At 36.0% G+C, this 144,179-nt stretch overlaps 1 protein-coding gene and 1 pseudogene across 2 annotated transcripts; both read left to right on the forward strand.

Moving 5' to 3' along the window:
• Positions 1-12,903: 12,903 nt before the first annotated feature.
• On the forward strand, positions 12,904-16,658 carry LOC149539298 (pentatricopeptide repeat-containing protein At2g03880, mitochondrial pseudogene; annotated as a pseudogene). The gene has a single exon (XR_016356215.1). The product of XR_016356215.1 is annotated as a pentatricopeptide repeat-containing protein At2g03880, mitochondrial pseudogene (transcript).
• LOC149539299 (uncharacterized) lies at positions 16,130-89,199 on the forward strand. Its single transcript, XM_089800612.1, has 2 exons — positions 16,130-16,566; positions 89,046-89,199. The coding sequence occupies exons 1-2, from the start codon at positions 16,130-16,132 to the stop codon at positions 89,131-89,133; spliced, it is 525 nt and encodes a 174-aa protein (XP_089656738.1). The 3' UTR covers positions 89,134-89,199.
• The last annotated feature ends 54,980 nt before the right edge of the window (positions 89,200-144,179 follow it).

The raw sequence follows: 144,179 nt of genomic DNA on the forward strand, positions 1-144,179 counted from the left end.
AAAATCATTTAAGACTGTTAGGTTGTACCCTATTAAAGGATTTTACACTTACAATAAAGTAAGGACTCTGTTGGGAGATTTGAAATAAGTCTATTAGAATCACTTTGTTAAGAGATTTACTTTGACCCAATCTGTTAAAACTAATTCAGTACCTTACCCTTCAGTTTGCTCTAAAAATTTATTATGAATCTCCTCTCTTCAAAATCTTAATCTAATCTCCTTATCTAATATTTTTGTTCTATCCTTCACTACTCTGGTTGTACTATCTGAACTCTTTTGCTTTATGTATATTTCTAGGGTATGAACCCTTCTTAAATAAATAATCCTTGAAAGTTCTAGATTAGGACCAACGATCCATATTTCATCCTTTTTTCATTTTCCATTTTGATTGATTACTTTGCTTGGCTAGATATTAATACTTTCTGACAAATTGCATGATCTCCTCCTTACTTGTCTCTTTGATCCTTAAATATTGTATAGAGGTTAGATAGAATGATTTATATAAGTGTTTGTACAATTGCAAATTCATATGTCAAAATTTATTTACTTGGCACTTGAATGTTGTGATGCTCGGTCATAACTAACATTCATGTTGTCACTCAATGTCTACTTGCTCAACATGTTTTGTTCACTCATCAATAACTGACTTTCTACTTGCTCAGTCAAATCTATGTTACTTGGCTTATATGCTTGCTCAGTCTCAATTGGGGTACTCAACAACCTTTGACTTGCTTGGCATGTGATGACAAATAAACAAGTCCTTTATAGCTTAGCCTTGTCTGGATGGCTTGGTTGTAGTGATGACCATCCAACGCTTCCTTGGAAATGACTAAGTGTTAGACACTAATAGAAAACTTAGGCTTATAGATCAACACTTAGAACCCCTTAGGGCACACTTTATGGTTCTAATGTGTCCTAAGGGGTCATATGAGGCCATGAATTTGTAACCGACTACAAGTGTGATCATAAAAGATGATTTAATAAACCAACATCTACTTTCCAAAACTTGGGACATCTGGCTCATCTTCTTGATTATGGTATATTTAGGAACTGATAAGATCCATTTAAACTCAAGTCTTTGGAAGTAATTATGATTGTTAATGAAGGAGATACACCCATTGGATCTGCAATAACTTTATATCTAGAGAGAGAGAGGAATGATATGGATAAGTAAGGAATGAAAGAAAAGGGAGGGTATGAGAGAGGGGTGGGGGAATCCTAATTAAAAGTAATGGTATAATTTGGATAGCAAGGATCACCCTACTTCATAAATCAAGAAGGAAAAAATTTCACCTTAGAAGAACGCATATGCTGTCAATAAAATCATGGTAGACTCCACAAAGAAAAACATAATCTTATATATCTCACCTTAATTGATGGCATTGGTTATGAAGCTTTCTCCCAACTAGACCTCCTTGTCCTATTATAGTACCTACATGTGAAAACACAAATCCAAATTGCATTAATAAGCTCTATAAATACCTTTAAAAAATAAGGTGCACTAAAACACAACTTAACTTGATCTTATAAATAGATATAAATAGGATACCACAAATAAAATATTCTAGTTGTCATAAACCATATCAAACTTAGCTTGACTAAAAAATGTTAGTTGTATTAACTTGATACCTTTGTCCATCTCTACTAGTCTATTCTTATTCTTGCTCTTGACACTCTAAAGAATTTTGTGAATTAGGATTCAACGATTGTACAAAGAATTCCTAAGAAATCCAAATAAAATATTTATTTCACAAAAATAATAGTATTTAGAAAAACTGACACTAATGAAAAAAATACATTACCCATTAGCATACATAGTCATTAACTTATATGTAAACTCAATACTTATACAAATCTCATATAAAAAGTTACAAAAATGATTGCAATCTATGAAATAATTGTAATACATGTAGGATGTTGGTTTTATTTCTATGTCATCCAAACTGGTGGTGATGGCATATTGATACCTCTATCCATCTCTACCAGTCCATTCTTGTTCTTACTCTTGCCACTTTGAATATTTTTGTGAATTAGGATTCAACATTGTACATGATCTTCTTGAGAAATCCAAAAGAATTTTTTATTTCATGGAAACAACAATATGTATAGAAAATTGACATTAATGACAATACTATGTACCCCATTAACATGCAAAGTCATAATTGCTTACTTAAACCCAAATACTTATACAAATATTTTTTACAATGGTAAACAACTCATATACAAATGATAAAATGATTACAACATATGAAATTAAGTGTACCACATAGGATAATGATGCCTGCATTTCCATGCCATCGAAATCTAGTGGTACTGGCATATTGATAGGTTATGATGATTCCTAAGATTGTTGAATGGGAAGACCTAGTTAACACTCACCTTGGTTTCTTAAAGCATGATATTACTAAAACATGTGATGAAGTTGGCACCTGCAACTAAAAGAATTTCATGAAAGTTTTTACCGCTCTTGTTTCAAATTTATTTTTTGAGCACACATGCATACAAGTTGATTAATGGGCTCTTAATTTGAAAGACAATTGTTCTATATTTATTAAGTATATCTTTGTTGATTTCATTCATTCATACGCAATTTATTGTTACTTTTATCAAGGAACACAATTCTATTGGTGTGAACACACACACACACACACACAGAGAGGGGGGGGGGGGGGAGGGTGGGAGAGAGAGAGAGAGAGAGAGAAATATTTTTATAAGTATATTTATATATTTTTAAAGATACAAATTATCTATATATATATATATATATATATATATATATATATATATATATATATATATATATATATATATATATATATATATATATATATATATATATATATATATATATATATATATATATATATATATATATATATATATATATATATATAATGTTAATGGAAGTTACAATTGACTTTATTTTTAGACAACTATAATGTGATCGCATTGTGACTAGTATGACAATTTGCTTTCACTATGCATAACGTGATTGTGCTTTAACATAAAAGAGAGATTGTGTTTAGACTTTGTAATATGTGTGTTAAACTACCCAAACACTTGAATTGATGTTTTCCCTCCATTTTTGTTGATTTAGATGTTTATTAATTCTTGTCTTTGACTTCATCAAGTTTTCAAATGGGAAGTTGGTATCTCTAAAATTACCATCATAATCTCACACATTTTCCTACCTTTCTAACCATATTTTTTTTAATGTTTGGACAACATTAGCATTGTGAATTTATTTTTTCTATATTAGAGTCTTGATAGTCTTCTTAGTCATTCATCTATCATTTTTTAATAACTTTTGATTGACTTAATTGAATGAAAAATAAATTATATATTATTGTTTTACACATGATTCTATAAAAAAAAACATTAAAAAGTGTTGATTTTAGATTATTTTGATGCATGTTATGCCCAAAAAGAAAAGAGGTGCTAGAATTACAAGACGGGTTCACTTTAAAAATTCATAAAAAAAAAACTACTCAAAAAATTACAAAAAAATACAAAACTTCTAGATGTCACCCTTACCTATCATCCTAATGAAGGGTTTTGAAAAATACTAACTATAACTATATGTTTTCTGGAGCACAAAAAAATTGTCATGTTATGTTTTTTAGCAAAAAATAGAAATAGTTTCCCATGCGCACGAGGTTTGACCCTCTTTGTATTATCTATTTTTTAAAATCATAGTAGTTTATAAAATAGATTCATAATAATAGAATTTTTGTGTTTTACACATTTTCTCATTTTGAGTGCATGGCCCTCAAATGGATCTTCCAAGGTTAGGTTTACCTAATTTTAGAAAAAAAGGTGTCCACTTATACCTGCATTTAGGAAGGAAAGTTTAAAATTTGATGGAGGGAACTATGACAACTAGAAGGTGAAAATGAAGACTCATTTGGTATGCATGGGAAATTATTATTGGATGATCATAAAGGATAGGATAATTGTATTGGTAGAAAAGGATCTGGGAGCATGTAATGTAGAACAAAAGGAATAATTCATGTAGAATATTAATGCTAGAGAAGCATTGATATCTGAACTACTTGAATTAAATTTTGTTGAGGTAAAGAACTTATAACTTACTTATGATATTTGGGTTGGATTAGAAGCTCTTTATGAGGTGACGAATATGCAAAATAAAATCTAAGTTACAAAATTTGAGGCTGCTAGAATGCATGAAGACGAATCAATAAAGTTGTACTTTCAAATAATATCAAAGATTGTTGCAAGAATCAAGAGTTGTGATGGAAATTTTATAGAAGATGAAGTGGTATATAAAATTATGAAATCATTACCACCTGCTTATGAAAATAAGGTAATAGTTATAGAGGAGATTACCACTGTCACACCAAGATTTAATAAGAACTTTTTTTATTGGGAAGCTACAAGCATTTGAACATAGAATAAAGAAAAATCAAAGTTAGACCAGAACAAAAACTACGTTTTGAACCAATGTACAGAAGGACAAAAGAACATTAGCTAGGAGGCAAAAGCATAAGTGGAGATTATGCTAGAGAATGGGTTGCTATGCAAGATGAAGAAATGATGAAAGATGAAGGTTTTGAACTACTTGTGAAAGAGAACCTAGAGGTAAGAAAAATTTTTCTTGTTGGACTTGTAAATAACTTGGTCATTTTTCATGTCAATGTTCTAAGAGAGAAAATAAGATAAACCTAGGAAACCTAATAAGTCAAATAGTACAAAATGTTAATTCTTTGTTGATGAAGATAATGAATTTGATTTCAAAGAGACAGAGTTTCTATAAAGTGATGATATAGATTATGAAATAGGATTTGTTTTTATTAAGGAAGAAAGTTCTACAAGAGAGGAAAAAACACTGTGTTGGAAAGAAAAAGTGAGATTGGATCATAGATAGTGGATGCTCACATCATATGACTGATGATAAAAATAAATTTATTGAATTTAATAGTTATGATGGTGGAGTATTTAGAGTTGGTAAAAATGCACCATGTCCTATTAAGGGAAAATGATATATTACACCCAACGGAAAAAATAGCATTGAAGATGTTTACTTTGTTGATGGATTGAAACATAACTCGTTAAGTGTTGGAAAACTTGTTGATAAGGGATATCTTTATTTGTTGGGTCATTTTTGGATTTGATTGTGTGGTTTTTTTTATCATCAACATTTTGGATCACACTACATGATCCATCATTAGGATGCAAGAGATGCAAGTGATATCTTTTCCAATTCACTAAGAAGACATGCATAATCAAGGACAAGGATGGTAAATTGATTAGAAAAGGCATAAGGACTAAAGTACCTAATGTTATTCAATTAAATTCTATTGAGATGACTTGTTTGGTTGCTAAAGTGGATGATAGTTGATTATGGGATAAGAGAATTTTTCATTTAAAATTTGATAATATTGTGAAGATTGGTAATAAAAATGCAATAAAATATCTACCTAAGATTGTGAAACCCTCTAACATGGTTTGCAAGCAATGTGTGATGGCTAAATAGAAGAAAAACTCTTTTCTAAGAAAATTATTCACTACATCAACAAGATTGGAGATTGTTCACATGTATTTATGTGGTCCTATAAGAAAAATAGAATTTTATGGTGAAAAGTACTTTATTATTTTTAGTGATTATTTTACAAGGATGATGTGGGTAGCATTTCTTATAAAATATTAGAAGATTTTGATAAATTCAAGTTATTCAAAACTAGAGTAGAGAATGAATCAAGATTGAAGATAAGATATTTAAGATTGGACAAAGGAGGAGAATTTACATCAAATATGTTCAATAATTTTTGTGAAAACAATGAGATTAAAATGTATCTTTCAACTCCTAAGACACCACAATATAATGTGATAGCATAATGAAGGAATAAGTCAATGAGTGAAGTAACTAGAGCAACGATGCTGTCACATTATCTAGACCATAGTATACACCATGAATAGAGTATATATTAGACAAGTTAGTCCTAAGACACCTTATAAAATTTGATTTGGGCAAACACCTACTATGAGGTACTTAAAAATTTTCAGAAGCAAATGTCACATCAAGAGAGGATGATATAAGAAAGTTTGATCCTAGAAGTGGTGAAGGTATATTTTTTGGATATTCATTGGAAATCAAGGAATGTAGATGTTTTAATCAGAATTTGAGAACAATATATGAAAGTACAAATGTAAAATTTGATAGAATACAAGAGAACATACTTGATTATGATTTGGATAATGAAGCAAACACCACTCAAAGGTGTAACTATTAGAATAAAGAACAAGAATTATTCTATGAAATTGATAATGATTTTTAGATTAAGTAACAAAGAGAGGAACCAAGAACCGAAATTAGAGAAGAACAAGGAGCACCAAAATAAAGAACATCAAGATATGTGGCAAGGAATTACCCTAAAAAATAGATAATTGGAAGCACAAAAAAAAGGATTTTTGAAAAGAAATCAGGTAAGAGATGAAATTTGTTTGATATCACAAGTTGAACCCATAACTACAAATGAAGCATGTAAAGATGAGTATTGCATAAAAGCTATAAGAGAGTGACTTGATCAAATAGACAAGAACAAGACATGAGAACTGGTCCCCAGACCTAAAGATAAGAATGCACTTGGCACTAGATGGATGTTTAGGAACACTATTAATGAACAAAGTGAAGTAGTGAGGAACAAAGCAAGGTTCATGTGTAAAGGTTATCCACAACAAGAAGGAATTGATTTTGTTGAAACTTTTTCCCCGTTGCAAGACTTGAAGAAGTAAGAATTTTTTTGGCATATGCATCTAGCAAAAATCTCAAAGTATATAAAATGGATGTCAAGTCAAAATTTTTTACTAGAGAACTTGAGGAAGAAGTTTACATTGAAAAACTTGATGGCTTTCCACTAACTAGAGAAAAATATATGGTCCACAAACTAAGAAATGCATTATCTGGACTAAAGCAGGAACCTACAACTTAGCATGTGAGATTAGACAAACACTTGCAAAGTTTGGGGTTCAAAAAGGGTAATGTAGACAATAACATGTACTTAAGGGAAAATTTAAATGGATTACTAATTATTGAAGTATTTTTAGATGAATTTTTGGAGGTAATGATGAGGCTAGTGAGAAAATTTTGGAGGAAATGAAGAATTAATTTGAGACAATTATGATTGGTGAGATGTAATATTTCTTGGGATTGTAAATAAAGTAGAATAAGGATGACATTTCATATAACTAAAAAATATCTCAAAGATCTATTGACAAGGTTTAGATTGAAAAATTGTAAGCCAATTGATACACCCATGGTTACAAGTTGTAAATTGTCAAGCAATTATGACTCTCCTAGAATAATACAAACAAAGTATACATCAATGATAGGAGGAATACAAAACATAACTCATAAAAGACCATCTATAGCTAATGCAATTGGTATTGTGGATATATTCTAAGAAGACCCTAAAGAGACACATTTAGTAGCAATAAAGAGGATATTTAGATATTTGAAGGATACATCAGATTATGGATTAGGGTATGGTAGATCACATGATTTCACTTTATGTGAATAGACTGGCATAGATTGGGAAAGTAATATGAATGATATAAAGAGCACCCGTGGTGGAGCATTCTTCTTGTGAGGAAGATTGGTTTCATGGCTAAGCAAGAAACAAGATTATATTTTACAATCTACAACAGAATTATAGTATATAGCAACAAAAAACCATTGTAATCAGATTATTTGGATGAAGCATATGTTGAAGGATATAGGTATTGAGTTTCTAGGGCCTATTAATATTCATTGTGGTAACACAAGCACAATTAGTCTGTCAAAGATCTTAGTACTACATTCAAATACTAAACACATTTCTATAAAGTATTACTTTTTCAAAGAGAAGGTAATAGAAAAAGAAATTGGATTAGAGTGTGTCAGCAAAAAGGAACAAACAACATATGCCTTTATAAAACCATTGGATAAAGATACTTTTGAGTATCTTAGAGGTATGCTTGGGGTATAATTTGTGCAAGATTGTATTAATCCAGTATAATCGAAGACTTCTCATACACCTAGACTGGATTCTTAGTGATGCTCATTTGAGGGAGTACTCACTTTAGGAAAAGTTATTAAGAACTCTTGAGAAATGATGTGTATTAAAATGTATGATGTCACTTGACATTTTTACTAATTATTTTAGAGACAATTTTAATAATGAGAGCACTTTAGATCTTTTGGATTAGCATAGTGACACTTCATCATTGATGTTAATGGGGGAGAAGTATACATGATAAAATCATATAGGAACGGGGGAGAGGTATACATACTTAGACAAGAGAGTAACACTTATGGGGGAGAGTATTCATAATATTAGTTGATGTCTATAGGAGAGTATTTACATTGACGTTTTTAGCATTTTTCTTTTATCATATGTAGCCATCAATGCCAAAGGGGGAGATTGTTAGCATGAATGTTGCATGTATTCAAAAGGGGGATATTATTAGCATGTTTGGAGAGATGGTTGAGTAGTTGGAACTTGGATTGCTTGTTGTATTCATGACTTGGTTTTTCATTGATGTCAACATATATGTATTCTAGTTTATGATAGATAGAGTTGTGGTATATTGCAGAGCTATATTTGATCAACAAGGATGGATTATGAAGACTTTTATACAGTATTACATTTATATTCAGGGATGTGTCTAGATGCTACATCTATGTTCATGGAAAGTTATTTGAAGGATTGCATGAGTTACAATTGGATATGCGGAGACTAGTTAGTGAGAAGTATACAGGAAAAAAAAATACTGGTAAATCAATTACATATGTTAATAGAGAAGGAATCAAGTTGGAGAAAGCTTGGATAGTGATTGAAGATATGTTCAAGATAATACATTCGAGGTAGCAGATTCTAGAGGTTACTTTGTGAAGGAAGCTAAAGGATAATGTGTGATATATTCATTGTTAGCCAACTTTTTGGTTGTATTATTTTGGATGTGTAAATGTAATGTAATTTATCCTCAAGGCCGACTCGATTAGTTATTAGGACAGGGTATAAACAAAAGGTTGTTTCCTTGGTTGTAAGTGTCATAATTGTAATTGTGTAAGTGTGATGCAGAGGATGCAAATTTAATTAGAGCAGAGCAGTAGATGATGATAAGAGTGTGTTGAGATCTTCAACAGAACTATGTTGAAAAGAGGTTGTTGTATTGGTTAGTTTACAGTTATATATGCTATCCTAGATATCTATTTTGTGTTATAAATCTAAAGCAATTTGGACACTAGGTTTAGTTATCTTCTTCTCAGCTCCTAATAGGGTTGGAAAAACTCCTAAAAGGGTTTTAATATTCTAGCAAGGATTCAAATTTTTCTAACAAGGACTCAAATATATTGATTGTATGTAATTATCTCCTAACAGGGTCATATGCTCTTACACATAATTTTTACATTAGTTCATCGTAATTCCGACTGGGGCTTTCCCTCTAATCAAGGGTTTCCCTAGTTAACAAATCTTGTGTTATTATGAATGACTCTTATCTCATGGTTGTTGCATATATTCATTATTATAATTGGATCTAATAAGATTAATTGAAGTTATATTTGGCACACAACTAATTCACCCCTTGGTTGTGTTGGTTGACTTTACTTTCTAACAGTTTCATACGGGGATTATTTGTGACCCTAAATCCTTTCATCATATTAATTAAATTTTGGCAAAATGGGATTTTTGGAGGTGTGGAGTAAGAAGGAAAGTCATTACCACTAAGAAACTCATGAAGGTACTCAACATCATGACTACTAAATGTGTTATAAAAAAACTTCTAAATAAAGGAATAATACATGTTGGAAACAAGATATGTATCCAATTTATTTCTGCACTTTCTCATAATATGAATGTAATGCTACTAAAAATTTGAGAAAGAAAATAACATTTTTTTTGTTATATTAAATGCACATGAAGAGTAGATCCTAGACTAAAACAATGCATAAAAAGTAGATTTAAGCAATGAAGCACATTTTTTCACTCTTTTTAGAATTTGAAACAAACACATGCAAAACTTAATTATGATGCATACATTGTAACAACATGGTTTAGATGGATCTAGATATCTAAACGCATAGGAATGAAATCTAACACCAAGATCAAAATGGAAATGTCATAAGTTGGGTTCAACAAAATGTATAATAGAAAATGATGAACAATGCTAAAAGTAGATCACTCACCAACTCCTATGGACCCTTAAATGAATCTACATAGTACAACCAAAAGGATGAAGGGTGCTAATGTAAAATTGACGTAGGAGCATCTAAATGGATGTGTTGTCGATTGGATGTAATTTTAATACCATCAATAAATATCATTTAGGCCACAAACATGTCTATTAGTAACGTTGAGCTAACTAGATGTGCTTGAGTTGTAAGTTGACAACTGAAGCATTTAATGTGAATTTTGATTTGGGAATTATTTTTGTGTTTGTATTTCATGTTTCATGAAACCTCTAGTTTAAGGAAAGAGTAGAAAGATATGATTCTGGGAAAGATGAATCCTCACTACAAGGGAAGTTGTATATTGATACTTCTCTTTAGAGAATGTATGCAACATGTTATGATTTTTAATAGAATTTGAAGGTTTTTCTATGTCTTTGATTTTGTATTTGTGATTCACATTCATGTCCCATCATTTTGGGTTCACATTTTCTCATTTGTGCTTTGTTGATCCCTTCTTTAGTGTCATGTTAGCCTATGTCTTTCATGAAAAATCTATGTTGAAGAAAGAATTTTGTATTCCTTAGGATGAATGTGATTAATATGATGTGATGGTATGATATGCATGTGTGATAAATGATTAAAGAAAAGTATATATGATCTATAAAAGCAAGTGCAAGAGGAAAACAGAAGGAACAACCTCATCTTGAAACAAGAAGAGGAAACTTGAGCTTTAGACTCGATTTTGACTGTTGCTAGAATGTCAGATCCTATTGTAACTCCAGATCTAGGAATCCAATGCCTATATTTGTCTACTCTATAATTTTAGCCAAAAAGTAGAGGACTATGAAGAAAAATCAACTTAGTCCTAGGAGTATGGAGAAAAGTTGGTGTAGTCCTGTTAGCTCCAAAAATGATGAAAATACTTTTGGACTTGCTACAATGTTTATAACTTCCAAATCTAGATCTACAACCTATTCCTACACATAGAAAAGAAGGGAACAAAATCACGGGTAAGAGTTTGCCTTAGTCAAAACCTTATTTAGAAATCAACTTTAAAATGAAATAATTGAAATGGAATGAGTTTTTTCACATAAAAAAGAATAGATCTAAACAACAGAGAAAATCATATGCATGTAGATGTAATGATCTCTTTGGGTGTAATCACGTATGTAGGTCTAATAACTTTGACTCAAAAACAAAAACCAAGAGGAAATAATGTAAGAAACAAACTAATGTAGTAGACATTGTAATATTCCACAATGATAGATTGAGGAGGATAGAAAAGAAGAAGACTTTATTAATGATTGCATATCTTCTTCCTTGATTACAAACTCCTTTGCTTGTTCTCCAATGGGGGTAAATAAGCTATATCTATAGAAGAAAATGCCTTGATGGAATGAAGACTTGGAATTACTAATGGCTATAGATATCTTACTTACACTTGAATGCTTGATAATGGATGCCTTCACAGCTTTGGATGTTTGCTTGCACTTGGATCTCTTGAATGCACAATGGATAAACAATAACTTGCTTGTAGATGTAAATATAATTGTGGATGTGGATGTGAAAATGAGAGGAGTGGATTCCTTTTTATACAAATTTCAAGATTCAAATTTTGTCAAAGCCAATTGCAATTTCACACCTTGGAAGAAAATCTTGCCATCAAGCTTTAGGTTAAATTTGGGCTCAAAACACCCAAAAAAAGGTTGACATGTCAACCTAGTCTAGGTAAAATTACTTCAATTTTTTTGAGAAGTTGGGGAATGTGATAAGAAGTAGTGGTATAAATTACAGATTGTTAAGAGATTTGGGAAAATCTCGAAATCCAAAAATAAATGCATAGGTTCTAAGTGGAAAATGAATTATGTCATTGGATGCAAAAATGAGAAATCATGCATAGAAGTTAGATCCAACCTCAAGTTTAAATAAGATCGAAGGAGGAGGAACTATGTTTGAATTAGATGTGCATTTAAGTGCAATATAAGGTCCTAAATAAGAAACACTCTAAGGTAGGCTCAAAATGGTCTCAAAATGAACATGAATTAAGTGCTTACTTTTTAAGATGATACAATTGTTAACAAGGTTTAATTTATTTGTTGTGTAAGCAATGTAAATTGAAGTTAAGAATCAATCAAATAAATTAAGAAATATTTATAAAAATTACATACACATGTGTCATGTGTTGTGTGTGTATCCTACTCATTAAAAGAATATTACAATTAGCACATAAATTTTAAACCTCCAAATAATTCTTTTTGTTATCTCCATGTCTTATATGGTCTTACATCTGCCAAATTAGAAAGGTATATACAAGTTACTTATGGACATCTATATGTCCTTGAAGACACTCATAGGTAAAAAAGACATTTGAATGCATTTTTGTAAACCATTTTGCAAATCTAACTAATAGAATTTTAAACTAAGATAAATAAACCTTTTATATATGTTTGTGATCATTATTATTACTTTTATATCACAATTATAAATATCATAACTGATTGATTGATTTATTTTACATTAATGTATTGTCTTAACAATTTTATAAATGCAACTAATTGAATTTTACCCTTTCATATATACATGATCATATAATCACTTTTATTTCTTGATTAATATTGTTTTAATTGATATTTAATTTTTTTTTTTTTAATTTGTCTTTTTCACACACATTTTCCTACGCCTGGTTATAATTAGAATTTCACCCCTCAAATATACTCAAATGTACATTACCGTCGAACCTGGGTTGTGCTGGTTGCCTGGTTTAAATAGGCGACATTTTCACATAGCTCCTTCGATTTATAGTTTTTTTGGCGGTATAGAATCAGGCTCTAGGTGTTGCGATGGAGAAGTCTGGCGAAAATATTCTTTATTTTCAATCTAACTCTAATTAAAAATCTATATGTACAATACAATGACATCCCTTGCCAATCTCAATCTCAGGGCACTTTGTAAGGAGGGTCGTTTGAAGGAGGCTCTACACACTTTGCTTTCTTCACCCAACAGTCCGCTTGAGCCTTCTACATATTTTCAATTACTGCAGACCTGCATTGATAAGAATGCACTTTCAGAGGGGAAACAAATCCTCTCTCACATCAGTGGTGGTGGACATCCATTTGCCACAAATATTTCTTTACAGAATAAAGCCATCAACATGTATGACAAGTGCGGAAGTGTAGTAGATGCCCGTAAGACTTTTGATCAGATGATTGAACGAGATGTCTTTTCATGGAACATGATAATTGTAGCTCACAGAAGACATGGGTTTTGTCAAGAGGTATTCAGACTCTTGCGCCAAATGCAACAAACGGGTGTGGAACCCAATCAGTTTACCTTTGCCAGCGTCCTCCCTGCTTGTGCCAAAATTGGAGCTTTAGAAGAGGGCTTGGAAATCCACCAAAGAATAATTGAAAGCGGATTTTTGTTGGATGTTGTAGTTTCGAATGCCCTGGTTGACATGTATTCAAAATGCGGAAACATAAGCAAGGCACGCAAGTTGTTCGACAAAATACCTCAACGAAATGTAGTCTCATGGAATGCCATGGTTACCGGGTTTGCACAAAATGGGGTTCTTCATGAAGCTTCAAGGCTTTTCAGGGAAATGCCTCAGAAAAATGTAGCCTCTTGGAACACAATTCTTGTGGGATATGCTCAAAGTGGTGATCTTGTTGAGGCTTTAAGGTTTTTTCACGATATGCCTCAACCTAATGTGGTTTCATGGACTGCAATCATTTCGGGACATGCACAACACGGATTTGTTGAAAAAGCTTTAGCGTTTTTTAAGCAAATGCAGTTAGCGGGTGTAAAGCCAAACTCAGCAACCTTTGCCAGCATCATTCCGACGTGCTCAAAGATGGGATCTTTGGAACTTGGTATGGAAATCCATCAAATTATAATGGAAAGAGGGATTTTGTCTGAAACGATGGTTGCAAATGCTTTGACAGATATGTATGCAAAATGTAGAACAGTACTCAAGGCACGCAAAGTATTCGAAAAAATGAATAATCCAAATGTTATCTCGTGGACTACAATGCTTACGGGGTATGTACAAAATGACGTTCTTGACGAGGCTTTCAGGATTTTCGAGGAAATGCCTGAACGAAACGAGGTTTCATGGAATGCTATGATTGTAGGATATGCTCAAAATGGTCTAATTGAGGAGGCTTTAAGGCTCTTCAAAGAAATGCCACAACCAAATGTGGTATCGTGGACTGCTATCATTGCTGGGTATGCACATGATGGGTTTGTTGAGAAAGCCACATATACTTTTAAGCAAATGCAATTGGCAGATGTAAACCCAAACTCAGCTACCTTTACCAGCTTGCTACCAGCTTGTGCCAAGATGGGAGCTTTGGAGCAGGGTATGGAGCTTCATCAAAAAATAATTGAGGCCGGACTTTTGTCAGATGTTGTACTTTTGACTGCATTGCTAGACATGTACGCCAAATGTGGAAGCGTGCACAATGCAAGCAAATTGTTTGATACAACGTCTTGTCGAGATGCAGTCTTATGGAATGCAATCATTTCAGGCTGTGCACAAAATGGACGTTTTGAGGAGGCCTTGGAGATTTTTAAGCGAATGGCATTGACAGATGTAAAGCCAAACAAAACAACATTTGTGAGCATCCTGCCAGCTTGTGGTAAACTTGGAGCTTTGGAACAGGGTATGGAGATTCATCAAAAAATTATTGTAAACGGGTTTCTGTCAGATTTTGTTGTTGCAAATACCCTCATCGACATGTATGCGAAATGTGGAAATATACAGAAGGCCGATGAATTGTTTCATAATATGCAGCATCCGAATGTGGTGTCATGGACTACGATAATTGCAGGATATGCAATGCACGGCTATAGCAAGGATGCTCTAAGGCTTTTTGAACTAATGAAATTCTCTGGAACCAACCCCAATCATGTAACATTTCTTTGTGTTTTATTTGCCTGCAGCCATGCAGGTCTAGTTGATGATGGTTGTAACTACTTTAAATGCATGAGCGACTATTATTACATCATCCCTACAATGGATCATTTTGTAATAATGGTTGATCTTCTTGGCCGTGCTGGCTATCTTCAGGAAGCCCTTAGCTTTGTATTCAAAATGCCAACAAAACCTGATCTGGCTGTATGGATTAGTTTGCTTGGCGCTTGTAGATCACATAAGAATGCAAGGTTAGGAGAATATGTGGCAACACTCCTTTTTGAGCTAGAACCTAGCAATGCTGCACCTTATGTTCTTCTGTCAAGTATATATGCTGAAGTTGGCGAGTGGGGTGAAATTCAAAAGACAAGAAAATTGATGACAGATAGAGGAATAATAAAGGTACCTGGATGTAGTTGGATTGAAGTTCATAAAGTTGTACATGCTTTTTGTGTAGGAGACAAGTTACACCCACAGACACAGGAGATCTATGCAAAATTGAGCGAACTATATTCGGAAATGATGGCAGCTGGCTACATTCCAGATACAAAACCTGTAACAAATGATGTAGAGCATGAGGAGAAAGAATCTCTTCTCTGCCATCACAGTGAGAAGTTGGCGATTGTGTTTGGCCTATTAAACACACCCCCAGGAACAACTATTAGAGTTGTCAAGAACCTTCGAGTATGTGGTGACTGCCACACTGCAACCAAGTTCATTTCCAAGATTGTCTCAAGAGTAATTGTTGTGAGAGATGCAAAAAGGTTCCATCATTTCAGCCAGGGACAATGTTCTTGTGGAGATTATTGGTGATGCTAAGTGAAGCAAGCTAGAAATTAATCCCCTCTCCCAATTGCAACATCATGGATCAAACTACTTGCAGTCAATTTAATGTTGTTTGGAGGTTCCAATGAGGACAAATGGTAGCCACAAACTGCCAGAAAAGAAAATAATAAATCAAAACGGACAGCAGATTTATTTTGAAGAAAACATGCCCCAGAGTCACTCAAACTGTGATCTGGAAGGGAAACTAAGGAATTCATTGAATGATGCAGGGATTAGACTATTTTGTGAAGCGAAACACAGAAACTCAGCAGGCAGCAGAAAAGGGGTCTTCTGGAGAAGAACAAAGGATTGCATTGAATGAGGCAGGGATGCAACTATTTTGTGAAGGGAAACACATAAACCCAGCAGGCAGCAGAAAAGGGAATGAGTTCTCGAGAGCCTGTAAAACAGGCAAAGTTTCAAAATGCCAAGAGGGGAAATTTGAAAGATGTTTTTCATCTAAGCATGCTAATAAAGCCTCTGTGTTTTTATACAGCAGAAGTTGTTTGAGAGGTCTAAAACCGAAAGTATTGTTGTCCAGGTCAAAACTAATTTCTTGGCATTTCAAAGTAGACTATTTTTCGTATGGAAGTGAAGTATGCGACATTAAATCCAAGCAGACTGTTCACCAATCTATGAGATTGCAAATTATTTTGAGGTATACAAAGCATCTTTAGTAGCAAGGGAGTTGAATTTATGTATTCTAATACTTTTATAAACTTTAAGCATTTTAACTTCCACTGTGTTTTATCTTCATTTGTTTTGACCTGTAAATGTGGAAATCTGAGAGCTTTGGTTTTTGAGTCTAGTTTGTATTTATCTAGAAAAGATTTGTTGATGTGAGTTTTATTCCTCTACAATATGCAGAAAAAAATACTCGAAGTTTGAGATAAAACACCAAATATTTAATCCTCTTTTGACATGAGGTCATCTCTCACACAGCTTGCAAAGTAAGATCATGAAATGACTTCAAGGTTCCATTAAGTGCGGATACTCGCATTGTGAAATAAAATGATTTGTTGATAATCACTCAGGGGACTTATGCTATTCATTTTATGGGTATCAAATCTTGCATTGCTAAAGATTTGGCTTCGCAATGTGCAATGAAAATATAGCATTCTGGTTTCCAGTTTCCACTTTAACTTAAAGTTATACTTCTACTCTTCTAATTAGGAATGCAAGGAATCGTGGATGGCTTGGACTCTATTAGATGTAGCTTAATCAATGACTCCACCTACCTAGTGCAAGCTTTTAAGAAATACTCAAATGGTTTTCACATCGATATCTCTGCTTCAATTCCACCAAATGGATGCTAATTAAAGATTGAATATCAAGTGAAGTTAAGTTCTTTCATCAACTAACCACATAAGGCATTCCTACCATCCGTAACATGTTAGAAATTCATACTAGTTTAATGAATTGGAAATATCTAATAATAGCATTTCTTTTCAATGTAACATGAAAGACAATTATAACTACTTATGCATGGATATCGTTTTCCTTTCCATTTAAACATAAACAAGTAAATGATTAACTGAATTAACTGCCTCAATCTATATAAAGTGAAGTTAACCATTTCATCTAACTATAATTCTTAACTGAAAATGTAAGACATAAATGTAAAGTAAAATACTTGATTTTACAGATGATTGCATAATGACTTTGACCTTGAGTTGTACAAGCCTTGGCTACCGGAGGAGAAGCATTGCCATTGGCGTTAACCTCCCAACCATGGACCCTTATGTATTCTTACACAATCTCTACTGAGAAAGGCCCTCCCTACTCTGGGAATCAGGTTTGGGGCACTACTATCCAACTATTGAGCATCCTAGTGTTCGAGTGTCGGCTTAACAACCAATTAGGCTTAGGATACCTTCCATACACCCATCTGCCAACTGCTAGCACCCTAACCTCTAGTGATCATAGTAGAAAGCATGCCACTAACCTACCTTGGCCAAAGATTTGTGAGGGCACTATGTACCCGAACACCCACTGCTCAACTTGACAACAAGACTACACTAAGGATTATCATGAGCTGACATGGGTTTTAAACAAAGATAATGATTTGCTTGAGTTACTAATGGGTCTTCCTTTTATTATGCAGGATTAATCCATAGTTCATTGATTTTCATTCTATACCCCTCAACTTGACCATATTTGTCTTCCTGGATGATTTATTGGGTGGTTGTAAAACATAGCCAATATTCTTGCCAAACTCGCTGTTGGTTCCCAAAACCGCAGATTGGAAATCCAAGAGCCTGCCACTTCTCTGATAGGATTCCGCAATCAGTTTTGCCAATGAACGAGAATCACCTTGGCTCCCCTACACTTCAGACTCCGCTACACCTAGGCAGATAGACCTTCTCCTCGAACATGATCACTTGGTTCAAAGCTTTTCTAAAGTGAATTTAAGCTTGGGGAGTTCTTCTACTGTCAAGGTCCTTTAACTCGATCAAAATGGGATTGAATGTTGAATATTTGAAATATTTGAATGAACTGTATAAAGGTTTTCTATTTAACAATGGATTTGAGGTTGAAGGAAATTATAGATTTTCTAACTTCAATAATAAAAAGACTAGTGCCTTTGCTCATTCAAGCAATAGAGTCAACTTCAGTGAAGATTTTCACATACAACTTTATAATGTTCTATGAACTTATACTGCCAACAATTAAATAATCAAGATGCGACAAATCAAATATATGTGCAATCTTACATTAGTCCAGATTGAACTTTAACTCCTCTGATAGGGAGACAAATTGGAGACATATACATAAATAATTTGATATTTTACAATATCTGTGATGATTGAGTTTAAGATGCTAAATGACCGTGTCCACTTATTCGACATTTAAATTGTACACAATTTTAAAAAATTATTGCAAAAGACGAATCATCTGCAGTTTAAATCTCATGCCATTTAAAAACAAACAAAGGACCTTCTATTTTATTATTAAAATAAAACAATTGAATTTACATTATAAAGTCATATTGAGACTCATTATTCCTCCATACAAGTGAATGTATAAAATAATACTTTTTGTGAATGATTGTTCAATGTCGAATATCTGTCCTCTTGTTCCAAATAACTTCTATCTTTATATTGGTCTGAAAGGATAAGTCTGAGTAGATATATCTTTTCATAATATATCCAATAATCATTGCTTATATTAAAATAATTCTTGCTCTCCATAAATCACACCTCTTTAATATTTTAACAAATTACTTTTATTAATATTTTGCAACCTTTACTCTGACTTTAATCAGTGACATGAAATATAAACATCCACAAGTGATATAATTATATTATCACTAACCTTTAATTTTTTCATTTATACTTTCACAGTGCATACACGAAGGAAGGTTTTGTCTGATCACTTAGATGGCTCCTTTGACGACATTGATGGCTTCATTGACATAGAAAATTTGTTGGCATCTTATCAAACCTTTCTCTTACATTACCGTTTGAGCAAATACTTGCGTGGGTGGCTGTTGTGCGTATCATTTCATACTAAAAAATGTGTTGTTCTCCTCAATGTAGAAATACTAGACTCCATTGCGATATATTTATATCTTTGCATACATACTGATATCCTCTGTGGCACTAGATTTGTTTTTATTCGATTCATGAATTGTTCTTCATCGCTTGTATCTCTAGAGGCGGCAACATCTCCAAGTTCGTATGTCAAAGACATATCATTTCAAAAATACATTGTTCCCGATATCATATGTGCATCCCCTCAATATGTTCAATGACATATGTTTGATTTGAATATTTGATTTGTGCTGAGTAATCCAGTAGAGGATTATCATGGGACTCACGACATAGGGAAATGATTGGTCATGTGCTCAACCTGATTTATAACATGAAGTCAACGTATATAAATTCTTCAAACATCGGTTCTGAGTCTGGATATCTGCCTTTTGTATTATGGTGTAACATCATTGATTTTAATATCAATTTTCTTCAGAACTCTACTGCTGTTCTTGATTTCATCTTCATAATCAGCGTATCTTAGTTTCATTTACTTTGACTGAAACAATATGTTCGCTGCAAGGCTTCGTCAATGTATATGATCTGTAAATTATACTCTTATGATTACTAATTTGATCTGTAGTTTGGCTACACATCTCAGCATCCATTGTCTTGCAAACTCATCCGGCAATTCTTCTTATAGCAGTCTCTAATAAGTTAAGTCTTTCTCAACATTCCATTTCCACTGATGCTGCAGTAGGCAACTCCAATGGGTTAGTACGACAACAATGTATAGATATAATCTTTTGACTACAGTCAGACATGTCTTTCATTTCACCACCTCCATTGCGATTACTGAATTCTCCTACTTTTGATGATGAAGCCTGTAGAATGGAAATACTACTGAAGTTCATAGAATAATAAAGATATGTATACAGAGAAAAAACATAGAATGTACCTTATTACCACAATACCAAGTTGGTGAGGAAATGATTTACTTTATTCATACCAAAACATCATGAGTACATTATCAATATTCCAAGTACTTATAAAAGGGTCGCTTGGTTAGGAAGACCAACTGACGCGTTCCCTTATTCCTAACTACCCAACCTGCTCAAGCTTAACAAGTGCTAAATACAATATTACTTTATTCTCTGCTACATCTATCTCCCCCAAAAAAAGAATTTGTCTTCCAGACGACTACTGAACACACTAGAACAAAAAACTTGACTTCAAGAAGAGGGTTGGGAAGACATCCTTGTACTCGGAGCTCCACGGAACCGTTGCAGGTTGCATTTAACTGCCTTTTGTTTTGCTTGAACTCTTTGTAGCACCTGCAAGGCGTCCATCTTCTTTGCCTTTACTGCGGTGATCCTATTTTCCATGTCAATTTTTTCTATTCTCCAGGTCTCCTCCATGGCAACTTTCTCTGCCTTCCACTGATCTTGAAGAGTTCTCCTTTCCAGCGTCCATTCCTTAGCCAAGCTTTTACCTTATTGGAGTTCCAAGTATGTTCAACAAAAAGCAACTTCCATAGCTACAAGGGTCTCCATGAGAGGCAGGTGTTCCTAAGTGCAAGGAATGGTGTACCCCTGTGTCTACGTGGCGGCCAATTCCTCCTGCGTATATCCACTCTGTTGTAACAATTCCCAGTCTATATGGCAGCCAATATGCATAAATGCGGCCAGTGATTCCACTGTTGTCATTACAACTTCTATATTCTGAGACCTAGCCTGTTGCATGATCTCCATGGTGGAATGATCCATCGCTTGCAACTCGATGAGAAATAATCCTGCTTTGGCTATAAATGAGAATGTATCAGAGGGTTCCACTCTCTCGCTCTGTATCTCCATTGGATCCTCATTAACTACTACTAGAGGGGAAGATAACATCCCTTCTTCCTCAAGCAATATGTTGGCCTCCTCAAGGACTGTATCTGCCATAGTCTCCTTAGTGTGAATCTCTTCCTGTTGGGTATCCACTGTCCCTATCGACTGCACTACGAGACCAATCAGGTGAACTACTTCTAGGCCTAAAGGCGTTTGCAACCTCACCTTATGTGCACACTTTGTTTGGCATCTTAAATCTATCACCTTAGTACGAGTGTGCTGATCTGGGGGGATTAGTTATGCCACCCTTAGTAGGGACAATCTGGAAGCCCCCCATTGCGGAATTTGTTGTCGGTCCATACTGCAATCCCCTTCTACTGACCCCTGCTCTTGAGTTTGCTCGGGGACATCCAAAGGCATCACTGCCATTGTACCCCAGTCGTGGTTTACCTCCCCTACCCCCAGAGCAACTCCTTCGAGGCCAAGAGACGGACTCTGATCATGGCAAATCTGCACAAATTCTGATATTACCGTTGGGAGTGGTCCCTCCGCTAGTTGTAAGAAGGCAACTTCCCTCAAAGTTCCTTGCAGGTGACTTAGGCGGATTTCTGCCTCTTGGGAATCTGAGGAAGATGAATCTGTGTCGCTCACATCCTCTTAGGAACTCTCTCCCTCATCCTCGTCCTCTTGTTGGCTGCTAACCAATGCCTCTAGTTGCTACTCTTCAACCACAACCGCCTGTTTTGGTAACTTTTTCTGCGGTTCACTGTTGTGAGACCCTACACCCATATTGTCCATGTGGAGGCAATATGTTATAGCTGGCTTGTAGGGTTTCACCCTGTTGGATGGTATTAATGTCCCTCTATGTTCACTGCCCACCTGGGTCTGTACTGCTTCCAAAAATAAGGCCACGACATGGTGGGGGATGTAAAACGCTTTGCGCTTTAACTCTATGAATCACTGAAGTCTCTCTGAAAGGAATTGAGCCCAATTATAAGCCTGCCATCAACCACTGGCAACATCCAAAGGGCAATGTCGAAGGTGTAGCTTCCGGTTGCAAGTTTACTTTTCACCAAATCCACAATGCATCGCCATTCATCATTTACGATGAAGAATTTTTTTGAGACCCCTACTATTTTTCAGAATTCATTCCTATTCTTGATTCGTGAGGTCCTTTCTGCACATTAGCCTCAACTATTTCTTCTTTTCTTCTACTAACATTAGGGGTTTTTTTCAGTTCCTGTCCTCTATTGTGGATTCCAAAAACCTTATTTATTTCCTTGGTTGAGTAAGAAATTGTCATCGGATGCTGGAGATATTGGACTACAGATTGATGGCATGATTTATCCTAACCTGTCACCATATTCCTTAATATGGGTTCAAACTCCTTTAAATCAAATATTGGCATGAAAATAATTTTGTCTACCTCAGCTTTCCTCAATGCCTCTTTGAGAGGGTGATTGTCCTCTGTATGCTCCCACCAAGTGTGGCATTTTCTGCCCATGACGCTTTCAAAAGTAATATTGGCAGCCATGATCTGTTTTGTGATCTTCCCTTTGTCCCCCTTGCCTGTAGGTTTTTGCATGTTCTTCATCTTCACGGGCAAGACAAATTTCTTCTTTTTGGTTCAAAGATCTTTCCCTTACTCGGATTTCCAAAGCTTAGCTTGACCATTTTGTAGTATTTAGGAGGAATGCCAGTGACTTTAAGTTGGTTCTGACTGTGACAGCTAGTATATATGTGGCCTCCCTTGATTTTTGTTACCACTTCGTCTTTGCCACTACCCTACAACCAACCCTTATGTCTATGCTTCGTACTACTCTCCGTACGGCTATGGTTCCTATAATCCTCTGTACAACCCTCCTTATCCATACTTGTCTTCTCCGTACAAACCCGGTGCTCCTTACGACTCCTCCTGTACTTTGTACGTCTTCTCCTCATGTACTCCCCTTCTCCACCCATATGACCATACTACTTCCCACGACTGCTTCGTATGACTCTCCCTTCACACTGCTTTGTATGGCTACTTTGTACGTCCCTCTTCTCATACCTTCTCCACCCATACAACCGTACTTTGTATGACTATTTCATACGACCCTCACCGGGTAGTACTTTGTATGGCTACTTCGTACGGACCTCTTGTACCTCCACCACCTCATATGACCTCATGTTACAGAAACTATATGACTATTACGTATGGGTGTCTTTTGGCCGTACGGCCTTGCTCCCTCTGCTATTCTCGTACGGCTGTGCTTTCTCTGGCTTCTTTGTTCCCACCAGGCTTGCCTTTAGAAAATAATATGGTAGGTCAGTTGTGCTTCTTATATCCTCCGTTTCGGTCTTCTAACTTCTTCTCCCTTTGTACTATTATATCTTTTTTTTAATTTGGAAGTGTCCTTTATATTGATATAATACATATTTATGTGTTCTCTTTCTTTGTATGGTTTTAATTTTGACCCATTGACTAAGTCCTTCACTGGTTTATTGTCTAGAGTTGACAATTTTATTGCCCCATCTTCTTTAACTTCTACTATTCTGTGTGGTCCTAGCCGCCAAATTTTAAATTTTCCTGGCTTTATCTCATTCTTTCCATTATACTTGAGTACCAATTGGCCTGGTTTGAAATTTATCTTTTTTAAGTGTTTGTCATACCAAAATTTCCGTCTTTGCTAGGCTACTTTTGTAGCCCATTGAGCAAGTATCCTCCTTTCATCTAATTTTTTGGGGGTGTGGAGTCTCTCCTTTAGACTCAACTCATCTCCTAGTCTGTTTTGAACTGCTACTCTTAGACTTGGCACTGTATGTTCCATTGGCACTACTTCCTATTCGTACATTAGATTAAATGGTGTGTGCCCAGTGGTAGCCTTGTAAGTAGTCCTGTACACCCATGCCACGACTGGTAGCTATTCTTCCAAATCTCGTCCTTTGACTCCACAAGTCTTGTATAGGATTGATACTAATATTTTATTCATAGATTTTGGTTGGCCATTTGCTCTTGGATAATAGGGATTGGAAAAAGAATGAAAATTTTCGTACTCACTTGTCATTATTTTGATGGTATGATTCACAAAATGCACCCCTCTGACATTTGTTAACTGGAGTGGAATCCCAAATCTGATTACTATTTGTTTATACAAAAATTTGACCTACTGAGAGCTATGTTATCTGGTAGAGCTTGTGCTTCCCCCCATTTTGTAAGATATTCGGTTGCCACCATTATGTACTTACATTGATGAATATTGCTCACGGGTAGGGGTCCTACAAAGTCTAGCCCCCAGCATTCAAATAATTCTTGCAGTTGAGTCGAGAACAATGGCATGAAATCTCTTTTTAAAGGTTTTCTCGCTCTCTAATAGGTATCACAACTCAACACGCATTCCCTAGCATCTGCATACAATGTGGGCCACCAGAGTCTTGCCAATAACACCTTGTAGTTGTATCAGGTCTCATGTGACCTCTTGCCAATCCTTCATGGGTTTCTTTCAGTACTTCTGGAATTTCTTCCTCCATGACACATCTCCTTAATATCCCCTCCAGTCCCAACTTATACAACAATCCTTTGATCAATTGGAATTTGTTGCTTTTGAGAGCAATCTTCCTCTATGTTGTTGACATCTCTCGGCGAAAGGTAGCTGTTGACAAGTACTATCCGATCTTTTCGTACCACTGAGGTAGCACAACAATTTGGAAAAGGTGTACATCTAGAAAATCCTCATTTACTCCGCTGCCGGAGGCTTCTCTTGATTTGATTCTTGGTAATTGATTGATGATTACATGAGTTTTTCTAGGTCAAACTATGATTTTAAAGGTAAAATCTTGCAACAATATTAACCATCTACTTACTCTTCCTTGAATCATTGACTTGTTTACCAGATACATAAGTGCTTGGTGGTCAACAAAAAATGCAAAGGGCGTAGCTAATAAGGAATGTCTAAATTTCTATACTGCATAGACCATACCTAGATCTTGCCTTTCGGTGGTAGTGTAGTTGCGCTCTACTTTTGATAGTAACCTGCTTGCAAAATATATAGGGTGATCTAGCCCTTCCTTCCCAATTTGTGTGAGACTGGTGCCTATTGCATAATTGAATGCATCTACATGAACATGGAATTCTTTATTCCTATTAGGGTATATGAGGATTGGGGCTCCTACCAGTCTCCTTTTTAGTTCTTGGAAAGCCTCCTCTTGCTCCTCCCAACAAAATCATTCTCCTTTTCTTGTTAGCTTTTCTAGGGATAGAGAGACTTCCACAAATCCTTTTATAGACCTCCTATAGTACCCTACATGCTCCAAGAAAGATTTGACACTCCTTACGTCTGACCAAGCCTCCATATCCAAAATGACCTTGATTTTGTTAGGATTTTTCTTCAATCCTTCCTTGCATATGATATGACCAAGAAGTCTTCCTTGTGGAACCATAAATCTGCATTTTTTTCGGATTCAGGGCCAACCTTGCTCTTCGATATTTGTCTATGCATTTGCCAATAATTTTGAGGTGGTGTTCCTTCCCACTATAAATAGACCAATCGTTCAGAAAGGCTTTAAAGTTTTTTACCAACATGCCATCAAAGATGTGTAGAATGATTCTTTGGAATGTGGCTGGTGCATTGCACAACCCAAACAACATCTAGTTATAGGCATATACACCATCTTCAACAACAAATGTGGTCTCTAGTTTATCTTCCTCCACAATGCTAATCTGATTATATCCTGAAAATCCGTCCATGAAAGAATATATTTCATGGCCGCCACTTCCTTTAAGATGCTATAAGTGAAAGGGATGGGAAAATGATCTTTTATGGTTACCGCATTCAAACATCTGAAGTTGATACATATCCAAATTCGGTTGCCAACCTTCTTCGATGATATGACTATAGGAGATACCCATTCACTTGTTTGTACTTCTAATATTATCCCTACTTCCAACATTTTTGTGATTTTTTCCTGGACCTTGGTTGCATAGTTTTTATTCATTATGTAAGGTTGTTTCCGTACTAGTTTTGCTCTAGGTATCAATGGAATCTGATGGACACAACCTTGGAGGCACCCCTTTCAAGTCCGTGTACGTCCAGGCAAAGACGTCCTTGTACTCTAGAACGATTCTAAAAGCTACGGCCTTTAACACTGGATCCCAGTCATCCCCTATCAAAATTTCGTTGGGTTGATCTTCTTCCCTAAGGTTTATAGTCTGGAGTTTGGCCTCCTTGTATTCTACCTCTTCCTCAAATATGTGCGCTGGTGTCTCACTAAGGGTTGTCGTACCCTCTTTGTATTCCTTATACTCTTCTAGGTACCTTTCTTCAGACTCCAATTCTTGGATTTGTAACATATTACATTCGGGCTGGAAAACTTCGTAGTCTCCCATTTGCTAGTGGAATAATCCATTGAGGAAGCTCGTTTCATCTTTTGAGCATCCTCAAGTTTGAGCACCCCTTCCTTGTTTGGTTCCTCTCCTGCATGGTCTTCCCCCTCTTCTTCTAAATCCAATGCCATGTCTTGGCTTACTGATCGGTTCCTTAGGTCTATGGTGTACTTTTTGCCCTCTTAACTCAATAGAGAGAGTGTTCTATTTCCAATTATGGGCAGGTTTTTCTCTAACTAGCCATCCTCTTCCCAGTAAAGCATCATACCCCTTTTTCTCTAAAGTAATAACTACAAAATCAAGAAAAAAATGTTGTGTACCAATTACTACCTTTTGTCCCATCAGGGTTTCTATTGACTTAATTCCATGTTGATCTGCCCCCACTAGTTGAAATGTAGGTGGCCAGAGTGTGGGTTTCCCTATTGCCTTCCACGTTTCTTTAGATAAGACATTTACATCAGAACGTCTATCAACAATAGTATTTGAGAGCTTATACCCCAATATTTCCATTTCTGCTACTATTGGTGTCCTCCCTGTTCCTATAGTGAATAGGGTATTGTTTTATGTCCTGACCTGTGTTTCTCCTTTCTTCTCTTCCTTAGAGAGTATCCCTCCTAGACTTGCCCCTTGTGTTAATGCTACCTGGAGCTGAGGTAATGTTTCTAGTAAGTTAGCAATTTTACCCTCTTCTCCTTTCTTCTCTTCCTTAGAGAGTATCCCTCTTAGACTTGCCCCTTGTGTTAATGCTACCTGGATCTGAGGTAATGTTTCTAGTAAGTTAGCAATTTTACCCTCTTCTCCTTTCTTCTCTTCCTTAGAGAGTATCCCTCTTAGACTTGCCCCTTGTGTTAATGCTACTTGGATCTGAGGTAATGTTTCTAGTAAGTCAGCAATTTCTGCTACTGTTGGTTTCCTCCCTGTTCCTATAGTGAATAGGGTATTGTTTTATGTCCTGACCTGTGTTTCTCCTTTCTTCTCTTCCTTAGAGAGTATCCCTCTTAGACTTGCCCCTTGTGTTAATGCTACTTGGATCTGTGGTCTCTAGTACTTGCGTTACGATATTCAGTACACCCCCGTCCGTAGTAAGTTTATCTGGCCTTGCCTTCCCTTCCTCTTGTATGTTATCTTGAATGTCTTTTCGTGCTTCATTAAATCCTTCCTTCTCCGTAGTAGCATCCGGGTAGGCGAGTTTCCTGGCTTGCATCCTTGTGATGGCAAGGATTTCACTTTCTGGTTTGTCAATGTCTAACATATTCACCCCCTTTTGTCTTGGACAATTCACATCCTCATGATTGGTTGGTCCACACCATTTACACAACATTCCTCCATTCTATCCTCCTCCATTTTGACAATTAGTGCAAAATGTCCCCATTCATTGCACCACCTACATTGGATCATAGGTCTTCCCTTAGAATCATACTAGATTGCTCGCTAGAGTGTGTTGTTATTGTTGCTATTATTATTATTACTCCCTCTTCTATTATTTCTATATCCTCTTGGTGAGGCTTCTATATTTGTGTTCTTTGCCAAAGTGGAGGGTGGTGTGGATTGCTCTCCCTGTGTGAAGAACACTTGAGCGTTCTGTGTTTTTAGATTGTAGAGATAGTCTTTGATTATATGTCCCAACACTTGACAAATCTTACAAAATGTTTTCCTCGGGCATGTCCCTTTTGTATGGCCTTCCTTTTTATAGTTTGTGCACCATAGCTCCCTCCCTTCTTTTTTCTCTTCCCTACTCCCTGTTACCTCCTTCATTAATCGCCTCATGTCCTTTCTCACGGCTTGGATGGTTTTGGATTCATCCTCACTTTCTTCAGAACTTTCACTCGCGCTTCCATGCCTTCTTCCCTTGGAAGTTTTGTTCTTACTTTCTATGTCCATTGCGCGAGTACACGCATCCATAAAGGTTGATGGTGGAACTATCTTTATCTTTTTCCTAAGGGACGGTGTCAGTCCTTCAATGAACCACCTTTTCTTTAGTCCATTCACAAGCTTGTCAAATTTTCCTATCAGCTCTTTTAGCATTCTATTGTAGGCTTTAACGGATTCGCTCTTTCCTTGCCTTGTGTTATAAATCTCCATCACTATTTCATTATCATCCCTCAGGATTCTGAATTCTTCCTCAAAGGCTGTGCAGATATTATTCCATGTGTTCCTCTTGCCTACCTCCAAATTTGTATATTAGTTGATGGCTATACTTCTTAGTGTGGTAGGGAATGCTTTTAGCCACTCTTTTGCATTATTCTCTTTGTTAGCTCGCCATATGGTTATGCATGTTTTATAGTGGCGCAAGGGGTCCTCTGAACTGTCCCTGGTAAACCTAGGCAATTTTTGTTTGACTATTGCCATTAGGTTGCCTTTTTTTCCTCTTGGTGGAATACTCCCTCCTGGTGATTTGCTTCCAGGCGAGATGCTTCCTTTGACGGGGACACTCCCTTTTGGTGGAACACTTCCTCTCGAAGGAACACTTCGTCTTGTCAGAACACTTCCTCCTGATAGAATACTCCTTCTTGATGGTACCCTTCCTCCGGATAGAACACTCCCTCCTGATGGAACACTCTTTCCTAACTCGAAGTTCCCTCTTGACGGACTTGATTCTTGATTGCTTGACCCGCAAGTATCTTCTTCTCATGTGTTGGATTTTTCCCTTGTCAAAGTTATCTGCGTGCAGGGGTCTCTGGGTTTCTGCACCCTAACTTCCTTCCTGGTGTCTTGGAGATAGCCAAATTGTCTACTCCTTCGATTGTATGCTTAATTAACCCTTCTTGGATTCTAGTGGGGTCCCCCTGTCCCCTTAAGTTACGATGAAGTTCCCTCTTGACAGACTTGATTCTTGATTGCTCGAACCGCAAGTATCTTCTTCTCATGTGTTTGGATTTTGCCCTTGTCGAAGTTCTCTCCGTGTAGGCTTCTTCGGGTTTCTGCACCCTAACTTCCTTCCTGGTGTCTTGGAGATAGCCAAATTGGCTCTTCCTTCGATTGTATGCTTAATCAACCCTTCTTAGATTTTGATGGGGTCCCCCTATCCCCTTAAGTTATGACGTCTCTCCTCTTGCTGCTAGAGATGTAGTGTCCTCAAGGCAACTTCCTCCTTAGTTTCTTCCTTTGATACCCACCTCAAATATTCGTTTGGAATAAGGGGCATGAATTGGTTTAGCGTTTGTTTCCCTTCTTAGGATTATTACACTGCTCCAAGTTGCATTCCCATGTCCTCTCAGCAAACTGCTAAAGTACTTTTTGCCTCCTTCATTCCCTTTCTGTCTCAGCTCTTTCTTCCTCAACACGTAACAAGTTGCGTGCCAATAGGTGAGGAATCTGTCCCAGTAGATTGTATGTCGCTGGTGGCACCGAAAGTTTGTCGCGTACCATACCTTCAGGAACCATTCTCTCACGGGCTTCCCTTTGCACGTACTGATTGACTGCAACTTCCCAAGCTGTCACCAGATCGCATGTGAATTGATCTTCTCTGGTTATTTCCTCCTCTTCTTCGTCACTATTTGTTATTTGTATACGTGGTAGGAAGGGTTTTCCCTTTACCGCATCCTGTCTTGCCAATGACCTCTAGGTTCAGACTTAGGCAACGACGCCAAAAATGTAGAATGGAAATACTACTCAAGTTCATAGAATAATAAAGATATGTATATAGAGCAAAAGCATAGAATGTACCTTATTACCACAATACCAAGTTGGTGAGGAAATGATTTACTTTATTCATACCAAAACATCATGAGTACATTATCAATATTCCAAGTGCTTGGTTGGGAAGACCAGCCAATGCATTCCCTCACTGCCTAACTACTCGACCCGCTCAAGCTTAATAAGTGCTAAATACAATATTACTTTATTCTCTACTACAAAGGCACTATCACACTATTGGCAATGGCCAAATATGGAAATTGGATGAGATACCAAATGTGAATCAAGCTTCTTTTTCTACAATCTCCTAATTATGACTTCTTTTGGTTTGAAGCACATTGTTTGAATATAAGTAGTGGGTAAGATCTAAAGATTCTCCCTTTAGCTTGATTTTTGGGACTCGAAAATTTGTCAAAAATAGAGTTCCATCATTGGCCTTGGCTTTCACAAAAGAAAACTGGATGTTTAACATATATATATGCAAGACAATAAATATCCGCCCTTGTGGCATTGGCATATAAGATGACGGAATGCTAAAGCATTTATTTGTGCAGGCATCATGTCTGCCTTATTGGTACTGACATAGTAAAATATAGATGAATGTGTTGCCAATGCATCAGCCACTCAGGTGTTGGCATCATGTAAAGCTAATTGAAGTTAAGATAAAAGAATACTAATTCACAAGCTACTATTGCTTATCTCAAGATATATATATATATATATATATATATAAGTTATGCTTGAGCATTTAAGATCTTGGAGATGGAGTTTCTTTACTGAGAGAATGCCATAATTCTAAATCACTCTTACTAAGTATGCAAAAAGAGAGAACTACTGTTCATATAATAATTGATCTAATTTAATATTTCATGATCAGCTTCAACACGCCTCAATTTAACTTCGAAATTTGAACGTAGCTAATAATAATGACGATTTCATTACTTGAATCAATGGTCGATACTTTCACGGTCTAAATAGTTTTGATGGCAATTATGTTGTCCAAACACTAGTAGCTATGAAAACAGTGATGAATGATCGGCTACTGCCGCTTGAACAAGTGCTTTGCAATATTTGATTTGAACTGAAACTTCATCACTTGTATATGACGTAACTAACTTGTAGGAATTGATTGCTAGGCAAGAACGAAATGATAGAGCTAATTCTGTGTGCGGTGATGGTTTCCACTAGTAGCAAGAATGTTATATTGAAATGAGCTTTGCATCACAGTTAGCCTTCTTCGCTGAATGCTCAGTTATGAGCAAGATTTGTAAAGGTGGCAAGGAGTTATCATGCATACATCCATTGGTTCAATGTGGCATATAAAATAATATTAATGTGGCCACTTCATAAGATAAATAGTATAAGGCCGATGAAACATATTAAAAATATAGCCGCACAAGAAGAAAGATAAACTATTGCCAAGGAATAATATTAACCCATACGATTTACCTTAGTATAAGTATAATAACATCATACACCACCAACTTATACTTGTGTATATATATATATATATGCAAGCAAATGTAGATAATATGGTATTATTCTACTAAGGTATGGCAATACCACATGAAGCTTTGAGATCATCAATTACATAAGGTAACATATTTTAATAGATGTTCATTTTTATTTTATTCTTATAATGCATATTTATTGACCTGGTAGCTCATGGTAGTTGTCAGCATACTCTTGCTTGCCTAGTTGTTTTTTCCCTTAGCCTTGGTGGTTAGAATTAATGCTTGTCAACTTATAGGTGAAGTGGTGTCCCTAGCCCAATTCCTTTCTTGGCAATGCTTCCCCCCTTCGACATGCTCCTGCAAGAAGAAAGTCTCCATGATCGTATTCCTCAAATAACAATTTATTGTTTATAAAAAAAAACGTAACGGCTAATTGCCATTTCACTTGTCATGAATGAGTAATCATCTTTCCAATATTTCTAAACAACAATATAATAGCATCATAAGGAATAGCCAACATGTCATCTTCACATGAAATCCTAACGATTAACCATCTTACCATTTCACATGATTATAACTAATTTTAATTGTCAACTGACTTCACATGAGAGCACAACAACTACATAAGCAATTTAAAAATCAGGCAAAAATTAGGATGTAACACCATCAACAATAGGCTAGTGGCCTAGATTTGTTGAGTTAATCAACTAAACATCCACAATTACTTTCTTTCAACTAAAATACTTCAACATGAAAATAACTTTCAGCTAAACTACTTCGACATGAAAGTAACTTTCAACTAAACTACTTCTACATGAAAATAAATCTACTGCAAGTGAAAGATTGGGGAAACCATGCAACACTTCAAAGTAGTATAAAGTAATTCACCATGAAGAACCAACAATGAACTATTTATTACTTTGAAAGCATTATAGCAACAATTTGATCAAGTCCCTCCCTTTCTCTCCCTTACCTAGGCTAGTCTAATTTCTGAAGCTAATCTAAATGCTAATGCTAATGAATTACAAATGAGAAGGCCTTGGTCTTTTCTAGATGTCCAATTACAATGAAGGTCGAAGATTGATTCAATATCAAGGACCATGATTAATCCCTTAAAACCCTAATTAGGGTTGCCAAATTTGCAACCAATTACACAAGGGCGCCAAATCATGGGCCAATGAGAAAATTGCAAAGATTTTTCTAACCAAAGAGAAAATGGGACGCTTGTCACATTATGATCGAATCTGAAATTTTCTGATTGAAGAAGACAACCAATTGCCACCTCATTGTCCCTGTCTAGTAGATCCATTTAAGAACATGTGTTTTGAATTCTGGTTTGTGAAACTTGTCTGTTAAAACTGCAAATATTTCTTGGTTGGTTTTTAGAAAGTAACTTTGTTCAACTCTTCTGAAGAAGTCAACTCCTAAGGATGATTATGATGGCTCGTGTTCTCAAATTTCTTCATCTTAAAGTTTCCTCCATCCTCTAAACGTTTCTCACAAAATTGTAGACTTATCTAGTTTGGTTGCACTCATGAACTTGATAATGATGTCTTCATGTGGTTGGACTTGCCTTTTGCATGTTGGTTTTGTGACCTCAGCCTGAGCTTGGTTTCGAATCCACCATGATCTCAATCTAAATTCTCTCTTTGATGCCTTGACTCGGATCTATCTTCTTATTTGTCAATAATTGAGCTTGAAGTCCTAGTTCTCATAGCATGCTTGGAGCCCTCAAGTATAATTTACCTCCTTGCATCTTAGCCTCTCCTTCTCCAATTCATTCTGCAAGATCAAGGAGGCCCTATTTAGTTCATTAAGTGATAATATGACTGAAGTGAGGAAAATCTGAAATTGCATCACCATAAAAAAATCTGGAAGATACATAAGTTTCTGCCATAACATGCCCAGATTTCGCTCTCTTTGCAAACTCTAAGTTCAAATTCTGGTAAAATGGTTTCACTCTTTGACTTGAAATGATGTCTCTTGAAACTTTCGGGATCTAGATGAGTTCAGACACCATTATATGCTCAGATCCGATTTTCTTTCAGAATTTTATCAGTTATATGTTCTCTCCAAATCAAGAAGAAAGATATCCTTTCTAGATAAAAGTCGTTGCCAATTGTAAGTAGATTTTGCTGTCAAACTGAAGACAAAATTCACTGCTAATCTGGAGCAATTAGTTGCCTATTGATTGCAGAGACAAATTGTCTTCTATTTGGTGTTAAAATGGGTTTCCTTCACCTCCTTATAGAGGCAGCAAGGACTTGAAGAGGCATGACCTCAATAGGCCAAACTTTACTGAATTAGCCAATAGAAAATTCCATTAAATAAAAATGTTCTTTGCCTCGCCAAGGCCAACTTTGTCATTGGAAATGGCATTTTGTTTTCTTGAATTTTGAATCCTCATTTAGCATGTTTGCTGCTGCTCTATGTGCTGGGGTGAAAATACCATGCTGATGGAGACAAAATCACCAGAGGAGGGCTGAATTTGCCCTCTCCTGGGAAATACTTTCATGTACTAAATTTGAACTTGTCAGCTTCCTTGATCAAACCTCAAATGAATTCTACCTCCTTTCAAATCTTGCATCTGAAAACACTTAACTGAGGGAATTTTGGCTTTGGAATGGAGTGGAAATGAGTTAAAGTCGGGAATTTTGGTGTCAAGGGGGAAGCGGAAATTGGATGTAGTTGGGAATTGTTTCCCAAGACCAGCGATTTCCCCATCATTTTGAGATTTTTCTCGAAACACATAATCCTCTTTCTTTCACAAAAACCTTATCACTCACCCAGTTTTTATTTAGTTTCCAACAATTTTTTCAAGGATTGGGTTGATATTAAAGAATTCTCATAATATTGCAGGGCGGAATTTGGTGAACTTTTGGAATTTATTTTCCAAGGATGGTCGGATTCCTTGAACTTTTGGGATTTATTTCCGAAGAACGGTTGGATTCTCCACAACCTTGGGAGTTTTCTAAACACTCGATCATTTTCCACAAAAACTCCAGCTTGCTAAGTCATTTCTTTTCCTAATTTTGCTAAGTTTTCAAGGCATTTGGATGCCAGCAAAAGATTTCATCAACTAGTAGGGGCAGAAATTTGCTTGGGTTGGGAATTATTTCCCAAGAATGGGCGGAATCCGCCCTTTCTTGGGAAATTACTGCCAATTCACAAAATTTTCTAAGTCTGAAACTCATGAATTCACCCGTCTTCCATATTATTTCATTTGAATTCCCAAGTTTTTCATCATGTTATGCCTTGAAGGTTTGATTGGAGGGGTGGAAGTGAGCGGGAATTTGGGACTGAATTGCCCAAAGAAGGCAGACCACATGCTTTCTTTGGAATTTTATAAAAAAATTGTTGTTCTCAACTTACTCTTTCAAACCTCTCAAGATTGTCCCCTAAAACTATGTCTTCTTCCTACTTCCTTCATTTGCAAATCTCACTTGACTTTAAGCTTCAACTCCTACTAAGGCCCAAAGCGTAATATTCCTCCTTGAATCTGAAGAAAAGAGTTGAATTTCTAACCAAGGAATTTTACCAAATCGTTGGCATGCATGAGACTGCTGTTAGTTTAAATGGCTCAATGTAACTGAGTCTAACAATCATAAACCATCACTGTCCAGCATATTTGATTTAATGGTTACAAGGATCGTAATATTGATATGTTAGGTACATCAAATCACAGGATAAGTCGCATTAAGGTAATGAAGCAACAAACTTATGACTAAAAGACAGTCGGCTCTCTACACGCATGGAGTATCATAGGAACCATCCGAACATTTAGAAGTTTATGGAAAATATAACATTCACTCTGGCTTTACAATGAGATGCTGTTCCTTTTTTCGAAAACAAATGTGCAGTATTCAAGAGTAGAAGGAATAAGGAATGAACAGACCCGTGAATATTAATGAGAGCCGATAAGGAAATATGGTAATGCAGTGTGAACATGTCCTCCAACTCAACGCTTAGTTAGCTTGTCGTCTACCCCTGTGAGGAATACAATATTTCAACCATTGTCCACTTCTCCTTTAAAAACCACCTGACTTCATACGGTTGCAAACCCGACTAGTCACCCACGGTTTGGGAATGATGAAATCGACTTCTTCAATTCTAGTGCATCCCATGAGCCACCGCCTATATCAAACCCGCTTGAATATCATGTTACCACTGTGGTTTGTATTCCCGCGAGTATCTTTGTCCTGTTTGCCTGATGATGAAGTCCCTCTGCTACTGCCTCTGTACTCCGATATGCAGATATTAACCAATCTGTGGTTGTCACTCATGCCCAATATCTAAAATACGTACTCAGACTATGTTCAATCCCTTTGCGGAGTTCACTACCAAAATCTGTTACTTGCTGTACGTTCCAAAATGTATGCACTTACTGTTATCTCAAAACTTGTACGTGAATACTTGGTTTGCGTCTAGTATCACAACTTTCTTAAGGGATTTCGTCCTTGATAATCCAGTCACACTTTAAGCGACCATTAGGATTTGAAGAATTATCATATATTCATTCGTTGTGTCCTTACCCAAGACAGAGTCTATTATTTATAACCTCGAAGTGAGGGAAAAGTGTTGGAATAAGAGATGTGGGATAAAACACCAATTTTGTCTTCTAGTCACTTGAGGCCCATTTTGCTGCGGGAATAGGAATAGGGGAATGGGAATAGCTATTCTAGAATACTCATTCTGGAATAGAAAATGGGGGTACATATTCATAAACTCTGTTTGGTTCGGCTAGAATTTGATGGGGAATTCATGGACCCAAAAATTTATGTTTTCTAAAATAAATAAAACTAGAATAAGAATATGTATTCCAATTCCACCTATTTAGGTGGAATTGCAAAACCTCATTTTTGGGCCAAAATTGGAATAATTATTCCTATTTTATTTCATATTCCAATTCCCAATTGGTGCATCCAAACGACGAATTCAAAATTTTAAGAATTTACATCTGCCTATTTCGTTTGTATTCCGGCTGCCAAACGGGCCCTTAAGTAACTTTATAAAGTGAATGCCTTATTAAAACATAAACTAACTTTATTAAGGTACTTTAATACATTAAATAATGAACTTAACATAAATCTTCCCTTGTGACTGGCAGGCATACTAACTAGTAATGCCGTTAATCTATCCGAATGTGGAGATAGGTTAACCAGGTGCCAAAAGAACTAGCGTGAAAGAGGGGACATGAAAGACTTGAAACTTATGCTATCTAAGATTCCTAGACCACCTAAGCCTACAATTGAAACGAAAAGAGGTCCCCATTTGCAATATGGTGATGCTATGGAAACCTCACAACATTTAGCACCCACCCTAAGAAATGTTCTTGAATTTCAAGGGTAAAGCTCATTTGGAACCAAGAACTTTCGATCAACTCACTTTCACCTATCAAACAACTACAAAATGCACTCAAATGGAAGGAAGCACAAGGAGCTCAAAGTCTTCATTCTTGATTACTCATGTGTATGCAGGTGATTCATTCCCTGCTCAATAAGAACCTAGAAAGCTTCTTAGATCCATTAGACTTGACTATTTTAGTATCCTTACTCCAAAAGCATTTTAGATAGAGCCTCACCTATCAAGTGTCCGTAGCCCTGACTATATTATCATTGTGGCTCGCCATGAACATTTCTCTACCTCTAGTGATGTCTATTTAGTAGCTCCAATAGAGATATTTGCACACCCAAAGCCAAATTGCTTTTTTTCTCTTTACTTTTCTTATTTTTCCATTTTCTTTTCTTTTCTTTTTGATACCTTTACAATCTTTTGTTTTGGTTCACAAGTAGTAAAGCTTGTAGGGGTTTTGAAAAACCACAATGGTGCTGAAATAGGTGTACGATTTTCACTAATTCTAACTTCACTTTGAAAACTCCCCAAGAATTCAGAGCAATTAAGTGTTAGTAAAGTGTTGTACTCGAAAGACTAATGCACTCAATAATACAATTGTGATCCAATCCAAATTTAAGACGTATCCTTTTCAAAAGATAACGCTATTAGGAATCTAATCTCCAATTTATCAGAACCTTACAAAGAGATATTCAAGATATATATTAAAAAATCTTCTGGAGAACACTAGTGTGTTGTCTAACATCTCACCTTTCTCACAAATTTGAATCCCTTTAATGAAACTAACCAAGCGGACTTCTAAACTAAAGAAGACTAAACAACTAAAGAAAACAACTACTTGGGTCAAATGACCCAAGACAAACTTACAAATTGACTGTCTAAATAAAACTAAGCTAAACAATCAACAGAGCCACTAAACAAATCTCAAGTCAATTGATTCAAGGAAAACTACCCTCTTGGTTCAATAAAGAAACTAAGCTAAAACAAATGGAAGGTAAACCTACTTTAACCCTCTTGAACCAACTGGTTCAAGAGAAACCTACTCTAACTATGTACAAATATTCCTAAAGGGATGACACCTACAAGACTAATATATTATTATATACACTTGATCTAACATGGTTTCTCAAGATGCTCAAGAGTAATAGAGCTTCTGTGATGGTTTTGTTAGAAAGTGAAAGTCCACCAAGATAACTGAGAGGTGGAGGAATGGGGATGGGGGTGGGGTGAATTAGTTATGCATTTAAAACAACTCTTAATATCCTTATTAATTCTGAAACATGTAAACAATTGATGCAACAACCATAGAAAGATAAGCATGTACAATAATACTAGATAATGTTAACTAGGGAAACCCTTGACCAGAGGGAAAACCTTGGTGGGAACGATGCCCACAGATGATGTACTAATGTAAAAGTTCCTTGTGAAAGGATAGGCCCTGTTAGGAGTTAATGAAATACAATCAGTACATAGTCCCTGTTAGGAGACTTTCAATCCTTGTTAGGAACTTCCAACCCTGTTAGGAGTTGTGCCAACCTTGTTAGGTGTTGAGAGGAGGACAACTGAACCCACTGTCCAAATAGCCTCAGAAACAATCTTCACTCAACAATTTTCTGGATTAGTATATCCAAGATTTCTAAACTGACTAAACAACTCGTTTTCTAAGACACTTCCTTTGAAGTTCGCAGTTAATCCATCCACATCAATCTTTGTTTCGATCAAAAGATATTCACATTCAAGTTCGCACAGTGATCTCATTGATTACAACCACACTCTACCATAATACATATGACCGCATATGATGATTTACCATAAGGAAATGATCTTTCCTTTATACCAAGTCCTAAAGCAAGTATTGAGTTGGCCCAAAGGCTTTCCTAATTTACAATAATAATATAAAACATCATTAAGATATTGCAATACACATTACATTACACTTATTCTCCTTTTACAATAATTTTTATAGTGGTCGGCTCTCAGGAAATAATTCTTTGAATTGTCTTTAATATGTCGGCTCAAATTGCATATCTGATTTTGCCATCTCAATCATAGAATCTTCAACAGGTCTTTGACCATCCTTCAGATGCGTTAAACCAAACTCCATCTCAGTCGAAAGATACAACTATTTTACCAGTACCCGCTTTCCAAAAACTCTCTTTGAAAGCTACCTTCAGAAAACATCTCATAACTCAGCTATAACTGCATATCTCTTTTCACTAACATAGACATAGCATGAGGATAGGCTCTTGAAGCTATCTTCAAGTACACATAACATAACTCGTTGAACGTTGACCGCACCAAACAATTCTTCCTTTGTAACTCTAGAATCCTTTACAAAAGAAGATGTATGTTGACATCAATGACAAACTCTGTCATGAATGCAACACATAAGCTCTGAATCATGTCTCCAGAATTGCTATGATACTCCTTTACATAAATACCATTAGCATTCATGCTAACAATCTCCGCCATTGACATTGATGACAACATAGGTGAAAAACATCTAAGTACCATGAATATCAAATATATTTCTTCCTCATCTACCTTTACTCCCCCATTCATGCTACCCTTGAATGCAAACAAACATCTTAGACTTAGACAGGTTGTAAAGAGTTTTTCATGTTATCACAACCATACATTAACCATCATGCACAAGGAAGGTGTTAATCTCCCCCATACATAGGCATCTATATTCTATCCAAAATCTTCTTCTTCCATTGACATCAATCAATGTTTTTCATGTACTACACTCTCCCCCAAAGCATGTTTTCCCCCAAAGTATGTTTTTCATGTGTTAATTCTCTCTCCCATTGACATCAATGACAAAGGTATCATTATGTCAATTCTCTCAATCATTTCCAAAACAATCTATTCAATCGCAAGTGTCCAAAGACACTGTAAAATTCCAATACTAAGAGTCCTCAATGACTCAACTCAAACATAGATACTCCCCCATAGGAGAAGCACCAAGCATCCAGTCCAAATAAAGAAATAGTGCTCTGCTATCACTTGGATTGATACAATCTTTACATTCACTACTCTAAAGTAGGCTGGGGCATAACCCCAAGCATACCTCTCAAATACTCAAATTTATCCTTAGCCAAAAGTTTTGTGAATATATCTGCAATTTGCTCCTTTGTGCTAACATACTCCAATTTGATCTCTTATTTGCCTTACAGTTTTCTTTAGGCTCATTCAGAGTTGGTTCTCACCGCCTCAGGGCTCAGACCGATCACCATATGGATCGGGTGATCAGATATGTTAGTTGTGTACTTTGTCAGAGGTTGAGATTGAGATCCACTTCATTTTTTGATGTCCTCTTTACTATGAGATGAGAGGGAGATTTTACTGCCTTTTTAGAGACTGTTCTTCTCTTTTGATGTTCTTCAGCTATATTGATCAACGATGTCTTGCACTTTATCTTCAGGAGGCCACCCACCTTTGTGAGATTACCTTAACGTCTTTTATACCTCAGGGGCGTACTTTAGACTAGCTCAATAGTGCATTTTTCTCTCCCTTGTCTCCTCTACGGGGTTTGAAAAGACCTTCCAACACTTCTCATTCTAGATCAGTTAGACACTACACCAGTCTGTCCAGGTAGAGACAATCCTATAGTGTTTCTACACAACATTTTAAGACTATGGATTGTTCACTGGTTTACCCCTCTATTATTGATTTCTTTGTGACAAGGAAGGACCCTTAGTCCTTACATTGTCTTCTTCCTTGTTTTGTTTCTTGCTTTTGTTTATCCTCAATCACTGTTTGGTGTTTCTGCTTTGGTCGGCTCTTCTGTTTGTATGCTCAATCTCATAAACCTTGTTGGTTTCTCATGGACATTAATAATATTATCTTATCTCTCAAAAAGTGATACTTTATGGAATGTGCTTTGTCTTTGAAGGTAGAATTGGATTCTTTGACACACACTATAATTATATTATCACAATGTACGATAATAGGCTTAGTAACCTCAATCCCAATGTCTTTTAGCATCCGCTTCATCTAAATAATCTGATTACAATTGTTTGTTGCTGCAACATACTTTGCTTCTACTGTACTCTATGAAATGCAATCCTATTTCTTGCTCAACCAAGAAACCAATTTTTCTTCCAAGAAGAATGCTCCACCATTGGTGGTCTTCTTGTCATCTACACTTCCTGCCCAATCAACATCAGTGTATGCACATAATTTGAAATCATGTGATCTGTCATATCATAAGCCATAATCAAGTGTTCCTTTCAAATATCTAAAAATTCTTTTTATTGTTGCGTAGTGTGTCTCTTTAGGATTTGTTTGAATTCCTGTCACACTTCCAACTTCATTAGCTCTATTAGGTCTAGTATGTGTCAAATACTACAAGCCACCAATTATTGATCTGTACTTCTTTTGTTCTTCACTAGGGGATTCATCTTTGCTAGATAACTTACATCTAGTTGTAATAGGTGTTTGAACAGGTTTACTACTTTCCAATCCAAATATTTTCGGCAAATCTTTGAGATGCTTTATCTTGTGATATGAAAATGCCATCTTTTCTCTATACAATTTGCAATGCCAAGAAGCATTTCATCTCTACAATCATACTTATCTCAAATTCTTTCTTCATTTGTACTAAAAATGTCTTGTTAGCTTCATCATTACCTCCAAAAATAATGTCATCCACAAATACAACAACAATCAATAATCCACCTTCATTTTTCCTTAGATACAAATTACTATCAGCATTACCTTTTACAAATCCCAAATTTGTCAATTGTGTGTCCAATCTTGCATTCTAGGCTCTAGGTGCTTGTTTCAATCCATACAATGCCTTTGTCAATCTGCAAAACATATTTTTCTCATTTTTCTCAGAGGAAAGCCATCAGGTTGTTCAATGTATACCTCCCATAGCAACAAAACTCGCCATGAGTCGTTTGAGTCAGCGAGTCAAGTTACCTCAGCCGAGTCAAGATAAATTTCTTGCTTGTAAATGAATTACTTTCTCTTTTGTCAACACACATTCTTTGCACATCATGCTAGTAGTAGGTTTCACAATTTTAGGCCAATCTCTAACAACAAATGTAGTACTAACCTTCACAGTGTTATCAAAATTGATATGACAAAATCTCTTATGCCATAGCCAACTATTATCCACTTTTGCAACTAGAAATTTTGTTGCAGTAGGATTCAACTGAAATACTTTACTTCTTGTCCTTGTACTAGTACCAATCAATGTGCAATTCTTATCCTTATAATGCAAGTCTTCTTTGTAAATTGCAACTGATAGCCCTTGTCAACTAGCTGTCCAACACTCAAAGGATTATGTTTCAAACTATCCACAAAGTAAACATCATCAGTGTTGGTCTTTTCATCAAGAGTAATAGATCCTTTTCCTTTTATGTGACATACTGCATTATTTCCAACTCTAACTACTCCACCATCATAACTATTGAATTCTACAAATTTGTTCATATCACCAGTCATATGATGGGAACAACCAGTATCTATAATCCAATCAGGTATTCTTTTCTCAATCTATGAAATTAATGCCTTTTGTTCTTTTACTTCTTCCTATATCTCTTTTTCCAAGCTTTCTTCTTTAATAGCAACAAACCCTATCTCTTCATCCTCATCATCACTATCTTCTAGAAAGTTTACTATCTTAAAATCAGGTTCACCATCCTCATTAACATAGAAGCAATCCTTAGGTATTCTTGACTTATATTGCTTTTTAGGCTTAAACTTCTTTTCTTTTTTAGGACATTTAGAAGAATAATGACCAAGTTCTTTACATGCCAACAAACAAGAATTTTGTTACCTTTAGGTTCTCTCTTCGTAAGTAGGGCAAGTCCTTCAATATTCTCATCTTCAACTTCTTTTGCTCGGTGGCTACTAGCATAATATCCACTTGTATTCGCACTTCTTGTGAATATAGATCTATCCTGTTGTACGCTAAAAGTTGTTTCTACTCTAGGCCAGTTCTTCATTCTGTTTCATCCATAATTTAGATGCCTGCAATCTTGCAAGAAGAGTCCCCTTTGTAAAGTTCGGTGTATAGGGAATAACTTGTTCAATCATTTTGTGACCTTTGATTATAAGTTGGTGTCAATGTCTTCAAAATTTTCCACACAATTTCATCTTCTGTCTTAGATCCACCACAACTTCTGATTCCAGCAATAATCTCTGATATCTAGAAAAAATAACCTCTTATAGTTTCATCTATCTAAATTTTAGCATCTTGAAACATACATATCCAACTTTGCAATCTAACCTTCTTAGCATGTTCGTCACCTTCAAATAATTTTTGTAAAGCAATCCAAATTTCATTTGCAAGTCTTAAAGATTTTACCTCTCCATACTCTCTCTCAGGAAGAGCTGACAATAGTGCCTCTAGCAGGCATATTCTACATGAATAGATCTTTTTCACTTTCTTCACAAGAGTCAAGCTTGTCTTATTTTATCACCTCCTTCATATTTGTTGTCACCAGCCAATATTCCGGACCCATACATAACAGGCGAGTCTTCATCTTCTCCTTCTAGCTGTGATAATCAATTCCATCAAACTTCAGACTTTGTTTTTTGAAATAAAAAGCCATGGATCTCCTCAAGCTGTTAAGCTTTTCCTATAAGGAACTGATGCTCTGATACCAATTGTTAGAAAGTAAAAGTCCACCAAGATAACTGATAGGGGTGGTGGTGAATTGGTTATGCATTTAAAACCACTCAATATCTTTATTAATTCTAAAACATGTAAACATTAGATGCAACAACTATAGAAAGATAACCATGCAAAATAACATCAGATATGTTAACTAGGGAAACCCTTGATCAGAGAGAAAACCTCGATAGGAATGATGCCCACAAGATGATGTACTAATATAAAAGTTCCTTGTAAAAGGATAGACCCTGTTAGGAGTCAATGAAATACAATCGGTACATAGAGTCCTTGTTAGGAGATTCCAACCATGTTAGGAGTTGTGCAACCCTTGTTAGAAGTTGAAAGGAGGACAATTGAACCCACTTTCCAAATAGCCTAAGAAACAATCTTCAGTAGACAATCTTTTGGATAAGTATATCCAAGATTTCATAACTACTAAACAACAAATCCTTTGCCAATACAGTTCCTTTGAAGCTCACAGTACATCAATCCACATCAATCTCTATTTTGATCAAAAGATATTCGCATTCAAGTTCGCACAATGATCTCACTGATGACAACTACACTCTACCATTATACATATGACCACACATGATGATTTACCACAAGGAAATGATCTTTCCTTTATACCAAGTCCTAAAGCAAGTATTGAGTCGGGCCAGATGCTTTCCTAATTTACAATAATAATATAGGTCATACATTAAGATATTATAATACATGTTGCATTACAATTATATTCCTTTTACAATAATTTTTACAGTTGTCGGTTCACAGGAAATAATTCTCTAAACAGTCTTCGATATGTTAGCTTAAACTGCATATCTGATTTTGCTATCTCAACCATAGCATCTTCAACATGTCTTTGACCATCCTTCAGATGGGCTAAACCAAATTCCATCTCAGTCAAAAGATATAGCTGTTTTACCAGTACCTGCTTTCCAGAAAGTCTCTAAAATCTACTTTAGAAAACATCTCATAACTCAGTCATAACTGCATGTCTTTTCGTGAACATTGACATAGCACAGGATAGGCTCTTAAAGGTATCTTCAAGTGCGCATAACTTGTTGACCGTTGACTGCGCCAAATAATTCTGCCTCTATAACTCTGGAATACTTCACATAATAAGGTGTATGTTGACATCAATGACAAATTGTGTGATGAATGCAACACATAAGATCTGAATCATGTCTCTAGCATTGCTATGGTACTCTCCCACAAAAATACCATCAAAATTCATGCTAACAGGTATTGATTTTGACAAGCTTTTTATTTGAAGAAATTTTTATCAGCTCACTCTCAAATTTAGGATATTTATCATATAAAATCAACAATTGAGGCAATTAATGAGATCGATGGTCAATCCAAATGCAGTTTTCTTTCCTAGACCTCCACGATCAAAATAATAGCTTTCAAAATTTTCAACATTAGAAGCAAGGAAAGAGACAACTTGATGTGCTTCAAATGGCAAGTCATGTTCAGATCCTTGTTGATCATCCACAGCTTCAAGAGGTCAAAATTGATATACTCTTGGGTGGTCAAGGCAGTATCAATTGTGAAGTCAAGCCCATGGAATATTCCATCAGGAGGCTTGTCCTTGTACAAGACGACCCATGCATCCTTATGAAAATCCCTAAGTGCATCTTCTAAAATCAAGGATTCCTTGATGAGTTGACCTTCAAATATCTCCACAAGTTGTTCAAGTGCAAGGTCCAACTGTAGCACCAACCTGTTGTGTGGTTTACACATTGTTGCCCCATTGCAAATGGGGACCACTCTTCTCCTTTTTGCAGTAGGCTTAGTGGTCTTAGGAGGTCTTATAACAACATTTCTTCAAGTCCTGAACCCTTTAGTCAAGGTTATTGCAAGATAGAAAGGGGCGGATCTGAAAGTTGTTTTGGTTTATAGCTGGGATTGCCCAAAACAGGTTGGAATCTCACCTTTTTTGGGCATTAATGCCCAAAATCATGAGTTTTCCAACCTTCAGCTTTAAATCAATTTCTTTAATGTCAGCTTGCACTCATGAACACTTTGCAAATTTGATGAAGAATGATATGAAAGGATGAAATTTTGGTGTTTTTTTGTACTTGGAAATTTAATGTTGCTGGTTGGGAATGCCCAAAATTCCCAGAGTTCTGACATTTGATTTTGGCTTAAATCAGTAGTGCCTTTCAGATCTACCTTTAAATTTGGTGAGAAAACAGCTTGGAGAATGAAGATTTTGGTGGCTTTGGTGGCTTGAGGACTTGGAAAAACTTTGAGTTGGGATGGGATTGCTCATAATAGGTCGGTATTGGACATTTTCTGGGCATTTTGCCCAAAAGTTCGATTTTTCTGACCATTTTAAGCAATTCTTTGACTTGGGCCATGATAGATTAAGTATATAACAGATTTGTTTGAAAATTCACTCAGAAGGCAGGAAAGTTTTAGGGTAGACTGATTGTATGTCACTGAGATTTCCCAAGTAGGGTCAGATTATGACCTTGCTTGGGCATTAATGCCCAAAATTTTGAAAATTCCACCCCATAGTTTAGCATGAAGTTTGTAGCCTGATTAGAGTTGGAAAAGAAATGAAGAAGTTTGAACTAAAATCAAATTGAGGGAGTATGAGCATGCACAGATTTGAATTCATTTTTAATGAGAGTGCCCAAGAAGGGTCAGAATCTGACCCTCCTTGGGCAATTTTTGCCCAAAACTTGGTGATTTACGACCTACCAATTATGCTGATTTCCACTTCTATATTCATATTGCTTCTAGAAAACAAGGGTTTGGTATGAGTTTGTTTGCAAAATTGATTGTTTAAGGAGCAAGTTTGATGTGTTCATGTTTAGAGGTATTGCCCAAGAAGGATTGGAATCCAACCCTCCTTGGACATTTTTTGCCCACAATTCTACAATCCCTGATGTTAATGCTTTTTGTAGCTGCCAGAGATATTTTATCTACTTGAGATAAGTGCTTTAGCATTCTGTTCGAAGTCACTTACTGTAACAACAGTCAAATTGCTAAATACCCTTATTTTATGTTGATATTCAAAATGGAATGGTTTTGTGTTTGAATGACATTTGGAATTTTATGAGTTCCTTGTTCATATCTATTGGACATCATAGGGACACTGTCCTGTATCTGGAGAGTTGTATTTGTGACAATTCGAGTCAGTTTAGAGTATGAACTAGCACTGCCTAGCAACTGGTGAGTTTTCTGACTGCATCGTGTATTTTGTTCTTCACGGCATGTAATTTTGGTGTTACGGTCCCTGAAGGAGTTTTGATATGGCACTGTGTTTTATTCTTGTTCATAGCTCTCATCAATGCTTGTGGAGTCTTCATCCTTATCTTTTATCATATCAGCCACCGTGTTTACTTGTGCCATGGTAATTAAAAGATGTGTAACCTTCATCCGTTCATATTCATGCTGATTGGAGCACAAAAGAGTTGGGAGTTAAGTGGTCCTTTAGTTATTCTATGTTTTGTGCATATTCCTTAGGGGCCTATGATTTGGTTTTTTGTTATGAAGCCATTTTGGATAGTTGTTGACTGTGTATTGTTAAAGAGTTTGAGGTGATGCGATACTGAAGCAGTGTCACCTTTCATTTTTTATTATTGATCATCATTGTCTAGCGAGCATCTCTGGGGCTGTTGGAGTGTGTGTTCTGCAGATGACGGCTTTAATAGATTGCAGCTGTTTGAGTATATTGAATCCTTCAACATTGTTGTTGTGAACAATCATGGAATCATATTGTTCGTCTCTGATATTGTGGCTGTAGGAGTATATTGTATTTAGCATATATTTGTAGGAGAGCTAGTTTGTTTATTATCCCTGTATGCAACATTCATTTAGTGTGTAATGAATGTAGCTGCAAATTAAATCATTTTGTAAGGGAAGCTTCTGTTGATTCATTATTTGTACAAAAGCTCAAGATGTTTGTGAGTTGTCATCTGAGACTCTGTTGTACTATTCAATAAAGGAGCATTTGGCTGGCTTTTTCCCTTGAGTAGGACGATTTTCACTGGGTATTTCCAGTGTTCTCGTGTTTTGTTTTTATCTATGCTTTGTTTCATGTTAATCTGGTTATAAATTTAACATGGTATTAGAGCGGGTCTAAGGGAATGATCTAGAACCAGAATTTTTAAGCTTTGAATTATTCTTTGCTCTCCTTCTAGCTTTCTTGTTTCAGCTTCCAACAATGGTGAATGGACTCAAAGTTAAAGATAGGATGGATGATGCATCCAACTTTGCTTCTTGGAAATTTAGGGTCCTCATTGCTGTTGAAGAAACTGATCTTAAAATTTATGTGATTACTAATGTAGTTGAGCTAGCAGATGACACTAGGAAAGCTCAATGGAGGAAGAAAAATATCACGACAAGAAAGATTTTGATTGCTTCTGTTAAGGATCATCTAGTACCTATCATATCAAAGTTGAATTCAGCTAAAGAAATGTTTGACTCTGAAGAACTTGTATGAATTAAACAACACTTGTAGAGCTTTAGCCTTTAGACATCAACTCTTTCATATTAAAATGGCCAAAGGAGTTGTCTCCTTCTTCATGAAGATTACAGAATTGAAGGATCAACTAAATGCAATTGAAGAATCAATTGAGGACAAAGGCCTGGTTATGTTGGCCTTGAATGACCTTCCTCGCTCTTGGGAATCTTTCATTTAAGGGATACATGGAAGAGATGAACTACCCTAGTTCAATCATTTGAGAGCTGATTGTATTCAAGAGGAATGCAGATTCGAGGTGAGAGGAAGTGGGTGAAAATCTCACCATGAAGAAGATCATATCCTTCCTGCGTATACTTCTAAACAGAAAGGAAGTGAATGGAGAAGAGGAAATTTCAAGAGAAATAGAGACAAGGATTCAGATTCAGCTCCTGAAGTGGAGAAGAAGAAGGATCTTTCTTGAATTCAATGTTTTAAATGTGACAATATGGTCAGTTTACCAGAGATTGTTTATCAAGACCAAAACATCAAATTGCTGCTTCAAATTTTGATGTTGCTTCATCTCATTAAGAATCTGGTGACAATTTAGAAGAATCCTTATTCTAAATGTTTTATTTTTCTGAAATTAAAGGTGTCATTTCTCTGCATTATTTTTCATTTTTAAAAAGGGTCTTCTATATTGATTTTCCAGGATCAAATTCCTTATTCGGATTTTATGTTGATGGTTTAATTTCTATTATAAAGATATGTTTTGATAACTATGGTTGAGTTGCTTGACTGGAGACTTCATCAGCAAGATGCAAGGATTCTTATTAAATTAAAGCGATTGTGGATGATCTTAGTGTGTTCAATTATTGTAAAGTAGTCATCAAGTACTTGTCTATTTTTTATTTGATACTCAAGTCTTCAGCGTAAAGGAAAGCTATATCATTTCTGTGGAAATTTATATATCAATGTTCTTGGAGAGCATTGAAAGATTTTTTTTTGGGCAATAACTAGTTTGATTAGTGATCGGGTCAATACAAGATTTGTTTGGAAACTTGGTCTCATTTTGCTGGGAATTTCAGGTTGCTGTTCAAGCTTCAGTCGGCTTTGTGTAAAGACTGAGTTGCTTTGTTGCCCAGTTTGCTACAACAAGTTCTAGTTTTAGTTGCAGACATATTTGCATTGAAGGTGTTGAAAAAGTCTTGAAATCTTGTAGGTGCTTGAGATCTTTATTTCTTGATCTATGGTGAAGCTAATGTCTATAAAGAGATGAGCATTTCATATCCTTGAATAACCTTTATGATCTTTATGTAGTTCTACTTTTGGAATATATTTCATGTATTCCTTTAGCATTGATCTGTATATTTTTCTTCAGGGTTGTTTGATTCTATGAATTACTATTAATCTCTCTTTGTTGCAGGATGAATCAAGGAGCAAAATGATAATGGATTAATTATCTGTAATTGGTTAAGGAGAAAGAGATTAAGCATCTAGTGTGGATGTCATGACAGCTGGAGATATGATCATTAAAGAGGACTTAAATTGCAGTCATGAGTCTGAATTGATGTCTCATAACATGGCTGGGTCAACCTTGGATGAAGGATTTTCTTTAACAAGGAAATTGAGAAAGATGAAGACACAAAATAATAGTCCTGATCATTGGAATCATCTACTTCTAAGAGGAAGACATGACATTTAGAGGCGGTTCTATGAAGAAGTAAAATTCTCAGCAAAATGGGTTGTAGTGTTGCAAAGAATAGAATTGCACAGTTCATCTAGATCTGACATTGATAGATCCACAAACCTTTACTAAAGGATGATTTAGGATAAAATTGCAGACAGTCCTGAACATTAGCATGTCAGAAGATTCTGAGGTATGTGTTGAAAATCATTCCTCTAAGGAAAGCATTACAGACAATCTTTGTACAGGGAGGTCAGAAGGTTGATGCAAGTGCTTGAAGATTCAAAGGGAGCTTGAGTGGCAAATGGAGAGTGTCAAGTCCTTTGTAGAGAATCAACAAGCTCGTGTAGTAGTGTGACTACAAAAGATCCTTGTTTGGTCAAACATTGAAGTCCTCTGAAAATCGTTGTGATAACCAAGCTATGAGAATTTTGCCACTATTGAGAGGGAGTCTCAACATTTGGTTCTTATTACTAGTGTAATGCATTTTTCTCCGAGAGGGAGAAATTTGAGGTGAAAGCCCTTCTAACTCATCTTTTTCTGTAAGAGATGTTTGAGGTGCAAGCCCTCATTAATGCATTCTTCTCTATGTGAGAAGTTTGAGGTGTAAGCCCTTGTTAACGCATTCTTCTTAGTGAGAGATATGTTTAAGGTGCAATATCTTGTTAATAGATTCTTCTTAGTAAGAGATAGTTTAAGGTGCAATCTCTTGTTAATACACGACAGGTTTTTGCTGTTCCCGCTTGACGGGCTTCTGGTGCATCTGTGTGACGGGTTACTAGTCTGCATTTCGACTAGTTTTTGGTGTGATGGGTTACTGCATTTTTGTGTGACTGCTGATTACTGCGTTTTTGTGTAGTGTGGCTTGCATTCCGTCTAGTTCTCTTACTTCCTTCAACATTCAATGCTCTTCACCTTGCTTTGCTGAGTTGGGTCTCTGCATTTCATATTGCTTGCGGGCTCGTCTACATTGTTACTGCCCTACTTTGGTTGTGGATTTGTTGGTTTGTGCGGATATTTACGGTAGGCGATTGCTCTTTGATCGCTACAATGACCCCAGGTGACTGTTGCCCGCCTCAACAACATCAACTTCTGACCTACTAAAGGTTATGTGATCGGGTAACGAAGCTTGAAGTTGACAATACAACGCTTAGAGAATAGGTTGCTGCTCTCACAATCAAAATTTCAGAGATCAAAATGTCTACAGCACTGAACAACTCGAGCATCAAACGATTTTTAGAGACCTTTATCTCTAAAACAACAAGCTTAAAATCCAACGTTGAATCTGTTATTGAACAACTTGAAGGGCTGGATAAAATCAAGGAACAGCAAACTGAAATGGCTACAATACACTCTTCTCTGATTGCTGAAACCAAACAAAAGGTGAAAACATGGGCCTCTCTTTGCACCAACATAGATACTACTGCACCCCGATTGAGCTTGGATAAGGTTGTACAGGGAAAGATTGATGATGAGTGCATACGTCGTGCACATGAGCTCAACTTGTGTGTTCGAGGTCTCTCACCCACTGCTAACCCTACTATTGCTAGACATTCTTTCCTCTCCGACCAACTTAGTTTATCCGATATCACTTTAGACAAGTGTTGGTTTGGTATTGGAAATACTCTCTTTATCAGATTTTTCTCTTTTTCTAATAGACTTCGGGCCCTTAGAGCAAAAAGAAAATTGTTCTCTCTCCCCTCTGAAATTTATTTTGATGAAGATCTCACGAAGACACAGATTATAGAGCTGAAACATGCACAAGGAATTGTGGTAGAGGCTAGGCAGGTTGGAAAGTGGGCTGTTATTAGGAATCTTAGAGCAGTTGTTTGTGATTCTCTTCCTACTAGGTGGGTAGCAAGGACGACCTCCAAAACTGCATGATAGTTTCGACAATAGTCTGACAAGAGGAAATTCCCTTCTCTTCTTGTCAACTGCTGGAATGGTAATGGTTTTTTATGGTCACTGCTTGGTCTTTTTCACGATGCAGTGGGGTCCATTGATATTTTGGCCGTAACTGAGATTCACGAGAGTCCCATGCGCCCTCTTCCTGGATACCTTGGTTATCAGTGGCTGTCGGTTTGCAGAGAAGAGGTCCATACTTCTGGTGGGGTACATGGGTCACGTGGAGTTGCTTGTTTGATTAGAGATGATATTTTTTGGTTTACTTAAGTGGTTCACTCTGATGCCTTTTCCAGATTCATGTGGGCCCGTATTGGGTGTTGTAATCACCGACAGAGGGACATCTTTCTTGCAATTTTCTATTTTCCACCGACCTCGTCTCCATATGCCATTAAATAATGTTGAGGATGGAGATCCTTTTGGTGACCTTTAGGAGAGTATCTCACAGTTTATTGCCTTGGGTGATATCATTATTCTCGAGGACTTCAATGCATGCACCAGGAACCTCTAGCCTCCTATACATGACTGTGGCTTTGATTTAATCAGCACTTCTAAGATAGATCCGACCAACGCACCTCAGATGATTTGCTTTTGGTTCTCTTTCTTGCTATGATCGTCACCTCCTTCAACTCTGTAAGTCTTTTGGTTTGTTGATTCTGAATGGGTTCCTTCTTCTCGAGCTTTGATCTCTTTACTTGCTGGCCTCACTGTGGTGGTGCGAGTGTTGTGGACTATGTCATCACCTCTTCTTCCTTCATTCCCTCCATTTACCATTTCATTATTTCTCGCCTCCCCTTTGCTGACCATGCTCTCCTTAGTATTGCTATTCGCTTTCCTTCCCATTTGTCGGCTTCTTTGCAGCCCTCCACCATCCCGTTGGCCACAGTCTGCACTCCTACCCGATTTTGCTATTCCGAGGGTGATGGTGAGCTTTTTTCCTACCATCTTAAGAGACTTTTGATTCCAGCTAGTTTTAGTGATTCTCAGGCAGCCTCGGCCAATATTGACTTACTTGCTTTTGCCATATGAGAGTCCGCTCTCCTTTCTATTCCTCACCACTCTCCTCCTCTCAGATCTAAGCGTCAGAATACTTGTCCTATGAATAAATGGTTTGATGACGATTATAAAGCTTTTCATCGATCTGTTCGCTCTACCTTTGAGACTCACTCCCCTGTCTTCGCCCACCTGTGTTTATCCTATATCCGTTTTCTTTGCCACAAGAAGCGTTCTTTTGCTTCTTCTCAGTGTAGATCCCTTTGCTCCACGCTTATCTAGAATCCCCAGAGTTTCTGGTGCACCCTTTTCCCTTGTTGCCCCCCCCGCACTCCATCCTTGACTTCCACTCTTTGACTTCCCACACCATTTTGCTGTATGACATTTTGGGTCAGCCTTCCCTTCATTCCATTCCACCTCCTTATTTCTATTTGTTCACTTCCTCCAGTATCTTTGAGGCCATTAGATCCATGAGATGTAGTTGAACTGTGGATGAGGATGGTTTCCAGGCAGAACTTTTCAAACTTGGTGCTTCAGTCCTTGGCTCATATCTTCCTACACTCTTCAATAGAGACTTGGTCGCGGCATGTGATTTATCCTATTCATAAATTTGGGCCTGCTTTGAAACTAGGTAACTATAGGACTATAATGATCGGACATACCTTTACCAAACTCTATGTAGCAACTTGTTTTCTCTTGTCTAAATTAGCAACTATCATACTCAAAGGAATACAGTTACTTCTTTAATTTCATAGGAAGATAGTTACATTAGTCATGTTCATGAGAAAGGAATTGATGGCTAAAATCAGTTAAACAAAATTTCTTAAGAACTTAAAACACCATCAATGAATTTAATATAGAAAATAAAATCCACATATTATGAAATTTGAACTGATAAATCATTGTAAGAAGGCTTCTGCAATCACCCAGATTAGTCCACAAATACCACTATAACAAAATCATATAACGACTACTATTCAATACCACAATATCAAAATCAGATGACGACTACTATTAAATACCACCATGTAAAATCAGGGCATCACATACCATTGTATCAATTAGGGCATCGGTTACCATTGGATCAGTTAGGGCTTTAGATATCGCTGTATCAATTAGGGCTTCGGATACCACATAATTCAATTAGGGCTTCAGATACCACTGTATCATTTGGGGCTCCAGATACCACTGATTCAATTGGGGCTTTAGATGCCACTGTATCATTCCTTTCCTTTTGATTTCTTAACTATGGCAATAACTCAAGATTAGAAGATATGCTCATATTTATCATTCATATAAATGAAAGATTGATATAACAATCAATTAGATAAAAATAACTGTAACGATGATATAACTCAATTAATCTTACCTTCATCTTGCATATACATCATAAAAGTAAAAATACCTCTTTCCAGTAACCAATTGAATATATAGCTTATCTGCATCTGTTGTACACCCGACAACTTGGGGAGAGGTGAAACATTGTCAGGGGCTTAACCGCCCAAGCTTGGACCATAACTTTATCCCCACACAATCTCTAATGAGAAAGGCCCTCCCTACTCGGAATAGGCAAGGAACATCTTGTCATCCACTGAGCATCTTGGTACATCACTCGACTTGACAGTAGGGGATTACAATAACGGGATCATGCATGAGCTATTAAATGTTTAAAAATGATAACATTATTATGTCATAACTGATACTATTTCATGTTATTGCAGATTCCTCTCTCACCTCCACCCTTTTCTTTGGCTACATAGTCGAGTGAGTCTTAGGTGTTCGGAATCTCAGAGCAGACAACTCTGTCAATTACTCTGGAAGATTACATACATCCAACATTTCACAATTTGTGATTACATGATTATGTTCTTTTAAGATTTCAGAATTTATTGTTTAAATCTAATATCCATTGGCATAATGATTTTGGATCCATACTAAGTTTTTCTTGGCTTTCACTTGCCATGACAAATAAAATTGAAAGAGGATCAAATTTGTAATATCAAACAAGATATCAAACGTAAGAGTTAAACATACGAACCTATTTTGAACATTTGAAGGGGCTGGGTCAACATATACCATGTCAAGTAAGAGCTCATTAATATTCAAACATTACCCAACAAGTGTCTTTGGCTTCCACTACGTTTGGAAACTCTTCTTAAGGAGATACTATTCAACTTCTTTTATGATGAATTTGAATACTATGAAAATAAGAAGGAAATTCATTATAGTTCATTGGAATTATTCAGTAAGTTAAATAATGTGAACCCATTCATATAGTAAAGGGATTTTTGTGCCTAGCCGGCTACTATAGAAATTGAATTTAAAACCATTAGACAGGAAACTCATGACCTGATAGGAAGTCAATATTGATGAAGAATTTGCAGAGGAATCAATCTTTCCTTCAATTAATCGAGATGCCTCTTTTATTGCATAAGTCTTTGTTCTCGGCCTGTATTCTTTCACGACAAGGAATGGAACTCGAGCCACTTGAGATATCAGTTGATATGCAAGTAACCAACAGACGTAGCAAGGTCGAATGGTTATAGAGACAAGGAAAAAAATATGGAAATGCAACAAAGCAGGAAGAAGTTCGGTATTAAGGAAAAGATGATCCATCTCTCCCTTACGGCTTCAGCAAGAATAACTATGTACAAAAGACTTGTAGTAGAGTATTGATTAGGAATGAAGCCGTCAATAACAAGGAAGGATTTTTTAAAAGAATCAGGTACGAGAGTTCTTGCCTTTATCGCCTAACCCGACTCCAAAGATAATTAAAATGAAGGTCGAATGATATGGGAGTCGATAATAAATTTGGGAAGGAAAATGTAACAAAGAAGAATAGTCGGGTGAATGATAGAATAGGTATATCTGTCCGCCTCCCTCACGACTTCCATTTAAAGAGAAAAACGTGACTTCTTGGCTCCCATCGGTTTTCAAGATTATAAACCATTCGATTTCCAAATGTTTCAATTTGAATACCAAGTATTAAATTGATTTATCATGCCAAGTGTTAATCGGTTAAAAGCAAGAATATTAAACTAGAAAGAATACAATTGGAAGATTATAATTCGATTATTATAATTCAAATGTTATTATATTTTGAATATAATCTTATATTTATATATGTATATGTACTTATTAAATTATTATAATAAAATGGTGCCATATCATTTTTATATTTATATGCACATATATAAATATATCTATTATAATAATAAGGTCAAAGATCAAATTAAATCCTTTAAGGTATGTTTTATATTTTAACTCAATTATTTATGTTTCTCAAAGTTATTTAAATAGCTCATGCAGGTCCCATAGATGTATCCTATTTCAAGTCGCTAGGTTCTCAACCCATCTGCCCAGTGATGGTGATGCTCCTGTGTCTAATTCTTTTCTGACAATGCTTCCACCCCTTCGACGTGTTTCTTGCAAGGAAGTTCTCCATAGTTAAATTATATTATCATAATAACTTATTTAATCATAATGGTTAACTATCTTCTCAATTCCATGAATTCGTGACATATGATCAACTAGCTTGTTATCTTCATTTTGAAATTATAATGACTAACCATCTTACCATTTCACAGGATTATAACCAAATTAATTGTCAACTGACTTCATGTGAACCTCAACGGCTATATTTTAAATTAGGTCAAAAATTGGGATGTAACACTCTACGCCAGTACTATAAAAACCATGTTATCTAGAGAGCTTCACAGGAGAGGTTGTAGGGCTAAAGGGTGGGTTGGTTTTTGAGTGGACTATCAGACTATGGATCACATCTTCATGTTGAGGGCTATTATTGAGTAGGCTAGGCAATGCTCTGAGAAAGTCTACTGTTGTTTTGTGGATTTCCGTAAGGCTTTTGATTTTGTTCCTAGGATGACCTTATTTCAGAGACTTAGATTGGGATCTCAGATATGCTTTTGACTGCTATTATGAGACTGTACGAGAAGGTGACTGGTAGGATCAAGACTCCGGAGGGCTTTTCTGATCCAATTCAGAGCACCATTGATGTGAAACAGGGCTGCCCTCTTTCTCTTACTTTGTTCGGATTGTATATTGATGAGCTCGAAGATTTTCTTGTGAACTCCTTACATCCTGGTGATGGGTGTTATTTGCATCAGTTTTTGATCTCCATTCTTCTTTTTGCAGATGATGTTCTCCTAGCCTCTTCTCCTAATAGTTTACAGAGACTTCTTAATGGTCTGGCCTCTTTTTGTGATTAGTGTCAGCTTGTGGTCAATCTAGCAAAGACTTCTGTTATGATCTTTAACTACTTAAAGACCTTTCATCTTCATTTCTTTTTCCAGGGACAGAAAGTTGAGATCACTTCTTCATACATGTATCTTGGAGTTAAGTTTTCGGGACCCCACTTTAGTTTGAGACCAACTATTCAATCCAAAATTACTAAGGGCATGGGGTCTTTGGCCATGATTGAGAGGCAGTGTCTCAAACATCATTTTTAGGACATTTCTTCCAAGTTGTCCCTCTTGGACTCCTTGGTTAGACCAACCGTTCTTTATGGCTTGGTGGTTTGGGGACCTTCTCTTCTTGCTTCTGAGTGGGCTTTCATTGAGCATGTTTAGAGGTTTTTACGACGCATCATTAGATGTCATAGACTCACCCCCCACAACATTGTCTTAGTCGAGTTTGGAGCTCATTCTTTTAGGCTTGCAACCATTTTTGACTTGATCTGGTTTTATCCATTGTCTTCGTGGTTCAATGGATTCTAATGTTGATCGTCACAAATACTTTCATTTGGCATACTATTCTTCTGTTTAGATTATGAGATCTGACACTAGCACTAGATCTCGCTGTCGGTACACTCTAGCCACCTCTCTGTTGGGTTCGATCGAGATTGACATTGATCATCTCCCTCCATACTAGTTCTCACCAAATGCTTTTGCTCATCTCCTCCCCTCTTGTCAGGAGTTGAATGAGTATGGTAGACGATATCTACAGATAGTACATTATCACTACTTGGAGTAATCCTCCTGGAGGATTATGTCCTAAGGTGGCATTTTATGCAGAGCACTTTATTAAGATTCAGAATGGTATTATTGTGCATCCTGCTTATCTCTATCGACATTGGTGTCATGCCCTTCGATTCTCTTTGGGCTCCTTCAGAGTTAGTTCTCATAGTTCTCATCGTCTTTGGGTCTGGACTGATCACCATATGGACAAAGAGGATCGAGTTTGTAGTTTGTGTACTTTGGCGGAGGTTAAGACTGAGACCCATTTCTCATTTCATTGCCCTATCTGCTATGAGATCAAAGTGAGATTTTATTGTCTTTTTAGGGATTGTTTCTCTCTTTCAAAGTTCTTTAGTTATGTTGATCAATGGTGGTCTTTTCAGGGATTGTTTCTCTCTTTCAGATGTCTTTAGTTATGTTGATCAACGGTGTTTTGCACTTTATCTTCGGGAGGCCACCCAACTTTGTGAGCATACCCCTTGGTTAGTCACATCTCAGGACCACACCTCTGACCAGCTCATCACTGCCTTTTTGTCCCCCTTGTCTTCGTCACGGGGTGTGAAAAGGCCTTCCAACGTCGCTCCTTCCAGATCAGTCAGACATTGTACCAGTCTTTCTAGGTAGTGAGACTCCTCCAACGGGTCTTGCTGATGATCTATGACTTTGAATCGTCCATGGTTATATCCTTTTGCCACTGACTACTTTGTACCAAGAAAGGATTCTTAGTCCTTGCCTTGTCTTGGTCTTCTGTTTTGTTTTGTATCTTTTCAGTCACCATTTGGTGATCCAACTACTGCCGACTCTTCTGTTTGTATGCTCAGTTCCATGAACCTTTATGGTTTTTTGTTGGACATTAATAGTATTATCTTATCTTACCTCATCTTATCTTCTCTGTGAGAGAGAAGTTTGAGGTGGAAGGCCTTTTAAAATGCATTCTCTTCATGAGAGTAAAGTTTGAGGTGCAAGCCCTTGTTAATGCATTCTTTTCTATTAGAGAAAAGTGTGAGGTGAAAGCCCTTGTTCCACTCTCTGGGAATAGCCTTGGTGATTGTTATGTGAGAGACTCCATGAATTAGCACTTGTGTTTATTCGCCCTTTGGGAGTAGCCATGGTGAACATCATGTTGACAAAAACATTTGTGATAACGTTTTGTTATTGACACATGGGTATAGCCATTGTGTTTGTCATGTTGAGAGATCATGACATGAAATCTAAAATATCCTATTTTAAGAGGGAGTGTTAATGTCTTTTTGTAGCTACATGAGATATTTTACGTCCCTGAGATGAATGCTTTAGCATTTTGTTCGAAGTTAGTTATTGTAATAATAGTCAAATTGCTATATGCCCTTATTTTGTGTCGATATTCAGAATGTAAAGGTACAATGTTTGCATAGCATTTGGAATGTGATGAATTCCTTGTTTGTATCTCTTGAACATTGTCATGTACATGGAGATTTATTTTTGTGACTGTTCTAGTCAGTTTAGATTATGAACTATCACTGCTTAGCAATTGGTGAGTTTCCTAATTGTATTGTGTATTTTGTTCTTCACAGCATGTAATTTTGGTTTTATGGTCCTTGAAGGAGTTCTGATATAGCACCGTGTTTTATTCTTGTGCCATTGTGTTTAGATTTAACATGTAGGTATATCTACGACCGATTCTTCCTCATATCCTTCATTAATTCTCATGTAGTCTTCATTCTTATCTATTATCGTATCAACCACTATGTTTACCTGTGCCATGGTAATTAATAGATGTGTAACCTTTGTCTGTTTATATTCATGCTGATTGTAGTGCAAAAGAGTTGGGAGTTACATGGCCCTTTGGTTATTCTATGATTTGTGCTTATTCCTTAGGGGAGTATGAATTGGATCTTTCTTGTGAAGACATTTTGGATAGTTATCGATTGTGTATTGTTAAAGAGTTTGAGGTGATGCGATATTGAAGGAGCAATGTCACATTTCATTTTTGATTATTGATCATCATTGTCTTGTAATGATAGCATCTTCAGGGCTGTTGGAGTGTTGTGTTCTGCAGATGATGGTTTTAATAGATTCTAGTTTTTTTAGTATATTGAATCCTTCACCGCTGTTGTTGTGAACAATCATTGAATCATATTGTGGGTCTCTATTATTGTGTCTATTGTAGTATATTATATTTAGCATATATTTGTAGGAGAGATTGTTTGTTTATTTTCCATTTATGCAATATTCATTTAGTGTATAGCTGCAAATTTAATCATTTTGTACAGGGAGCCTTTGTTGATTCATTATTTTTACAAAAGCTCAAGAAGTTTGTAAGTTGTGGTTCGAGGCTCTGTTCTATTATTCAATAAAGGAGTATTTTTTGTGTGGTTGGGTTTTTCCCCTAAAGTAGGATGGTTTTTCCTGAGTATTTATGGTGTTCTCATGATTCATTTTTATCTATGCTTTGTTTCATGTTATTGTGGTTCTAAATTCAACACCCAACCTCTAAACTTAGGCCTAATTCCATCTCTAATAACATTTTTGTAATGTCCCGATTTTAGCAGGTTCTTGTAGCTTGGTGATGTCAATTAATCATTGTGACCCTCATGAGACGACAATATGTTTTGAGGGTCTCAGTTCGGTGACTTGCTATTTATAGAAGTCAGTTTTGGCCCAGTTACTACTTTTAGCAGTGTAGTTAGGGCACTTGGTGATCGACAACTTTAGTAATTGATTGGGTCATTTAATAGAGTTTCATATTATAAGTTATTTATTAAGACTATCTTAATGAGTAACTTTATCATTATAATTGTATAATTTGGAAGTGTGTGGATGAAGCCACTTCAATAAAAAGTGTGAAGAAGAGTTTCAAGTCATTTTGTAAATATAAGAGGCCTTCTCTTGGAGATCGATTCATACCTTGGCATTTTCTTTTTATTCACTTTGTGATCTGCAAGGGTTTCAATGTTGGCTTCTTGTAAAGACTGATTCCCCATCTGCTGTTGCACTTTGAGCCATTGAAACATTTGTTGAATTGTGTCTTTAATACTGAAGAACATCTCTACATTACTGGTTTGGCGAATTGGTGCTGAAGTATACTGATTTGGTTCATTATTTGCTGCAAGTTGACCTTGGTTTGGGTGCCATTGTTTGACCTTCACTTCTATTCCAATTCACTATTGCTTTGAAGGTGGTTGGTAGCTGTGATTAGGCATTTATGGTCTGCAATTATATATTTATCTTGGGTGGATTGATTTAGTGAAGATAGCATGGATTTCTACGAGCTGCGTCTACATATACAAATCTGCGATTTGCCTCTACTAAGCAGTGTTTCGCATAGTGCTGCTGCAAACAAGGTTGGTGTGGAGTTTGGTGAGACTTTGCTGCAGTACATATTGTGCACCAACGTTAATTCAGGTTCCTTGTTTAAATTTCGCTTTCATGAGTACCGTTTGTAGTAAATTGCAAGTGTTATAATTGCAAATCTATAGATTATCCTGGCATTGTTAGTAGTTCTTCCTCTGGCTATTTGTTTTAGAATTCATAAATATTTGAAAAAAAAATACAAAAAACATTATATTGCAAAAAACCCAATTGTTTTTGCAAAACATTCAACAAAAGAAAAACAGAGTCTTCAACATTGCTATAGTGTGAGCCAGCAGGGCTCATACAGTGGTACAGAGCAATTTCTTGTCAGCCTGCAAGGAATTTGGGTTCAACATGACACAAAGATTCATACTGTGTATTCACTACACCCGAAGAGGTCATTCTTCATCTGGTGACAGAGAACCTAAGATATAGTTTGGAAGCATAGGTGACAAGGGTGCTGGTGGTTATGGAGGTTCTGGTGGTACAACTTACAGGGATGTTGGCACTGGTTCTTATATTGATAGGGAGGCTAGGGAGACACTTCGAGAGACCTAGCACATAGTCAACACCTTGTTGTCAGCACCTTGTTACCAATGTGTTGCAACAATTGTTTGATACTTTGCAACACATTACAAGGTTGGAGTGGAGAGAGAGGCACTAGGAGTATTTCTGTCAGTTCCCACAAGTCCAGAGTGGTAGATAGGTCTAGAGTTGAGGATACGATTTATAGGATTGGACATACAGTTGTTTATGATAGGCCTCAATGCCCTACTTTTCTGAGACCCAAGGTTGATGTGGCTATTACCAAGATTGAGGTCACACTATTTGTTGATGATGTTGTTTCTCATTATGCTAAGCGGGATGCTCTTTTGCAAGTCATTATGCAAAATTTGAACATTAATAGATTTCTGACACAAAAGAAGGAGCATGCTAGAGGTAGGTCTGCACCTAAGAGATAGAGGCCTATGTAGATTGGTCTGAGAGAGGCAGCTGACAAGATGACCTTGACCCACTTTGATGGGAATGACAAGGTTACAACACAAGCTTGGGTACATAAGCTCAACACTTATCTAGCACTGCATCCTATGTCTGAGGAAGACACTATCTGCTTTGCTGTGTTATATTTGGACAAAGTAGCTCACGAATGTGTTGGCATAAAGGTATTTTTCATTAGTGACAACACTCATTATACAGTTCAAACCGAGCGTCGAAGACAAAGTTCAAACCGAGCATCGAAGACACAGTTCAAACCGAGCGTCGAAGACACAGTTCAAACCGAGCGTCAAAGACACAGTTCAAACCGAGTAAAGTTGCACTTAGTGTTAACCGAGTGGAGTGTTAACCGAGTAAAGATAGAAGCAGTGTTAACCGAGTAAAGATGGACGCAGTGTTAACCGAGTGAAGATGTACTTAGTGTTAACCGAGTAAAGATGGACTCAGTATTGACCGAGTGAAGAAGGACTCAGTATTAACCGAGCTCAGTTGGTTAACAAAGAAATTAGTTTTTACCGAGTGACACTATATCTACCGAGTCACCAATGGTTACTGAGTTCCAGGTAACGTTGTATGACTAGTATGAACCGAGCCCCTACCTCTACCGAGTGCATGACGATGCCGTGTAACGTAGTGGATGCCGTGTATCAGAAGGTCATCAAGTCTGTCTGAAGAACCCGAGTTTATTTTACTATTTGGCCGACTCAGTTATATTTTGTTTACTTGTGTTCAGCCGACCTTGCATCTATAATTACTGAAATGGTATATATATGTGTATAATACAGAGTTGTAATTGTTGTAATGGATAAGAGACATGTATGAATATGTACATATCGTGATACAAGAGACAGATGCGAATTCAGCAGCAGAGCAGTATATTAGCAAGGTTCACAAGGTGCAGTAAAGATTTCATCAAGGTATATGTAGATCTGATTGGTTCATCCTAACAGGTGAATCATCTAAAAATCCTCTAACAAGGTAGACTTAACAGTCTTTGTATAAATCTCCTAACAGAGTGCATACTTGTAAAGTATGTTTTAAATCCTTTAACAAGGTGGATCTAGCAATCCTCTTTGCTCCTAATAGGGCAGATCACCAGAAGTGATCATTGTATGCCTTAACCGGCTAACTTCCTACTGCAGAAAAGAAGCTTTGTGGATTTCATCCCCACCCCAGTTTTACTTTCTATTTTGGAAGGTTTTTGGGTCACCAAAATCTCTGTGCATATGTGTTATGAATATTTATTTATCTCTTGCATGCATCAGATTAGGTGAATGAATGATTTTCCAGTTTATGCTGAATTAACTTAAAAGTTGTATTGTTACTGATTCACCCCTCCCCTCTCAGTAACTTGTTATATCTTGAATATTTCCAACAGAATGGTGGTACCATGGGCTTGTTTCACTACTTCACAATCAAATAGTCTCCTTTTAGAAGTTTGTTGACAGGTTGGTTGAGCGGTTTGATAAGAAGGGCCCTAAGACTTACCTCAAAGAGTTGGCACAATTGAGATAGATAGATGACCTTGAGGCCTTTATCAATGAGTTTCAATGACTATCTGTGATGGTATATGATATTTCTGAGAGGAGACAAGTCATTCTTTTTATTGATGGTTTAGTTGAGTCATTCAGAGGGTGGGTTAAGTCCTTGGTCCACCTACCTTGTAGTGGGCAATGGAAAAAACAAGGAAGCTCGAGTCATCTACTCAACAAAGCAAGTTTGCTTCGAAGCCCACTACATCATATGATAGCATAGGCCCTAAGAAAGATGATAGAGCTAATTCTAAGCATCCTATGGCAGCCCCATTTGATTAGGAAACTTTGAATGATCTAAGGAGGAGGAGACTATGTTTTTATTGTAGAGAGCCCTATGATGAAAATCATGATTACCCTATGAAGCCTAAGGGTAAAAATAAGATGGAGTGGTTCTATGATGAGGAGGAAAATTCTAATGTTTATGGACAGTCAACTGATTATGAGCATGAGATACATGAGGCTCCAGGTGATGGTGATGAGGTGATAGATGATTCTAACCTCAAGGTAGTTTAGCTTTCCATCTTGAGAAAGGAAGGTGCTTTCAAGATGTGTGGACTCTTGGCAGGATAACATGTTATTTTTCTTGTTGATATAGGTGCTACACATAATTTTATAGACTTATGTTGGGTTGCCAAGGGAGAGATTAAGACATAATACTTTGAGGGACTTAGAGTACAAGTGGCTGATAGTTACACCCTTTAGTGTAATAGGATGATTTCTGAGCTTCCTATAAAGCTAAATTTATTCTTACAAAGAAGATTTTTATGTGCTAGACATGGGCAACATTGATGTAGTACTAGGCATGAGCTGGCTGCATATTATTGAGGACATTTATATTAACACCAAAAAGATGGAGATGTGATTTATTAAGGATGGCAATACACACATCCTTAAGGCTATCACAAATAGTAATTTGAAGGCAATCTTTTTTTGGCGTATGCAACATCTTGTATGATATGATGATATGGTTGATTGGGCAGTAGAGTGTCGGATGTTTCCTACATTAGATTGGACAAATAAGCCAACCTACTAACTATTTAGGGGGAAAAGGGAGACACTTTAATAGAATTGTAGGTTTCTTTATTTTCAGGCCACTAAGCCATTCAAATATGTGTAAAAGGGAAACAAGAGAATTTCCACATATGATTCCATTTATGATCCAAAATAGATTAGCTAGAACCCAAAGGAAGAAGGGCACCAATACTAAATTTGAATTATAAAGAAGAATGCAATACAAAGAAATGTACTCTTCGGCCCTTAATAGGATATTGTGGTTGTGAAATTAAACCAATTGCTTATATAAAGTAAATCTGGATGCTATGTGTGTACAATCAGCCCAATTAAGACATGAATCTAAGGTAAAGATATGAAAGAAAATAGAATATGAAAGACTCACCTTGAAATGCGCAGAGGAAGATGTATTTTAGCTCCGAAAGTTGCAGATCTAAACTTTTTTTTTGAATGTCCGAGCGCAAAGCTTGGAATGAAATGACAAAAGGAATGAGATCCATAAATTTCTCAGCAAACGAACATTGAAGGATTAGATCAATTTGGAATGACGTTTTACAACTAGGTTGATGTAGTCCAACGACTTTGCAATGAACTTCTGCAGAAAGCTCCCAAGGAGAAGGTTCCATATCTGTAAGCTCTGATTGCTATCTTGCAAATAAACACATAAAAGAAGGGTTTTGTGGTTGGGGTTTAATGAGGGCTTGCCTTGGTCAATCCCTAGGTTAAGGAATTAACCTTGACTGAGAAATGTAAATGTAAATGACTGAAAGACAAGATAAATGTTAGGATTCACCTTGTTTGTAACCCTTGTCAATAAGAATTTTGTATATAATGTATTGTAGATTTTGAACTAGGAATGTAGGGTATCCAAACTTTGCAACAAATCTACAATAATCCCATCATGGTGCCGTGAATATAAATATGCATCAATGAAGAAGATGATGAATGCTTCAATGTAGGTTCCCTTCCTTGATGGCCAACAATAAGCTAGATCTTGCAGAGAAAATGCTCACAAAGGATCCTTCAATGCTAGATAGAATCTCCTTGCTTGAATGCTTTAAAATCTTGAATACTTGAACTCCTTGAATGCAAAAGCCAAAAATCTTGACTTCAGAGCAAGAGCTTGAGAGTGCAATGTGATATTGGTATTGAATTATGAAAATGAAGCCTCCAAGTCTCTTTATATATGAGTTTTCGGGCAGGAAAAACACATAAAAGAAGGGTTTTGTGGATGGGGTTTGATGAGGGCTTTCCTTGGTCAATACCTAGGTTAAGGAATTAACTGTAAATGAGAAATGTAAATGTAAATGACTCAAAGACAAAATAAATATTAGTATTCACCTTGCTTGTAACCCTTGCCAATAAGGATTTTATGTGTAATGTATTGTAGATCTTGAACTAGGCATGTAGGGTATCCACACTTTGCATGAATCTACCGTAATCCCATGGTGCCATGGATATAAATATGCATTAATAAAGAAGATGATGAATGCTTTAATGTAGATCTCCTCCCTTGATGGCCAACAATAAGCTAGATCTTGAATGTTAGATAGAAATTTCCTTGCTTGAATGCTTGAAAATCTTGAATACTTGAACTCCTTGAATGTAAAAGGCAGAAATATTGACTTGAGAGCAAGAGCTAGACAGTACAATTTGACCATGGAATTGAATTATGAAATTGAAGCCTTTAAGTCTCCTTACAAATGAGTTTTCGGGTGGGAAAACAATACAAGCCGACGGGAGAGCGAAACAAAACTAATTAAACCCCCGAGGCCTTTCGGGCCTCGCGCCTCAGAATAATTGGGGATGAGGTCAACTTGGGTCAACCTAGTCTAGAACATGTTGATCTAGGTCAACCCGATCCTAGGGATCAAGTCTAGAGTGCCGTAGAAAGTAGAGGCAGATACTAGGAGAAATAGGGTGGAAAGAGGAAGAAGATAGGAAAAAAGGGGATCGAGCACATGCATATCAATGGTCCAAAGAAGACACTATGGAAAGGGTTTTTGAAAAGGTTTTAAAAGGAAAGTGCGTCCATTTTAAGACGGTACATTTAGCTTTTAAGACGGTACATTTAGCCCCCACTTTAGCGGGAGTATGAGTTTCCTCAAACTCATGGTAAAGTAGATAGAGAGAAAATAGCTAATCTTATCACGATCTAGGAGGAAAATCATCAAGTCTCGAAGAGACTTAAGTCTTCGTCACATCTAAAACCATAATAAGAGAGATAAGCACTACGAAAAGGGGTGTAGTTACTCACCCAATAAGGTTTGTGTGCCTTATTGTGACCCACACAAGAAAAAGAAGAGGGGGAAAGGTCTCTGCAAAAAGGGGATGACATTGAATAGTCTAGCAAGTGTGTGTGGCATGCTAGTTAGTCCATCAAAGTATTCAATTTCAAGGAAACTCCATGTCCAATAAAATAAAATAAAAGTGACCTAGGCATAAGGATGTGGGTGTCCATATGGGATCAAAACAAGACCGGGCTTCCTAGTCTTTTAATAGTCAAAAGGAGTCTTTTAATAGTCAAAAGAAGGGTCCAAAAACAGGGATCGAGCCTGTCAATAGTTTAGAGAGAGATCCAAAAAGAGACCAAGCCCCTAGGAGCTATCAATAGTTCTCGAAAAATAGAAGGAAGGGGAGAGAGAGAGGTAAACATGAAATAACAATGCATAGATTTGGGTATACCTTCAAAATCATACCAAGCACTAAAGGCTGAAGTACTCCAAGCCATCATGGTCAAAGAGTGAGTGGAATGTATGCCCCTACATTAAAGTGATTGCAAACATTATAATGGGAGCAATGGTTTTAATGAAAGTGTACATATATCCACCAATGCATGTTTCCACTATGAGATGCCCCCAAGAAGAGAAACATATCAAGGCAAATGAGCACATAACAAAAAGAGAGAGAGCACAAAGGGATCTACTACCCTTTAGGTTAGTGAGATCACATGATAGTATGTAATATTATATCAAGTATGAAAATATCATCATTCCCAAAAGGAACTAGAATTATGACACAATGAAGGAAAGGACACGTAAGAGTTATGAAGAGTCTTTTTGGGCCAATAACATGGAGACCAAAAAGAATCAATGCTACCATATCATAAGCAACCAAGAAGACTACAAGATCACTAGTATGAACAATAGCACAAGTGCGACATAACATATAACAACATATAGAAGAAAGAGATACAAATAGAAGAATCTATATGATACGACGATTACTTTATCCTCTTGAGCGCAACAAAGCAACAAGGATCGTCTAATGCAATAAAAAAGAAACATATAACAAAAACACAACATGGGAGAAAACACAACACAAGAACACAAAGACTACCATGGTAAATGAAATCTACATCAAGCATTCCACTTGCCCCCCTCCCCCCATCCCATCTTGGTCTGGAATGCTAGGGGAAGGATGGTGACTCACGAGAGCAACAACATCCATCACAGTGGGAATCGTATCGAGTTCTAATCAACGACTTTGGGAGTCACTATGCTCATTACTAGAAGTGATTGTAAGCTTCATAGAAAGCCTGTTAGGTGAATCATTATCCATATCAATTAATTCTTCATCACTACTAACATGTTCATCATCAAAAGTATCTTCCATATCAAGATTAATAGAATCTAAAATACAAACAGAATCAGCATGTTTATCCATATGCAAAGTGTTACCTTGTTTAGCTTCCTCCAAAGACTCATGCATGGTTTGATCAAAGGAAGGTAAAGGTTGAGGTAAAGATGTAGGTTGAGAAGCAAGAGAACAATCTTTGGCCTTAGCTTTACCTTGACGATTCTTGTGATCCTGATGGGCATGTTTATTATGAAAAGCCTTAGGTGATATAGTAGGATGATTAGGATCACCTACCATAGGTTCTGAAGAAGGAACACTAGGTATAGCAGCTGAAGGAAAGATGTAGAAGGTAAAACAACTTTAGAAGGATTAGATGGAGTAGGCAAGATAGACACAGGGGAATGACCCTTAGGAAGACTAAGTTCCATGATCTTGGCTATTTTATGTTTTGATAGTTTCTTTATAGATGATTGGGACGAGTTGGTGGCTTTTCAGGATGAGATGGCCAATAGAAATCAATCTTACACAGTCTCTAGGATGCGATGGTTTATAAAGAGAATGATTTGGGGGTATTAGTCTGGATATTGCTATTTTTGGATTTACTATAATTAGTAAGTCACTTTTGGACAGTTACTATTTTTGGGTGTGTAATTCAGGCATGGTGAATGTTGGTTTGTTATTTGATCTCTTGATGAATTATTATGGAAGTCATATTTGTTCGGAAGATTGTGGTTTAATGGTTATTAATGATACTCTTTATTATCATTGTATTTTATAATATAAAGTGTTATGACTTTATATTATAAAAGCTGCCTTTAAGTGAAAAATGTGTGCTTGAAACTAAGTGGCTCAACTTTGTAGTATAAATATGGCTTTTTGGAGGAGAAAGCATCTTGATTTAATATATTTTATTGCTCATATCGACTACCTGAGGGTTTGAAGGAATTTTGAGTTTTCTTAATAATTGTGCTGAGGTAAACAATTATCCGTTTCTTCGACTGTATCCATTATGCCTCTAGAGATTGTTATTCTGAAGGAAATCGCTTGTCATGTTTGCAAGCTGTTAATTGATTTGCAAATCGATTGGTAGTATTGTTAGTGACTCCATTACATTGCTGAGGGTGACAACTGGAGTCATTGCTGTTAACGTCCAAGGTGGTAGACTGATCGACTGGTATTTTGGCCAGCAACATCATAACGCAAGACTGCAATGAACACCAACATTGTGTTCTCTGCAAAACATCATTGTTGGATGTAATTTCTGGCCGCAAGCACACATTAGTGACATGCAGGGTGATCAGATAGACCTACTGTGTAATTCTTTAGTGTTTTGTTGCGTGAGGATTGGTATTATCACATAGCGTGGCCTCCCCTCCCAACCAACGGCAGCAAGGTTATGGTCTGCAGTTTTATCAGGTTCCACCATTGTTTTAAGTTGGAAATTCGTCTATAATAATGTATGGAATTCTATCTTTACTTTCTTGAAAAAAATTACGTGTGGAGTTAGAAGGTAATTGTTAAAATTGGAACATACTTTGTACTGACCATAACTACTAAATTTCAAATAAAATCAAAGCTTTGTTTCCTATCACTGGTAATTCTATTGGAGCCAACTTTGGGCCTTTATAGTGGTATCAAAGTAGTTTCCTGCCAGCCTGCAAGAATTGGGTTCAGATTACTTCATAAGTATATCTTTAGTTGTTAGGCATCTTGAGAACATGGATGGTGGTTGAAGATTTGTGCCAGGCATGCACTACATCGACGAGATCGGAATTTGCCTCTCGGAGAGGGAGAGCTAGAGATTCAGTTTGGCTTAGTGGGTAGTCCAGGTGGTCCTAGTAGCATTGGGTTGAGCTAGAGATACTCAGGTTGATAAAGATGCCTTGCGGGCATTTAGAAATATTGTTGTTGGGCAACAACAGATAACAGGTGTTCTCTAGCAGTTATCTGACACTTTGCAACATTTAGCTTTGCCCCAAGATCGGGGTAGAGAGAGGGCTCGTGATGTCCAGAGGTTCCCATTTGTCATGTGTAGATGTTGGGCCTAGGGCTGATGATAGGCATCAGATCGAGGATCATATCAGGATGGATGATAGGGTGGACAAGATAGGGTATATTGGTGCTCAAAATAGACCACAGAGACCCACCTTCCTAAGACCAAAGTTAGATGCGGTTAGCACCACTTCTAACACCGCCCCATTTGTTGATGATGTACTGACTCATTTTCATGAGTGGGGTGCTCTTCCTCAAGCATTAAAGGATAACTTGAGTTTTGATAGATATTTGATACAAAAGTGTGAGCATTCCAGGGGTAGGCCTGCTACTAATAGACATCAGCCTAGGTATACTGAGCTTTAGCAGGCAGCTGGTAAGATATTGGCTCATTTTGATGGGAGCGGTAGAGTGACTGCTAGAGCTTGGGTCCACAAGCTTGAAACCTACCTCGCTTTGTGTCCTCTGACTGAGGAGGACGCCATCAGATTTGTTGTGCTACATCTTGATGGAGCTGGGCACGATTGGTGGTATCATGGTTTAGTATCTCTCCGTCATGATCAAATCATATCATACTAGGAGTTTGTTGATAGGTTGATAGAACGTTTTGATAAGAAGGATCCTAAGGTATATTTTAGGGAGTTGGCTTAGTTACGACATTCAGCTAGTCTGGAGGCATTCATCAGTGAGTTCTAAAGGTTGTTAGTGATGGTGTATGACATATCTGAGCGGAGGAGGGTTATGCTTTTCATTGAGGGTCTTGCTGATCCACTCAGAGGGTGGGTCAAGTCATTAGACCCCCCTTCATTGCAAGAGGCAATGAAAAAGACCCGTAACTTAGAGGCCTCTACACCTAGAGGCAAGTTTGCCTCGAAGCCTGCTACGTCCTCTTATGATAGGACACCTCCCCGGAGAGAGAAGATTGAGGGTAAGTGCCTGGCTACAACACCTTTGGACAAGGAGATAATTAATGATTTGAGGAGGAAGTTGTGTTTCTACTGTAGGGGTCCTTATGATGTCGACCATGACTGTCCTATGAAGCCTAAGGGTAAAAATATGATGATGGAGTGGTTTTACGATGATGATGGTAGTGCGGAGTTTCAGGAGCACTCTGGGGATTTTGATCAAGATCAACATAGGAGTGATGATGTTGATGGTGAGGTGGATGATTCCAACCTCAAGGTAGCTTACTTATCTAGTATGAGGAAGGAGGGAGCTTTCAGGATGCGTGGGCTCATAGCTAGACAGGGTATTGTTGCTTTATTTGATACTGGAGCCACTCATAATTTTATTGACGCACGTTTGGTTACCAGGAGAGGTATGCAGACTGAGGATTTTGAGGGTTTACAGGTACAGGTAGCAGATGGTTACACCTTGAAGTGTGAAAAGATGATTATAGATCTTCCTGTGAAACTTAATACATATGCTTTCTCTACAGATTTTTATGTGGTAGACATGGAGGGGATAGATATAGTTCTTGGTATAGCTTGGTTCCACACACTTAAAGATATCTACTTGTGTAATGTCCCCTTTTTAGCATTCATAGCATGATGTTGTCGTTAGCCTATTTCCCCACAGTCCCGTAGGCTAACCGGGACATTAAAGGGACTTAGAGGCCATTTGGCCTAGATAGTTTCAGTTGTAGGTCTTTCTGAGGGGTTTTGAGGCAACTTTGGGCATACTTACTATTTATAGTAAGTCATCTTGGACATTGTCAGACATCCAGTGGCAGCGGTATGTTGATGGTAATTGTGTAAAATCGACAAGAAGACTTGTTTATTATTGATAAGATTTGTTATGCATTAATAAAGCTATTTTATAAAGTTAAATTTAAATATTTAACTTTATTAATGCATAGACTATAGTTTGTGGGAAATATTTAAATTAAAAGAGTCCCCTTTATTTTATAACACATTGGAGACATAAGTTACATAAAGGGAGTTATGTTTTATCCCACATTGAGAAAATGAGCTCTTGTGAGAACACTATAAAAGAAATGGAAGAGCTTCTTTTTAGTATGCTTGGATGAAGATTAATGTTATGTTGCTGGATATTTGTTTATCGGGCTTGGAGGACGGAATCCCTCTTTGCTAGCATTCTCTTCGCTGTTGAAAGACACAGTTAGGAGGATTAACGATGTTTCCAAACATACTGGGTTTCATATAGTGTTTTGCTACAGTACGGATGAATAGTGTTTTGCTATAGTGTGGATGAATAGTGAATTTGCTACAGTGCGTGAACAGTATTTGCAACAAGTTTATTGTTTATTCTTGCTGATTTGAGGGTTTGGAAGGCTGCCAACTACATCTGCAAAAATACTACAGCAAATTTTAATACTTTTGCATTGTAGTTGTTGAATATGAGACTGATATTTGTTGCAGCATGTTAAACAATTGTATGAGCACATTTACATGGCAAAAATCAATATTTAATTAGCAAATAAGAAGTTTCAGATTTTTCTATATATTGTAGTATGTGTGCCAAGTGTTTGACAAAAATGCTATGTTGAGTTATTAAGAAAATTAATTGATATCATAAAGTAGCTTGCAAGTTTCTTTATTTGGGAAAAATAGGGGAGGATATTACAGTGGTATCAGAGCTATAAGTCCTGCCATCCTATGGGGGTCTTATAGGGAATTTGGAACAGCCGGATAGAGGGGAAAGTGTTTGACGAAATGTCAAAACACTAAAATCAGAGCATTTATGTTTGAGCATGCGGCAGGGGCCTTATAATTTCCGTAGTACCAGAGCAAGACAAAATAGGATTTCAAACCTGCAGAGCGAATAGTCTAGTTCATCCGTGCAGGTGGACATAGAATACAATCATACAGTCACAAAGGAGGTATTCTTTGATCAAGACAGCAATATGGGTGACCAAGATGACAGGAATACAGGATTAGGCAGAGGCGGGAATGCCGGTCCAGATTAGGGAGAGGAAAGATTTTTACAGTTATTAGACACCTTGGCACAGGGACAGCGATTAGCAGAGCAGAGAGCACAGGAACAGAGTCAGAGATTGGAGCTTATGATGCAGATGATGGCTCGTCAAATGGGGTCGAATGCTAATATGGGTGGAGGAAATAATCAGAATGGTAATAATCAGGATGGGACACATAATGGAGGCGAACAAGTTGGGAACAATTTCGGTCATGCACCCCAGCAAACTAGGACAGTGATTTCGAGGCCCATGATTCCCACATTTCCTCCTAGAGCTCCAGAGCAGCTCGTACCAGAGCCCCAAATCACTGATATACAGGACCAGTTGAGGAGAGATTGGGAAGCTAGAGGTCTAGATTTTACTGCTACAATTACCTTTAGGGAGTATATGGATGTGCGGATGAAACATATGCCACGTGGACATGACAAGAACCAGAGCTATGAGCTACGAAAGAAAGTAGGGAAACTTCAGTTACCATATTATGATGGCTTGGGGAAGTCTACAACAAGACCTTCGGTTCAAAAGCTTGACACATACTTTCAATTGAACCCTATGCTTGAGGAAGAAGCTATTAAGTATGCAGCAATTCATCTAGATGGGTTAGCACACGAGTGGTGGCATCATGGTATGGTCACTATGGGACATGCACACATTACCTCATATGTGGAGTTTACGGAGAGACTGATTGAACGATTTGATAGGAAGGATCCAGAACTCCATTTCAAGGAGTTAGCTCAGCTTAAACAGTGGGGATCATTGGAAACATACATTTCAGAGTTTCAAAAACTTGCAGTGTTAGTAACAGATGTATCTGAACGAAGGATACTGGTTCTATTTATGGATGGGTTAGCTGATCTGTTGAGAGGGTGGATTAAAGCTCTCAACCCTCCCACTTTGCAGGAAGCCATTAAGAAAGCTCGTGACATGGATTCCTCTTCAACTTCTAAAAATAAATTCCAGGCAAAGAGTTTCCCTTCGAGGAAAGATAAGGACAGTAAACCTTTTCATAGAGAGGCTCAGCCACCTAAGGAGGAAAGTAAGAGGTTGGACGATGAGACTCTTAATGATCTCAGGAAGAAGAAGCTTTGTTTTCATTGCAGGGAGCCTTGGGATTTGTCACATAAGTGTCCATTGAAAGCAAAAGCTAAGCAAATGGAGTACTTTTCAGCCAAAGAGTCAGTGGAGGGAGATTCAGAGCAGTCATCAGAATCAGATGGAGATGATAATTCTTCACATGAGGAAGTACGCAGTGATAGCACGATAGCTCAGTTGTCCAGTATACAGGAGGCCATCACTTTTAGAGTTAGGGGTACTTTGGATGGACAAAGATTTGTGGCACTCATTGATACAGGGGCAACACATAACTTCATTGATGAGAAGTTTGTGTCACGCAGAGGGCTACATATAGAGGAGCATAGGGGATTTAAGGTGATGGTTGTCGATGGCTTTAAAATCGACTGTACCAAGAAAATCACCAACTTGCAGCTTCGTTTGGGAGATTATGACATGGTGGGAGATTTCTTTGTAGTCAACATTGGTGATCAGGTTATGGTGCTTGGGATGAATTGGATGAAGTCTCTGGAAGAGTTTACATTTAACGTCTAGAAAATGGAAATGAGGTTTGAGGCAAATGGTAAGAAGATAGTGCTCAAAGGTTTGTTAGATGGGAGACTTCGAGTGGTGTCACTCAAGCGGATGCAGAGTTTCTTCAGACACGACCAGGTGCAGTTTCAGAGTAATGCCTGAGGTGACAGAGCAGCATAAACAGGAGTATCCACTTGATGTACAGAAAATAATAACCAAACACACTAAGGTGTTTGGTGAGATACCTCTAGGGAGACCCCCAGATAGGGGAATCGAGCATGTTATTGAGTTAGAGGAAGGGGCTAAGCCAGTTATCATCACACCTTACCGCCATCCAAAGAGATATAAGGATGAAATAGAAAAGGCAATTAAGGAGTTGATTGACATGGGGCACATACGGCCAAGCAAGAGTCCTTTCGCTTCTTTAGTAGTATTGGTGAAGAAGAAGGATGGTACAATGAGGATGTGCATTGATTATAGGGAGCTAAACAAGAAGACAATCAAGAATCGATACCCTATTCCGTGCATTGATGAGCTTATTGATGAATTGCATGGTGCTTGCTACTTCTCTAAGATTGATTTGAGATCCGACTACCACCAGATACGGGTTAGAGAGGTGGATGTGGAGAAGACAGCTTTTAGATGCCACTACTGACATTTTGAGTTCTTAGTCATGCCCTTTGGGTTGACTAATGCCCCCGCCACTTTCCAGTCCTGTATGAATAGAGTGTTTAGAGATCAGTTGAGGAAGTTTGTTTTGATTTTTTTTGATGATATACTGATATACAGCCGTACTTGGGAGGAACATTTGAAGCATATTGATGCAGTGCTCAACATTCTAGAGAGGGAGTCATTATATGCCAAGATGAGTAAATGCAAGTTCGGGATGACAGAGTTGCTCTATCTAGGGCATATTATTAGTGCAGGAAGTGTTCGGGTTGACCCATACAAGATCAGGGCCATTCTGGATTGGTCACCGCCGAGGAACACTTCACAACTCAAGGGATTTCTTGGGCTTTGCGGGTTCTACCACATATTTGTGAAGGGATTTTCACAGATAGCAGCACCACTTACAGATTTGACACGGAGAGACAGTTTCAAGTGGTCAGAGAGGGCTTAGGATTGTTTTGACAAGTTCAAGGAGCTGATGAGTACATGTCCTGTTTTAGCCATTCCAGATTTCACCAGGCCTTTTGAGCTGCAGTGTGATGCCTCGGGAGAGGGCGTAGGAGCTGTCCTCATGCAGGACAAACATCCCATTGCATATGAGAGCAGGAAATTACGAGGTGTTGAGAGAACTTACAACATCTATGACAAAGAAAAGCTAGCAATCATGCACGCGCTAGCTCAGTTCAGGCAATACTTAGTAGGGAGCCGATTCATAGTAAAAACAGATTATAACAGCTTGAAACATTTCTTTGGATAGAAGGATCTTAATGACAGGCAACAGAAATGGATAAGTTACAGGCCTATCATTTTGACATAGTCTATGTCAAAGGGAAGAAAAATATTGTTGCAGATGCTTTATCCAGAAGGCCTCATTTGCTTGCTGTTGGGATAGTCATGGAAGATTGGAGAGAGTTGATCTTGGTAGAGTATACCAAGGATAGTTGGGCATCTAGTGTTATTGAAGGAGCTATTCAGGATAGTCGATACACTGTTGTAAACGATTTGATCATTTACAAGGGAAGGATTTATTTGGTACCTGGGTTTACCATGAAGCAAAAGATCTTGAGAGCATTTCATGATTCACCATTAGCAGGACATCCAGGATTTTTTAAGACATATCGGCAAGTGAGAGAGCGCTTCACTTGGAAGGGGCTTAAATCAGAAGTGCTACAGTTCATCAGGGAGTGCCCAGTGTGTTAGCAGAACAAACAGGAACATTCCTTTCAGGGTGGTTTACTACAGCCCCTACCTATACTTGAGAAGAAGTGGGATAGCATTTTCATGGATTTTATCACAGGCCTTCCAAAGGCACAGGGTTGGGATTGTATTTTTGTTGTGGTAGACAGATTGACGAAATTTGCACATTTCTTTGCGATTTCGTCCACATATTCAGCAGTACAGACAGCAGAGCTATTCTTTCGAGAGGTATTTAGATTACATGGGATGCCACGGAGCATAGTCAGCAACAGGGATAGTAGGTTTATGAGCCACTTTTGGCAAGAGTTGTTCAGGTTGTGTGGAACAAAGCTAACTCCGAGTACCAGTTACCACCCCCAAATTGATGGGCAGACAGAGATAGTGAATAAATGGGTTGAGGGGTACCTTCAAAACTACATTGCAGGAGAGCAGAAGGCTTGGGTGAAGTGGCTACATCTAGGGGAGTACTGCTATAATACCTCTTTCCATATGTCTATTCAAATGTCCCCTTTCATGGCACTGTACGGGTATGATGCTCCTAATTTTCTGGATTTGTTATTTGGGGACAGTAGGGTGCCTAAGGCCAAGGATATTTTTCAGGAGTGTCAGGACATTATGCGATCTTTGAAGGAAAATTTGCAAAAGGCACAAAATTAGCAGAAGCAATATGTTGATCAGCACAGGGTTGAGAGGTCTTTCGAGGTAGGAGAAATGGTGTACCTCATGTTACAGCTGTATAGACAGTCCTCTCTCAAGAAGAGTGGAGCAGAGAAATTGAAACCACGCTACTATGGACCATTCAAAGTAATCAGGAGAGTGGGCGAAGTAGCTTATGAGTTAGAGTTGCCTGCAGACAGTAAAGTGCATAATGTATTCCATGTGTCACACCTTAAGAAGGCATTGGGCCACAATGTGGTGCCTTCAGTAGTATTGCCACCTCTTGATGATGAGAGAAAGCTTATCTTGGTTCCCGAGGCTATACTTGACTCCAAGGAGAGGGTGCTTCGCAGGCGGATCATCAAGGAGTACTTGGTCAAGTGGAGGAATCTACCAGTGGAGGATGCTACTTGGGAAAATGAGTGGATATTACAGCATCCAAAGTTGAAATTGCTTGAGGGCAAGCAATTTTGGGAAGGGCGGACTGTAATGTCCCCTTTTTAGCATTCATAGCATGATGTTGTCGTTAGCCTATTTCCCCACAGTCCCGTAAGCTAACTAGGACATTAAAGGGACTTAGAGGCCATTTGGCCTAGATAGTTTTAGTTGCAGGTCTTTCTGAGGGGTTTTGAGGCAACTTTGGGCATACTTACTATTTATAGTAAGTCATCTTGGACATGGTCAGACATCCAGTGGCAGCGGTATGTCGATGGTAATTGTTTAAAATCGACAAGATTTGTTTATCATTGATAAGATTTGTTATGCATTAATAAAGCTATTTTATAAAGTTAAATTTAAATATTTAACTTTATTAATGCATAGACTATAGTTTGTGGGAAATATTTAAATTAAAAGAGTCCCCTTTATTTTATAACACATTGGAGACATAAGTTACATAAAGGGAGTTATGTTTTATCCCACATTGAGAAAATGAGCTCTTGTGAGAACACTATAAAAGAAATGGAAGAGCTTCTTTTTAGTATGCTTGGATGAAGATTAATGTTATGTTGCTGGATATTTGTTTATTGGGCTTGGAGGACGGAATCCTTCTTTGCTAGCATTCTCTTCGCTGTTGAAAGACACAGTTAGGAGGATTAACAATGTTTCCAAACATACTGGGTTTCATATAGTGTTTTGCTACAGTACGGATGAATAGTGTTTTGCTACAGTGCGGATGAATAGTGAATTTGCTACAGGGTGTGAACAGTATTTGCAACAAGTTTATTGTTTATTCTTGCTGATTTGAGGGTTTGGAAGGCTGCCAACTACTTTTGCAAAAATACTACAGTGAATTTGCTACAGGGTGTGAACAGTATTTGCAACAAGTTTATTGTTTATTCTTGCTGATTTGAGGGTTTGGAAGGCTGCCAACTACATCTGCAAAAATACTACAGCAACTAATTCCAGGTTTCTTCTGTCAAATTTTAATACTTTTGCATTGTAGTTGTTGAATACGAGACTGATATTTATTGCAGCATGTTAAACAATTGTATGAGCACATTTACATGGCAAAAATCAATATTTAATTAACAAATAAGAAGTTTCAGATTTTCCTATATATTGTAGTATGTGTGCCAAGTGTTTGACAAAAATGCTATGTTGAGTTATTAAGAAAATTAATTCATATCATAAAGTAGCTTGCAAGTTTCTTTATTTGGAAAAAATAGGGGAGGATATTACAACTTGAGTACAGAGAAGATAGAGATGAGATTCATTAAGGACGGGTAGGCCTAGGTTCTTAAAGCAATCCGTAATGATGAGCTAAAACAGATCTCCCTTAGGTGCATGTAACATTTGGTTTGTCATGAGGATATTATTGATTGGGTAGCGGAGTGCAGGATTATGCCTACTCAAAAGAATATTGAGGAGGTAGAATATCATCCAGATATCCAACAGTTGAGAATTAAACACTCTAAAGTGTTTAATGGTTTACCCCCTAGTAGGCCACTAGATCATGGGATTGAGCCTATTATTGAGTTGGAGGAAGGCACTAAGCCTATTATGATTACTCCCTATCGCTATCTGAAGAGGCTCAAAGATGAGATTGAGAAGACCATACAGGAGCTACTTGATCAGGGGTATATTAGGCCAAGTAAGTCCCCATTTGCTTCTTTAGTTGTTCTGGTGAAGAAGGATGACACCCTCCGGATGTGCATTGATTATCGGATGCTGACTAAGAGGACCATTAAAAACCGGTATCCCATTCGATGGATTGATGAGCTCATTAATGAATTATATGGGGCTGAGTATTTTTTGAAGATTGATTTGAGATCCGGCTATCATCAAATCCAAGTTAGAGAGCAGGATATAGAGAAGACAACATCCAGGTGTCACTATGGGCATTTTGAGTTTTTGGTCATGCCTTTTGGTCTTACCAATGCTTCTGCCACCTTTTAGTCTACTATGAACAGGGTGTTCCACAATCAGCTCTGCAGGTTTGTGTTGGTTTTCTTTGACGACATTTTAATTTATAGCAAGACTTGGGATGATCATGTTGTTCATTTGGATACAGTTTGGGTATGTTGGATAGGGGCTTCCATGTATGCTGAGGAGTTCAAGTGTGCTCTTGGTATGACAAAGTTTCTTTACTTAGGGCATATTATTAGTGCTGATGGAGTTCGCATGGACCCATATAAGATTTGTGCTATTGTGGAGTGGCCTACACTTGTGATCCTGACACAGTTGAGAGGGTTTATTGGAATTTGTGCCTTTTACCATAGGTTTGTGGTCAGTTTCTCATGACAAGTTGCTCCCCTTACGAATTTGACCCGTAAGGGTGCTTTCTAGTAGTCGGCCCAGACACAAGAATGTTTTGAGGAGTTTAAGACTATTATGACTTCATGTCTAATATTGGCTTTACCTAACTTTTCTAAGCCTTTCGATGTGCATTGTGATGCTTCTAGAGAGGTAGCAGGAAATTGCGGGGTCCTGAGAGAACTTGCATTATTTATGATAAGGAGATGTTAGCTATCATGCATGCTTTGGCCAAATTTAGGCAGTATTTGGTGGGCAACAAGTTTTGCATTAAGACTGATCATAATAGCTTGAAACATTTCTTGGGGCAAAGGGATTTTAATGAGAGACAACAGAAATGGGTCAGCAAGCTACAATCTTATGATTTTGATATCTCCTATATCAAGGGGACTCAAAATGTAGTTGCAGATTCTCTTTCGAGAAGACCTCACCTATGTATGGTTTCTAATATTTCAGAGGATTGTAGACATTTGGTTATAGTTGAATATGCCAGGGATCAATGAGCAACATGTATTGTGGATGGTAGTATTCAGGATGATAGATATTTGCTTTCAGGAGAGTTGGTTATCTACAAAGGGAGGATGTATTTGATTCTAGAGTCAGATGTGCGTAAGATTATCTTGCAGGCATTTCATGATTCTCCTATGGCTGGTCACCTCAGGTTTTTCAAGACTTATAGAAAGGTTCGGGAGAGATTTACATGGAAGGGATTGAAGACTAATGTTCATCACTATGTCTAAAAGTATTCGGTTTGTCAGCAGAACAAACATGAACACACATATCCTGTTGGTTTATTACAGCCACTTCCCGTTCCTGATCGGAAGTGGGAAGGAATTTCCATGGACTTCATTGTGGACTTGCCTAAAGCCCAAGGATGGGATTGCATATATGTGGTGGTAGATAGGCTCACAAAGTATGCTCATTTCTTCCCTATTACCACTACCTATTCAGCCGTGTAGTTGGCTGAATTATTTTTCAGAGAGATCTTCAAGTTGCATGGTTTACCTAAAACCATTGTGAGCGATTGTGACAGTAGATTTATGAGTCATTTTTGGCAAGAGATTTTTAGATTGTGTGGGACTGAGTTGACTCCTAGCACTAGCTACCATCCGCAGACTGATGGACAAACGAAAATAGTGAACAAGTGGATAGAAGGATATCTGCGAAATTATGTCTTTTCTTAGCAAAAGGCTTGGCTAAAGTGGATTCACTTATTTGAATATTGTTACAATTCCACTCATCACATGACTACACAAATGTTGCCTTTCAAGGATCTATATGGGTATGATCCACCTAGTTTTATAGACTTTTTATGTGGTGATAACAGAGTACCGAGTGCAAGAGATTTGTTGCAGGACAATGAGGATGTAGTGAGGTCCTTGAGAGATAATATACAGAGAGCACAAAATCGGCAAAAGTAATATGCTGATCAAAGAACTCAAACTTCTCAGGTAGGTGACATGGTATACTAGATGTTGCAGCTGTATCGACAGTTTTTGATCAAATGGAGTGGTGCTGAGAATCTCAAGCCATGTTATTATGGTCCCTTTCGTATTGTACGACAGGTTGGAGAGATGGCTTATGAGTTGCATTTGCCTAAAGATAGCAAGGTTCATAATGTATTCCATTTTTCTCGCCTTAAGGGAGCTTTGGGCAGTCATGTGATACCATCACCTATACTGCCTCTGTTGGATGACGAAGGAAGACTGGAATTTATTCCGGAGGTGATTCTTGATACTAGAGAGAGACAGTTGCGATGGAGGATTATTCGTGAGTTGTTGGTTAAGTGGCATAACTTACCAGAGGAGGATGCTACTTGGGAGCCTGAGGATATTCTACGACACCTTGGATTGCTATTGCTTGAGGACAAGCAATCTTGGGGAGGGAGGACAATAATGTCCCCAATTTAGCAGGTTTCTGGAATGTTGCTTTGTCGGCTCATCATTGCAACCCTTGTGAGTTGACGTTTGGATTTGGGGGTCTCAGTCTGGATATTGCTATTTTGGATTTACTATTTTTAGTAAGTCACTTTTGGATGGTTACTATTTTTGGGTGTGCAGTTCAAATACGGTGAACGTTGGTTTGCTATTTATCTCTTGATGCATTATTATGGAAGTCATATTTATTTAGAAGATTGTGGTTTAATGGTTATTAATGATACTCTTTATTATCATTGTATTTTATAGTATACTGTTATAACTTTATATTATAAAAGTTGCCTTTAAGTGAAGAGTGTGAGCTTGAAGCTAAGTGGCTCAACTTTGTAGTGTAAATATGGTTTTTTGTAGTAGGAGAAAGCATCTTAATTTAATATATTTTATTGCTCATACTGTTTGCCTGAGGGTTTGAAGGAATTTTGAGTTTTCTTGATAATTGTACTGAGGTAAACAATTATCCATTTCTCTGACTGTATCCACTATGGCTCTGGAGATTGTTATTCTGAAAGAAATTGCTTGTCATGTTTACAAGCTAGTAATCGATTTTTAAATTGATTGGTAGTATTGTTAGTGACTCCATTACATTGCTGAGGGTGACAATTGGAGTCATTGTTGTTAACGTCCAAGGTGGTAGACTAATTGACTAGTATTCTGACCGGCAACATCATAACACAAGATTGCAATCAACGCCAACAGTGTGGTATCTGCAAAACATCATTATTGGATATAATTTTTGGCCACAAGCACACATTGGTGACATGTAGGGTGATCAGACGAACCTGCTGTGTAATTCTTTAGGGTTTTGCTGTGTGAAGACTAGTATTATCACATAGCGTGGCCTCCCCTCCCAACCAGCAACAACAAGGTTATGGTCTATAGTTTTATCAGGTTCCACCATTGTTTTAAGTTGGAAATTCGTTTATAATAATGTATGGAATTTAGTCTTTACTTTCTTGAACAAAATTACGTGTGGAGTTAGAAGGTAATTGATAAAATTGAAGCATACTTTGTACTCACCATAACTACTGAATTTCAAATAAAATCAAAACTTTGTTCCCTGTCACTGGTAATTCTATTGGAGCTGACTTTGGGCCTTTACATCTCCGTGACGGGGAAATTGAAGGCATTTATGAATGGAAGCTACAATTTGCATGGAAGAAAGCCATGAGATACCAAGATTAACTTGAAATTGATCGAAAGTAGGAATAACAACAAAGGTAGTCAAAAAAACTTTCCTTGGTCGAGTAATAGGTAAAGTGATAGAACCTTGAGGACAATAAAGAAAACTATTACAAGATAATTTTGCGTAGGAGTTGTATCATAAGTATCTCTATGCAACCCTTTGCTAAAAAGGTGTTCTTTGGTGATAACATTCACAATAGAGGAAGGATCAACCGAAGTACCACGAGAAGGAATATAAGCAACCTAGAAGTGATGTAGAGAGGACCATTAGGTGCCTTATATCAGATTGACTAAAACTAATAAGAGGTGTGTGTTTAGGTTCAGGTCCAGAAGAAATTAAAGGTTGAAGTTCTAACTCAACATGATTAAGCACATGATTCGCTTCTTGTATATTCTCATCATAATTAATATGGTGATCAAAAGAAGAAGGTTGATTAATAACACTCTCTACGTGTGAAGGTAAAGGATTAGCTTAAATCTACAAATTCTGATTAGGTGGCGCAACATATTTATTCGTATTATTAACTTGAGCATCAATGGATATAGCCTTAGAGTCAATAAGGTCCTGAATAATATTCTTCAAGCCATAACACTTTTGAGTATCATGACTTGGTTGACATTGATATTGATAGAAAGCATTTGAATCGAAAGACTTAGGCAGTGGTTTACTAGGATCAATAGAATGAATAGGAGGAAGATTAAGAATTTTGACAATGAATCAATTTTGTCATCACCTTGGAAAAATGTTCAGATAATTCAGTATACTTAGAATTAGGATGATATATAGAGGAAAAAGTAGCCTTATCTCTAGATGCAGTAGCCACTTGATTAGCAACTATATTTTTAGACTTGATTTTGATGAAATTATTGAGTTTAGAGAACTTGTTTGAATTTTTGGTAGCATTACTCTTATCACTAGAAACGAGAGCTGTTGGAGTAGAGCTCCTGAGTGGACTCACTTGTAACTGGTAATTATGAAGCACTACACATAGATGTGAAAAAAGAGGTATACTCAATAAGAGAATCTTATCTCTATTGTCTTTTTGTAAATTAGAAATAAAGATGCATTAAATATCATGATCAGGCACAAGATAAGAAATCTGAGTATACAAATGTTTACATATGTTGATGTTTGGTAGCTTCAGTTAGATAAACTTATATATAATTATATATGAGATATGAGTTTATTATTATATGAGAGGAATTAATATCATATATATAGTACAATCTCTTATTTAAATTGAGAATAAGCGATGAAGAGACATGTCCTTTCACAGGACATGTCTATTCATTAATTCGATAATCAATATAATAACTATGATTAAATTTTTATATAACTGAGATAGGTTTTTTATAATAACTAAGATAATATATAAGTATGATTAAATTTTTATTATATTGATCATCTAATTAATGAATAAACATGTCCCATGAAAGGACATGTCTCTTCATTGCTTTTTTTCAATTTAAATAAGAGATTGTTTCCATTTGGAAAACACATACCAAATATATGGCAGTGCTTAGTATATTTGCAATGATCCTGATAAAAAAACCAACATGGTATCAAAGCTAGGTTACAACTGTATGATATAGAATGGTCAATCTGCAAAAAAAACATAAAGTTGTTGAAAGATAAATATCTAATGAATGATCTGGTCAACCTAAATACTAAAGAAGGTAATAATAATCTTTTGACATTTAATATATGATCTACTTGTTCGGTTAGTGTCAAGTTTGCCAATCGGATGCACCATGAATATACAGAGGTCATATTGAATCCTATGCAATGTTAATGTGGGTGTTCCAATGTCAATGGGATTTGATGTTACTGGCATCCAATATTACTCTTTGAGTTTGTAAAGTTTTCAAGAGCCTTTGCACAATGTAATACACTCATTAGATGTTGATGGGCTTGGGAATGTATTCCAGCTCTATGAATTTTAAAGCTATGTTACTGTTGTCAATCAGGATTGCGCCTATAGTAAGATGTAGAATCTAGCCATCGTGTTCAAACATGGAAACTCTCTCGGGTGGTGGGTTGTCCTAAAACCAGAGATGAATCTCTGGAAGCTAGGCTAATTTCTAAATAGTGATTACCTAAACCTAAATTATACACGAGATCAGGGATGAGAAGTGAATGACAAATAATGAATACTAACCTAAATGAGGTGATACACCGATGGTTTTGAACATAACTTTGGTCAAGTCAACACGAATTATGAAAGACAGAATTGATTCACAATACTCAGACAAACATGCAATCACAAAAGTTTTTCTATGCAACAACCGGGATCTTCTACTTTGAAAGGAAAACCTAGGTTCTACCAATTTTATGCAAAAAGAACAATGATCACAAACAAAGACTTGTAATTGCACATATCAAGATTCAAATTTGTAATAAGGAATATAACTTAAATGAAGGCGAACACAACATGAAAGTAAAGAATCCACAATATTGCACGCGAATCAATGAGAAGGAACCACTGAATCTCTATAACCAATGCTGAAAAAACCTCTGCTACAATAAGCTCTTACAATCAACTCAAAATTTGCAATGTGCAAAAATTTGAATCCGAAAGAAGATCCCTCCCAATGAGGTGAACGTACAATTAATAGAACTCATAACCCTAATTCGGATTTCAAGGTCATGCCTAGAAAAAATAAGTCAAAAATGATAGAAACTATAAAGAAGTCTCTGAAAACTGCCATCAACCACCTGCCCAACTGATAGATAACTGGAAAACTGCCTCTAACTCCTCAAAATCATGCATAAAACCCTAACTCAAATCCCTCAAGTAACCCAAAAATATAGCATGTAAAACTCTTCATAATTATGCAAAAATATGCATTAAACAGGCTCTCATCATGAACTGCATGCAAAACTGGCCTTAATCGCTCCACAAATCACCAAAAATAGCACTAAAATGCTCAATCACTGCATGGGAAACTCGAACTGCCCCTAGCCTCCAAAAATAGCTCCATACTTAATCCTATTACTGCATGTAACGTTCAATTAACTGCAACAGTTCATCTTTGCTAAAATAGAACTTGTCTTTGCATGAAAGAGTTAACTGAATGTCTCTTTGAAGTTCAAAAACATCCACTGAAAGATCTCCTTGCATTTAGCATTTAAAGTTGTTAACTCATTATAATTCCCTTTATTTAATTAATAAAATCAAAGGCTTTATAATTATAGCCATTCGATATATTAGTTTTACAATAACAATCATCTTTTTTAAAAATATTTATTAATATTAGTGTGTTTAATAATTAACATTTTTTACACATTAATATTAATAAATATTATAAAGGGAATATAAAATATATTTTTATAAATTTTATATGTATTAAATGAATAAAACATAGACATTATTCCTTAAATATATATAAAACTTATAAACATAAACTAAATTGTTTTAAAGACAATAATCAAAGCTATTCATAGTATGGACCTGAAATCCTATCAAATACAGCAAAGGTTAAAAAGATATCAAAGGAAAAAGGAAAGGTAAAATTGCTTTGTTTTGTTCATTTGATGTTTCATGCATAGGAAGGAGAAGAATGGGGTTTTAAAAAACCCTAGCCACCATGGATATTTTCTCCTGTGATTTTTTCTTGCTGGGTTCTGAGCTTTCTCCATGCCTTGGACGTTTTTGGTGTGGTGAGAGACGTCGTTTCCTTGCAGATTCTGGGCGTGAGTTTCTTCCATGGCCGAATATGATGATGTAAGGGTTTCATTTTTTGTATACGGCTGCCATATTTGCTGGATTTATGTGTTTCATCCTTGCTGGGCTCTGCTAGCCGCCATGGATATTTTCTCCTTACGGGTTTGAGCTTGCTGGACGGCTTGAGTTTGAGCTTTAGCTGTGGATGTTGGAGTATTTGAGCTCTTGGTAGCTATTTTTTGGCATGGGCTGCCTGGATTCCATTCTTGTTGTGAGATTGTTGGCGTGAGCTTGCCATTTCAGATGGTTTTTTTGGTCGCCATATTTATTCTTGCTTCATGGCTAGACGTGACTCCATTCCCTCCACGGGTTTGAGCTATGATGGACAGCTTCCTCTATGAATCTGCTTTGTTGAGGTTTAGAGTATATTTTTGCTGGGTCTTCTCTTCTCTGCTAGCTGTGGACACCTGGCATCTTCTCTTTTGCAGATTTTCCATGGGTTTGGACTCCATTTTTCCATCATCTTAATTTTTTTTATGTCATTTTTTGCTGGATTTTACAATTATGGAAAAAATATGAGATATACAATAGAGTCTTCATCTGGGTTCTCATATTTTTTGTAGATTTGACATGATAAAAGTATATGCTTTCTTTCATTTTTACATTCACAGATATAGCTATTTGCATTGTTTCTCCATACCATTCATGAAATATTTTCAGTGAACAATCTTATATTTTTTTCATCACCACAGTCAATGTAATTATAACAATTATCTTTACTAGAATCTGTTACAGCTTTGCAACCATCCCGCAAACATTGATTGACCCTATGTAGATCCTATGATGTTAAAACATCACAAGGGTTTCATCTGTTATTCTTTGCAGCTGAATTTCTCTCTTGCTCTGATTTGATATCTTTTAAAACTTTGATTGCTGAAGGCTTTCACCATTTATGCTGCTTCTCCTGTAGATGAAAGTTGAAAATATTTCTGGTGCTGTTCAGTTCCTTCTTGGTGCTCGATTCTGATTTTTTCTCCATTTCATGGCTTTTATGGATATAAAGCTTGCTGCTGTTTATAATATAAACATTGGGTCTCTTTTATGTATAGATTAATGAGTTTAGCATTGAACGTCCCTGAGTATTTTCGATACTGGTTCCTTATGATTTGAAATGTATTTGATCAGCCATAATAAAATTGAAAAATTCTTCCAATGATTAGCAAATCTTGTTATATGATCATATTCAGGTTTAGAGCTCTTTTGGCAATAGATACTTCCTCATTTTGATATTCTAAACCTTATGTAGCGTCTTTTTAAAAGAGTTCCCTTCATTCAATTTGGGTATATCATTATATGCTGAAACTATGAAGTATGCTAAAACTTTGAAATGGTATCATACTAAGTAACCTATTGTGAGAAATAGATTCCATATGCTACCCCGTCTCAAAACTTATGATAAAAAATAACTGAAACAAAAATGTACCTTTATCCCCTTGTGCATTTGAAACTCATAATCCTTTAACCTTTGCTGGACCCATTATGACTGATCTGTCCTAATGTAGCTGATTGTATCTTTATTTTTTCTATTCTGTTGCTATTATATATGTGATCGTATGTTATGCTGGTGAAATCATGAGATTACTAGTTATTTCTTTTTGACCATTTTGCTAATGAATATTATGTTGAAAATATTCTTGCTGCTCCCATGAAATCTGATCTTATTCCTCTGAATTTTGTCTTATCCACATGCATGTTTATGCTCTATTTATCAGATTTTTTAATAACAGCGAACAATTTTCTATTTGTGCTACGGCTTGCATTATACTTATTCCTGACTACATACTTGTAAAGATTTGATTCTTTCCACTCATAGACTAAGAATTCCATATGCCCTCCATGATTTGACTAAAAGGTTTCATACCTGTAACACATGTACATCCCATTAACAATCTCTTCATGTCTTCAACCTTCTGCTATGGTTCAACTAGAAGGTCCTATGTAATTCACGTATGTCCCCTCAACAGTCTCCCCATGTCTTTAGTCTTCGCCTCTACATGATTTGACCAGAAGGTTTCATGCTTGTAATTTATACTTGTCCCTTCGATAGTCTCCTCAGTCCTTCATTCTTGGCCTCTACATGATTCAGTTGAAAGGTTTCATCCGTGTAATTTATGTAATATCCTTCAACAACCTCAAACTTCATACCTGTATCTGCACATGAAACAAACTCATTAGCATAAACATGTTTTACTTTTTAGTTTTCTCTCTTGCCTTCTTGTCTTTTAATATAGTTATTTGAATAACCATGTTGTAGGAACAGTAGTGTATAGATAACTGGAAAGATTTCCATTGCTTAGTTCATATAAACTGACCTTCGTCTTCTTTCATTTTTGCAGGGCTATTCCCAGACGGAAATGCGGGCTCAATCCTTTAGCATTCAGAACAACAAATCTTCTATTCAGGCAATCAAGGCCTTTCCCTTAGTACTTTTCTATTTATACAGTGTGTTTATTCAGATATTATGTTAGGAGCTAAGAATGCTTGTGTGGTATTTGAATGCATTGTATTTAAGTATTGTGTAAAACTTGAACACTTTATACCTTATCAAAACAGTTTTGAATATTTCAATATAAAAAATGTACTGTTTTGGTACTTGTATTTCGAATAAAAGTGATCAATTTTCTTGTTTACTGATTTTTGTACTTTACTGTCTGCATCCTTTTCATCTGTAATATGTATTCTCAGCAACTAAAAAACACTTAGCTCAGTATAAAGGCAAGCATGACATGGCAATTTAGGAGGTATGTTATATTGGTAACAGTTACTTGACTAATGGGAGTCGATGATGTTTGTTCTAATTTGGTGCATGAAGAATTAAAATGACGCATAAATTGAAGTCCCTCTATACATCATTTGGCTTATCAACAATGCTTCCCCGAGATGTGTCAATACAATGTGTTGGGGCAAACTTAGACCAATGGTGTTTATACAATGCAATGCATTTTCAACGGATCTCAAATGTTTAAAGTGTGATACTGGTTTCTGCGGTTATAAAAAATTATTTTAGTTATTTGAGATGTTGACAGGTTGTAGCATGACACTTGTTTCTACAATGATGTGCTAACACAAAATTGAGAAAGCACATAAGCATTTGTAATGGTCATTAACTGATATGAGCTAGATCATGGGATTGAAGTTTGCAATAATCATATGACTCATCAAGATGAAGTTACTCAATTCATCGGAATGTTGAAATTCACTTGATACAAGAGATTTCAAGGTGAAGTTACTATCAAATGAAATCTCTCCTATCCCAACAATGGAAAGGCACATTATGAAAGCGATAATAAATGGTCTTTTTTAAATATTGAATCTATGCATTTAACTTTTTCATTATATTTATAGGCATTACTTTTTTTTCAATTTAGTATTATTCTTTTTTAATCTTGTAATACCAACATTTGATAAGTCTATCAAATTTTTTGATAAATTAAAATATTTGTTAGAGTATAAATTACAAATATATAAAATTTGGAAATTGGAGTTATTTAATTTAAAATAAACAAATTGAAATATTTAACAATCAAATTTATTGGAATTTTAAAATATTAAAATATATTTAAATTTAGTATAATATTATTTATTTTCATAATTTTAATTTATTATATATTTTTGAAAAAGTAAATTTATATTAGGCAAACTTAATAATGATTTTTTTAACAAATTTTTTTCTGTCATCAATTTTCATCCAAATCTCATTATGGTTGAACCGTTGAACACAAACTCGAACCTTGTGACATAGTGATAGATTATGCTTTGCATGATGAATGTTTATATGTTACACATTATGCGAATGGGTGTGCATGTACCTTATTAACATTACTGAGTACTTGGTGAATACCATGTATTCTGGAAGACCAATACTCATGATATCGAATGTGATAACAAAACTAATTTGAGTACATGGTAAATGTTATGCAAATTGATATTCTAGGAGGCCATTACATAGAGTTGTTGGTGAATATCATGCGACTTGATGTTCTGGAGGGCCATTACTCACAATACTTGATGAACATCTTGCATCTCAACATTTTAGAAGGCCATTACTCAGAGCATTTGGTGAATATCATTGATATTTTGGGAGACCAATACTCATGATATCAGATGTGATACCAAAATTTTGAGTACTTGGTGAAAATCAAATGTCTATATTTTGGGAGACCAATACTCATGATATTATATATGATATAAAAAATGTTACCTAGAGTATTTGGTGAATATCATGTGCTTATATTCTGGACGGTGAATACTTTTGATGTCAAATGTGATATCAAAATGGTGGATATCTTTTGATAAAAAATATCCTTAAAATTTGTCATTCCTAATATTACAAAGGGTGTAATACCTGTCTTGTGTTTATCCTCCCTAGCTAAGAGGGAGTGTTGATGTTTGGTAGCTTCGGTTGGATAAACCTATATATATATATATATATATATATATATATGTTTATTTATGTGTGTGTTCATCATATATGAGATATAAGTTTATTATTATATGAGATAAATAAATAAATAAATAAACATATATATATATATATATATATATATATATATATATATATATATAAAACTAAGATTAAGTTTTTATTATATTGATTATCTAATTAATGAATAGACATGTTGCATGAAAGGACATGTTTCTTCATCGCTTATTTTCAATTTAAATAAGAGATCGTTGCCATTTGGAAAACACATACCAAATACATGGTAGTGCTTAGTACATTTGCAACAATCTTGATAAAAAGCCAACAAAATCTACCAATAAATTCAATAACTTTCTCTTTAACATTTTTCTTACAATGCATTAATCAGTTAAAGAAACTTGTGGACCAATATTATTCTGAAATTGTTGAATGAAAGCATTAGCAAGAGCTTGAAAGGAATCAATAAAATAAGAAGTAAGAAAGCAATGCCATTTCAAGGCTCTATCCCAAAAAATACTCAGAAACAACTTAGCCATAAGCCTATACTTGTGAGCAAAATCACTTTATATAGTCTGGAAAGTTTTAACATGAATTACAGGATCTCCCTTACCATTATAAGTCTCAAGACAAGGTACCTCAACATGTTGTGGAATAACAACCCAAGGATATCTAAGGAAAGGGGAGTAGCAATGTCACACGTAGGAATATTGTACTTAAATTGAGTTAAATGAACGAGTTGTTGTAAAGAAGTGATGGTTTGAACCAAGGTACTAATGGTAGGATCAGAAGAAACACTAGTAGGCATAGGTATGCTTGATGGATTAGGAAAGTTATAAGAAGTGGAAGGAATATGTAAGGATGTCAATAGAGGATTAGAAGGAACTAGTAAAAGGTTCGAATAAGTAAAAGGAACCACATTATATGAAGGTAATGAAGAAGGAATGGAAGTAGGAAGAACACTCACAGGAAGTGAAAAGCTAGGAAGACTAACACTTAAAGGAGCAGAAAGTTGTGTAGAAGTATTCATTAGAGGCAAAGTATATGTAGTTATGCTAGAAAGAGTGGTAGAGATTGGAATAGAAGGTTCAATGGTTGTGGAAGAACGAAGAGGATATCCTGTCTCTTGAGCACATTCAATCGAATACTTAGCATGAATATTAATAAGGTGAGATATACCATGCAAGATAGAAATTTTATTATCATCATTATTAACAAGCTTCTTAAGAGCTTCAATAGTAGCAACACTATCGGGATTCTGATTTTCTTGAGCAAGCCAAGTTTCCAATTTCTCAAATGCATGAGAAAGCTTATCAACTTGTGAAGGAGGAACTCATAAGGCATCATCTTCATCTTGGGATGAGTGAGAATAGTTATGCTCGATTATAGGATTAATGTCATGAGAAAAGATGTGAGTTTCATCATGAGTCCTAGGAAGAAAAGAGGAATCATGATCAAAGGAGCCCACAAGTCTACGGCTTCACCTGGCGGATATGCTATAGGTTGGACTTGTTGTAATTAAGTTCATAAAAGAGGAGATCACAAAAGGAAAACCTAATGAGATCTAACCATGCAAAGGTAATAAAGAACCTAAAAGAGAGATCTAACTATACACAAGATAGCCAAATCTAACTCTATGATCAAAGAAAGAAAGGGGTTCACCAAAAAGGAAGGTAAACACCTAAAGTAATCTAGCACCAAAAAGAAAGGGGCACAAGTCGAGTACACCAAGAGAAGGGAAATACCCAAAACAATCTAACACCAAAAAGAAGGGGGAACTTGTTGAGTTCACCAAAAGAAGGTAAATAACCAAAACAATTTGACGCCAAAAAAGGGGGCACTCATCGGGTTCACCAAAATGTTTAGGAGGAAAAGGGAAACACTTTAATAGGACTGTAGGTCTCCCTATTTTCCGGGTCAGTAAGCCATTCAAATGTGTCAAAAGGAGAGAGAATTTCCACATAAGATTCCTCTTATGATCCAAATTAGATTAGCTAGAGCCCAAAGGAAGAAGGGTGCCAATACTAAATTAGTATTAATGAGACAGACACAACAATTACATGCAAATATAACCAATATTGAAACATAATAAATTGCATAGAAGAGAACACAAGACAATGATTTAACGTGGTTCACCCAATCCTTGGGCTATGTCCACCAAACAAGAAGTCCAATATTCTCATTATCCAATTATTACAACCTAATTACAATCTGTAATCCCATACAACTCAATACCAATGCAAGAAGCTACAATCTCATCATACATTATGAAATCCCTAACCCTAAGCCGTTTTATACAAGCTCTTTGTCGCTAACAATTTAGGGCTAGAATAAGTTGACCAATAGGAAAAATATAACTTCTGACGCTTTTTACAATAGCTCATTTTTGGCTTCGAAGGTGCTGCCCCCAGGTCCTCGCAAGGGGAACTGCCCCTCGACCCCACCTAGGGCACTGCTGTAGGAACTCGAAAGGGGCTTTGCCCCTTGACCTGTAGAGCATGGGAGCGGTGCCCCCCAACCTCTTCAGTAAAATTTTGGTGAATTACGCCGAATAAAGTGGGGAAAAACTAACCTCTGAGTTTGATTAGGCTTTACATCACAACACCAACCACATTCCAGTTTACTATGAATGTAACAACTGGTTTTTCTACTAACTAATTTCACCATTAAAATATTTCATATTCACATGACATAGAATTCAAGAACGGTTTAAGAACTGAAATTAAGTCTACATTGCTTTTCTATTCGAACAAGTTTACCATTAACTATTAATTGATATAATCAGCTGAAAATAAATCTAAACTAAATATAGATTACTGAAAATGAAAATTCAATTAATTTGCTCATGAACAACTAACTAGATTTTTAGATAATATCTAACCATTTAGTAAAATAAACTTATAACTTGAAAAGAAAATTACTAAACTTTTAGGTAAGAAAGAACATAATGTTTTTTTAGTTGAGATTCTTTCTAATTGGTTGTCCAAGCTCTGATTTTGGTGAGAGGAGAAGCATTATCATAGGCTTAACCTCCCAACCGTGGACCTTTTTACTTATTCCCACAAGTTCTAAATTAATAGAACACCCCTCCCTACCCTGAGGTCGGGCACGGGATGTTCATTGATGCAGCCATCGGAGTAATCAAGTGGGTTGAGGTCCCAACAGCTATTCGGAAGAATAACTGAAGCATTCGAACAACAACATGATCAATTTGCTGTGGCAAGTATGCCTTTTTACCACCCTGGCCAAGGATTTCAAGATGTGGGTTTATAACCCGATCTCCACCACTCAAGCTCGACAACTAATTTCGAAAGTGGATTTTGCATGAGCTAATTTCTTTAGATTTTATTTTTGAAATTTATGGTTACTGATTTTGTTCACGTATTTCTTTTTATAGGTTCATCTACACCTCCTCACCATTATCAGGCCTTCAGGCTGGTGACTCTTTGGTGCCTGAACATTTGTCTTAATTTGATTATCTTATAGTTAAGTCACCTCATTCATGCACTTAGCCGGGTGACAACCTTGATGCTCTCATAAATTTTCATAGATGAAAGAAATAAATTTAAATGAAAGATCCTCAAAAATTATTCATAACATTGACAGTCATGGGGATTTTCTATTCCTTCAAAGCATTAGACTGTTTTTAAGTTACTGCCCAAATAAACAATTTATACCAGCTAAGGTTATACTTTTAAGGCAATGCTATATGGATGTGATCACAGACTTAAGATGATTTATATATACAGCAGTGCATGAGGTGGACGACTTGTTTTATTACTGATTGGAAATAATATAAAAACATAGAACAAAATTCAATGCCGACTCAGCCTACAGGGTTTTAAAGTATAAAATAAGGAAAGAAAAACATGCTGCATCCTTACATGACTCTCAGCTATGCAGTTGATTTGGCTGATTTGGCAATCACTTGAACTCAGTCGCTTCCTTCAAGACTCCACATATTGCTGTAGTTTATGGCATATAAAATATGTACAAACTTAGAGGCTAAGAATGCCGAAATCAGAGCAAGGAAATAAACAAAGAAATTGCAAAGCATAGATGAAGCTGTCTATGACTGTGTATGTTCGAATACGACAAGGCCAACATAAATATAAGGCTTTGGAGAGACTTTACAGCTTCCTGCCGTTACAAGATTCATAATTGATTTGTATTCAATCAGTTGGAAAAAGAAATATAAAAGGAGGAAAATATTGTAACGAAAATGGAAGATGAAAGGTTTATTTATAAATATTATTTAGTATTATATTATCATCTTGGTTAATTTTATAAATACTTATTTACAAGGTGGCATCATTGGATTAATTCTAATGTAATGGTGCCACTTTGTATTTATTTATTTATGATTTTATTCGAGAGAATAAAATAATATTAAATGATATTATTATTTAATAAATTCAATAAAGGTAAGGACTTTGTTCATTTTAATACTTATATTGTTTTTAATTTTTAATTTTAGCTTATGCGATTTTCCACTAAGAAATTTATTGTCAAGCCCTAATAACCTTGCCATGGCGACTTTTAGGTCAAACCTGTCATTCCTGATGGCTGAATCATATGATCATCCCATTCCGATGACCTCATTTCGTAATGCTTCCCCTCTTTGTCTCCGGTCGTCATCCTGTAAGCATTTTTAAACAACATTCTTGCCAAAACATCAATTCAAGATACATAATTTGTTAAGCAAAAACATCAAGTGATCTTTAGGAAATTTCATTGTGTAATGGCTAAATTAACTAATTCCATTTCACATTAACACAATGATTAGATTTGACTAATTAGTTTCATTTGATAATCAAATTGATACAACGACTATAATTAACTGATTCAATTTCACATGAACATGAAGAAATAAATAGCGACTATAACTAACATGACATAACAACGACTATAATGAACTAACTTGATTTCACATGAACATGAAAAATGAATTTGGTTCAACGGCTATAAATAGCTTAAAAATTTTCGGGAAAAAATTGGGATGTAACATACCCACCCCCTTATGTTTTTCATTGTCCACGATGAAATAATATCAAATTGTATTTAAGGATTAAAATAAAAGAAATGAAATATTTAGTTTCCAGTTTCTGAAAAATATCATGATAATCTTCCCATGTAGCATTATCTTCTGAATATTGGTCCTACTGGACCTTACACTAAGTTATCTCGATTTCGTAAGCGTAGCTGACGTCCCTCGAGTATTTTGAGCAGTTTTACCTCTACCACCTCGGGCTCTTGCACCTGCAACAATTTCCAATCAATCATGTGCTCATGATGACTAACAAACTTTTTAAAGTAAGGAAGACATTATGCATCTTGGCAAGGGCTGGAGGTGAAGCAATCCTGTAGGCCACTGGGTTAACAACTTCCAAAACTTCAAAAGGTCCTACATATCTGGGGGCCAATTTAGCATTCTTGCCAAACTTAATAGTACTCTTCTGAGGCTTAACTCTCAATAACACCTTGTCCCCTACTAAAAACTCTCTGGGTGTTCTTTTTGCATTAGCATAACTTTTCTGCCTGTCATTTGCTTCTTTCAATCTCTGGTGGATCTGAAGTACTTGTTCTTCCATCTCTTGTAGCATTTCTGGCCCAACAATGACCCTGTCCTCTAATCAATTCCAACTTACTGGGGTTTTGCATTTACGGCCATACAAGGCTTCAAAGGGAGCCATTTTAATGGAAGACTGGTATGAGTTATTATATGCAAATTCAACCAAAGGTAAGTACGTTTCCCATTGATACTGTCGATCCATGCAATAAACCCTTAAAAAATACTCTAGTACCTGATTCGCTCACTCTGTTTGACCATCTATCTCAGGATGATAAGCTGAACTTATGTTCAATTTAGTGCCCAAGGCTGAAAATAAAATCTGCCATAATCTAGAAGTTATCCTTGCATCTCAATCTAAAATAATTTTCTCTGGAACCCCATGTAATTTGAATATTTCTTTTATGAATTTATGAGCTATCTTAGGTGCTCCATCGGATAAATTCCCTAGAATAAAATGTGCAACCTTAGTCAATCTATCAACCACGACCAAAATAGTGTTATGTCGGTTCCTGGTCATAGGCAACCCCTATACAAAGTCCATGGATATTACTTGCCACTTCCATTCAGGTACCTCATTTGGGTGCAACAATCTTGCTGGATATCTATGTTCCACTTTCACTCTCTGACACTCTAAACAACTTGCTACAAATTCAATTATCTCTCTTTTCATTCCCTTCCAAAAGTATAAGGGTTTTATGTCAGATAACATTTTTGTCACCCTCGGATGTCTTGAATATGGGGCTGAATGATACTCTCCTATAATTAATCTTCGCAGTTCAGGATGATTGGGTACATAAATTCTGTGGTGATATCTCAGCAATCCATCATCTTCTAAATTAAAATCTGAATATTTGGGGTCTTGTGGACCTCTAATAAGTGCCATGCTGATTTCTTCATAAAATTCGTCATGCTCCAAATATTGTAAGATTTGATCCCTCAATTGAAATTTTACCTTAGTCATTGTCGAAATATGTCTTCTTCGACTTAAAGCATTAGCCATCTTATTTTCTTTCTCCTTAATATAGCTTATGTCAAACTCATAGTCTGCCAAAAACTCTAACCATCTCCTTTGTCTTGCATTCAAATTTTGCTGAGTGAAAATATATTTTAAGCTTTGATGATCAGATCAAAGCTCAAAGGGTTTTCCAATTAGATAATGTCTCCACATTTGTAAAGCATGTACTATATCTGCCAATTCTAGATCATGAGGTGCATAATTTTGCTCGCAATTTTTCAACTTCCTAGACTCATAAGCAATGACTTGTTCTTTTTGCATTAACACACCTCCTAATCCTTCACCTGAAGCATCAGTGATTACCACAAATGGTTTTTGCAGATTAGGTACTCTTAAAATGAGTGCAATAGCCAGTTTTTCTTCAGAAACTCAAAAGCTGATTGACATTTCTCTGTCCAAACAAATTTCTTTCCCTTTCTTTGAAGTGATGTCATTGGATAAGCTATTCATGAGAAGTTCCTGACAAATTTCCTATAAAATCCAGCTAACCCCATGAAACTTCTGACTTCAGATACGTTTCTAGGTATGGGCCATTCCTTAATTGCTTTAATCTTAGATGGATCTACTGCTATGCCTTGTGCTGAAATTGTATGCCCTAGGTACTGTATTTCTTTCTGGTAAAACTTTGATAATTTCCCGTATAACTTATGTTCTCTAAGTCTCTGTAATACTATCTCTAAATGTCTCTGATGTTCCTCATTTTTAGAATATATAAGAACATCATCTATAAATACTAGCACAAATTTGTCCAAACAATCGTGAAATATACTGTTCATTAGGTTCATGAAGGATACAGGGGCATTAGTAAACCCAAATAGTAGCACCGTGAACTCATAATGTCCATACCTAGTTTTGAAAGCGGTTTTGTGTATGTCTTCTTCCTTAATTCGCAGTTGGTGGTAATTTGATCTTAAGTCAATTTTTGAAAACACAGTCGCACCCTTCATTTGATCGAAGAGATCATCTATCCTGGATAATGGATATCGATTTTTGATGGTGACTTTATTAAGCATTCTGTAGTCTATGCACAACCTCATGGTTCCATCCTTCTTTCTTACAAATAACACATGGGCTCCCCATGGTGAGATGCTAGATCAAATCATCTTCTTATCCAACATATCCTGCAATTGAATCTGCGATTCCATTAGCTCCATGGTGGTCATCCTATATGGGGCTCTGGATACAGGTTCTGCTCTTGGTATTAAGTCTATAGTAAAATCAAATTTCTAGGAAGGGGGTAAACTAGGGAGTTCCTCAGGAAATACGTCTTGATAGTTCTTCAAATAAGGATGTTTTTCTTTGAATGATTCTTTTAGTTTTTGCTTAACTTCTTCATCTTCATAGATATAATCATCCCCATACGTGGTTTCTCTTGTATCTTCAACCTTTACTGTGAAAATTTCACAATCTTTCCTTCCGTATCTCTTAAGTTGCATTGTTGAAATCTATTGGGCTTTAATTGCATGTTTGATCCCTGAAATACTTGTGTGTCTACCTCTATCATCCACACAATTGACGGTTTTGGCAGGGCAATCTACCTTAGCCTTATGTTCACTAAGCCAGTTTATTCCAATGATAATGTCATAAGATCCTAATGGAGCTACATATAAATTCAGTTCTGTAGAGAAGTTTGAAAAATCAACCTAAGCTTCAAATAGGCATTGCTCTACCTTGGCCCTTGGCTGGTTTGCATATTCAACCATCCATGGTTTTGCCATATAACCAGTTCTTTTTGGAAATCTACTTAATAGTTTAGGTCAAATAAAACATTTAGTTGCTCTGGTATCAATGAGTATAGTCACAGGGTTTCCATAAATCTTACCCCGTGTCTTGATAGGACCTATCTGTTGCTCCGCCTATCTGTTATCCAAGGTTGCGTGAATTCTCTGTTGAAAAACCTACTGTTTTTGTGGCAAAGGTGAGCATTGTGGCTGATTGAGGTTGGGGCACTGTCTCCTATTGTGATTCCCTTTGCAGATATAGCAACTCCACAGTGGTCCTCTTCGTTCATTATTCCTGTCATTTTTGCTCACATGAAAATTTCCTTGAATGTTTCTGTTTCCATTGCTTTTGTTTTCAGGTTTATTGTTCTTAAAGTCCTTAAATTGTTTCCTTGATGGTCCAGATTTAGCACCTTTTGTATTCCAATTGGTCTTTCTCTTACTGTCCCAAATAGAATCATCCTTTTAAATCTTACGTTCTTGTTGAATAGCTTTTTCCAAGGCTTCTTCCATGGTTCGTGGTGCAAGGACATCTACAGCTCCCCCTTTTCTGTTATTCAGTCCCATAATAAACTTTCTTACCTTTAGGTTGGTGTCTTGTTGATAGGGTGGTATGTATTTAAGCAACCTCGTAAATTTCTCCCAGTATCTATGAACTATCAAATCCCCTTGTTTCAAATTCGGAAATTCCATGAGTTATTGGTCATAGAAAGTTTGAGGCAGCCACCATGTCCTAAAAATTTCTACAAACTTTTCCCATGTAATGTCAATAGATCTAATGTTCAGTTCCACCTTGGTGTTTCCCCACCAAGTTGCTGCTTCTCCAGTGAATTGATATATGCCCCAAACTGCTTTTGAGGTTTTTGAAAAGTTTCAGATTTTGAAGTTTTGTTCCATCTCGGTCAGCCATGCCTCGGCTTCTTCTCTTGACTCAGTACCAAAGAACTTAGGGGGTTTAATTTTCTTAATATCCACTGATAAGTCAGCCACGATTTCCTTTTTTTTTTGTTTATCAACTTGTTTTGGGGAAGGGGTTTTATTATGGCTTTAGACTTCTGTCTCAGCTCTGAGTGTCTCTTGCATTTCCTCACGATGTTGCCCCATCTGGGCTAACATCTCACTCATTCTTCTCTCCATAGTTTCTAGTTTTAGTTGTGTTTCTTGTAAAATTTGAAGTAGTAGTTCGTTAGAGGATTGATGGTTCTCATGAACTATCTCTCGATTTTCTGCATTCTCATTGTTACTCATGTTGTATTTCAGGTCTTTCACCTGTTAGTTTACACAGTTCAATTTATAGTTATAGTTTTTTTTTTGCTTAAAAAGAATTATTTTCATTTCTATTGTTCAAAATTTCTCATTGTTTGCCAATAACAAGATAAACAAATATTTATATTGCTCGACTAAGCAAATTTTTATTTACAAAAATTATATCCATTGCTCAAAAAGGCAATCTTTATTTACAATTTAGATCCATTGCAAAGCAAAATTTTCATTTCCATTGCCCAACAAAGCATTCTTTATTTACAATTTAGATCCATTGCTCAACAAAGCAAAATTTTTCATTTCCATTGCTCAACAAAACAATCTTTATTTACAAAATTCCTCTATTGAGGTAGTTTGACATCCATAGAATATTTTTATTTTTGTTTTACAATTTTTTGTTCTGCTTGGTACATATCTCGTACCATCCACGATCTATGAAAATGGAGAAGGGAATTGCTTTGTCGAGCGTTCTAGTCCTGAATAAGTTTATTCTTGTACGCTACCTTCTTGGCAGGGGTCCATCGAATTCTCTCCTTCATACGTCGAATGGCTTGGCTTAGTGTTTCATCATTTTGAGTTTCGGAATAGCAAGAATAATCGTACTTTGTCATATTCTTGATGAGGTAAGGAAAAATAGGATGGCGTATTTTCTTGCATGATGTTCTACGTACTAACATCCTGTGTTTAGTTTTTCAACTTTATTAGGTTTAAGAAGGTGATGTGCCCTAGGTTCAGTGTTGAACCCAATGCTTTGATTCCATATGTAACAATTGGTTTTCTACTAACTAATTTCACCATTAAAATATTTCAGATTCACATGACATAGAATTCAAAAACGGTTTAAAAACTGAAGTTAAGTCTACATTGCTTTTCTATTCGAACAAGTTTACCATTAACTATTAATTGATATAATCAGCTGAAAATAAATCTAAACTAAATATAGATTACTAAAAATGAAAATGTAATTAATTTGCTCATGAACAACTAACTAGATTTTCAGATAATATCTAACCTTTCAGTAAAAGAAACTTACAGCTTGAAAAGAAAATTACTAAACTTTCAGGTAAGAAAGAACATACTATTTTTTTAATTGTGATTCTTTCTAATTGGTTGTCCAAGCTCTGACTTTGGTGAGAGGAGAAGCATTATCATAGGCTTAACCTCTCAACCGTGGACCTTTTTACTTATCCCTGCAAGTTCTAAATTAATAGAACGGCCCTCCCTACCCCGAGGTCAGGCACGGGACGTTTATTGATCTAGCCATTGGAGTAATCAGGTGGGTTGAGGTCCCAACAGCTATTTAGAAGAATAATTGAAGCATCAGGACAACAACACGATCAATTTGTTGTGGCAAGTATGCCTTTTTACCACCCTGGCCAAGGATTTGAAGATGTGGGTTTATAACCTGATCTCCACCACTCAAGTTTGACAACTAATTTCGGAAGTGGATTTTGCATGGGCTAATTTCTTTAGATTTTATTTGTGAAATTTATGGTTATTGATTTTGTTTATGTATTTCTTTTTACAGGTTCATCTACACCTCCTCACCATTATCAGGCCTTCAGGCTGGTGACTCTTTGGTGCTTGAACATTTGTTTTAATTTGATTATTTTACACTTAAGTCCCCTCATTTAGGCACTTAGCCGGGTGATAACCTTGATGCTCTCATAAATTTTCATAGATGAAAGAAATAAATTTAAATGAAAGATCCTCAGAAATTATTCATAACATTGGCAGTCATGGGGATTTTCTACTCCTTCAAAGCATTAGACTGTTTTTAAGTTACTGCCTGAATAAGCAATTTATACCAGCTAAGGTTATACTTTTAAGGTAATGCTATATGGATGTGATCACAAACTTGAGATGATTTACATATACAATAATGCATGAGATGGATGACTTGTTTTATTATTGATTGGAAATAATATAAAAACATAGAACAAAATTCAATGCCGACTCAGCCTACAAGGTTTTAAAGTATAAAATAAGGAAAGAAAAACATGCTGCATCCTTACATGACTCTCAACTATGCAGTTGATTTGGCAATCACTTGAATTTAGTCGCTTCCTTCAGGACTCCATGGATTGCTGTAGTTTATGGCATATAAAATATGTACAAACTCAGAGGCTAAGAATGCCGAAATCAGAGCAGGGAAATAAACAAGGAAATTGCAAAGCGTAGATGAAGCCGTCTATGACTGTGTATGTTCGAATACAACAAGGCCAACATAAATAGAAGGCTTTGGAGAGACTTTACAGCTTCTTGCCGTTACAAGATTCATAATCTATTTGTATTCAATAGGTTGGAAAAAGAAATATGAAAGGAGGAAAATAGTGAAACGAAAATGGAAGATGAAAGGTCTATTTATTAATATTATTTAGTATTATATTATCATCTTGGTTAATTTTATAAATACGTATTTACAAGGTGGTATCATTGGATTAATAATTCTAATGTAATGGTGCCACTTTGTATTTATTTATTAATGATTTTATTCGAGAGAATAAAATAATATTAAATGATATTATTATTTAATAAATTCAATAAAGGTAAGAACTTTGTTCATTTTAATACTTGTATTGTTTTTAATTTTTGATTTTAGCTCATGCGATTTTCCACTAAGAAATTTATTATCAAGCTCTAATAACCTTGCCATGGTGACTTTTAGGTCAAACCTGTCATTCCTGATGATTGAATCATATGATCATCCCATTCCGATGACTTCGTTTCATAATGCTTCCCCTCTCTCTCTCCGGTCTTCATCCTGTAAGCATTTTTAAACAACATTCTTGCCAAAACATCAATTCAAGATACATAATTTGTTAAGCAAAAGCATCAAGTGATCGTTAGGAAATTTCATTGTGCAACGGCTAAAATTAACTAATTTCATTTCACATGAACACAACGACTAGATTTAACTGACTAGTTTCATTTGATAATCAAATCGATGCAACGGCTATAATTAACTGATTCAATTTCACATGAACATGAAGAAATAAATAACGAGTATAACTAACATGATATAACAATAGCTATAATGAACTAACTTGATTTCACATGAACATGAAAAATTAATTTGGTTCAATGGCTATAAACAACTTAAAAATTTTAGGGCAAAAATTGGGATGTAACAATGAACACAATCTTCCATAGCTAGTTGCGGAGATTTGTTCTGGTATTTTTGATGACATACTTGTTTATAGGACATGGGATGATCATGTAGCACACCTGGATGCAATATTGGATATTCTTAATAGGGCTTCCTTGTATTCTAAGGAGTCCAAATGTAGATTAGGAATGACTGAGTTGCTTTATCTTGGACACAAGATTAGTATAGAGGGAGTTTGTATGGACCTTGATAAGGTTTATGTTTGGATTGGCCTACACCAGAGAACTTGACACAACTTTGATGTTTCATTGGGTTGTGTGCATTCTACCACAAATTTGTGGTAGGGTTCTCTCAACACGTAACTCTCCTTACTGATCTGACACATAAGGGTGCATTTGGGTGGACTGCTCAGGTGCAGGAGTGCTTTGAGAAGTTCAAGCAGATCAAGATATCATGCCTAGTCTTAGCATTATTAGATATTGTGATGCCTCAGGTAAGGGCATTGGTGTTCTTTCCCAGGATCACCACCCCATTGAATTTGAGAGTAGGAAGTGGAGGGGTCCTGAGAGATCATTTAGTGTGTACAAGAAGGAGATGTTGGCAATTATCCTTGCCTTGGCCAAATTTAGGCAGTATTTAGCTAGTAGCAAATTATGCATCAAAATGGATCACAATAGCCTAGAGCATTTCCTTGGACAACGGGATCATAATGAGAGGCAACAAAAGTGGATCAACAAGTTACGGTCCTATGATTTTGATATCTCCTATATTAAGCATCCACAAAATGTAGTAGTTGACGCCCTCTCACGAAGGCCCCATTTGTGTATGATTACATAGATAGTTGAGGATTGGAGACACTTGATCATTGCAGAGTATGCTAGGGATCAATGGGCACAAATATTGTTGATGGTAGCATATAGGACAACAATTATACCCTTGCAAATGAGCTGATTATTTACAAGGGGAGGATTTATTTGGTCCCAGGATTAGGTCTTAGATTTTACTGCGGGCCTTTCATGATTCTCCATTGGCTGGATATCTTGGGATTTTTAAGACTTGTAGATAGATTTGGGAGAGGTTCACATGGAAGGGCCTGAAGTTAGAAGTGCAACAGTATGTCAGAGAGTTCTTTATTTGTCAGCAGAATGAACATAAGCATACCTATCCAACTAGGTTAGCACAACCACTTCTCATTCTTGAGCGGAAGTGAGAATGTTTATCCATGGACTTCATTGTGTGCTTTCCGAAAGCCCAAGGTAGAGATTGCATTTATGTGGTGGTGGATTGCCTCACCAAATATACTCACTTCTTTCCCATTAACTCCACTTTTTCAACTGTACAAATTGCAAAGTTGTTTTTCCAAGAGGTATTTAGATTGCATGGTTTACCCTGGAGTATTGTGAGTGACTGAGATAGCTGTTTCATGAGTCATTTCTAGCAAGGGTTGTTCAAATTATGTGAGATTGAGTTAACTTTGAGTACCATTTATCACCCTTAGATTGATGGTCAGGTTGAGATTGTTAATAAATGGGTGAAGAGCTATTTGTGGAATCATGTATCTGCACAACAGTGGGCTTGGGTGAAGTAGATATACCTATGTGGGTACTATTATAATTCCACTCACTGCATGTTTATTTAGATGTCCCCATTTTGAGGCTTGTGCAGGTATGATTCCTTGAGCATTATGGATTTGCTATTCAGTGATAGTAGGGTACCCAATGTAGGTGATTTGTTGTAGGATAGTCAGAATATCATGAGGACGCTGAGAAACAATATTCAAAGAGCACAAAATCAACAGAGGCAACATGCTGATAATAGGAGGATTGCTCGTTCTTTTCAAATGGGCGATATGTTCTATTTGATGCTACAACCTTATAAGTAGTCTTCCATCAGGAAGAGTGGAGTTGAGAAGCTCAAACCCGATTATTGTGGTCTCTTTTGCATGTTAAGACCAAAGTAATGAGAATTAGAATCGGATCAAAATCGGCAAGGCTGAATTGAATCATGAATCGACCATGAATCACCCTGAATTGGCTATGAATTGACAAATTTAAAGAAACCCTTTAAATTTAGAGATTTTAACAATTGAAAACTTATTTCATGCACCCTTTATTGAATATAACTCAAATACACTATAACATCATCAAATAAAAGTTAACATACATAAACATGGAACATAAATAATAAATTCATCACATATGTAACTATGTTACATGTAAGATGTAAATTGTAGCCTGTGGTTGAAGTAAATAGAAATCATATGATCATAATGATTCAAATCATAGAATGTATGTAAGATGAAGATCTATAAGACATCAAATCATAAATGTATGTAAGATGAAGATCTATAAGACATCAAATTATAAATGTATGTAAGAATCTAAGATGAAGATCTATGAAATATATGTCTATCAATATCTGTAAACAAAATGAAAAAACAAGGCTCCAACTCAAGTCTCATCATCATCCTCAAGCTCGGTCGCAACTCAGGCTCAGCCTCTAAGTATCCAGTCTGCCTACTAGAAAGTCTTCTAAGGTAGGTCCTAGAGGACTGCTGAGCCATATCTTCACATGTAAGATGGGCTCACGAACAACATCACTACGACTTGTGTTTGTGCATGCGCATGTGCGTCTACTAGTGCTTGAACATGCTCTAGCTGCCTCCTTTGCCATGGCCAAACCTTAGCTTCTCTATCCACCTGGTCAACCCACTCATGGTCTTCCTTAGTGAAGATTGGATCCACAACCTCAGTGAGCCACTCTAATTCTAGATCAATCTCCTCTAGAATGATCAAAGAGGAGTCAACTCCCAAAATCTGTTTGATCTTAAGACGAAGGTTATAATGAACAAAGACAAGATCATTCAACCTCTACACAATCAACCTATTTCTCCTCTTCGAGTGGATGTGCTTGAACATGGACCAATTGCACTCACATCTAGAAGCGCTACTTGACTGACTCAGAATATGGATTGTAATTTTTTGAAGTTTTGGGGTTGTGGGCCCAAACATTGGCCACCATCTATTTGAAATAAGGGAAAACAAAAACAATTAGTCTCATTTACAACTTTAAAATTACATAATCAACAATTGAAATGCACAACTTATAAGTCATAAATTTTAGATTCATGAATATATTATTTAATTTTTACTTAGCTATATTGTTGTCCAAGCATCTATGGCCATCTTGTCAGAGAAAAGTGGCCCTTCTTTATTATTGAACTTGTCGAGCTCAATGGTTGTAGTTGCACTATCCTCATCACTAGTCAACCTCTAGATCACTATATATAAGCCGGTGAGAACATCCTCATCCGCCTTGAAGTCAATACGGAAACGAAATGCCAGATTCAAAAAGTAAGCTGCTGCATGGATGGGTCGATGGAGCTGATTCTGCCATCTCCTATCAATGATATCCCAAACAGGGGCATAGTTCTCCTGCACTCCTGCATACTAGGCTCTAATGGTCTCCTTGGTCCTATCCATGCCCTCATATATGTAGCCCGTAGAGGGCTTCTCCCCATCAGCAGTTCGTAAGAGAGATACAAGGGGCTCAGTGAGTTGCATATAATGTAAAAAATATATTTGAGTCAAAACTTAAATATAAAATAATATAACTTAAGGTAAAACTAAATCATTAAACAATTAAATATTAAATATTAAATACTAAATACTAAAATACTAAATCTTAAATTGAAATAAATTTACCTTAAAGATTTCTTTAGCAGATTTCCAAAAACCATTATCATCAAAGATGCAATTCACCACATCTACCCTTGCAGTGGTCATAGCATAGGAAGATGAAATCCACTCCCACCCAACAAACATGCTCCTCAAATCTTCCCTTCATGTCAATAAGAATTGTAGTGTGATAAAATTCGAGGCAAACCTCGTGATGCCTGGACGAGCTAACTCCTTGCCTTTTGTGTACTTCCTTATTGTGCTAAGGACAAATGAATGATTATAAATAAACTTGCATACATTTTTTGCCCTTTTGACACATGATTTGATTCGCTCAAACTTGCCAATTTCCTCCAACATGAGGTCAATGCAGTGTGCTGCACAAGGAGACCAAAATATGGTGGGGTGCCTCTTCATCAAAAGTTTACCTACAACAATTTTAAGTTAATTAGAAATTCAAACATGTGAGAACTTAGGAAACTTAGAATTAGAAAAAGTTCAGAATTCAAATAAATTTATTTTCAAAACTTGAAAAGTTAGAAGTTTACTTGCAACAACATAACTTGCTGCATTATCCCTCACCACTTGCACCACATGTTGTTCCCCAACCTCTATTATGACTTCCTCAATAACCTCACATAAGTATGTGGCATTTTTTATATGAGTGGAAGCATCAATGGATTTGAGGAACATGGTATATCCTACAAAACAATGAATTATAATGGATCATCAACAAATCAAAATTTGAAATATTCAATCACGATTCACAATTATGTATGTAGGAAAGTAGAATGATCAATCAGCTCCAAAGTAAACAAGAAAATTGAGGAGTGTTCTATTCCTCCTATCTGTCCAACCATCAATCATGATAGTGCAACACTTTCGATCCACTCCTTTCGGTGCTCCTCAAGCTCAACCTTCATATCCTCTACCATTTCATCCAAGAGGTATCCACTCAACTCAACCTCAGTTGCGGCTTTAAACCCCGGACCACAAATAGCAACTGCATCTATCATGTTTTGCTAATAAGGAGCTCTATAACAAATAGATTATGATTAGAAATTTAGATGTCAAATCATTATGTAAGCTTGTAAAGTGAATCTATGATTAATCAATGGATCATAAAACAAGTGGATATAATTAAAGTTATACTTTAAGTTTAACCTTAAAGAAAACAAAGAAAAAAGAATCAATCACTTGACTGCAACAAATGGAATGTTGCAAAAGTACCAAAACTTGCAAATCTCTTTTCTGGCAGCATCACAAATCTCCTTGTTCAAACCCATGCCCTCAAGTGTGGGTTGTGCACCAGGAGTAGTGCGGGGCACAAAGTAACAATCCATTTTGTTTTTCTGCACTCTAGGCTGCAATAGGTTGGAGTTGGACCCAATCTTAGTATAAGACCAACTAACACTAGCACTCACATGAGCACTAGAACTAGGATGAAAAGGAGGCCTGAAAGAACCCTCTCCAACACAACTTTCGGATGCGGAAGTTGATGCAGATGTAGATTGTTACATTCCAATTTTTGACCTAATGTTAAATTTAGTCATAGTTGTTAGATTGAACGGATTTTTCTTTCATAATCATGTGAAGTAGGTAGTTATTTATATTCGTTGAATTAACTGTTAATGAAGATGGTCGTAATTCATTATTTGTCTTGTGATGTTTAGTAGTTCCTTGTTTTTGGAATTATGGTTAATAATTAAAATTCTTTAAAATGTTTATATGAAAATTATTATGGAACTTGTTATTATCGTAGAAGTATTGTATGGGTGATTGTAGGAGAAGATGAAGGGGGGGAAGCATTGCTAAATGGGATCAACGGAATGGGATACTAGCCTAGTGCAGTCATCAGAATTGACAGGTATGACCTTAAATTGCTTTGGCAAGGACCTAGTGACTTGAACTTTAGGGTACAACGGAAGGACCCGCATGAGCTATTAAATAAACAATTTAAAACATAAAATAATTTAATTAAAAATATAATATATAACTTAAAGAATTTTGATTGATCTTTCACCATAATATTTTAATATATACCTATGTACGTACACATATAAATATAGTCACACCATAATATTATTTTCTTATAATATAATGATGCCACCTCACAAATATATCTACGTGTACGTAGATAGATATAAATTATAATATTTTCAATTTTTAACCTTCAAATCTTCTTCTGTCCTTTTATTCTTTTCTTTCTTTTGTTTAAAAACCAATTAAACACTTGGCATTTCTAAATGGCGTTCAAAGAGCCAAGATATTTCTTTATGTTATGGAAGCCAAGGAGTCACGTTATATTCTTTATATAGAAGTTGAGAGTGAGAGGTGGGGATATCTATTTAAGCACCTGACTACCTTTCTCAAGATCGACTCCCCTTATCATTCTCGACTTCTTTCATTATTTTTGTCCTTCTGTTGCTCATATTTCCGGCTTCCACTTACCATTCAAATCTCTGCAAACTCCAATCGAAATCTCTGTAGATTATAGCATTGCCATTCTTGTTACAAGACTGTCGTATATGTTCTTCCTTGCTGAAGTTGAGGTTGCATCTACATACTATGATTACGCCCAGTAATCAATTTGAAGCAGAGTTGATACACAAGCGTCTAGCAAGACTCAAACATTTCCAGAATTTATACCAGGTCATGTGGTTGATCATTTTCCAAATATTGCTATAATTCCTTTGACAACCATTAATGCATTTCGATTTCCATAGCAGTAAACTGCAGATTATACTCATTCACACTTAAATAAATTTAGGAAGTTGTTACTATAAATCATAGCAAAGTAACCAAGATATGGAATCATGAATTATTTTTGCCATTGGAAATCAAAATCGAATGACTTTTATTTCTACAAGTCTTAAAGAATATAATCTCTCAAATCACGGATTGTGAAATGCTTGAAGCATCTAATTGTCATGAATTAATAGAACAGAGCCGATTGCTTTGAGATTCCGAACACCTAGGACTCATTGACTGTATAGCCATGGAAAAGTGAAGATGTGAGATGAAATCTGCAATGACATGGAAGTGAAATCAGATATGATACAATTGAATCCAAATAATTTTACTTAATAGCTCATGCTTGTTGTTTCCTTGTTGTCAAGTCGAGCGGTAGTGATTGGGTCATTGAACCCATCAAAAAAACCTTGGTCAAGGTCGTTTAAAGACATGTTTTCCATCAATTGATCACTTGATGTTAGTGGTGCCAATTGTGCAGACATGTCCATCCATAACTGTGCGGACATTCTAAACACCAGAATGCTCAGGTGGCTAGACTAAAAGTATCCCAAGTTTGACCCCTAGGTAGGGAGGGCCTTTCTAATTCAATAGATTCTGTGGAGATAAGTATGGTCCAAAGTTGGGAGATTAAGCTTAAGTCAATGCTTCTCCTTTTATCAAAAGCCGAGGCTTGCACAACAACTTAACGACCCACCGGGTAATACTTGTATGTTTTTTTCTTCTTTCCATGATAAGCATTTACTTGTACACAGAGAAAGATAGTTAATCGTTATTATAGTTATTGTTAAATACAGTTATATTAGTTGATCATTGATACAATTATTTTTTGTTAATCATTACTTTAGTTAATTTAGATGATCATTGATACAGTTATTTTCAATTAATCGTTAATTTGGTTAATTTAGTTGATCATTGATATGGTTATCTCAGTTGAACATGGTTATTTCAGTTAATCGTCGATGGTAAAAACAATTAATGTCTTATGAAAAGGAATTCAGTTATCTGTTCAATAATTGTTTGGAAAATCTCGTTATATATTGTTTTTGTTTTTATTATGAAAAACCATTTGTTACATAGATGTGGCTAGGGGAGCATGGGAGCCAATAGCCTTTAACCCTTCAAGTTGCATTTTCTTGTTCAATTTCTCTTGTTCATATTTTTCTAATGCCAGTAAACAAGTGCATTTTGCCTCAGCAATTTGGTGAGTGCAAATTATAATATCATGTCCAGGTATAGCAGCAATGTAGTATTTGAATTTATAAATACCACTATAATTTATTTCTTTACAAAACATAAATTTTGTTTGAACTTTGTTTCTTCGAGGAAACTCTTCAGTATATTTCCAACATTCATCTTTTCTACCCATTGTAGAAAATGAAAGCAAAGGGCTGCTGCAATAAGAAAATTCAAGTAAAACATCAAAGTTTGAAACTAATAAACAAACACTAGAAAACATCAAACCCTAGCTTGCAATTTAGTAAAACTAAAAAAATTCAAGATTTGCAAATGGAAACTAAAAAAATTTAACAAAAAATGCATAATACACTAACATGCAAAAAACAAATCAGCACTTACCTCTTTCAAATGAGTTGAGGAAAGTTGCTATTGACTCCTTAATGCTCCCAATGCAATTTATGCCTCCCCAGATGGACTTCTAATCTCTTTGGTGCTCTTCCTTGTTGCTGGTTGGAAACTTATGGTTTTTTTTTTCTCTTCTCTCTTACTTTTTCTCTCTTCTACTCATGCTTAACAATTAAAAAGCCTTTTAGGATTAAAACAAAGAGGAAAGGCCAAAAAGAAAACAAAAAAAACATGTGTTTTATAAAAAAAATAAGTCCACTTTATGCCCTGCCGTGCAGTCGATTCAAGCGATTTTTTTCATGAATCGCATGAATTGGCAATTCAGGCGATTCATGAGAAAAAATCGGCTGATCCAATCCACGACTGATGAAAAATTTGCCCGGTTTAATCGAATCGCCAAACCAGCGATTTAGGCGTTTTGATGGCGATTCTCGAAACTCTGGTTGAGACGCATGGGTGAGGTAGTTTATGACTTGGATTTCCAGTGGACAATAGAGTTCATAAAGTGTTCCATGTATCACACCTCAAGAAGGTGTTAGGAAGACATGTTGTTCCATCTTCTACTTTACCTCCATTGGATGGTGAGGAGACGTTAGAGTGGATCCTCGAGACTATATTGGATTCCAAGGAGAGGCATTTGTGCCGACAGGTCATCAAAGAGTTTTTGGTCAAGTGGCAGGGTCTTCTAGATGAGGATGCCACTTGGGAACTTGAGGATATTCTTCAACACCCTAGACTGTGATTACTTGGGGACTAACAATCTTGGGGAGGGATGATTGTAATGTCCCCATTATAGTAGGTTCTTGTAGCTTGGCGATGCCAATTCATCATAGCAACCTTCATGAACTAACAATATGTTTTGAGGATCTCAGTTTGGTGACTTTCTATTTATAGGAAGTCAATTTTGGCCCAGTTACTCTTTCGAGCAGTACAGTGGAGGCACCTGGTGATTGACATCTTTAGTGATTGATTGGATCATTTAATGGACCTTCATATTATAAGTTATTTATTAAGACTATCTTAATGGATACCTTTATCTTTATAATGTTATAATTTGGAAGTGGGGTGGATGAAGCCACTTTAATGAAAAGTGCCAAGAAGAAGATTCAAGTCATTTTATAAATATAAGAGACCTTCTCTTGGAAATCAATTCATACCTTGACATTTGCCATTTATTCACTTTGTGATCTACAAGGGTTTCAATGTTGTCCTCTTGTGAGGAGTGATTCCTCATCTGCTGTTGCACTTTGAGCCATTGAGATACATGGTGAATTGTGTCCTGAATATTGAAGAACATCTCTGCATTACTAGTTTGGCAAAACGGTGCTGAAGTATACTGATTTGGTTCATTATTTGTTGCAAGTCTACCCTGTTTGGACGTAATCGTTTGAACTTCATTCTTTTTCCAATTTACTTTTGCTTTGTGTTGTGTTGCATTTTGTCACCACAAAATGTTGGTAATAGCACGAAACTTTTTCAAGCTAGTTTTGCGCTTCTCTAAGCGTGAATTTGATATTCAATTGCTTAATGTTGATCGATTGATCTATTTCAATTCGTATATCAAATCATTTTACTGAAGGCCTTCGTCAAGTCTTTTTCGTTTTGCTTTCTGTTGAGCCTTTGCTTGATTTTTGAAGCCTTCATCGTCCTTTCTTTGCTTTTGAGTTTGTGTTTGCTTATTTTTAGTGCTTTGGTTTTGCTCATGTCATGCCTTTCATTTTTTCTTTCGATTCGATCTAACTTAGAAGTCAATCGGAGTTGTCAGTCAAGAGTTATGCTCATTTTAGTACTTCAAAAATGGACCTTTTGAGTGCAACAACACGAATTAAAAATATGATGTTATATTTTCAATTTGACTTTCACTTTTTGAAAAATATAACTTATATTCACTTTTTGTTATGCTTTTAAGTTGCTTTAACTTTAAATTTTTAACTTAAAGTGACTATAGTGCACTTTATGTTATAATTTTAAGTTGAGTTACTTTTTAATTTTTCACTTAAAGTAACTATATAAATATATAGTTTCATTTTAATTTTTGGTTTTAAAAATCAAATGTTTATTTAAATGTTACTTTAAAATGATGTTTATATGTTATATTTCAAAATATGATAAATAAATATTGTTTTTGACCCATTTTGTAATATTTCTATAATTTTAAGTGAATTAAATGACTTAAAGTCTTCATAAGTGGATATTTTATGTGCAATAACATGTAAAATCTATCAAAAGTGGACATTTTACATGACACTACATACAAAATTTATTTTGGTGGACTTTTTTGATGTCATTACATTAAAAGTTCATCATAAGTGGACCTTTTTGATGCTATTGCATCAAAAGTGAAGTTTTCATGCTTAGCCATCTAAAAGGTGAGTTGCATTTTAAAATATGCTTCCACCCCCAAAAAGTCCATTTTTGCCTATGAGCACATTTAAAAATATGTAATGGCACCCAAAAAGTACGATTTTGGAGAGATGCATGTTTTAAAATATGTAATTGACCTAAAAAGGTCCGATTTTGGAGAAAGACATGTTTTAATATATGCATTGACCCTCCAAAAGTACTTTTTTCAAGAACATGCTCTTGCCCTTCAAAACCTCGATTTTGATCATAATTTGATATTTTCTCAATGGATTTGCATGAGATTTGTTCCATTGGAGGCATTTTTGGTCGGCAATGATTTCTCTTGCTTCTAAAACGGATTTATTAAGCTCAAAAACGATTTTGAAAGCTTCATTCTATGGCACATTTTTGGAGAAATTAGCAAATAAATCCAGTCTTAATGCATATTTTCCCTCCCAAGTAAATCGATTTGACATATTTTGGAGGTTACATTGCATTGTGGTTCACATTTTGGTGTTTAATGATCAAAATGTTTTGATTTTCATCATGGAGAAAAACGTTTTTGCCAACAACGTCCCACAAGCATGAACACTCAAAAACCTTGGATTATGGAGCATGAATAGGGCATGTTTTGGCATCTCCTAAAAACTTCTCCTTGTTTGCTGCCCTCTCCCATTTGAATTTGTTAAGTTGGAAAAAGTCTAAGTGCTTTGGAAGATTTTTTCAAACATTGGAGCATCTTTTTGTCTTCATTTTTGGCACATGTAAGTGGACTCTTTCTTTCTTGCTTTTAATTCATGCTTATCTTGCTGATTTTATGCATGTAATTACTTGATGGTTGCTACTTGTTAAAATCTTTGTCATGGAAAGTGCATTTTTCCTTAAAAAATGAAGTTTTTGTTCATTTTCATGTTTTTGGTTCTTTCCCAAGTCCCAATTTCGAATTTGAGTGTTGAAGTGCATTGCATCTTGGCATATTTGAGTCACTTTCCAAATGTACGTTGTTTCTTTTATGTTTTGTGCTTTGTGCTTGCTTGCCGATTTTCTCCATTTGGAGGAATTGCAAGTTCTTTCCCAAGAACTTGTTTTTGCTTCATTACATGCGAAAGCATCGTTACATTCCACTTTCCGTTTCCATGTCACAACACCTCATCTCTCATTGAACAAAATGCGATTACATGTTTTCCATCTCATTCACCATCCGCACATGTATGCAATCCCATTTTCCGCTTCCATTTTCACCCATCTCACTTTCTGCCTTCACTTGCACGACACGATTACACGAAATGTCTTACGTGTAATTGCATTCAAAAGGTCCAATTTTGTTTAAAAGTCACATTTTGAAAAGTTAAAAAGATGTCATTTTCACCTCCTATGTACTTTGACTTTCCCTTTTCACCAAAAGTGACTATAAAACTCATTATCTCACTTCAATTTTCCATTTTCATCCCTTCATATGCATTTGCGCCTCCATGAGCAAATACACATTTTCGCATCTTTCCATGCTTTCCATCTCATCCTTCATTCGCACTTATATGTGAAGTGCATCCTCCATCCGCATTCGCATCTCATTCCACCTTCCATCTCCCGTTACATGTTCGACTTACATATACTCATTTTTTTCATGCAATAATGTCTTGAAAACACTAAGTCACTTTTGAAATCAACAATTTTCATTTGCACACATTCCCATGCATTTCACCTTCATGCTTTCTCATTTCATTTCGTTTCACTCCATCTTCCATTTTCTCACTTTCATACCATTTCATTCCACTTTTTGTTCATTTCATTCCGCATCTCCACTACATATGCATATGTTTTCTCTTTAAAGTCACTTTGTCGGATTTGCAAAGTTTCCAATTCGTTTTCGAATCTTTACTGCTGATCTAGAGTCAATTTACATGGAGATTTCTTCTGATGATGTATTTGTGTTTTGAGATTTTTGTGTTGCAGTGCAAACACAAGACATATCCTTGCCATCCAAATCCGAAGGCAAAATGAAATATCAATATGACAAAGAATTGGCTCATATAACTCCTTTGTTAGTCATATCTATTCTGGATAATGTGATGGATACAAAATTGGTCATATGGATGTGGTTGATTTTCTACAAAGAGTTGAAGCTCTAGCGAGTCATGAAATGAAACGTATTAGAGGAGCAACATTCCCCTGGTGTCTATGTTTCCCATGGTGGCTATAGAACTTGATTTCATTTTTGGATGTGCACAGCGTTTTACTCCTAAGATGAAGACTATCAAAGATGTTAACGGAAAAGTTATCATTAGCTTTGATCCCGAGGTCATTAAGCAAATCTTCAAGGTTCCACATAAAGCAGAATGCACTGATTTGACTAAAGGATCATCATTGGCATGCTGGAATGAGCAAAAGGGCGATTATTAGAAATATGTCAACCTTTACTTGTTAGACAATAAAAGAAACAACTTCTCCAGATGGTCAAAGACCGTTCATCGGTCTAATTTCAAACAAAAATATAAGGATCTCATCATCCTTCTCAGCAGGATTTGTGGCCTTAAGGATTCTACCGATTTCGAGACACAAGTGTATAAGTTCATGTTTCAAATTATGGAGAATAAAGAAAACATCTTTTGGGGAGAACTCATCAGTACTGCACTTTGCTAGCTGATATGCAATGGGGGAACATTAGTGCCCTTCTAGATGAATTCTTATCTTGTTTACATTGCTGCTGCTATGGGATCTTTCTCTGGTCTTTCTACCAAGGGAGATCGTTTTGAGTTTCCTATTTGGGATTACTATAACCAAATCACTTTGGCAAATAGTAAATTCCATTACAGAAGAGTCCAAGATGCCTTCTTTGGGCATTTCCGGTGCTTGTTCAATAAGCAGTTATCTGTCAAAAGAGTATTCGATGCAGCATAGGAGAAGATGAATCAATACGGTTGTATTTTTCTTCAGTTTTCCACTTTCACATACTTGAGAGTTGGATATTTCAAAGGTGAGCCGTATGCCTTACCTAGGTATGCTACAGATCGAATTATTCTGATGGAGCTAGCTAGATAGCTCATGGACGTGTAGAGTGATCAGTATGCTTTGCATATTAGCTTTGGCATTACCTCAGCTAAGCCTTTGGCTATTGGAAATTATTCAATCATTTCTGTGTAGGCAAAGAACATGAAAGTAGAGTTGCAATTGATTACTTTGAAGAAGTTCAAGGCCAGATTTGATTTTGACTACCGAGAGATGAATTCTCAAATGAAAAGATCCTACACTTATGTTCATTGCATCGAAGACATCTAGATAGATATGAGGATAGAATTTGATATCATGAAAATGGACTACTGTAGATTAACCCTGCAAGAGATAATTTATTTTAACGTGTTGGAAATCTCTTCAGATTTCCAAGTTGAAGATGATGGCAACATTCTTGATCCGGAGTTTCATCAAGCCAGTTTTGATTAGAAGTACCATTTTCCTATTCAATGGCAATCAAAGGAAGGTACATCTATTATGGACAGATTTCAATCCATTTTGGTAAACACCAACAAATGGTTGAAAAGTAAAGGCCTTAAAAGAGTAAATCCTAAGATCGGCTTGGATTGTGGAAGTTTTGGTCCTCTTGGTAGGAAGTCACAATTGGAAATCAGAGGGAAAGATGGTGCCTCATCCTCTGATGCTAAGGGTTCCCTCAAATTCAAATTGAAGGGCAAAAAAGAAGCTAAATCATTTCAAGTTCCTAAACCAATTCAAGAATTAGTAGAAGAATCAAAAGAGAAATTGGAAACAGAATCTGATAAAGGAGATTTAGATGAAGAAGGGGAAATCATGATCATATCTCTTCCAAAGCCTGCACAAGCTTGTACATCTTCTATACATGTAGAGCCTTTCCTGCATGAGATTGATGATGACGTGGATTCATTCTCCACTGTTTTCACTCCTTCCATTCCAGTCTCGAAGGTTAATACCTGAGCTCTTCCTATTTCCTCTTCTGTTCCTCGCATCCCTACAGATGAACAATACGATCATTTAGTAGTAGTCAAGTTTCCCAACTTGATACATCCTTGACAGGATTTGAGCTTTTTATGACGGATTCTTCTCAACATGTTCCTATGCCTTCAGTTGTACAGAGTGAATCTTGCTCAGTTACTACGAAAATCTAATCAGGATTAATGCCGATGGTTTCCACTGTACCTGCTTCTGCAGATGAAAATTTCAGCTTGATTGCATGGTTGAGAAAAATAACAACAAAGAGAAGGAAAGTGGTTGTTCCTCCGGACAATCTTCCTGTTAAGAAAACCAAATCCAAATCTTTGAAAGACAAGATTGTTTCTATAATTTTGGTTGATTCTGATAAAACCAAATTTGTTGAGGTTGCTAAGCCCTTGGTAGATAAACCTATTGAGGAACTCACTCGTTCTGACTACAAGTTTACTAAGGTTGAAATTCGAAAGCAATCATGATTGAGTTGTTTGCAAGATACTCAAGATGCATTGGCTAATGTATCAAAGAGCAATCATGAACTTTGGAAAAAGAAAAGTCAATTGAAACAGGAGGTCTCTTGTTTTGAATGAGGTTATCCAAAAACAATCTTCTCAAAGTGTTGTTGTTATGTCTCAAACGTCTAAGGAGAGAAAGCTGATTGAAGCCACTAAGTCTTGGATACAAGAAATCCTTTCTGAAGGAGTTCGAGCTATTACAGAGATATTTGCAATTCTTAGGCGTGTTAAAGAGATGAATAAATTGGAGCAAAACTTAATCTCTTCTTTGACTCAGGAAGCAGATAACTTAAAAGAAATCCTTGATGATTGGGATGAAATGATAAATTTTGATCTGGATGCTATGGTCTCATGTGACATTCTTTAGTCATGTGAAATGTTCTTCAGATTTCAAGGACTCATTGGTTACAAGGAGAAGACATTGAGGAAGCTGATCACAAAGTTGCAGGTGGCCTTTGGAGATTGTCGAGCAGTTGAAACAAGTGTTACTTTTGATTTGGAACAAATGGGATGCCGTGTTACTAACGACTTTGGTAATCTTATTACAGCAGAGAGAGTAAATTTAGAATATACAATCAAGATCAATGCTGATGTAGATTCGGAAGATTTTAGTTCACACACGATGAACAAGTTTGTTTTGTATAAGTCCTTGACAAAGCACTTGTTAGATACTACAACAGCAAATTCCAAAGTTGTGCAATCAGCATATGAAAATGCAGTGAGAGTAGAAGCCATATCAAGACTATGAAAATTGCTAATCTTCCAACAGTGCGTGACATCATTGTCAAATTCAAGGCACTGAAAAATAACTTCTAAGATTGTTGTTTTGTTTTTATTTTATGATAGTAGTTGTAAAGGATGCATTACATGAAAAAGAGTAATTACATCTAATGCAAGTTACATTTATGTAAAAAGATGTAGTGCGAGTTGCATGTGCAGTTGCATGTAACCCTTTATTTTTTTCTATAGTTAGACTAAGTCAAAGTTGGTTGAGTTGCTCCCACTTTTTCCTCTACCTTTTTCTCAACTCCTGTACCTATATAAAGGAGTGCCCCCTCATTGTAAAATCATCATTATCTTTATGCAAGAGAGCTCTAGAGAAATTGTGCCAGCAAAACTTTGTTTGTGTAATCACTATTTTTGAGAAAAAGTGAATACAAAGGAGCATTTGAGACTTAACTTTGATTAAACGAGATTGTTATTTGTGTGAGTTGTAAGCTTTGTCTATAATTCATCCAAGTTATCTTTGATTCATGTTATCTTGTGTTATTGGTAATTGTGTCTTGTGAATTAAATAGAAAAGAGTTAAGAAGTAATTGAAGCCAGAGCTTTGACCAGGAGCAATTGTGGGAATATATAACTAGAAGCTTTCTCTGTAGCTTATATTTTCGTTCTTAATTCACAAAATAGTTAAGTTATTCTTACTCTTAGGAGTCTTTGTGCCCTAATTGTAAAACTTTTTCATATAGAAGTACAACCGGACTTAGAGCCAAACCGGTACATTTTTAGCTAGCTTTTGAGTTAGTGAAGGTTTATAGGTATCACTACTTCCAGCTCTTGAGAGAAGTGTAGTTAGAGATTCACCCTACCTATTACTCGCTCTACGAGTAACTGGATTCTTTCTTAAAAGATAAGAAGAAAGGATATTGGTAACACCCATTTTATAAAAATCTCTCGACTTCTTGTTTACCTTGAGTTAAACCAAGGAACGGTGAGAAGGGGGAGCCTTCCTTTTAAGGTAAGAGAGACTCTGTCTCACACGCTGTGGCTGGTCATCCTATTTTGCGATTGGATTTTTAACCAAAACTCTTGGTTGCAAAATATCCACCCAACACTTCGAAGGTGATTGATAGCTGCAAATAGGCGTGTATGGTTTGCGATTATATATTTATCTTGGGTAGCCTGATTTAGTGAAGATAGCGTGGATTTCTAGGAGTTGCATCTATATAGATTGAGCTTGATTTTGCTTTGGTAAGCAGTGTTTTGCATAGGGCTTCTACAAACAAGGTTGGCATGGACTTTGGTGGGACTTTGCTGAAATATATATTGGCCACTAATGTTAATTCACATTCCTTGTTTGAATTGCTCTTTCATGAGTATTGTTTGTAATGAATTGCAAGTGTTATAACTGCATATCAATAGATTATCTTGACATTGTTAGTAGTTCTTCCTTTGGCTGTTTGTTTTAGACTTCATATATATTTGAAAAACAAACACAAAAAAACATATATATTGTTAAAAAACCCCAAAAAAATTGCAAAACATTCAAAAAAATGAAAACACGATCTTCAACATTGCCGATGTGTGAGCTAGTAGGGCTCTTACAATTTTGTTGCAAAGTTGGGGAGGCGAGCCTAGTTTACTTCACACTTTAAATAGGAAGGAGACAAATTTTCTTTTTTGTTTTAAAGGCATTGCTTAAGAGAGGGCGGAATCTGCCCTCTCATGGGTATTTGGTGCCCAAATTTCCCAGATTTCCAATTGTTAGTTTTCCGAGGATCGCTGCAAATATACTAAGCACTGTTTGTTTGTTATGTGTTTTCCAAATGGAAGCGACCTCTTATTTAAATTGAGAATAAGCAATGAAGAGACATATCTCTTCACTAGACATGTCTACTCATTAATTAGATAATCAATATAATAAAAGCTCACTCATAGTTATATATATATATATATATATATTTCTCTCATAATAATAAACTTATATCTTATATATGATGAACACTTGTATATAAATGATATCTCATATATAATTATATATAGGTTTATCTTTCCGAAGCTACCAAACATCAACATTCCCTCTTAGCTAGGGATGATAAACACAATACAAATATTGCACCATTGGTAATATTTAAAATGACATAATTTAAGGATATCTTTAATAAGAAGATATCCACCATTTTAATATTACATTTGATATCATGAGTATTGACCTTCAAAATATCAACATATGATATTCACCGAATACTTTGAGCAATGGTCTCTAGAATATCAACACTTGATATTTACCATGTACTCAATAAGGTAAGGGTCTACAGAATATCAGTATATGATATTCACCATTTTGATATCACATTTGAGTGTTGGTCTATAGAATATCAACATATGATAGTCACCAAATACTCTTTGAGTAATGACCTCCAAAATGTCGAGATGCAAGATATTCAACAAGTACTATAAGTAATGGTCTCTTGAACATCAAGTTGCATGATATTCACCAAGTACTTCGTGTAATGACCTCCGGGACATCAATTTGTATTACATTCACCATGTACTCAAAAAAATGTTTATTAGGTATGTGCACACACATTCTCATAATGCATACCATATAAACATCCACCATTCAAAATAGAATCTAACTTGATCTGCATAGACATCATTAGATATCCATCATAATAGAAAATTAAGTTATTGTAAGATCATCACCTTTCAATAACTTCTGCAAATACAAGTGATAATCATTTGGAAGTTTTCACTTCCTCATGATGTACACAGGGGGTAAGCCCATTAAATCATGAATTATATTAATGGATCATACTCCTCTTGACTGCTACAATTTATTGATCACCGAAGAATCCATCTCAAAATGGTCTACTCCCTCTAGATCATTAAAGGTTATCCTTAATCTGCTCCCTCTCTTTCAAGGTTGCCTTTAAAGGAATGTCAGGCTCCTTCTAAGTCTCAATCAATCTCCTTTTTCCTACAATAGCATCCTTGGAAAAGATCAAGGCAAATAGCTCGTATAGAAATACAAGGTAACTTAATCTTTTACCTTTCATAATCCATAATAGATTTCTTTATATTAACAAGCATTATATCAAGTTATTAAAATGTCATTTTGAATGAATGTATATAATTAAAATACATATATAAATACACATATACAAATATACATATCTCTCTATATATAGCTATCATATTGTTATCAACTTTAGAAATCAATCTCATTCAACTATAACAAGATATATGCTAATAATAATATTCCATATTAATATTGCATATACCAATAAAATTTCATATTAATAAATATTTCATTGTAATAATATATGAAGAAAATATTTAACTTACCTCATTAATTTTATGTGTTTGGGTGGTGATCTAAGAGTATGAGGCAATTGACATCTCCTCTTTCCACATTAAAATCCTTTGGCCTAACATCATCACATGGAGCGCGTTGGACATTTAAATGCATTAGGTTGGACACATTTTCCCTACACCTTTCCTTGCAGTATCTCTTGTTCCTTATATTTACTAAGGTGACACTTTTTGTCTTGAATTTTCTTCCTTTCTACCAAATAAGGTGGGTCCTTCTATGGTGCACAAACCAGCTGAGGTGGCTTAGTTTTAAAACTATGTTTTATAAGTAACCATAGACAGTACGATCATTAACGAACTCCAATTCACTAATTCTTAACTTTAATTTCCTTTAACTCATTATGTCTACAATCGCTGATAATTGCTCTTCACATGCCCATAATCGATTATCAAATTTTCACTCTTAGCAATGTATTTTTATTGCCTCATTCAAATTAATAAACAAAACCTTCCTTGGGCTGTGGATTTCTATCTAAACCTATGATTTCTCTCTTTAAAATGTGACAACTTCAAGGTTTGTTTCTTTATTCATTTTATTGCCTTCTCCCTTGGCTATGGTACCCATGCCACGTTCGAATTTGTGGGCAACTCAATGTATTAATGCCAACATTTGCGAGTGTGGAATGGTTGTTTTGGCACACCCTTAGTTGATGACAATCCTCCATTCAACACCAAGCTATGAAATTTCATTTAATTCCTATTATGTCCCTCTAAGACTGTCTTTCTTTTCATGTTTATCTTTGTCTTCGAACGTAAATGCCATGAATGGTCTTCCATCTCTTATTAATTATTCCCTCTTATACATGGCTCAAGCAAAATAAGGTGCGTTGGGGTTACCAACTCTACGGGGACAAAATTACGTGGTTGGTGGGTGATATTTGGTGGTTTGACCTCTTGTCTCCAAATCTCTGTTATATGGCTATCTTGCCCTTTGATGTGGCTTGAAATCCCATTGCTCAATGATGCTTTTAATATCTTCCTTCAATGGGGGTACGACCTTTCCTTGACGATGACGTGGGGCTTTTCGTCCTTGACATTTGTGCTCTCCTTTTTGGTCAAAAGGTCTTACTCACCTTTATTGAGGGTCTCATTCTTTTGCGGAGTCTAGTTATCCGCTAGTCTCCTTGGAATATTCATTCCTTATTCTTTTTGAAGGAGAAGTGGTTTTTGTGTTTTTGAAGACTTCTTTTATGGTTGAGCCAATACCTTGTTTGACCGCATGCCACTTTTTGTCATGTTTGTCTATATGTTCAATGATGTCGATCAACCTTGATTGATCTTCATGTGGGCAAGTGTGTTCGGTATGCACTTTGCAGTATAATAACCTCTATAATATGTGTTATCTTTTGTGATACATACCCTTTAGTCTTTGTAAGTGCAAATGTATTTCTGCAATATGTGCTATAATAACTATGTTAGCTTCTACACTTGCAGTTAGCTTTGATACCATGTTAGTTTTCCAAGGATTGCTGCAAATGTACTAAGCACTGCCTATTTGGTATGTGCTTTCCAAATGGCAGCGAACTCTTATTTAAATTGAGAATAAGTGATGAAGAGACATGTCCCTTCATGGGACATGTCTATTCATTAATTAGATGATTAATATAATAAAAACTTAATCATAGTTATATAAATGTGTGTAGATATATTACATTAATTTCTCTCATAATAATAAACTTATATCTCATTTATGATGAACACACACACACACACACACACACATATATATATATGATATCTCATATATAATTATATATATGATATCTCATATATAATTATATATAGGTTTACCCGACTAAAGCTACCAAACATAACACCGCCTCAGCTAGATCTCAAAACAAAATCCATTCACTTAAGATCAGGTCAGTCAAGACAAGTGTAAAGAAACTTTAATTGTTAATTTTTTATTGGAATAAAAGCCCAGGTCAACCTCTTAAAATAATGTTGCCTATTCAGCATCAGATCACCTATAAAAGAGGGCTTGATCTCCTCATATTACGATCATTTGAAATAAAATCAAGCTCTGCAAAAGAATTAGCGAATTTTCCCTTCTAATTTTAGAGGAAGCAAATCACATCTGTGGGACAGCAAAATATCCATTCAAGATCAATGGATTTTCTCGACAAACAGAAAATTACTCCTTAGAGCCAATGAGTTCCCTCTATTGGCAGTGAATTTAGCCTTATGAGTGCTGTGAATATCAGATGTGGGATGAATAGAGGGCTAAGTCTCATATTTGCTTTGAAGAACCTCTTATATGTTGACATAACCTTGCTAAATGAAAATGACATAATCATTCACAAAGATTTTTAGCTTCATATCAAGTTTGCCAATCTTTTCAATAAATTGATGCCTTCTTCTTTCTTGTTGTTTTGCAATGAAAATCATTCAAGAGGAAGATGCTGGAAGACTAGGAGGTGTCCAGGATTTCAATGGCAGATTTGAGCTCGAGAATTCCAAGTGACGAGAATTCAAGATCAGATCATCTAGGCACCAACCCAAATTGATCTCAGCTATATGAAGGCTGCCATAAGTTCAATCAAACCCACAAATTCAAAATCTGGGATTGAAGGTAGAAAGTTGTGAGAAGAAAAAAATCAACTTGTCAGCCCAATTCAAGGTCAGGGTGGTTCAAGACAAATCAAGATCACGACAAATTCAATCACATGAGGACATGTTTGAGAAATTTGAAGATGGATCAAGTACAATCTAATACAAGTTTGCAAATGCAATCAAGCTCAACCAAATCTACAATTTCAAAGTACAAGTTCAAGTCTGAAAATGAGGATCAGAAGGTTCGCAATGCCAAGTCAAGTCAGGCCATGAGAATACTCAAGAGTATGGTGAAAATTCAGAGAAATGAAGTGATTTGGGGGAGCATAAACCATCATAATCATCCTCAAGGAGTTGAAAAGTTCAGCACAAGTCACTTTCTAACAATCTAGCAGGAAATATTTACAGTTTTGACAAACACCTTCCACAAGCCAAGATTCAAAGAAAATGTTCTAAGATAATGCTACAAGATAGCGTTAATGAGTTGGAAGTTGTCTCCTCCAATAAAAAAATTTCAATTTCAGGCACAGTCAATCAAATCATGCCAAGTGTCCTATTTTTCTCATAGCTTGCTAAAAACTTTGTAATTTTCTTGTTGGTCCACGACGTGGTGCCCTCTTATAATTGGTTATAAATTTGGAAACCCTAATGAGGGCTTTTGTGGATTAATCTTGGCCCTTGATTTCAAATAAATATTTTCCATTCATTGTAATTTAGCTCCCTATTTAAAGTCTTTCTCACATCATTTGTAACGGGAGTTGCGTTGGAGAATTGTTGCCAAAGTACTGCCAAAATTGTTCTCCATTCATTGTTGTGCTTGCATTGGTGGACATATATGATCATTTTGGAGTATTGAATGGTCCTTTGCATCTCTCACTTAGACTAGAATTTTATTTAATGTTGAAGTAGATAGTTGAATGAAAGTAATCATGGATGTTTACTTGATTGACTTGAGAAATACGGGCCACTAGCCTCTTGCTGGTTGTAAGTGTTCCTTGTGTGGTGAGCCTATGATCAAAAGCACTTAACTTCAATTGCTATTAAATCTTTTGTTTGCATTCATTTGATGGGATTAAAGAGGAGACATTGATGTGAAAACCATATGAATGTCCCTTTGAAGCTTGCATTAGATGAGCAAAGTCATTGATTAAGATGCATCTACTAGAGTCCAAGTTCATCCATGGTACCTTGCAATCTTAGTTAGAAGAACTTTAAGGCATTGAGGTGGAAGTTGAAAAATCAAACTTCATTTTCATTGCACATTGGGAAGCTAATTCTTTAGGAGTGTAAGTAGTTGATATCCATTGAATGAATAGTGTAAGTCCCTTTGTGATCCCAACAAATCACATTATTTCATTGAGCGAGTATCCACAATTAGAAGGAACCTTGAAGTCATTGCATGATCTTGCATTAGAAGATTAGCAAGAGAGACAACCTTATATCAAGAGAGGATTGAGTAGTTGATATTTCATCTCAAAACATTGGGTGTTTTATTTTGTTTATTGCAGTGGAACAAAACTCACATCAACACAACCCAAATTGTTGTTCATCTTCCCTAGAATTACATGTAGAATTTTCTTTCAAAACATCTTGCAATTCTTCATATAAAACCTCATCATGCATTACATCTTTGAAACTAATAGGAGGATCATCCAATACCCATACAAGTTGTTCAACTTCAGTCTCAAGTGGCAATGTCTCTGAAGGTTGGAGTTAATTGTGAACTATGCCACTTGTAACAACTATTATGTTTCGAGATATAATTAGCAATGGTTCCATATGATGTCCTAGAATGCTTTATCAAATTGTCCCTTACACTTGAATTCACTTATAATGATGTTCACTTCCTTGTTCAACTTATCCTATTGATTGCCTTCCTTCACTAGGATGCTTGACACTCCTTGTAATTCATCCTCAAGAATTCAACTTTGTAGCATGAGGGAAAGCTCACCAAGGATTACTTCTTCAAACTTGTGGTGGTCTCTTTTCTATTCTTCAAGATGTCAATCTTTGCCATTTATGCTTCCTCCTTGGATGAAATCTATTGCTCCCTTCACCTTCTTGTCGAGCTCATCCCCTTGTGTTGTGATGCATGAAACATTGCCTTCCACTTGGGTATCTTGATCATGCAATCCATCCTTGAAACCCTTTTTTGACGCTTCCTTATACCAACCTATTTGAAACTTGATTAAGTGAATGGTGTCGTGATAAGATGGCCAAGTAGGTTCCGAATGTGAAAGGCTATGCACATTGCACTAAGTATTTCCTCTCTATCCACCTCTTGGTTTCCTCTTGATATCTTCTTTGAACTTGAGGAACTTTGATTATGAACTAGAAAGTACTATAGGCTCATACACTTAAAAAAAATAATCTCTTCCTCGTAATGCCAAATTCACTCTCAATTGAAATATCAAACAATGCATTTCCTCATGCTTTGTGTTGCCATCCACCCTAAACTAATGTTTCAAGTAGAGACAAATAACATGGATGCAATCATTCAATCAAATCAAACCAATTTGGAAGAATGCCCACTTGCCTTTTCATCGAGAAACCCTTCTCTATTTTTTTATTTTCTGACATTTCATTTTTTTTGAATTTTCCAACTTTTTCCACTTTTTATTTTTTATTTTTCACGTTTAAAGAGATCTCTCCCATCTCAAATATAAGTTGAAATCTCACTATTGTTGACAATTCCACAAACGAACATGTGGCCCTCCTAGTGTTAATTTCAATTGATGTGAGTTTTATTCCACTACAACGTGTATAACCAAATACTCAATGTTTCAAGATGAAACACTAAACATTCAATTCTCTCTTGATATAAGGCCATCTCTCATGCCAAGCTTTCTAAGTAAGATCATGAAAGGACTTCAAGGTTCCATTAGCCATGGATACTTGCCGAGTGAAATAATGTGATTTGTTGGTAATGGCCTAGGGGACTTACGTTATTCATTCAATGGATATCAACTTCTTGCACTCCCAAAGATTTGGCTTCACAATGTGCAATGAAAATATTTCTTTTTGTTTTCCAAGATCTACCTCAACTTAAAGTTATACATCTACTTTTACTTCGAACTAGGAATGTAAGGCATCATGGATGACTGAGACTCTAGGATGTAGCTTAATTAGAGACTCCACGCTCCTAGTGCAATCTTTTAAGGAATATTCAATTGGTTTTCACATTGATATCTTCTCTTAAATCCCACCAAATGGATGCAAACTAAAGATTATATATCAATTGAAGTTAAGTGCTTTCATTAGCTAACCACACAAGGCACTCCTACCATCAACAAGAGGCTAGTGGCTTGGATTTGTCAAGTCAATCAAGTAAACATCAACAATAACTTTCTTTCAACTAAACTCCCTGAAAATGAAAATAAATCTACTCCAAGTGAAAGTTTGAGGAAACCATGCAACACTTAAAAGAAAAATCAAGTAAACCATGAAGAACAAACAATGAACTATTCATTACTTTAAAAGGATTATAGCAATCATTTGGTCATGTCTCTCCCTTAGCTAGCCTACTCTAATGTCCTAAGCTAATGCTAATGCTAATGAATTGCAAATGAGAAGTCCTTGGCCTTTCAAAGATGTCCAATTATAGTGAATGACCAAGATTGATTTAGGATCAAGGGCTAAGATTAATCCCTACAAACCCTAATTAGGGTTGCCAAATTTTCAACCAATCACACAAGGGCAACAAATCATGGGCCAATGAGAAAATTACAAAGATTTTTTTAAACAATGAGAAAATGGGATGATTTTCATGTGGTTAAATGTGTTTGAATCTATTGGGACAATTATATGATTGGAGAGGACAACCAATTGTCACCTCATCATCCTTATCTTGTAGATCCATTCAAGAACATGTGCTTTGAATTCAAACTTGTGGAATGTGTCTATTAAAATTGCAAATATTTCTTGGTTGATTGTTAGAAAGTAACTTTGATCAATTCTTTTGAAGCTATCAACTCCTAAGGGTGATTATGATGGCTCGTGTTCTTAAATTGCTTGATCTTCAAGTCTTCTCCATCCTCTAAACTTTTTGCATGGTTTGATATGGATTTGCGTCTGAAAATTGTAGACTTGAGCTAATTTGGTTGCACTTATGAACTTGATAATGATATCTTCATGTGATTGGACTCGCCTTTTGCATGTTGGATTTGTGAATTCAACCTGTAGTTGCACTTGGTTTTTGAATCCACCTTGATCTCAATCTGACTTTTCACTTTGATGTCTTGACTTGGATCTATCTTTTTATTTGGAACCCATTGAGCTTGAAGTCCTAGTTCTCATAGCATGCCGGAGCCTCTTGAGTTTAATCTACCTCCTCGTATCTTAGCCTCTCCTTCTCCAATCATTCTGAAAGATCAAGAAAGAGGCCCTATTTAGATCATAAAGTGACAAATATGACTGAAATGAGAAAAATCTAAATTTTACATGAAAAGAAATCACATCACTATAAAAATAATCTGAAAGATACATAATATTCTGCCATAATGTGCCCAGATTTTGCCATCTTTGCAAATTCTAAGTTCTAATTTTGGTAAAATGGTTTCACTCTTTGACTTGAAATGACGTTTCTTCAAAATTCTGGGATTTAGATGAGTTGAGACGCCATTATATGCTCAGATCTGATTTTCTTTCTGCATTTTATGAGTGATACATTCTCTCCAAATCAAGAAGAAAGTTGCTGCCCTTTCTAGATAAAAGTTGCTGCCAATTGTGAGTAGATTTTACAGTCAACTGAAGATAAAATTCGCTGCTAATCTGGAGCAGTTTGTTGCCTATAAATTGTAGAGACAAATTGTCTTTCATTTGGTGTTGAAATGAGTTTCCTTCACCTCCTTATATAGGTGACTAGGACTTGAAGAGGCAGGACTTCAATAGGGCCAACCTTGACTTAATTAGCCAATAGAAATTTCCATTAAATTAAATTGTTCTTTGCCTGCACCAAGGCCGACTTTGTCATTGGAAATGGCATTTCCTTTTCTTAAATTTCGAACCCTCACTAAACATGTTTGTTGCTGCTTTATGTGTTGGGGTAGAAATACTATGCTGATGGGGACAAAATTCCCAAGAGATGGCGAAATCTGCCTTCTCTTGGGAAACACTTTCATGTACTAAATTCAATCTTGCCCCCTTCCGTGATCAAACCTCAAACAAATTCTACCTCCTTTTAAATCTGGCATCAGAAATCACTTAATTGTAGGAATTTTGGCTTTGGAATGGAGTGGAAATGGGGTGAAGTTGGGAATTTTTTCCCTTGAGGTGGAAGCAGAAATCTGTAGTAGTTGGGAATTATTTCCCAAGGTCAGGTGGATTCCCCATCAGTTTGGAATTTTTCTTAAAACACATAGTCCTCTTCCCTTCTCCGAAACCTTATCAATTCACCCATTCCTTATTTAGTTTTCATCACATTTGTCATGGATTGGGTTGATAGTAAAGAATTCTAATTGTATTGCAGGGTGGAATTTGGTGAAGTTTGGGATTATTTCCCAAGGATGGTCGGATTCCTCAAGCTTTTGGGAGTTATTTCCCAAGAATCGTTGGATTCCCCACAATCTTGCAAATTTCTAAACACTCCATCATTTTCCACTAAAACTCCAGCTCGCTAAGTCATTCATTTTCTCATTTTTGCTATGTTTTCAAGGCATTTGGATGGCACCAAAAGATTTTGCCAAGAATTAGGGGCAGAAATTGCTTGGGTTAGCAATTATTTCTCAAGAAGGGGTGGAATCTTCCCTTTCTTAGGAAATCTCTACCACTTCACAAAATTTTCAAAGTCTGAAGTTCATGAATTCACCCATCTTCCACATTATTTCATCCAAATTCCCAAGTTCTCATCATGTTACGCCTTGAGGGTCCGTTTGGTTCGTGGAATTTAAAAAACTTGGATTTCTACAAACCTTGGTTTAGCCAAATCAAGGTTTTGTATATCTTCATTCCAATTTTTGGGATTTTACTGAAACCGTTTGTTTCACTCGAAAGATGCATATGAAGACACATTGTTATTCATAAGCTTGGAGTTGAAGGCAAATTTCAAAAAGTAGTCCAATCTATTGTTTTTACACTCCTTAAAAAACAAAACCAGGTTTTGATTTTCAATTCCTACTTTTTTTAGGAAGTTGGAAAACCTGGTTTTGAGGCAAAATTGGAAGTCTCGTATGCTAATTCCATTTTACAAATTTTGAAACAAACGCACAAATTTTCAAATCCGGGTTTTGAAAAAGCCAATTCCTGTCATCTTCCAGGAACCAAACGGACCCTGAAGGTTTTATTGGAGGGGTGGAAGTGAGAGGGAGTTCGAGACTGAATTTCCAAAAGAGGGTGGAATCCACCCTTTCTTTGGAATTGTACAAAATATTGTCATTCCAGATTTAGTCTTTCAATCCTCTTAAAACTCTCCCCTACAACTATGAGCATTTTCTACTTCCTCAATCTCCAAGTCTCACTTGACTTCAAGCTCCAACTCCTTAAAGGCCCGAAGACTTGAAATTGATGCTATTTAAGACTCCTAGACCAACTAAACCTACAACTCAAATGAAAAAAGGGGTCCCCATTTGCAATGGGGCAATGGTGTGAAAACCTCACAACAAGATATAATTTATTTACTTATCCTTTGCATTGGGTACTGTTGATGTGAGTTTTGTTCCATTGCAGCATATAGAATCAAACACTCTATTTCAAAATGAAACACCAAATACTCAATCCTCTTTTGAAGGTCACTTTTGATGCCAAGCTTGCAAAGTAAGATCATGAAATGACTTAAGGTTCCCTTCAATGTTTGGATACTTGCTCAGTGGAATAATGTGATTTGTTGGGATCACTAAGGAAACTTATACTATTCGATCAGTGGATATCAACTTATTTCTATAGATTTGACTTCACAATTTGAAGATATATCTTGACATTCCAATTCTTGAACTCTCAACTTCAGCTTAAACTTATCTTCTACTTCCAACTATGAATGGAAGGAAGTATGGATGATTTGGAGTCTACTGGATGCACCCTTGCCAGCAACTCCACCCACCTAGAATGGTTTGAAAACCTCACAACAAGATATAATTTATTTACTTATCGTTTGCATTGGGTACTGTTATGTGAGTTTTATTCCACTGCAGCATATAGAATCAAACACTTTATTTCAAAATGAAACACCAAATACTCAATCCTCTCTTGAAAGTTACTTCTGATGCTGAGCTTGCAAAATAAGATCGTGAAATGACTTAAGGTTCCCTTCAATGTTTGGATACTTGCTCAGTGGAATAATGTGATTTGTTGGGATCACTAAGGCAACTTACACTATTCAATTAGTGGATATCAACTTATTTCTATAGATTTGACTTCACAATATGAAGATATAGCTTGACATTCCAATTCTTGAACTCTCAACTCCAGCTTAAACTTATCTTCTACTTCCAACTATGAATGGAAGTATGGATGACTTGGAGTCTACTGGATGCAATCTTGTCAGCAACTCCTGAAATGTCCCTTTCTTTGATTTTATATGATATTTCAAGCCTCAAATCAGATCTTTAAAATCAAACAACCAATATTTCAAAGATCCACCCATTTCTCAATAAACCCCAAATCGGTTATGCCAGAAATAGTGCCAAAAGCTTCACAACTTCACCTATTATTAATAAATCTGAAAGTGGACATTTTTACAGAAATTTGAGCAACATAATAGCCTATAAAATGACATTTCCAGATCTGTATAACATGCACACAATAGCTTCCAAATGGAGGACAAAAACAATGCTCATCGGGCTCTCGAAAATAGCACAAAATAGCCCAGAATCACCACAAAAACACTAATAATCTATCACAGAAGTATAATCATATCCAAATACATATATTCAGCTCTATTTTAACATTTAAAAGTCTGATATACAGCAGCAACCCAAACTGATATGAAATACTCAACCGGAAACACCAAACTCTTACAAAAAATACACTTGAAAACTCACAAATCTGCACTGTTCAGTACAAAGGCAAACTCTGCATGAGCATGCACATGGAATGGCTTCAAACTCCCGTCCTTAGCCTTCCTGGAAACCTGCAAACTCCCGTTCTTGGGTCTCCTTCTTCACAAGTTTGGCAGCCTCTGAAGAACAACAAAGCAATGCGCAAAAATCAAGTTATGGAATCAGCCCAAAATGCCTCCAAACCCTTTAAAAGAGGGCATAACCCTAACTCACGTCCAAGAGGGGTTAATAAAACATATTTTAATAATAATTTTCATTTATTAGTCCATTAGCTTCCAAAGATTATCCCCTTTTTCCGAAACTTCACCTTTTTGGGCCTGCCTGCCTTAGCAAAGATTATTATTTTTAATTATTTGAAAAGGGGACATGACAACTCCACCCACCTAGAATGGTTTGAAAACCTCACAACAAGATATAATTTATTTACTTATCCTTTGCATGGGTACTGTTGATGTGAGTTTTGTTCCATTGCAGCATATAGAATCAAACACTCTATTTCAAAATGAAACACCAAATACTCAATCCTCTTTTGAAGGTCACTTTTGATGCCAAGCTTGCAAAGTAAGATTGTGAAATGACTTAAGGTTCCCTTCAATGTTTGGATACTTGCTCAGTGGAATAATGTGATTTGTTGGGATCACTAAGGCAACTTACACTATTCAATCAGTGGATATCAACTTATTTCTATAGATTTTACTTCACAATATGAAGATACATCTTGACGTTCCAATTCTTGAACTCTCAACTCCAGCTTAAACTTATCTTTTACTTCCAACTATGAATGGAAGGAAGTATGGATGACTTGGAGTCTACTGGATGCAATCTTGTCAACAACTCCACCCACCTAGTGCAAGATCCTAAGGTTTACTCAAATGGTTTTCAAATCAATATCTCCTCTTTAATCCCATCAATAAATGCAAAGTAAAGATTGAATATCAATTGAAGTACAATACAATCACTAGCTAACTACGTACGGCACACTTACAATCAACAAGAGGCTAGTGGCCTAGTTTATACTCGTGTCAAGCAATTAAACATCCACAATTTCTTTCATCCAACTAAGCTACTTCTAAACAACATGAAATGAAATCTACTCCAAGTGAGGTAGTAAAGAAACCATGCAACACCACTAAGCAACATTAAAAAAACCACCATAAAAACCAACAATGAATCATCAATCACTCTAATAGCATTATGAAAACAATTTCATCAAGTCTCTCCCTTAGCTAACGTACTTCTACTTCTAGTTCTCTAATCTAATGCTAAAGAACTACAAATGAGAAGGCCCCTAATTAGGGTTGCCACCCTATCGACCAATTACATGAAGCCACCACTCTGTGGGCCAATAAGAAGATTACAAATCTTTTGAGGTCCAATAAGAAAATTGTACACTTGACATAATATGATTGAATGTGCTTGTAACTGAAATTTCTTGATTGGTAGAAGACAACTAGGTGCACCTTATAAGCCTCCTTATCTTCTAGACTTGACACTCTTTTGTTGAAGAGAAAATATCTCTTGATACTCAACATCGCCAAGTTTCCAATTGTGATGGCATATTTCCAAATTGCTTCATCTTCTCAACACTTTTCCCTCTTCATTTTGAAATCTTTTCATTATCATGACTTGAACTTGTAAACTTGGCTTGAATTTTCCCTTTGACAACCTTGCTGTTGAATTTCCATCTCACTTGAAGCCTTCAAGCATCCTTCTTGCTTGAAGTCTTGAGCTCGAGCTTGCACTTGGATGGTTTGATTTGGACCATTTGAGCTATCTCCTTGTTGCATCCACTTTGTCGGTGTGATGATGGAGGTTTGCATGCCATCCATATGTTGATCCCTCAAGTTGCTGTAGGAGTGAACTCCGATTCTGCCTTCCTCCTTCACTCTCTAAGCCTTTATCTCAACAGTTTCACTGCAAAACAAGAGAGAGGAGCATTCGTTAAGTTTGTGAAATGATAAGAAAGCATGAAAGAAATCTTAAAATTCTCATGAAATGAAACTTTTTCTGGATTCCACTTTTCTCTCATTGCAACCATGAATTTTCCTCAATTTGGAATCAGACTTGTCTTTCTTTGCAAATTTCTCTAAGTTCTAGATTTGACTGGTCCAATGATTTTGATCTTGTAATCTGAAATAACTTCTTGTTAAAATTTTTTTGGGAAACAAACTATTTTTTTGTGCATGACATGCCCAGATTTCAATTTTCCTACCCTTCTCTCTAATTTTTGATAATATCCACTCTCATGTGCAAAATCACTGCCCTGTTATCTCTCAAAATGAAATTCGGAAATCACTGCTACTCAATGAGGTTAAATTCATTGGTAATGAAGGAGTAGCTTGCTGCCTTGTATGGAGATTTTGCAATTTCAGAATGTAAAGAAGATTGCCGCTCTTAGATTCAGTTTTCTGCCTACAAGCGGAGATGATTTTGTTTTATGTTTTTGCAAAAATGATTTAGTTTTTCCTTTCTTATATAGGCATAGAAGAGGTGAAGGGGTATGTTCCCCTAGATAGGCTGATCATTTTGGATTGACCAATGAAAATGTTTTGTTTAATTTATTTTTTGAATCATCTTGGCCAAACTATTAAAGACAATGTCTTTTAAGTATCAAAGTCAATGTGTCCGAAGACCATGGATGACCTCCAAGTATGGGGTGGAATCCTCATGCTTGGGAGGATAAATAATCCTAAGGGGAGGGCAGAATCTGCCTTACACTGAGAATTCCTCTTTTGTCAACAACAAATGCCTCCTCTACTTCTTAAAATTGATACTTGGTGTTTCTTCCCACATTGCATGTTGTCTTCATAGTACAAGTTGGACGACTTTATTCGTGTTTTGAAGTTTATGTAGGAAAGGGAGGAAATTTGGGGTCTTAGAGAATTAACCCTAGGAGGGTGGTGGAGTCCACCTTTCTAGGATTCCTCTTTCTTTTGTCCAACTCCAAGTTTCTCCTCAGATTGCATTTATTCAAATCGATCTCCCATTTTCCATTCTATTACCTCTACCTGTTCCTTTCAACTTCAAGAAGAAAGCAAAAATTTCATCATGTTGAGGATAAAATCCTAGGTAGGGGGTTGACTCAACTCTTTCTCGAGGATTCCAACATTTGCACACCAAAAAAAAAAACCTTTACTTCTCTACCCCAGACTCATCAACAAATCTCAAAACCTAAACCTTCATCTTTTATCTTGCATCATGTCATTATCAAAAAGGTTCAATTGTATGAATTTTAGAGGGCAGGAATATGATATAGTCGAGGATGAAATCCTAGTTAGGGGGTGGATTCCACCCCTTCCCGAGGATTCCAACATTCTGTACTTAATCAAATCTCACTGCTCTTTCTCAATTTGCCATTTAACTCAACATTCCATACTTAATCAAATCTCACTGCTCTTTCTCAATTCACCATTTAACTAAAGTCTTCACTTCCAAGTCATTCAAAACTGAATTATCCGCCCCTAATGATGTCAATTTTGGATCTATTCGTGGGGTGGAAATCGTAGTGTCACAAGGATAAAAAAATTAGGCCAGGGGCAGATTCTACCTTGCTTGAGGATTTTGGCATTTTTACTTCATCAAATCTGCTATGCTCTAACCTTGTTTCAACATCGAACTCATGATTTCAATCCCTAATCCTTTGATTGTTCTTGTCTCTCTTGAAAAAATGTTGAAGAATCTTACTCAAAAAAGGGATAAAAATCCTGGGTAGGGGCAGATTCCACCCCTACCTAATGATTCTAACATTTCTTTTACTTAACCCAATATCATTCTTCTCCCTCAATTCGCCTTCTAACTCTAAGGCTTAAATCTACAATCCTTTGAATCACTATTTTTCCTCAAAAAAGATGAATTGCTAAAGCCTTGGGAGGACAGAAGTTTCATCGTTGAGAGGAAAGGATCCTCTTGGGGTGGTGGAATTTACCACCTTTTGAGGATTTGTCCTCATGTAACTGAACTATCTGCCAACATATAATGTCTTCCCAAACTTTTTTGAGTGTTTCCTTATTCTTTTTGCTTGATCTCTTTGCGAGTTAGGAGGAAAAGAATCATGTTTCAAGCCTCCAGTTACAAGGCTTAAAGTATACCTGTAGGTGGATTCAGCCACAATACTCGTCTTGCAACTAAAGCTCAAAAAACATCATTTTGCACTTTCTTTTCACTTTTTCATCACTATGTTTTTGAAACTCATCTTTTTACAAGGGGTGGAATTTTAGTGGGGGTGGTCAGAATCCGCCACCTCATAAGGATTTTTCCTCTCAAAAACTTGCTTTCCATACTTTGTAATTTTTTTCAACTGAAAGGGTGGAGGATTTATATACATATATCATTGAAGTATAAGAGTTTTCTTATAATTTAAGTTATATCTATATACATATTGTTAGGATGTTTGAGATAGGTTTCAGCTTCATAGGAGTTACAATAAAAATTCTAGATTTTGGGGGTTTCCAAAAATACCACTTATCGAAATTTCATTATTCAACACGCCTTTAGCAGTTCTACCTCCCACACCGTATCCTAGCTTTCTAAGGTCAAACTGAAGCTGGAATGAGGATTTTCTAATTATTCTAACTCATTTCCTCACAAATCACTTGGTCAACTCCATATCCTTGACAGACTTAGCCCAACTCTCACTTGCATCCCATACAAACTTGACTTCCTTGCAGGCCAAAATTTCTCAAACTCACATTTTCCCCTTGGAGTCTTGAAAACTGCTAGCATGACCACCTAAGACTACTACTACCAAAGCGAAAAGAGCGGGTCCACATTCGCAATGGAGCAATGGTGTGAAATCATTACAACAGATACCATAAAATTGAAAGATTGATTGGAGCAATAAGGATGCTGACATAATCCCCCACAAACTCAAATACCTTAATGCATACAGCATATATACAGATATTGGTCACCTGTTTATTCACTGTTTGACTGGGTGCAATGGAGACATTTTCTTAAATCTGTTGATGTGTGTTGAAATTCTGAAATATGATATGGTACACTATTCTAATTAAATTTTCCTATGACTCCAAATTTTGAAAGCAGATGAAAGATTGAAAGTTGTGAAGTCATCTCTGGCCAGGCAGATGTCAGTTTCATATGTTATCTCTTCTTTGTCGCAAAGGTTTGAATATTCTCTTTCCATCACTATTAAGGATGATAGTGATATATAAAGTGAAGCCGTAAATTTCCTGAGCATTCACGCATTTGCAGATATACCTAAAGATATTCAAATGATGTTCATTGATTTTGTATATAGTTAATTCTTACCCTTATATTCAACAGTTTTCTGTTTTCTTAAATAATTTTTTTTAACTCTCATTTATCACTTTATAGATTTTCATTAAAATTCTCTTCTTTCTTTTACTTTCATTATTTTCTGGAATTTCTTCACTCCACATTATCATTTATGATTTTTCCTGTAGAAAGGTTTTAGTTCAATTAGTGAGGATGATGGTTTGTTCCTTAATAATGGCATCTAGCAAGATTCAAACCCCAGAGGTGTGACTGGACTAAGTTCAACACTTTGATGACTTTGATAAACGGAATCCTTCCTACCGAACTGCTACTTCTGGTTTAAATTTATTTCTTATCATGTTATATTCCACTCTTTCAAAAAGGGTATAGATGTTAATGTTAATGTAATCTCATTATTTCCAGTTACAAAAAGGAGAAATAGCAGAATAAACAAGAAATCCTTGTGGTCTTTGCAAACGAGCACAAGAAGCAAATAAACAATCTTTACAGAAGAGTACTGATTCTATAGGATAGTATGATTGCAGGATAGTTCAAAAATGAATTTCTTGGTAAAGTTTAAAAACTTTAAAGAAAAAGCAACTGGCAAAAAGAAAGGTGAATGTCCACAATATTTCCAGCATTCTTACTACTAATGCTTGTGCTAGAATTGTACCTTGTTTAGGGAAAAATGTTCTGAAAATGTGTAAGCACAGAGAAGGTCTGCGACCATCTAGAATAAATGTAATGTATTGGCTGTTTTAATTTACCAATATACTATACTATGGATGGAGTTCCGACTGCAAACATGTCTCATGCTGAAAAATGCTTGTCATTAAACAATTTTCCAAAGTTGTTTGCTTTCATTCAAAATAATATGGACACAAAATTCATTTGACTAGTAGATAAATTAAATTGATATTTAATACAGTACATAAATGTTTTTGAGTAAATGCAGATCAACTTACTCCTGTATGCTGTTAGTTCTCAAGAAATGTGGTTCTTGTTGGGGTGAATATTAGATTTGGTTTGATTTTTTACAGATATTTTATTAAGTTTTAATGCATGACTTGCCAACTAAATTGCAATATGTACATAAAAATCCATAATGCTTGCAACTAACTAGGTGCACTCCAGTTTGAAGGACTAAGATAAGTTGTCAGTACAAATATCAAAAGTACGTACTCTTTATTCATTTTTTTTAACAAAAATTCGTATTCACTGTTGTTATAATGTTATTGCATCCTGAAATGCTTGGTTATTCCTTTACTGTTCCTTCCTTGGTCTTTATTGCTTCTTACCTGATAATCTGCTGTTATTTATGTAGTTCTTTCTTCAGTTTACTTCTTGTGGTCTTTATTTTGTTATGAGCCTGTTATAAACAGACTTAACAATTTTATTTCTTGCATAACAATATTGTGTCATTATCAAAAGACTGTTTCCAGCTTCCATTAATATAAGAGCAGTTGCCAACACTCAATTTACATCATCTTGACCATAAAATAGTCGAAACTCCCATGCAAATTTCCAAACTGTGGTCAGCATGCTCAAGAAAAGTTTAAATTGATCATCATTTAAATTCATAAGACACTTTCATCATCAGACAACTCATCAAAGGTTCACAAATCTAAGTGGAATCTTAGGAACCACCAATCCTCCTAATTCGCTGCAGAACGAGAGCCTTCTTGTATTTATGTCTCAAATTAGTGCGGACAACCAAAGTTTTTGTATTCAATAGCAAACCACTCCAACAAGGACATCTTGTCTTGAACTTCCTACTTTGCTCTTGACTTTTCAATGTTTCATCCTTGAAATGTTTAAATCAAGCTATGCCTGCTTTCTTATGTACTTAATTTTAAGTACCATCAATGACAGTATTCTATAGTGTATATCTGTTGAAATCTATGTTTTCCCACACAATCAGTGTTTCAACTATTACCATCTCCAGTAAAAATATCACCTGAAGCAGATACATACCTTTATTCTGACTTATTTCTGAATAATATTTCTGTATTAAGCACTTTTCTTGAATAGACTTGATATATACAGTTCCTTACAAGTTCAATATGCCTGACAACAATTATGTAATTGTTACATAATCAAGATTACGTCTGTCCTAGGGTGTTTCATATGCCCGAGTAAAAGCTTTCATATAAAAAGGACACCATGAATTCCAAGTATTCATTTCATTTTATAACTTAAGGAAATGATCTCTTCGCTGTCAGAAATTAAAAAATTGTTTCTTGTAGTGGATTCAACTACAGTGTCATTTATTTAAAATCTATAAATACTAGCAGTGCTTCACATTCCATCACAACAGACTCAATCATGCAACAGTTGCAGGGTAAATTTAAAGGGAGGGAACTTGTTTACAAGTAAAGAATGGTTGGCTGATCTCATTGCTTAGAAAACTAAGACATATACCTACTGTAGAGTAATTCTGAAAATTCAGAAAAACATACTATTTAGTATTGATACACATTCATTTTAGCCTAATCTAATATTTATATCACTTTAAATAAAATGTTTGGTAAACTTTTTAACTTGATATAGTGACAGATTAATGCATCTTATTTTTGAAATGTTGTTAGAATTATCTAGCTTGCCAAAAATAGCACCTAAAAACACTCTGGTTTACAGCATTCCAAACCAGGGCTTTGTTTAGGTTTCCCTAAACATCACGAGACAGGTGCACTGATCAAAGTGAAATAAAAAAAATGAATTATGGATAGTAACCTATAACTGCCAATTTGTATCCATATTATGGTTTAACTAAGTTATAGATTATATCATGTTTGAAGAGTAGTATACTAGTGATCAACATCTTCTATCCATCAGCCATGAAAGACTTCTTATTGAATCTTGTGGTCTATATTTTTATGTTTTACAAATTGTGTTTAAAAAGATTGAAAATTTCTTGTTCACTTCCTTGATATTATGTACATGTGTTTAGTGTAGCATTCTGACTGCAACTTCCAACAAAAGAGACAAAGTGTCAATCCTAAGCTAGCTACAATAGTGTGATCAATATACTATTCTACGAGTGTGTAAAAACTGCATGGAATTGTTAGGAAGTAAAGTCCACCAAGATAACTAGGGTGGGGGGGCGAACCAGTTATGCATTTAAAACAACTTTCAATATATTTTTTATAATTTTGAAACATGTAAATAATAGATGCACTAACCATAAAAAGATAACCATGCACAATAACACCAGATATGTTAACTAGGGAAACCCTTGATTAGAGGGAAAACCTCGGTGGGAATGATACTCCTAAGATGACGTACTAATACAAAAGTTTCTTGTGAAAGGATATACATTGTTAGCAATCAACACATAGAGTCACTGTTAAGAGAATTTGAATCCCTATTAGGAGATTCCAACCTTGTTAGGAGTTGAAAGGAGGACAACTGAACTCATTGTCCAAAAAGTCTCAAAACAATCTTCACTAGACAATCTTTCAGATAAGCATATCCAAGATCTTTGAATTGACTAAACAACACCTCCTTTGCCAATATAGTTACTTTGAAGCTCACAGTACATCCACAACATCAATCTCTTCTATGTTCAAATAGATACTCACATTTAGGCTCGCATACACAATAACCACCCGTACTGGATCTCATTGATCTAAAACTACAATGCATATGACCGCATATGATGATTTACTACAAGGAAATGATCTTTCCTTTATACTAAGTTCTAAAACAAGTATTGAGCCGGCCTAAATGCTTTCCCAATTTACAATAATAATATAAGACATCTTTAAGATATTACAAAATGCATTACATCACAATTAAACTCTTTCTTTAATGATATCAGCAATAGTTGGCTCACAAGAAATAACATGCTTATCAGCCTCCAATAAGTCGGTTCAAACTGCTTATCTGATATTGCCATCTCAACCAACATGTCTCTAACCATCCTCTGAGCTTGCTTAACCAAATTCCGTGTTTGTCAAAAGATGCAATTGTTTTACCAGTACCACTTTCTAAAAAATGTCTCTAAAATCTACCTTTAGAAAATATCTCGTAACTTAGTCATAATTGCATCTCTTTTTGTGAACATCGACATAGCATCAAGACAGGCTCCTGAAGCTACCTTCAAGTGTGCATAACATAACTCGTTGACCATTGATCACGCCAAACTATTCTTCCTCTATAACTCTAGAATCCTTCACAGAATAAAGTGTATGTTGACTTTAAATACAAATTATGTCATAAATGCAACATATAAGCTTTAAATCTTGTCTCCAACATAGCTATGATACTCCCCCATAGAAATACCATCAACATTCATGCCAACAATTTTCTTCTTTGGCATTGATGGGAACACAGATGAAAAACATATAAGTACCATAAATATCAAACATATTTCTTCATCATCTGCCTTTTCTTCGTTATTCATGTTGCCCATGCATGCAAACATGCATTTAGACTTAGACATGTTCTAAAGAGTTTTTTCATGTTCAAATCACAACCATACGATAACCACCATGCATAAGGAGGGTGTTTATGTCCCTCATACATAAGTATCTATTTCTTCCCCCATTGACACTAATCATTATTTTTCATGTACTATTCTCTCCCCCAAGGATATTTTTCATGTGATACTTCTCTTCACCATTGACATCAATGATAAAGGTATCATTATGTATGTTTAGGGGGAGAAGAGAGGCACTTTAATAGGACCATAGGACTCCTTATTTTCAGGCCACTAAGCCATTCAAATGTGTATGTGAGAGAAAGAGGGGAATTCCCAAATATGATTCCACTTCTAATCCAAATTAGACTAGCTAAGACCCAAAGAAGAAGGGTGCTAATACTAAGTTTCAATTATAAAGAGGAATGCAATACAAGAAAATCTACTCTTTGGCCCTTGATAGGATAACATGAATGTGAAATTGAACTAATTTCTTAAACAATGCAAATCTAGATGCTATGTGTATACAAATAGCCCAATTAAGATATAGATCTAGGGTAGAGATATAAAAGGAAATAAAATATAAAAGACTCACCTTGAAATACGTAGAAGAAGATGTATTTTAGCTCCAAAAATTTGCATATCTGAATTGTTTCTAAATATTTGTCTATGTATCTCGCAATAAAATGATAAAAGGAACAAAACCCAAAAATCTCATTGAGATCGAAGATTGAAGGACTAGGTCAACTTGGGAAGACTTCCTACAACCAGGTTGACATAGTTCGACGACTTGAAATTGAATTCTTCAGAAATTTTAGGAAAATTACGTTTTAGATTTGTACACCTTCCTTGGACATCCTACAAATCAACATAGAAAAGAAGGGTTTTGGTTTTTTTTTTTTTTTTTGGGGGGGGGGCTTAGCTTGGTCAAGCCCTAGGTTAAGGAATTAACTATGAATGATAAATGTAAATGTAAAGGAAACAACATAAATGTAAATATTCACTTCGCTTGTAGAAACCCTTCTCAATAAGGATTTGTCATGATGTATGTTGTAGATCTTGAATTCGGTATGAAGGATGTAGGATATCTCCACAATTGCAATGGATCTACAATAACCACATCATGGAGCCATGGATGTAAATGCACATAAATGAAGAAGATAATGAATGCCTTAATGTAAATCTCCCTTTATGGTCAACAATATGCTAGATCTTGAAGAGGAAATGCTAAAAAAAGATCTTTGAATGC

Source organism: Cupressus sempervirens, chromosome 9 (assembly GCF_028749045.1).
Source record: "Cupressus sempervirens isolate cs-2001-9-10 chromosome 9, ASM2874904v1, whole genome shotgun sequence".
Classification (NCBI taxonomy): domain Eukaryota; kingdom Viridiplantae; phylum Streptophyta; class Pinopsida; order Cupressales; family Cupressaceae; genus Cupressus; species Cupressus sempervirens.

Coding starts and splice junctions, on each gene's coding strand:
- LOC149539299 (XM_089800612.1), top strand. CDS start 16,130: ATGATGCAGGGATTAGACTATTTTGTGAAGCGAAACACAGAAACTCAG. Junction 16,567..89,045: donor AGATTGCAAATTATTTTGAG/GTATACAAAGCA, acceptor TCATTTTTGCAG/GGCTATTCCCAGACGGAAAT.